The sequence below is a fragment of the Staurois parvus genome, unplaced genomic scaffold, assembly GCF_062004578.1.
Source record: "Staurois parvus isolate SC_StPar_1 unplaced genomic scaffold, SC_StPar_1.0 ptg000544l, whole genome shotgun sequence".
Classification (NCBI taxonomy): Eukaryota; Metazoa; Chordata; class Amphibia; order Anura; family Ranidae; genus Staurois; species Staurois parvus.
Genome location: NW_028318340.1, coordinates 1,572,872 through 1,717,050, shown reverse-complemented (window position 1 = coordinate 1,717,050; position 144,179 = coordinate 1,572,872). Strand labels below are relative to the sequence as shown.

The 144,179-nt window shown below is 42.8% G+C and overlaps 1 protein-coding gene across 1 annotated transcript; it reads left to right on the top strand.

The window, feature by feature from the left end:
- Positions 1 to 61,590: 61,590 nt before the first annotated feature.
- On the top strand, positions 61,591 to 110,492 carry UFM1 (ubiquitin fold modifier 1). The gene is made up of 6 exons (XM_089690820.1): positions 61,591 to 61,740; positions 77,435 to 77,491; positions 78,867 to 78,924; positions 87,732 to 87,771; positions 96,405 to 96,437; positions 109,698 to 110,492. Coding segments are annotated over exons 1-6 (258 nt in total). The 5' UTR covers positions 61,591 to 61,738; the 3' UTR covers positions 109,766 to 110,492.
- Positions 110,493 to 144,179: the final 33,687 nt, after the last annotated feature.

Below are 144,179 nucleotides of genomic sequence, written 5' to 3'. Positions count from 1 at the left end.
AAAGGGGTTAATTGTTGCTGGCATGAATCTACTGTTGAGGGAGGGGTCTATTGTAGCTGGAGGGTTTATTGATGCTGACTGCTAATAGATCTAATGTTGCTGGTGGGCATCTATTATTGCTGGGGAGCATTTTGTGTGGGGGTCTTTCATTGTTGTGGGTGTCTATTGTTGCTGGAGGGATCCATTGTTACTGGTTGCAGAGGAACTATTTTAGTGCTTTTCTTATCAATAACAAGTTCCATAAAAATTACTTAGAACCACGAAATGATAGTTGGTTCTGTATTCTCTAAAAGGGGCAGTACTGTGAGGTGGGCTGGAGGCGAAACCAAGGAATGGTGTTCAGAGGTGGGTAGGAGGCAGAGACAAGGGGTGACTTGTAACAGGAGAGCACTTATTACGTAAGGGGAAAAAAGCCCTGACTGTCTCTGTCCATTTTGTACAGCACTGCGCAAACCGTTGCCACTATATAAATCCTGCCTTATATTATTAACTAGTTAGATACTTGCAGTTTATAGACTCCTCTACAAAAAACATCTGCGGTGTAAAAATCTACCACCTACATTACACTTTCACTTTCTTGTTTTTTCAGCTTTCGATTTAGGCTCCACAACAAAGAAACAAAGAAACCAATCATACTTCATAATATATGTTGAATATACTTTTTTTTTTTTGCTTAGTAGATATGTGTACCTGTGCCGCTTCTTTTGTGTCTTAACAATATAATACAAAAAAAACATAATAGAGCCTCTATTGGGTATTTTCAAACCAAAGATTCATACTTCATACATCTGTATAATTTTGTTCCTTTCCATTTTCATCAATTCCGTTTCATCAGTGATAACAATTGCCGAATAATATTATGTTTTGGTTGGAGGTCATATAAATAAGAAATGATTGCAGAGACTGAAGGAAGAGAGTTCATATGGCTCATCCATAACCATCTCAGAAAATGTGAACTCGAGGGCTGTGTTTAATATTGAGCTGGATTAGAGAACCATTAAAATGTTTCTCGGAGTGCACAAGAGCACAAGAAGACTGTAAGCGATCATTATAATAGATAATAATCTTTCTTTGTACACAGCTGCTTACCCTGCTTTGTGTCAGTTGCGTGTCACTGGATCTGTGATTGCCATCTCCTTCCTTCATTACTAATTATTTGCTGGCATATCAGGCGCTTTTGTATAGCACACATGCTAACATCACTTACATGAACTGATGAACTTTGTAGAAATTAGATTTCGGCATGATGACATTCAATAAACGGCAAGGACAAGCTTTTTGGTTTCCAGGTGTGAAGAAGTGAATAAATATAATAAATGTTTCCCAGCTTCGGAGATCTATATATAGTACCTGGTTTTTGTACTTTTGGTGAATGCAGCAGCTGTGATGCTATAATGGGCTGGATGCATGAAAGGCTGGAAAGCTGCACAGTATTCCCACTTAGAATTATCATTTAAAGCTGAGCTCCTGGCACATACAAAAACACTAATTAATGTAGTTATGGATTTATCAAAAAATCATTTTTTAAATGCAGTTAGTGTAAGTGCCTGAATTTCTGCCAACATCTTCCTCTTGTAATCACCTTTTCCATTAGTACTCAGGGGCGGCACTCGGAATCAGGCTTTGCTGAATGTGCTGACAGTACACATGCACACAGGAGAGAGCAGAGGAAGACCGGAGATTACCTCATCTGTCTGCTGCTGCATCTACAGCCAATCTCCAGGCAGGGGTGTGGTTTAGGTCAGGGGAATTGAAGTGCCCATTTACATATATGTGGATTGGATGTGGTTTAAACCGTATTCAATCCGCATGGCATGTGAAATAACATTGCTTCCTATGGTGCCTGTTCACATATGTCCGGTGTTCGGCCGGTACAGATTCAGTGCGGTTTTAAAAAGAGTCATGTCCAATTTCCAAGTGTGATGATTGTGCTCAATAAAGGCATGGACGCTGTACATGACAAACCATCTTGTTAGGTCGCAGCCATGTTGTCTCTCCTGTCCTCCCTTCCCCTCCTCCCTTTTGAATGGAATGTGAGTCTGTAAGTGAACAGAGGTCAGGAGTTCCTCTCGTCCTAGATAAACACAGCTACATGAGCTCCATGGCTGTAAACCACTAATTAGTCTGGTCCCAGGGGATTTTCTTTGAAAAACCACTTTCCACTGCCCGGTCGTAAAACAATAACTCAGTCAGTCATGACCTGTTAGGCCATTAGGGCTAAAGCATGCCTAAAACGTACATTCCACATGAGTCATTTTTCATACAAATTCATACACTTCAGCAGGAACTGGACACATTAATATGAAGTACATATTCGGATAGGTCATTTTAATATGAGTCAAACGAGACCTTGCATGTCTATATCAATACCTACAAAAGAACATAGAACAGTCTCTTTTATCCGGAGTGGCAGGATACAGTATGCTAAGTTTAGTATCTGTGCGTTCGGAATATAATTCTAAATATTGATCTGCCAGTTGCTAGGATGCTACCTGTACCTATTGAAGGTTATTGACCTTAGTATGAACTTGGAAGGGATTTGGTCATAACCTTGGTTACCGCCTAACACCCATCCCCAAACTGGATGATTGGTCATTTGTTCTCAGGAGACACCCCTTTGAGATGATAGAAAAAGACTGACAGCCTGGAGAAAAATGAGCTTTCCTTTTAACATCGATCAGGAACCACCTTGAGAGCAAAGGCAACCTTTTGTTCGGACACTTGGACTCTGCTCAAACCAAGGACTTTTGCAAGTATTCTGCCTTCTGAATTTCTTTTATTTCTCTAGTGGTCTCTTCTGCCATAAATGTATCTCCTGGTCTGTCAGCAGTAATGTAATCTGAGCTGTGTATGCACAACTCAAACCACATTTATGGCATATTTGCTGTACCATGGTGATGTGACTCCTGAGCACGTGAGTGAGTCACTGCTCCCTGGCAAAGATGGAAGAATTCAGGAGCAGTGGGAGCCATGCCAGCACAGCACTGGAGGGCTCCTTTTGACAGGTAAGTCTGCCATAATGTGCTAGTATGTAGTGCATGCTAACACATTATGGCATGAAACTGCAGTGGGCCCCTTTTTAACAAGAAAAAAAATTGCAGTTTATTACTGCTTTACAATGTATTTAAAGCCAATGCTTTTTTTAGTTTTGGAAGAAGTAGGGACGGGTTAAAACTAGGGTTGCATCGATATTGGTATCGATGTCAATACCAAGTACTTGCGCAAGTATTCATATTAGTGCAATTGCTCCCAATACCGAAAACAATACCTTTGCAGTGCGATTTGATCAAAGATCAAAGAATTGCATGTGATTTCAACAGGAAAGCTGTGCAAACCCAGGCTTGTCATAGTGACTTTGAGCCTATGTTCACACAGGTGTGGTGGGGTGAAGGGTTCCACCAGTTCCAGCTCCAGATCCCACTGTGGACATCAGCTGCTGCAGTTTGGGCTCATCCTGCCTCTCTCATGACTCTCTCCCCCCAGCCTCCAGCGGTTTCAGCCATCCCCTCTCCCCCCCGTCCCACTGTAACAGATTGCCAGTCCCCAAGGTCAGACAATGAAAAGCCACTCCACAGGTTCAGGAGTTTGAAATATTCACAGATTTATCTCCTCTCCTTGCAGTGCTGACAGTATGGGCTAGATGGCTTCTTATTGGTAAGCACAATCACATGCCCATACTGTCAGCACTGCAAGGAGAGGAGAGGAAGCCACAGGGATTTCAAATCCCCGGACCTGTGAAGCAGATTTTCTTTGTCTGACAGCGGGGTTCGGCAATCTGGTACAGCGGGACCGGGGGGGGGGGGGTGAGGAGGGGGTCCAGTGGATGGCTGTAACTCTTGGAGGCTAGGGGGGAAAGCCACTGGAGGCTAGAAGGAGAGAGCCATGGGTGAAGCCCAAGCCACAGCCCCTGATGTCCACAGTGGGATCGACAGCCTAAGCTGGTGGAACCCTTCATGCAGGGAAGTTTCCCACACTGCTCCTGTGTGAATCCAGGCTCAAAGTCACTATGACAAGCCTGGGTTCAAACTAGAGCTGTGCAGGAAACCACATGCGATTCGGACAGGAATCGCACAGCATTCCTGTTCAAATCACATGCAATTCTTTGCAGTGCAATTTGAACCCATTCATTTTGTATGAACTCAAATCAGACCGCAAAGGTATTGATATTCGGTATCGACAAGTACTTGACTGAAAGTACCAGTACTCATACTCGCCGGTAAAAAACTGTATAGGTGCATCTCTATTTAAAACCTCTGTTAGCTTATTTTTTCTGTGTCTCTCTGGAAGGATTTCTCTCCTCTTTTTGTTCCTGAAATGCAAAAGGAAATAATAGGAAATCCCTGCAAAATGAGAATTTCTACCACTGGAATAGACCTTGACTTTTGAACATTTAAAGCATAACTCAAGGTTTAATTTACCTTTAAATAGTTGGTTTGGACCAAGAATGGTCTAAAAAAACTATTTCTTTCTCTATTACATGTGCCAGTTGTCAACGCCATATAAACTGTATGTAGCATCAATTACATAGAGTATACAGCTCTGTGTTCCGGCAGCAGTACAGGGACTTTCCGTCCTTTTTTTGGACGCTCATCCATCAGCCCCTCCACCTCAACCAATCAATGGAAGCCTTGTAATAATTTATTCAGGAATGGACCTGGAGCTGGGTGAATACTTTGCAGGAGCCTATGCATTGTAGCCTAAGGCATTAATTGCAGGTAAAATGCTCGGAAGGGTTAATTGCAAAAAAAGTAGAAATCAACATTGCTGAATTCTCTATCTACCTTTAAGCTTTAGCAGTGGCTTATAACTATCTCAATTTATAGTCTATTTTAAAAAAGAATCTCAATCCTCATCTGCTTTTTTTTCTACCCCCCTTACCTGCTTATCACATACCTGGTAGAAAAGCCTGATATGCTTAGAAAGGCCCCTCTTATACCTTTGATTCAGGGCCCCTGATAGTGTGAACCAGGGGCGGACTAACAACTCATGGGGCCCCCGGGCAATAGCTGATCATGGGGCCCCTGTGTCCTTGCCCAAACTCAAAAAAGCCTATGAAAAAGGTACCAGGGGCATCTCATGGGGCCCCCTACTGACCCCAGGCCCTCGGGCAGTGCCCGAGCTTCCAAATGGTCAGTCCTCCCCTGCTGACACTCCATTATATTTGTAGGACTTGACATTCCAAGAAAAAACAAACAAATCAGAAACCAATTGTGAATATAAGTATGATACAGCTGTTAACCTGATGTAGCTGTTAACCAGTACAGCACCATAGGGCAGCAGCTGCAGCCAGTTTTTCTCTCCCTTCTTAGCCAAGCACTTGGCTACATACCCCCTGTTGCTTTCAGCAGATAGCACCCCCAGTGCCCGAGTTTCCAAATGGTAAGTCCGCCCCTGGTGTGAACAGAAGGCACAGGAGTATGCAGTGGCATGAGTGCCTGTAGGTCTTGCTAGCGGCAGAGAAGGTGTGCACACCAAGCATGAGTAGTTGTCAGTGGTCTTCAGCAAATCAGGCAGGTAGGCTGGATGGCAGCTGGTGAGCAGCAGCAGATTGAAGCAGACTGGTACTGGTGACAATAGGCAGGCAGGGCATATGCTAGTGGCGGACAGTAGATAAGCATGTTAGGCAGTAGGAAGGATGGTAGGCAGGTACCAACAACAGAAGGGTGGTGGGATCATACAAGTCAGGTCATACACTGGCAGACAGATCAGGTACAGACACGCAGCCAAGAGCATTGTCAAAGTATAAGCCAGGTCATGAGCTGAACGGTGGAGCAGTAGCAAAAGAAGCAGGCAGAAGCAGTGGTTAGAAGACAAGCCGAGGTCAGTACAGGCAAAGTTCAAGGAGTAGTCAGGATGAGCTGGGTCAGTAACTGGAATCAGGATACAGAATCACAATACAGTTCATGCAAACAGTCCTGTTCTTGTCTATCAAGACACTGCTCTCAATGTGAGTCCTTGATTACACAAAGTCTGCATTCAGGGACCCACGCAGAACACCTGGGCATCTGCATGCAGGCATACACAGCCCTCACATGGGCACATGCCTAAATGTAACCATGTAAAAAAAGCATTCGAAATTGTTAAAAATGTTCTATGCTGCCCCTTTGAATTCCCAATTTGACCCCACTAACGATTATAAAATTGGATGAAAGCTCCTAAATGAAATAAAATTATACTAGTATATATCCAGCTTTAGGTCCTATGCTGCAATGGAGGCTCTTTGCGTTGTGATGTGTATACAATAATGTCAAGCAACATAGTGTAATGAAGGGTGTGGGCAATGGGTAAAGATATGTACAGTACAGGGGCCCCCGGGCAATAGGGGATCATGGGGCCCCTGTGTCCTTGCCCAAACTCAATATAGCCTATGAAAAAGGTACCAGGGGCATCTCATGGGGCCCCCTACTGAACCCGGGCCCTCGGGCAGTGCCTGAGTTTCCAAATTGTTAGTCCGCCCTTGGTACAGTATGTTTTAAGAGTAATAAAGCTGAAATCAGGCAAACAACTAAATATTTGACGGCCAGCCTGCAAATAATGGTAGGGGCCATATGTGAACCTATTGTACTTACTGTACAACAGGCACTTACATTAGGGGCAAAAAATACATTTTATAATGTAAATTATTGTAATATAATACATTAAAGTATTCACATATTCTTACGAAACAGTAAAGGATCTTTAAAACAAGATATTGTTGACCTCTCTAGCTACTTTTATTGTGAAGCAATTCATTGTAAAAAATCCTGAAAGATCACCAGAACGAGTCTACAGCTTGGCTAGCGTGAGCATAGCTAGACAGTTTAGAAGCATTTTTGTGTTTTTGTATGTGTTATTTACACTCAAGTTGTAGTACACAACCATGTCTTTTAGGCCCCAATGAACTTTTATATCGGAGCCCCTGAAAAACTTATGTTAACACGCGTTTTACAGGGATGGCAGGCTGCCAAGATTCTGCCCTCCACAAAAAGAAAAGGGGAAACAAGATTTGATTTCAGTGCCTCTGTTGTGAATTTTAAAGATTAATTTCTTCACAATGCCTATAGTTACAGAGGTGAGTGGGGCTTCTTTTAAAGTGTTTTTGCTGATTGTTCAGAATCATTCAGAATAAGTAAATATTTTATTACTCATAATCTGGGCATAGGTTTACTTTAAGTGCTGAGCTGCAAATTAACTGCTCTCCCATAGCAAAGTGTTCAATGACTGCAGTTCCTTAAATGTAATACAATATCTTGGCTTCCATAGACTAGAGTTCATCTTATAATTATTGCCTTAATTTCCTGTGTAACTAAAGCTCCATACCACCCAACACACATAGATCTGCTGGTACACTGCTGCATTATCCCCAGTGGTTAACGGAAGCTGATTTAGCATTACTAATAATGCATTAAAATGTAAACTAAAGCAATAGAAGTGATGCTAAATGTGATTTAAAAATGTTTCTTCCTAATGTAATGTGGTGTCTGAAGAACTGAGCTAGAGCACTGCAGTTATCATTATTCTCTACTGTAGCTATTTTATATCACAGAAGTAAGAGAAAAAAAAGTAATTCTCAGAGCCAGTACGATAACAAGGAGCAAGTCTGCTTTATCTATTGGCATTAAACCTAAATAACTTTTCTGCACTACACATACTCCTGGATTGGCCTGTCTTTTGGTATTTATTGCAGAGGCATAGGACATAAGACGTTAGCTACATTGGCTGAGAGGAAGCAGCCATAAGAAAATGCTTCCAAATAAAAAATACCTGTAGGATAAAATTATAAAAGAAAAAAAAAAACTTTGAAAGGACTATTTATTTTTCCTCTTCACTGGGCTTCCTCATCTTAAAGGTGTTTATAATTAAATAGATCCTGTCACCAATTTACATGTCTTAATTTGAGCCTTTATTAATATATACTTGTGACCACAATTGTTTCCTGACTAGTTTGTACTCTAATTTAAAATAGTACAAAGTGAATAGGAATATGGCACTTTTGGGATTGTCAGAACCTGTTATTTGCCAACCCCCATCACCCATCACTATGTGACAACTCCAGGCAAAGCCTCATGCTGAGAATGACAGCGGGAGCTTGCTTGCATACAGTTCTTGAGAGAGGACCGCTTGTGTGTGGTAGTGGCTCTGAGAAAGAGGGGAGCTCCCCTCGAAACATGTCAGCCATCTGGAGAGTTTACTTGGTGACTAGGTAACTTTGGACTTTTGATAAGCTATAGATATCAAAATTTTTTGTGAGTATATATCTATTTTTATACTATTAAAGTTTCATCTCAGTTAATGCACTAGGCTGGTGCGCCCATCTTCCCTTATTTTACAGTGATTCTCCTGGGTTCCCCACACCCTTAGAGGGCAGCAAAGCCTGTGCTGGCATTTGGAGTGCTAAGGACCTGACATTCATCCATCATCAGTACACCACTCTTGAGCACAGGGGATTCTTTGGTCTTCCTATTGTATCTGAGTTAACACTACTATAGGAATAAATTCAAATGGGACTTTGGATATGCCTCTAATAGTCAAAAATTATCAATCTCTTAAAAGTTTTTACATAATGTTTATTACAAAAAGGTTTAAAACCTGTTCTTTAGGACAATGTAATGTTTTGAGGGGTCACATAAATCACATAACCATATAAACATGCACAAGAAGTGCATATTATGTCATATATTGCCATTTCCCTTCCATCATCAAACCACTCTTGCAATATTGAGATGTATTCTACATAATTTTGCACCACAAGCTTAACCGCATATTTTTGATGAGAGATCTGTAATACTTTCATACTTTACCTGATACCTGAGGCATGACCTTCAGCTCTTTACCCTGATACTAGGGATTATATCAATTATTTTTGATGGTTGCATCAAGGATCATGTTTATGTAGATTGATTATTATGCACTTCTCGTGTATGTTTATATGGTTATGTGATTTATACATGAATCCTGTCCTTGGTACTCACCATACCTTCTTGAGCTATCTATATCATCACCTGCTTGTCAACTTCACTGTCTTGTTCAAATTTTGAGACTATACTATTCATCACATCTTTATGGGACTTTTTGCATGTCTAATGTTGTCCAGGTTGATCTTGCCATTCTGCTTTTGACTTCCTTTCCCCCTGGGTGGTGGTGAGGTAATTTTTTGTGTCATTTTTTGTATATTTTGGCTTATCATGCCATATATGTCTTTGTGATATTTGTACTTTTTTTACTGCAAATTAAATTATTTTTGTTTATTATTTGGTTTTCAAGGCTGCAGTTTGTCCTCATTTGAACCCCCTTTTTGGCCTCTGGGTCCTTTACCCTCTGGTCTTTTTTCTTTATTTTCACATCTGGGTTAATACCTTTAGGACCAAAGTCCCCCTAATCAGGGTTTGGAGGTTCTTCCCAACCAAAACTCTTTGAACCTCCAAATTCCAGTAATCCTGAGAGTACTAAAAGTCAGTCCTTCCCTTTCTAGTCAGACTACCCAGGAACCTCTCACCCTGCACCCCTGAGCACTGAGTATCCTGTACACTATGTTTCAAATTACATCTTAAATGATCAGAAAGTTGGAATTAGCCTTTAAGACTAAATCCGGGAACCACTTGCAAAAGCTAACCATATAGACAGTTTTGTCACCAGGCAGCCTTCTACAGAGCTGTTAGGCTGCCTAATGACAGGACTTTCATTACAGTTGTCTTCAAGTGGCTCCCACTATCAGTGTCAGTGCAAGGTTTTGCTGAGAACTGTAACAAAGATGATAGAATCTGACACTCAGGGGTGGACTGACACCTCATGGGGCCCCCGGGCAATAGGGGATCATGGGGCCCCTGTGTCCTTGCCCAAACTCAAAAAAGCCTATGAAAAAGGTACCAGGGGCATCTCATGGGGCCCCCTACTGACCCCGGGCCCTTGGGCAGTGCCCGAGTTTCCAAATGGTCAGTCCTCCCCTGCTGACACTCCATTATATTTGTAGGACTTGACATTCCAAGAAAAAACAAACAAATCAGAAACCAATTGTGAATATAAGTATGATACAGCTGTTAACCTGATGTAGCTGTTAACCAGTACAGCACCATAGGGCAGCATCTGCAGCCAGTTTTTCTCTCCATTCTTAGCCAAGCACTTGGCTACATACCCCCTGTTGCTTTCAGCAGATAGCACCCCCTGAACCTGACAAATTCATGTGAATGGGGCTGCTCTGCAAGCAACCCGCAAGGTGTGAAGAGTGATCTGAACATGGTTCAAAGAGCTAGTGTGAATGAGTCTCTATGCAGTTATACCTATTATCAAAGCATAAAATAATCATTTAGAATGTTCCCAGTGATATCCAATACTAACCCTGTCCCCGTTCCAATGATTTTTACTGTTAAGCCCTGTCCGAAGCCAAACAGTGTTTCTTCTAACAGTGTCCTTGATCGGTCCTCCTCATACTGCAAATTCACACAGTAGCTTCATTTATTCCTACGTGCAGAGGTGTACTCCATAGGACCACTCTAGTATGGCTCCTCATCCAGTGCACATGATCAAGATAAAGAGAAGACAAAAGGAATACTTTAGGAAGAAAGGATGTGCAACTCCTGGGAAGACAGCACAGTGAACATGTCTGGAACATGAGGAAAGGTAGATATTTCTCCTGGTGGGCTGAACTCAGGGAGTTGGGGCATGAGCTCATGGAAAAAATGTATCAAAGGCACAGATGTCCTTAGATGCTTAGCTCTCTTGGCAGCAGAAAAACACTAAATGCATGTAAACGAGGGACTGCGTTCAGCCGCGTTTCCCCACATTCAGCCGCATTTAGTGCTTGGACATTTATTCATTTGATGTTTTCTTTGTATTTTTACTTTAATTATGACAAAGAAATGAGCATATGAAGTCAAAGTAAATAAGCAATAGCTGTATCTTGCTAGCAAATTTCAAGCGATTCTATACTTACCTTCTCAGTGCAGTGGTTTTGCACAGCCCGGATCCTCCCCTTCTCGGGTCCCCCACAGGCTGTCCTGGCCCTTCCCTCCTTTCAGGTTCCCCAACAGCAAGCAGCTTGCTATGTGGGCACCCGCTGCTCCGTATGCCCTTTCACACACGGAGCCGTGGCTTAGCCCCCCTCCCCCTCTCTTCTCATTGGCTCACTGAGTGTGATTGACAGCAGTGGGAGCCAATGGCTTCCGTTTCTGTCTCAGACAATGAGAAGTGGGAGTCCTGGGATAGCCGAGACTCCAATGCACATCGCTGGATTGAGAGGGGGCTTAGGTGAGTATTAGGTAGGGCTGGGGGAGCCGCTGCACACAGAAGGATTTTCACCTTCATGCGCAGAGTACATGAAGGTAAAAAAACTTGAGCCTTTAGAACCACTTTAACATTTGGGTCTATGCCCATAGAAGCATTAATGTCACTTGAGAAGTCAAAAACAATTGATTAAAATAGAACTATAGGCAAAACTTTTTTTTTATCATTTTGGATAGAGTAAGGGAGGGTTATAACCCATCAGACTTTTTTTCACCATATGTGTCCCATTGCATAGATTTCCATTCACTTCCTGTCCTATAGCCAAACAGGAAGTGGGAGGAAATCCCTGCAAATTAGGGAATTCTTTGGGGACCCCCAGCTTACCAGAACTACATTGGAAGATTTCCCCTCTATTACTTTTCTAGGGACAACCCAAAATGTGGGATTTTCTTTTACTTTTACTTTCAATGATAATGGTAAACAGGACAAATAGAGAGGGTGAATATCCCTAACAGGGCACAAACAGCAAGAAACACTGACAGGTGTTCTAATCGCTCTCCACTCCATCCAAAACTAAAAAAAATGCCTTTAGTTATACTTAAAATGTCATTAAACCCACATGATAAAAAAAACTATCAATAAATGCTGTATCACATGCTATTCATACTCACTCAGTCACTATGGGATTCTTTTTCTGTATTCAGTAAAAAACCTGGTCTATCGCCCCATTCTGTTCCATGTCCCCAATGCAGTTAGGGGTTTTGCAGAGCAGTGTTGGCAGCTTTGCAGATGCTCAGTTTTCAGTGAGTTTCTATGCTAAGCATTTCCTCCCTGAGCAGCCCATGTGACTATAGAGTCCCACATGTAGACGTATACACAGTGGTAAATTACAGCCCACCCCCTCCTCCTCCTTCATATCCACTAACCAGCTAAACACAATGAGGCTCTGATAGGGCGTGACACAGCCTGTGACTAGCAGAAATCTGCCCACACCATGTTATTGCCAAAAAATAAAGATTTGATTTCAAATGTATATTTGTATGGCGATTTACAACTGTTTATTGATATTAATTATTTATTTGTATTCTGTAACCCAAAGGCTGTTTTTTTATTTTGAACATGTGACCAGCAGCAGAGGACTACTGTAGATGCTCCTCCTGCCACTGTTTCCCTGCCGGCTGGGAAAGAGCTGGGTCATGTGATAACTGTATATCGATTAGGAAAAATGGTACTTGAATGTGTTTTTTTATTAAAATTATTGCAGTGCCATCATCCACATACAGAAAGAGAAGAGATAATGTAAAGTAAGCAGTCTGTGCCTAGTATCACTTTAAAAGAGAAGTATGGCTTTTTATTTTTTTTCCCATTATACTTATCTAGGTGGATGCAGCATCAGTCCGATGCTGCATCTGTCCCCTGCCGGCTCTAAGGGTGAGAACTCAGCAATCATATGACTGCTGATCCCTGAGTTCTCACAGCTGCTCTGAGAGGTTTGGTCTCATTTAAGTAAATGATCTAAACCAATGGTCTCCAAACTGCGGCCCACATGCTGGATGTGGCCCTTTGCTTGCCTTTATCCAGCCCTCGGGTCACTATTTCTCCCACAAATAGGAAGCACTATTCCTCGATTGTCAACAAGATTGAGGAACTATTCCTTCCACTTACACCAGTAGTGGGGCATAATTCCTCCTACTGACACCAATGATGGGGCACTTTTTCTTCCACTGAAACCAACAATGGGGCGCTATTCTTCCCAATGACACCAATGATGAGGCACTATTTCTAAAGGAGCATCTCCCGAATGGAGGCACAGACAACAGTAAATACCTGTCAAACATGCAAACCCATCTCCAATTGGCATTAGCATTAGAGCCGGTAATTGGCATTACTCAGAGGGGACATGTACACTGGTCATCAGAGCACTGACCTTCTGGATTAGTGAGAAAATGGAAAATGCCTTATTAGATGACTGAAAAGAAGATGAGTCTAGCACCCCAGGAATATTTGAGTCCTTCATGTGGTGCCGCATAACAGAGTGGGCAGAGGAAGCCTGGTAAGTAGTGGAGTTCTCATCCACTACAAAGGCCCCAATAAAGTGCTGCAGCTGAGCAGCCAGATAGTACAGCCTCGGGTTTAGCAGGGCTACCCCACCCCTGTCCTTGGGGCACTGGAGTTGCTCAAGTTTGATTCTGGGGGGCTTGTCCTTCCAGAGTAAAGTTCGAAAAATAGAGATAACCAGTCTAAAAATATATAAGGGGATCACTACAGGGAGTTATAAAGTTTTATTTTGTTTAATGCGTAGCAAAATTTAAATAACCTACTATTCCAAATATTTTAATTTTGTATTGATATCTAGTACAGGGACATCATACATGTGTTGGATTGGTAATACGTTACAGCTATATGGTGGATAAACAAGTGCATATATTTAAAAATTCTAGATATTAGACATTTTTCAGTACAACTATAATTCACAACTGGCGTGGGATGATGTTATTGTACAGAAGGGCTGTTGTAAGTGAGTTAGACCCCTTTCACATGAACGTCCTGATCGGGTCTGCCTAACCGTTTTTCAGGAGAACCGATTTGGAACCTCCATTCTCCTCTGTGGAGCTCCAAGTTTAAACAGACATGTGTCCATTTACACCCACCTACATCTAATCTGATCCAATCTGCCAAAAACAGATGTATCCGTTTCCCTTCCGTCCAGCGAATCAGATGGCAGTCAGGTGTAAACAGACAGACAGTCCATTTACATCTGACCACCCACAGAGGAGAGCGGGCTGTGTCCATCTCAGCTTTGTATAAGTGGAGCAAACACTGACCTGTCATCCATCAGTTCAGCAGGGATCAGCAGACAGATGACCTGTTGAGCAAGTGGACCGAAGGCAGATTCTGCCCCGTTTGAAAGGGGCCTTAAAGTGGAACTATACTGCTATCCAGTCCATCGTTGTTGTGTCCATGAGCTCGCTTACCAGTTACTGACATCTTCCGCTGATCTTCTTTTGAGTTTCCGTTCTAAAGTGGAATTTAGTTAAAAATAAAAAAAAATTAAAAGAAAAAAAAAACCTGCAATCCAGCAGGGAACACATAGCACAGCAGGGTATACAACCACCTGACACACAAGCAGTGTCCATAGTACCACAGAAGAGAACAAAACCAGCTCACAGTGTAGTAAAACCACAAACCATAATTGATTCACAGTAATGCACTTATATTCTTCAATATAAAAGCCAACATATCAGTACAATGTTTCCAACCAAAGATGGCCGTGGTCCGTGCCAGTGCGTGATGACGTTACACGCCATGACTTAGTATTCAATGATTTGGAGCGCCTTAAATTAAATAAACCTAAAACTGATCTGAAATTTAGGAGAGGTCTTGAGTCACAGAAGCGTACAGTAACAATATAATGGTACGCCCTGCACATTAGGGTGGGGGCATTGTCATTTTGGACTGTGAGCCTAATCACAAGCAAATGGATGGATTGCTACTGGACAATGATACCTATTCCCTCCTGAACGGTAAGGGAGTTACAGGCCATTGTTGAAAAGGGGTTCAGCCAAAAGATCATCACTAAAAAAGGAGAAATCTTTTTTGATATCAGTGGCCTTTGTGTGTCAGTTATTTAATATCTACCAAAAATACATAAAAGTTTACTTAACCCCCCTGGAAGGCCGATCATAAGTATAATTGATTTTTTGACTTCCAGGGTGGGAAAGTATATTGATTCTTTTTTGAAGCTTTTGGTGGTGCAAACCCCCTCATTTTTTAAAGGTACCACGCAGGTAATTAATGTGATGCATTCCATCGAATGGAAATATGGTTACATTCTGGCTACCGTCAACGTAACTTCTTTATATATTTTATATACAGTTGTGGCCAAAATTATTCAACCCCCACTGAAATTGAGTGTTTTGGCCAGTTTGACATTGCTTTTGATCATTCAGTCATCTTGCTTACATTTACATTAAAGAGGCACTTGTAGGTCAGACAAATATAACATAACAGTTATAATGAAATAACCACAAATGTCTTTTCTGTGCTCACAGCATTATCAGTTTTATTCAACCCCCAAGTGACATTCAATCTTAGTACTTAGTACAGCATCCTTTTACAGTTATAACAGCTTTTAAACGTGAAGCATAGCTTGACACAAGTGTCTTGCAGCGATCTACGGGTATCTTCGCCCATTCTTCATGGGCAAAGGCCTCCAGTTCAGTCACATTCTTAGGCTTGCGCACTGCAACTGCTTTCTTTAAGTCCCACCAGAGGTTCTCAATCGGATTTAAGTCTGGTGACTGCGATGGCCACTCCAAAATGTTCCAGCCTTTCCTCTGCAACCATGCTCTAGTGGACTTGGAGGTATGCTTGGGATCATTGTCCTGTTGAAAGGTCCAACGTCTCCCAAGCCTCAGGTGTGTGACGGACTGCATCACGTTTCCATCCAATATCTCCTGGTACTGAAGAGAATTCATGGTACCTTGCACACGCTGAAGCTTCCCTGTACCTGCAGAAGCAAAACAGCCCCAAAGCATGATTGACCCTCCACCATGCTTCACAGTAGGCAAGGTGTTCTTTTCATCATAGGCCTTGTTCTTCCTCCTCCAAACATAGCGTTGATCCATGGGCCCAAACAGTTCTAATTTTGTTTCATCAGTCCACAGAACACTATCCCACAACTTTTGTGGTTTGTCCACATGGCTTTTGGCATACTGCAGTCGACTCTTCTTATTCTTTGGAGACAGCAAGGGGGTACGCCTGGGAGTTCTGGCACGGAGGCCTTCATTACGCAGTGTGCGTCTTATTGTCTGGGCTGAAACTTCTGTACCCACATCTGACAAATCTTTTCTCAGTTCCTCAGCAGTCACACGGGGACTTCTCTCCACTCTACGCTTCAGGTAGCGCACAGCAGTCGAAGTCAGCATCTTCTTTCTGCCACGACCAGGTAGCGTTTCAACAGTGCCCTTTGCCTTGAATTTGCGAATGATGCTTCCTAAGGTGTCTCTTGGTATGTTTAACATCTTTGCAATCTTCTTATAGCCATTGCCCTTCCTGTGAAGAGAAATCACCTCTTCTCTTGTCTTCCTGGACCATTCTCTTGCCTTCACCATGTTTGTAACCACACCAGTAAATGTCTAGAAGGAGCTGAGTATCACAGTCATTTTAAAGCTGCCTAATTGGTGCTTATTATGCTTGATTGCTGCTCGGTGACATCCACAGGTGTTTTCAATACCTGATGGAAAGCACCTGTATGAACCTCTGTTCTTCAGAGTGGTAGTCTTTAAGGGGTTGAATAATTGTGGCAATGAAGAAACCACATAAGAACCATTTACTACTGTATTACATAAACAATTGATGTCATTTTAGTTGCATTTGGGTAGTTACAACGTCCTTGTAGGATTTGATTCTGAATACAATTCCAAATGTACACTATAGTCCCTAAACCCCTTTACAGCATTGGGGGTTGAATAATTTTGGACACAACTGTAAGTACCGCACTACAGCCAACTTACTTATATGGATCATATTGATGACAAAAAAGAAGAAGAAAGATCCTCCATAGTGTAACACTATTTATTGTATGTGTATAGCATAGAAAACGCCAAATTCCCACTCACTTGGTAGCAGATATACATAAGCATTCAAACCACATGCTATGGGTGTAATATGAATGGGTTTCAGGTGTACCAAGATGGCATCGCCGGAACTACGTCACCGCGCACCTACACGTTGCGTCACGCTAACCACGTGACTTCCTCGGGGTTACGCTATTGGTGACTAGCTCTCATCTTTATAGGGAGACCATATGTCAATCAAAACCCCGGAGGCGGACCTCCAGCAGCCATTTTCTTGAGGTCCGATGCTGATAAACTAATAACACTGCATCTCCCTTATGTTAGTACTCGACTGGTAAGAAAATATATTGTGGGTCTATATAAATTATAAATGATGATATGCAGTAATTCCCTGATCACCCTAAACGAATATGGCAAAAAAACAAAACTAAAAATGAGTCTCAAAAAACAGTACTCTATATATATACCCGGTGGCCATTAAGATGAAGCCCAATGTATTGGAATAATAATTCCATTACCAATAATGCTACACATATATATATACTAAAGTAATTAAAATGAAAACCTTTATTGAAATACTATAAAAATCTGTTAAATCTATCTACATAATATTATTAGGTAAACAAATAATAAAATAATATTAAAAAAAATATTAAAAATAAGGAACGGATGTCATAAAAAATAATTAATTAAAAATGGGTCAAGAGGATAATCAAATCCTGATCAAAAATTAATTTTCTTTAAAACTTTCTGTACAAATCTATTTAAATAAAATAAGCCCCTATCCATGCAGTTACACTCATGGATATTATGTACAATAGGTGTACATAATATAATCCTCATCAATCCTAATACATTTATAAACCGATAATTATATAAATATATATTATATTATATTATATTAATAAATAACCCATGACATAAAACATATCACTTATAAAAATATAAAAATAAATAAATAAAAACAGTCAGGTGGAAAATGCATAAAAACAATACAAACGAATGGTCACAACCATAACTACAAATCACTAATTGTTCAATACAAATCAAATGCCGTTGATTATAATATGCATACTAAAAGGGAACGATCACTAAAAAAATGTACTTCCCTAATAATCACTTATGAAGCAATTCAAGTCGAATTCCACATTCAGGCCCCTAGGAACCTGCGTTTGCATGGCATAAATCCATTTCGATTCTGCCAGACTCAGGGAATGTATCTTGTGGCATCCCCTCCAATGGTGCTTATATTTCTCAATCCCCCAAAACATTAAAATAGAGGGGTCTCTGTTATAGTATGTAGCAAAATGTCTGGACACACTGTATTTGAGAAAACCTTTTTTGATATTCTGGACGTTTTCACGTAAACGCACCCATAAAGGTCTCTTAGTCCTTCCTACATACTGCAGGCCACATTCACATTGTAATCCATAAACTACCCCTTCTGTCCTACAAGAAATAAAATCTTTAATTTTAAATTCAACTCCATTGCTCCCAGCAACAAAAGTATTCCGCTTAGGATTCTGTCCCCTAGTTGCCTTACAGGCGTAGCATGTTTTGCACGGGAAAAAACCTTTTTGGTCTAAAAATGTAACACATTTATTTCTAGTAGGTGGATCCAACACATTTTTTACCAATCTTGTTCTGTTTTAAGGATAGGCCAGTGTCTTTTAAATATATTTTTAACCCTTTTATAGTGTATATTGAAATGTAGAATAATGGCTAATTGATCTTCAACGGTATCCTTTTTAATCTTATCTTCTAAAAGTAGGGTTCTGTCTATATCACCCACTTCTTGTATCCTATTTTCAATTTGTTCTCGTGGATATCCTTTACTTGTAAAACGCTCTCCAATAATTTTGACTTGTTCTGTATAGTCTTCCTTTAGTGTACAATTCCTTCTTAACCTTATAAATTGCCCCTTAGGAATATTAAGTAACCAGGAGGGATAATGACAGCAATCTAAGTGGATATAACCATTTCTATCATCCCCTTTAAAAAAAAATTTCGTATTAATATTACCCTTATCCATTCAATATTTAGGTCTAAGAAGTTTATTTGTTCATTACTATAATACCAACAAGAATCTAATATTTTTTGTATTATTATTCAGCCTATTCAAGAATCCGAGCAAAATATCTACATTCCCTTCCCACACTATGATAACATCATCAATGTATCTTTTATATAATCTCAATTCTTATGGGGGATGCTGGTACACTGCTTCTTCCCAATGTGCCATGAACAAGTTTGCAACACTCGGAGCAAACCTAGCTCCCATCGCAACTCCTTTCACTTGCTGGAAAAAAGATTTATTGTGCCAAAAATAATTGTGAGTAAGACAAAAATCCAGGCATTCTATTATAAACTATCTCTGGGTCCATGTCAAACTACTATACTCCCTCAGGCCCCAACTAATTGATTCCATAGCATAATCGTGATCAATAATAGTGTAAAGGGCTGAAACATCCGCACTGGCCAGAAACATATCAGAGCCACCTTTCACCTCTCTAAGTTCTTGGATCAAGTGTTTCGTATCCCTCAAATACGATCTGGTATTTTTAACTAAAGGTTGAAGATATATATCTATGTATTGCCCTAATCTTGCTAATACTGACTGTATACCATTTATATTCGGTCTTCCCGGTGGATTACGGGGATCCTTATGTATCTTTGGAACCATATAAATAAACGGTATTCTACAAGTTTCTGGTACCAAAAATTTAGATTCCTTTTTATTAAGTACATTCTTTTCAACTCCCTTCTTCACTAATTTATCAAGTTCTTTCTTGTATTTGATGGTGGGATCTTTTGGGAGTACTTGGTAAGCAGTGGTATCTCCTAAATATGTTTCCAGTTCTTTAAGATAATATTCTTTTGATAGAACCACTATACCCCCCCCCCCTTTATCCGCTGGTCTCACCACTATATCATCCCTTTTGGCTAACCGATTGATTCCCACTTGCATCCCGATATTGTGCGTCATCTTAGGAATTTTTAACTTTTCTAAATCTTGATTGACCATTCTTTTAAAAACTTCCACCTGTTATTAATAATTTGCGGGTTAAATAGTGATTTGTTCCATAATTTAGTATGAATCATCTCACTGCTGGGGGCATTTGCAATGATATTTTTAGCTCCTGGCAAACCCATGAAATACTTCTTGATGTTCAATTTCCTTATATATTTTTGTGTATCTACATATATATCGAATTTGTTTGCAGGTTTGGGTGGGGCATATTTAAGACCCTTATCTAAAACCATAAGTTCTTCCTTTGTAAGAGTGGATTTGCTTAAATTAAAGACCCCTTCCCCAATTATTCTCTTTTTCTTTTGTTCCTTGTATCCTGCTCTACATCCCCTCCTCTTGGATTTTTTCTCCATCCTTCCATTTCTGGACTTCTCTCCATCCTGTCCCTCTCTAAAAAATTCCTCTGTGGATAATCGTACCATATGGGCTCTGATCATCTGGCGCCTATGGCCAGCTCAATACTATCTACACTATCTATCATTCTAAGTGTATGGGAAGCCCCCCCCCCCCCCAACATAAATGCTGAAAAAATTAATCATTTCAAAAAAACATTTTTTTTAATTACCTCAGCACCCCTAGCACATGACCATAATGCATTTTGTGTACCTAGCTTTACCAGGAGGCAGTGTTGGCCAGTGATATCACTGGCTCCTTCAGACGCTTACAAAAGCCAAAGTCCAGCTTAAAGTGGTTGTAAACTGCTGACATGAAATATGAACAAAGCATATCCCTCTATACAACGTACTTGTTTTACTCCAGAGCACTAAGTGAGATTTCTCTCTGCGGCCTCATTCCTATTTGCATGAATCAGTTCTGAAAAGTTTTCCTGACACCAAGAGAAACAAGGTGATAGGGCAGGGAGCCCCAGAACACAGCCTGGGATTGACAACCTCAGCTGTGTTCCTGTATGCTAAGTGAAAGAAGAGGGGGAGTTCTCACATGGAAGATAAATATATTTACAATATATTTAGCAAAAAAACTATATATGTGACATATATTTACAATATATTGGCCTATGCTAATCTGATTTAACATGTATTCTAAAAAATGTAAATTTAAATGTATTTTCTAAAGGCATATATTTTAAAATATATATATTTTAAAACATAGTCTTCCGATTTTTTTTAACATAGAAAAAAGCCATTTTAACATATATTTTTGCATATATTTGTAAATGCATTCCAAAAATGTAGATTAAATGTATTTTCAAAGACATATATTTGAAAATGTATTTGTGAAAATATTTTTCATATATTTTTTAATATATAAAAACACATTTCAACATATGGTGTATATATATATATATATATATATATATATATATATATATATATATTTATGAAATATATTGAATACTGCCAAAATTTGAGTATTTCAAATATATGTCAATATATTTGGGAAGAATATTCTTAAATTATATTTAAAATATATTTTTCCTTCATGTGGGTTTTCCTTTCCCCCCAAATAGCTCTCAGCGGCCCTCCTCACTGAGCTCTGCAGAGTGTAACATCAGCTCCCCACCCTCTGGAAATTCAAACAAGCCATATACAGTTGTGTCCAAAATTATTCAACCCCCAATGCTGTAAAGGGGTTTAGGGACTATAGTGTACATTTGGAATTGTATTCAGAATCAAATCCTACAAGGACGTTGTAACTACCCAAATGCAACTAAAATGACATCAATTGTTTATGTAATACAGTAGTAAATGGTTCTTATGTGGTTTCTTCATTGCCACAATTATTCAACCCCTTAAAGACTACCACTCTGAAGAACAGAGGTTCATACAGGTGCTTTCCATCAGGTATTGAAAACACCTGTGGATGTCACCGAGCAGCAATCAAGCATAATAAGCACCAATTAGGCAGCTTTAAAATGACTGTGATACTCAGCTCCTTCTAGACATTTACTGGTGTGGTTACAAACATGGTGAAGGCAAGAGAATGGTCCAGGAAGACAAGAGAAGAGGTGATTTCTCTTCACAGGAAGGGCAATGGCTATAAGAAGATTGCAAAGATGTTAAACATACCAAGAGACACCTTAGGAAGCATCATTCGCAAATTCAAGGCAAAGGGCACTGTTGAAACGCTACCTGGTCGTGGCAGAAAGAAGATGCTGACTTCGACTGCTGTGCGCTACCTGAAGCGTAGAGTGGAGAGAAGTCCCCGTGTGACTGCTGAGGAACTGAGAAAAGATTTGTCAGATGTGGGTACAGAAGTTTCAGCCCAGACAATAAGACGCACACTGCGTAATGAAGGCCTCCGTGCCAGAACTCCCAGGCGTACCCCCTTGCTGTCTCCAAAGAATAAGAAGAGTCGACTGCAGTATGCCAAAAGCCATGTGGACAAACCACAAAAGTTGTGGGATAGTGTTCTGTGGACTGATGAAACAAAATTAGAACTGTTTGGGCCCATGGATCAACGCTATGTTTGGAGGAGGAAGAACAAGGCCTATGATGAAAAGAACACCTTGCCTACTGTGAAGCATGGTGGAGGGTCAATCATGCTTTGGGGCTGTTTTGCTTCTGCAGGTACAGGGAAGCTTCAGCGTGTGCAAGGTACCATGAATTCTCTTCAGTACCAGGAGATATTGGATGGAAACGTGATGCAGTCCGTCACACACCTGAGGCTTGGGAGACGTTGGACCTTTCAACAGGACAATGATCCCAAGCATACCTCCAAGTCCACTAGAGCATGGTTGCAGAGGAAAGGCTGGAACATTTTGGAGTGGCCATCGCAGTCACCAGACTTAAATCCGATTGAGAACCTCTGGTGGGACTTAAAGAAAGCAGTTGCAGTGCGCAAGCCTAAGAATGTGACTGAACTGGAGGCCTTTGCCCATGAAGAATGGGCGAAGATACCCGTAGATCGCTGCAAGACACTTGTGTCAAGCTATGCTTCACGTTTAAAAGCTGTTATAACTGTAAAAGGATGCTGTACTAAGTACTAAGATTGAATGTCACTTGGGGGTTGAATAAAACTGATAATGCTGTGAGCACAGAAAAGACATTTGTGGTTATTTCATTATAACTGTTATGTTATATTTGTCTGACCTACAAGTGCCTCTTTAATGTAAATGTAAGCAAGATGACTGAATGATCAAAAGCAATGTCAAACTGGCCAAAACACTCAATTTCAGTGGGGGTTGAATAATTTTGGACACAACTGTAAATTTTGTACTTTGAACAGTTGTAGAGAAGATAGGATTGCATATAAACAGGTACAACTGTAGAAGGATTTGTTTCATCTCTGTTGTTCACCTGAGGCCAGTCACTTTACTGGGTATATGTAAGGGTCTACAAGTATTATTTCAACTGTTTTTCAGCTTTTATTTTGTATGTATTTATTTGGGGGGTCCTCAATAAGACAACCTTGCATTTCCATGTACTGACTGCATTAAAATTCATGTTTTATATTTAATAAGAGATATGCATTTACCATACCTTTTAGAAAGTGCTTTAAAGAACCGTTTATATACTGTGATTCATTTTCCATCTAAAAATCTCTTATATACATGATAAATGTAAAAGAAAAAGATGTACAGATGTTACTTTGCAATCGCAAAGCGTTGTCTGTTCAAAGTGTTTACTCTATCACCCCAGAAGCTTCTAAGATAAAATTTAAATGTCATCAACACCATTAGGAAAGAAAGCATTGGTTTTAATTAATCCTAAATGATGAAGAGTGACATATGGTATATTAATGTTGTTATCAGCAGTAGCTGGTGTTCTCAGGCTTTGCATATTTCAATCCTACTATGATCCTGGTTATAAATTACATAAAACCTTCTTTCAAACAATAAAATGTCAACTGTAAATAAAGCTATGAGATTTGCATTCTCTAGCCAATTCTGAATAATGCTGGAAGTATGAAACAAAAAGGAAAATAAAGGAAAAGTGAAGCATACACCCATAACTATCATTCATCTAGCAATTTAAACAAGGTCTCGGTGTGTTTACATGTGTGGGGGCTCTTAAAGTGTTACTAAACCCACAACAGTAAAATCAGTCTGGATATGCAGTAAAGCATGCTTGATATACTCACTGTGTAAAAATTCAGTTTGATCCTGACTTCTCTGATCCTCTGGTCACTCTGCACATGCTCAGTTTGGTGTGTATTGCTAGAAAGTTATTTTTTCTTGGGAGAGTGCATGTGATCATCACAGGGCCAATCAGCACTGTCCAAACAGAGGTTAAGGGTCCTGCATTCTCCTACAGCAAAAAGAAAACTCTACAAGCTTTAACATGTGCTCAGCTGGACACTGATAGAAGTCACAAGACTGCTCTAACTGCTGATGAGAAAAGGTATTTAGCAGTTTATATTTACTAAAATAATTGCATTTCCATGTTCTGTGTACTGTGGGAGACCAGATATAGTGAATGCAGGGTCCTGGGTTTAGTAACATTTTAACCACATCCTTACTGCGCTATAACCAAATGACGGCTACAGTGCAGTTGTCCAGTTCTGGTAGGTCGTTATATGACACAGCTGATCACATGACATGGTAAAAGGACAATTACAGATGATTTTCACCACGTAATTAGCTGTGTCCAATGACACAGCAGATCACAGAGTAAATACAGTTGCCAGTTATCTGCAGCACTTTCCTCACACTGTCACAGCGTGAGGAAAGTACTGCCGATAACCGGAAGCTGTCACAGAGCAGATTGGCACTGATGATTAGTGCCCTGATGATCAATGCCCTGCAGTGCTGCCCAGCAGTTGCAACCATCAGTGCCCATAAGTGCTGCCCATCAGTGCCGCCAGTCAGTGGTGTCAGAAAGTGCAGCACGTCAATGCCCATCAGTGCCGCCTATCAGTGTCCATCAGAGCTGCCTATCAGTGCCCATAATTGCTGCATATCAGTGCATTCAGTGCCTCCTCATCAATGGCCTCCAGTACCACCTCATCAGTGCAGCAGATCAATGCCCATCAGTGCCACCAGTCAGCGGCGTCAGTCAGTGCTGTCAGTCAGTGCCGCCCATAAGTGCCCATTAGTGCCGCCTATCAGTGCCCATCATTGCTGCATATCAGTGTATCATCAGTGCCTCCTCTTCAATGCCCACCAGTGCTGCCTCATCAGTGCCACCTCATCAGTGCAGCCTCTCAGTGCCGCCTATCAGTGCCCATCAGTGCCACCTATCAGTGCCCATAATTGCTGCATATCAGTGCATCATCAGTGCTTCCTCATCAATGGCCACCAGTGCCACCTCCTCAGTGCAGCAGATCAGTGCCCATCAGTGCTGCCTATCAGTGCCACCAGTCAGTGGTGTCGGTCAGTGCTGTCAGTCAGTGCCGCCTGCCAGTGCCCATAAGTTCCTATCAGTGCCCATCATTGCTGCATATCAGTGCATCATCAGTGCCTCCTCATCAATGCCCACCAGTGCTGCCTCATCAGTACCACCTCATCAGTGCAGCCTATCAGTGCTGCCTATCACACATCAGTGAAGGAAAAAAATTACTCTGTTTGCAAACATTTATAATAGAAACTAAGAAAACCTTTTTTTTTTAATTGTTTGTTCTTTTTTTTGTTTATAGTGCAACAAATAAAACACCCAATGGTGATTAAATACCACCAAAAGAAAGCTCTATTTGTGTGAAAAAAATGAAAAAAATGTCATATGGGTACAGTGTTGCATGACTGCACAATTTTCATTCAAAGTATGACAGCTGAAAATTGGCCTGGGCACGAAGGGGGTAAAAGTTCTTGGTAGGCAAAAGGTTAATTCTTAGAGGAAATATATGGTCACATAATACACTTTCAATTTATAACATCAGCATTGTAATAAAAATACAAACAATCATTATCCACTTGTGGACTGGCCGCCTGCAATCTACTGCGAATGGGCTGCCCACACAGGCAAAGTGATGTCCTAGATGTTAACCCCTTCCCAGCCAGTGTCATTAGTACAGTCACAGTGTATAGTATTATCCCTGATCACTTTATTATTGTCAATGGTGATGTCAGTGGCAGTTAGTCAGTTCCCCCCAAGCGTTAGTGTCAGATTGCCCGCAGCACTATCGAATTCCCATTATATGTCACTGATCACCGTCATTAGTAGTATAAAAAATAAATGAATGAAAAATCCAGTATGTACACCATTGTTTGTAGGTGTGGCATGACAGTGCAATTACCAGTTAAATTAACGCAGTTCTAAATGGCAAAAAAAGGTCTGATCATGAAGGAGGTAAAATCTTCCACAGCTCAAGTGGTTATATTTTACAATCCAACACAAACTGGAAAATCTCCTTTTATGTTATGAGTTCTGCCTGCCTGCTGGCTGTCTCTTTCCCCAAATTCTGGATTCCCTGCATGCTTTGCAGCCTTTCCTCTAAAGTGGAACTCCACCCAAAAGGGGAAGTTCCACTTTAATGCTTTTCCCCCGCTCCCCATTAAGGATTGGCACCTTTGGGGAGAGGAGAGGAGTGGGTACTTGAATTTGACAGGTACCCGCTCCCACTTCTGCTGTGATCACCTAGGCAATCGGAAGCGGAAGTTGTCCTACCCCCCTCCCTCCCCGTAGTTTTCTGGGACATGTGACAGGTCCCAGAAGATTACAGGGCCAGTCACAAAGCTCAGCGCTTCTCGCGCGTGCACAGTGGGCACCTGGCAGTGAAGCAGCAAGCTGTCACAGCCGAGTGCCCACACTAAAGATGCTGGCTCCAGGGAGAGAAGACAGCTGGTGAACCCAGCATTTGTGAGGACACCGCTGGACCCAGGGACAGGTAAGTGGCTGGATTTTAAAAGTCAGAAGCTACAGTTTTTGTAGCTGTTGACTTTTTTTTCAGCTGGAACTCCGCTTTAACTTTAAATTTTTAAGGACTACATATCCCATGGTACCTTGCTGCCTGCAAGCAGTGATTTCTGTGCTGACTCCGCCTCCTGAAACATTTTCTCTTAGCACCTCTGTAGTTCAGAATGCAGGCTCTGTGAAATGTGTGACACAGCGGTGCCTACTCATAGGACATAGGGAATATTTGTCACAGAATTCAAGGATATAAATGTGTGGGGATCTTCACAAAGTAAGCTTACAAACTTCAAGATCATTCAGATTAATAGGAGTAGGTCAGACTAATTGATATACAATGTAGAAATGAAGATATGATTTTACATTTTGACCATAGACATATTTTAGAACCATAGATGGACCATGGATCTTCCATTAGCTTTACAATTCTGCATGGATACATTTCTGACATGTTACAATATACAGAAAAGTGTCTATTTTAAAAAAGTATTTTAGAATTAAAAAAAAGAAGTAATTAAGCTCAAGTGACTTCGCACAGGAGATATCATCAGTATACTGCAGGCAGTATACTCTCCTTTCGGTCACTGATCAGACTGCAAAACTAGCTTTGTAAAAATTCAGAGTGAAAAGCTGCAGAATACAGATGTGTATGATGGAAAAATAGTTTCATTTTGTTTCAGACTCATTTGTTAAGTTAATAATTTTGTTTCATCGTATTCATTATGTTAAAATGATTCATTTTTGGGATTTGTTTTGTATATTCAGATTGCTTTCGCATATTTGTTATTTTTAAATCAATTCAAAATGTGCATTTCAAAATTTGAATTTCGGCATTCAAAATTCAAATTTGGACATTCAAAATTTAAATATCTTAAGACAGCTATATTCATTCTATTTTCTTGTCTAGTTGATTCTATTCTACTCTTTTCTACTCCATTATTTTATTTTCTATTCTTTTCTATTCTGTCTTATTCTGTTCTGTTCTATTCTTTTATATTTGATTCTATTCAATTCTGTTTTGTTCTATTCTCTTCTATTCCTTTATTTTCTGTTCTATTATATTCTTTTATTTTACTTTCTATTCTATTTGTTTATTTTCTAATCTATTCTATTCTTTTCTATTAAATTAATTTTAATGCACAAAAACACAATTTAATACCCAATTGTTTGGTATAATATGAAAAATGATGTTACGTAGAGTAAATAGATACCTAACATGTCACACTTTAAAAATGCGCTCGCTCATGGAGTGGGCAACAAACAATGGTACTTAAACATCTCCATATACAACACTTTTAAAGCCTTTACAGGTTACCACTTTATAGTTACAGAGGAAGTCTGGTGCTAGAAAGATTTCTCTCGCTATAATGTTCAGGGCAATACCTCACATATGTGGTGCAAACAACATTACCATGAGCATGCACAACCTACGTTTGCGTTCGCCTTTGTGCACAAGCATGGGGGGCACTTTACTTTTTTAATTATGATTTTATTATTTATTTTATCTAAAATTTTTGTTTTGCACTGTACCTTTAATTTTTTTAACCAATTTTGTTGCTGTCACAAGGCATAAACAACAGCTTGGGTCATGAAAGATCCTCTTTTTGGAGAGATCTGGACCCCAGTTCTCTCCTCTAGCTTCCAAAGCAGCCAATCAGACAGAAATCAGCCTGATTGATTGCTTCACTGGCTGGTAACAGGCCAGTAAACACAAAGCTGAAACCAGAAAGAACAAAATACTCATTGCTTCCAGTTTCTTAGACCATAGAGAGGATGGGGACATTCCAGGCCTTGATCATCTCTGTGGTCAGCCAGTGAAGCTTGGGAAGTGATCGAGCAGCTAGTTAGCAACAGGGACTGATTTTATAAAAAGAGTATCTCAGGCCAAAAAAAAAGATACTGGGATGATACCTGTAGCTTCAGACATCATCCCTGTATACCACTGCAGGTTCAATGCTTTGGCCAATCACAACACAACTGGGCAGAGCTATCAGTGACATCAATTGTTTACGTCTGACGGGTCTGTGGGCCTCGGGTTTTTTCTATTTTAGCAAGTTGGTGTCATTGTGACAACGCTGGACGTGATGAGGCGTCAGTGACATTACATTTCTGGCCTGACCACGAGGGTGGCGGCGTACTGTGGACAGAGAAATGGATGAGACACTATAATCCAGGATACGGCTTTCTTGGAAACTTGACGGCAAGCTATCATACATACCATTGCAACGGAGATGACTGCATAGCGGTAAGACCGTTCCCTATACCCACATAGAAGCACCTTGGGATAATCAAGAACTTTATAGCACAGACCCGTTACATACATTATCTGGTGGTAGATGATTGCCAGCACTGGTGGGATGCCACCTTAAGGCCTGTGAACGAGTCAACCACATTTTGCATATATGACTCCTTGGACTCTATTATGGGGCTGTATTGAAGCAGATGTCCAACAACCTTGCACCATATACAGTGGTATTCCGCCACATTGTGTCCAGTATTCCATGTCATTACAGATATTGCTGTACATAAGTCGGTGCTGACTTTTTATATATAACGGGAGACTTCTCACTTTCCATACAGGTGTCCACACTTTGCACCTTGAATTTCATAAGACCCTCATAAAGGGTAACAGATGATTAGGTGGCTGTATGTCAGTACCAATGAGTTCACTACCTCCTGCTGCCTAACTGGAAACTTTCCTGTCTCCTTTTTTTTTTATACGATTGAAGGGCTTTTCAATTACTGTCTCATGTGGCACACTATATTACAGCTGATTTTGGGACTTGGAATTGCTTTGACTAGTCCACCACTAACTGACCATGTCAGTTATTGTTTTTTTGTTTTCTAGTTTTTTTCTGTTCCGTGGTTACGTATCCTGAGATCTCAACTCTCTTGTTTCATTTCATCCATGCACTTACCAGTGTATTTAGGTGGGCCCAGGGGTGTATATGTGTATGCATAATACTCTTGTAGAGCTCTAATGTTCACTCACTGATAATGTAATATAACCAGTTTGAGCTTCCGCAAGACCTATATACACATATACCATTATTGACGTCCGGACGTCTTTAATTGACATTGTTTTTAAATTTATGTTGTGTATGTCTACATGTGGTTGTGGTTGCTGAATGCTGTGTGTTAGTTTTTTGATAATACAGCAAATGATTTTGCTAAAACTGAATAAATATAGTTTTTATTTACTATAATCTGATATAAGTCTCGTTTGCTGTCCAATTAACCACTTGTCTCATGGAATGGGCTTTACCCATACATACAAAATATTTTAGTTTCTTCTCTGGTTTATGGTTTAGATGGCAACATTTTCAAAGTGAGGAGGCAATCAGTGAATGTTCCTAATATTCCCTAATTTCTTTCTGTTAAAATATGTTCGCTCAGTGCACCCCACAATGCACTGCACTCTGATAGTGCATTGTGATTGGCCAAAGCAATGCACCTGACCACAGCTCAATCACAGCACAACTGGGCGGAGCTAGCGGTGACATCAATTGTTTACATCTAACAGGTCTGTGGGCAACAGGTTTTTTTCTATTTTAGAGAGTCAGCATCATTGTGACAACACTGGATGCCGTGATTGACGATGGATTACATAGATGGAACCATTTTTCAATAAAGGATTTGTCAAAGACTGTCTACTGTCATTTTTTCCACTACACTTTTTTTTTGGTGAATGAGTAGTGGTACCATGTACCCCATACTCATTCACATGGGGGGATCTGGGGGCTCCCTTGTTTAAGCCCCCCACAGGCCAGGGTTGTGGGGAAGAGGCCCTTGTCCCCATCAACATGCGGACAAAGTTCTTTGGGGCAGGAGGGCTGCTCCCCCCATGTTGATGGCATGCGGCCTGGTAGAGGGGGGTTCACTCGTCCCCCTCTTTCCTGACTTGCCGGGTTGCAAGCTCAGATAAGTGTCTGGTATGGATTATGGGGGGGGACCCCACACCATTTTTTAAAAAGATGTTAGCTTTTTTTTTGCTAAATTTTTAATTGCCGGCAATTCTTTTTACATTCAGCTGGCAGTGGGGAACCAGCTGTCATGCAGTATTTTAGTAGCGTTTTTTTAATGAGTGCCACCTTTTTTAGGAAAAATGCTGTGCTGTAATTTACCGCATACTCAGATACGGTATGATATCGTTTAGTGAATTGTCCCCTGGGTTTGAAGTTCGCAGTCGAACTTTCGTTAGGTTCGAATGTTTGACTGTGAACTGAACAGTTCAATAACCAATGCATTACTAAATAGATGAATTCACACTATGTTAGATATAAAACATGATATTGATCTAATATCCATTCTCCTTAGGAGATGTAATGTGCCCAATCTGCATGCTGTACATTATGGTATAGGCATTATCAGTGTCATACTTTTTAATACATTTGGGAAGACACTTGTTATGACTGTAATTTTATCATATCAGGATATATGGAATATGAATAGACATTTTGAGAGATGGGTTGTATGAAAAGATAAATTAGTACTCAAATGGGTATTGCTTAAACTGCTCAGCTAAAGTAAATATAACATGTATTAAGAGCCAATACTGATGGAGGTTTGTTTTATTTTTTTTTTTATTTTATTTTTCGTGAGATAGATGTGTCTCTTGTAGAAATACTACATCCATCGAGCGTTGGTGAGAACAGAACCAGAAGGTGGAGCAAGAGGAGGCACACTACCAGCCCAAGGAGGAAGGAGGAAGCAGCGACAAAAGGAAAGAGAAGGAGGGAATTCCTATCAGGTTCCCATTCCACACCCACTATTAAGTATTTAGAATGACTAAATAGTATCTCCTTCCATTCTTCAAGTCTCTAATACTAGAGGCATACTATTTAATTTATTCTGCGGGACTTTTCGTATAGCGAAAGATTTGTAAACCGAAACGCCTTTCCCCATAGGAATGCATTGAAAACCAATTAATCCGCATGAGTTATTTTATCAAGTCATGCAGTATTTTAGTACTGACACGGTCTTTCACAAGTCCTTTATTAAAAGAAAAAACTAAAAGAATGTCCCCCCACAGTAGATCCATGTCAATCACTGGCACCGCCGACCCAAAAAAAGAATTTTAAAGAAAAGGCTCCGCTCCCGATGATGGCTCCCGGCCATTTGCCTCTGAGCTGGCTTGACAGTTCTTACCCACGTCCATACTGGGCACTTTAACCCCCTCCTGCCCAGGCCATTTTTCAGGTTTCAGCGCTCTCACACTTTGAATGACAATTGTGCGGTCATACAACACCGTACCCAAACTAAAATTTTATCATTTTCTTCACACAACTAGAGCTTTCTTTTGGTGTCATTTAAGCAACACTGGGATTTTTATTTTTTGCTAAATTAACAAAAAAAAAAAATTTTTTTTAAAAACACGTTTTTCTTTGTTTCTGTTATAAAAGTTTGCAAATAAATAATTGTTCTTCATAAATTTAGGCCAAGATGTATTCTACTACATGTCTTTGGTGAAAATAACCCAAATTAGGATGTATTATTTAGTTTGTAGGAAAGTTATAGAGTTCACAAACTATGGGATATATCTGAAAATTGATCAGTCCTGAAGTACTGACGGCCAATCTAATTTCTTGAGGTCCAAGAATGTCAGAACAGTACAGATATCCCCCAAATGACCCCTTTTTGCAAAGTAGACAGTCCGATGTATTTAGTAAGAGGCATGGCGAGTTTTTTGAAGTTGTAATTTTTTTTTCATCATTTTTCGGAAAATGAAAAAATTTAAAAAACGTATTTTCACTATTTTATTTTTACATACTGTCACCAGTGCAGTACAGCATCATCATATAACTGGCATGATCAGGGACACTGACTGGTGACAGTACGAAAAAAAAAATTGATTATTTATTTTTTTTATTAGTTTTAATTTTTTATTACTTTTTTTTCTCTTTTTTTAAGATTTTTTTTCATATTTCACTATGACCAAAGTAGTATAATGTTACCATAGTAACATTGTACTACTTTGGGGAAGTGATCAGTATTTTCTTTTTTTTTTTACACAATTTGTTTATAGCAAAGAATTACTTTGCTATAAGCAAGCATTTACCTGAATGACATCGGTTCATTCAGGGGTTTTTTCTGTGCTTAGCTGTGAATTGGCCACAGCTAATCATATGACACAGCTGGGCTGTGAATGGCCCAGCTTGTACATGTGATCGATGTGACCATTCACAGCTAGACACACTTGTATACAATGGATGGCATGAAAGGAAGCTACGGATCTACTGCGGGGAACATTCTTTTATTTTTTTCTTTTAATAAAGGACTTGTCAAAGACCGTGTCCTGTCTTTTTTTCACACTACACTTTTTTTTTTTTGTGAATAAGTAGCGGGACCATGTACCCCATACTCATTCACATAGGGGGGGGCAGGATCTGGGGGCCCACTTCTTAAAGGGGGCTTCCAGATTCCAATAAGATTCCCCCACAGACCCCCACAACCACCAACCAGGGTTGTGGGGAAGAGGCCCTTGCCCCCATCAACATGGGAACAAGGTGCTTTGGGGGGAGCCCCCTCTGCCCCAAAGCACCCCCCCATGTTGAGGGCATGTGACCTGGTATGGTTCAGGAAGGGGGGGTGCTCGCTCATCTCCCCCCTTTCCTGACCTGCCGGGCTGCATGCTTGGATAAGGGTCTGGTATGGATCTTGGCATGGGGGTTCCCCTCAAAACCCATACCAGACCCAAAGGGCTTGGTATGAATGGAGGGGGCACCCCAAGATGTTGTTTTATTTATTATGGTGCCAGTTTTTAAATGTAATTACCACTTTATTTTTCTTCATTATAGCTCAGAGATTCAGCTGTCACTTTCCCCCCAGCTAAAAGAAAGAAAATTTCCTTTTAGTTTATTTCCCCGAGTTAAAAGAAACAATGTTTCCTATTAGTTTTTTGAAAGAAACAAAGTTTCCTTTAACTCCGGGGAAAGTGACAGCTAATTCTGTGAGCTATAGTAAAAAAAAAAAGCTGGCAATTGCATTTAAAAGTTGGCACCAACATACACTTCGTATTGCAAAAAAAATTTGTAAAAACATTTGTAAACCAAGACATTATTTTCAATGGATTTTCATTCATAAACTGAAAATTACTTTAACTGAGGTGTTCGTAAACCGAGGTACACCTGTATCTCTCTTTTTGGAGCTTAAAGTCCATCTCTCTTCATCCGTTCTCCTCCTTTCCTTTATCTCATCAGTCCATCCTGGAATTTCTGGTATTTGCAGATGTAATCTTCCACAAAAGTCCTGGAGCTCTTCGGGGAACCTCAGTCTTGCTGAACGGCCATCTTTCCATCCTATCAAACATGCTGGGAACCCCCAGCTGTATCGGATAATTTTTTTCCTCATTTGTTCCAATAATGGTCTCAGAGTTCTCCTTCTTGTTAGCGTTTCCAGTGCAATATCTGTGAAAATCTGCACAGTCACTCCTTCGTGTTTCATTGAAGGCATTCCTTGCATCTTCTCCCAGATCTTAATTTTATCTTCATAATGGTGAAATCTTACTATCACATCTCTCGGTGTTTCTATGGATATTCCTTGAGGTCTTCTTATCCTATGAACTCTTTCCATCTTTACTTTTTCTGTGATGGATCTATCTAATATTAAATTTACTAGAATATTCATTACGGTTCTTAGGTCTTCTCCTTGAGATAGTTCAGGTAGTCCCCTGATCATTAAATTATTTCTTCTACTTCTGTTTTCTTGATCTTCTATCTTATATAGCAGTTTTCTCTGTTCACTCTGCAATTCCTCCATTTGCCCCTTACTCTCAGATATTGCTTGTACATGTTTATCTAGTTTTTCCTCTGTTTCTTCCACATGGGCCAGAACCTGTCCTAAATCCTTATTTAGCTGATATATTATCTAGTCCAGTTTTAATCTAGCTATATGAATACACCCCTATATATACTATCATATTTTAGATCATATTTTAGATTATATGCCCTACATTTGTTATAATCTAGTATTTATATGTACTCTTGACAAGCATTCCTTCACATATACCCTTAATAATTTAATCTTATATTGAAATACATTGCTAATTTTTCTGAGAGATATACACTTTGGATTTATAGTCTGTACTTTTACTATCTATAGTGATTATTTATTCACTTTATCCCTGTCTATCTTAGTTTTATCTACATCAATATTGGCCTTTTATTATACTGCAGTTTTCATTTTTATTATGTTACCAACAAGTCCCGTTCCATATCCTGTTTTATGTCATCCTGTTTTATATGTTATTTGACTTCATTATGTCATCGCATTTTTTATTCATTTATTATACATGTTCATATACTGATTTTGTGTATGTAATTTTTTATATCAATTGGATGTCATTTATATTTAATTGTATTCTTATTCATTTTACGTATCTGACCATTTACCATTCAAGATAGTCCCATTGTGATACGATATTCCATCTCCGTTTTATTTATTTCTTCTTTTTTTCACATATTAATAATGTCTTAATATTGTCTATGTCAAGTCCGCTTTAGAGCCTCTTTACCCCTAGAATGCTTTAAGTCTGGTCTTCCACTGAGTAAAGACAGACTTCGTTCTCTTCTGATAATCTTGTCTCACTGCAGTGTAATATACACTGACTTACACTGCTGGTTTGCACCTGAATACTGCCAACAAAATGGCGCCGACCTATAGAGGACACTAATGTAAGCCGGATATCTATGACAAAATGGTGCGGACGTACTGCGCATGCGCCGCTAGCCGGGAAAATCGCTGGCGCCTTTCCCACATGTTTTCTACACATATATAGCAGCCATTTGATGTCCCTGCCTGTAAGCCCAGCACCCTTTGATAATGTTCATCGCACGAAACGCGTCAGGAGGGCTACAGTATCCGGACGTCTGACCACCGCTGGTGGCCATCCTGAACAGTATCTGGTCAGTGTTTACCTTAATTTTTATCTCTACCATTCATTGTTGTGTTACCTTTTGATACAATAAACTCAGTGTCTACGGTATCACGCTATGTGGTGTCCCTTATTGGGCTCTCTTCATTGAGAGTCCCCACTTGCAGAACCTGTTCAAAGGGACCCCTGATGGTGACACGTTTGAGACACGTTTGAGACTCTTGGAGTACCTACCCTGAGTTGCGATTGGAAGGTGTATGACCCTGACCTTACCTTGGCAGTAGATGACCGCTACCTGATGTAACAGGATAATTTCACATGCGTATTTTTTGACGCACTTTTTTTAAACTATAGTCCGGCCCTCCAACGGTCTGAGGGACAGTGAACTGGCCCCCTGTTTAAAAAGTTTGAGGACCCCTGGTCTAGATTGTTCTTCAATATTACTTTCCATGTCTTGACCTCCATTAACTTCCCATTGCCTCTCTGGGGTTAACCCTCCAGGGCTCTTCTCCTGCGGGGGCATATATTTTTTAATTAAACTTATACAGTACTTATTTTGGGTGTCTTTGCCCCGCCTCCTTTCATCGATCTACTCCTCATGTTTATTTTCTCCTTTCCTTTCCCACTCTTCACCTTTTGGCCACTATCATATAAGTTCTTAACTTCTTTAAGTTATCTGGCCAAATAGGTACAGTTTGTTTGTAGCGATTAATGGCAATTCATGCACCAGCATACAGGGCTTCTATCTACCTTGTCAGGCAACCCCTGTTAATTAAACTTCGTTTTCTCCCTTAAGGACTTGATGTATATTGCTTGTGAGATTTCCACACTCCTTATAAAGATTTTTCCAGTCCTCCAACTCCTTTCTTTTTGGGAATTTCTGCTTTTAATCCTCCAAACAACCCCTCTGTCTCTTCTCACAGTAAACGTTGGTACACTGCTTCCACCAGTCACCTCTTAGTAGCTAACAAGATTCTCAACACTTGGCACAAATTATAATTTTATTATATGGCTAATGTCTAATTGTGGGCACTCCCCAAACTCCAGCATGCGATTGTCCAATCTTTCTTCAGCCCACACAACTTCCTAGTGACTGTGAGCAGTGCCACTTCAATTTTAAGTTGACCGGTGAGCTCTCCTCCTTCCTCTCTCCACTCCGGATTCTCCTCCTCCGGGATCTGCCCACGACCTATCACCAGGCCTCCAGCAGAATCTTGAAGAGATGTCCCGCTCCTTCACACGACTCCTTCACCGCTCTGTCCTTCCACTCGCAGAGTACACAGCAGGTCTCCGGTCCCAGCTCCACCTCAGCTCCGTCTCTCTTTCTGCCTGGCTGTGGTCACTCCACACACTACTGCCTCCTCTGCTATGCGGCTAGGTGGCCAGGCAATGCCCATAAACCGCTCTCCTTCGCAGCAGCCACTGCCATCACTTCCGTGCGACACCTCCACCCCGCCTCACCGAACGGTATTCTCACTCCGCTCTCTCCTCTTCGCCCACACACGAAGCCTCCTTCAGTAGCGGGGTTCAACCACCTAACTCCCCGACTCAGGTGGCTCTGGTGGCTCAGGAAACACTGCTCCTGAGAATTTTCACATATTAATGGAGGTTTATGATGGCTATTAACCATTTACGAAAATACCAGACAAAGAAATGCTTTAGTGACTATTATAAAATATCAGGCATCATTAAAAGTCTCTGACTCTGAGGTGTATGACACCCCAGTTATAGTCATGATATACAGTATTAGAATCTATGGAGTGCACTGCTAGAAGCCCGATGAAATGGCAATTTTGTGACAAGGCTTAATGAGAAGTTGTTTGAGGCTTACAGACCCTCTAAGTACTGCTTATTCATTTTGATGTGTTTGAGATGGTTGTTATAGTGACCATACCTCCAAACTTTGTAACTTGAGAATAAGGGATACCTCAAAGATAAAGAAGACATGCAGCACATGGAGCACCGTGATAATGGATATGGCCAAATTGTGCTGAATATTGGGCTTGGCTTAAAGAAGCATGGTTAAATGGAGTCTACGCCTACATAAGGTATACACTGTACAAAGTCTGCAGTCCTTGTACCCAGAACATACTCCATAATTACTACGTTATGAGTCTTACTTACATATACCTAAAGGATCAATTAGAAACTCCTGCCACGTGTGTACACAGAGATCTAGAATGACAGAATATCCTGCCGAATGTGTACAATTAGATACAGTCAAGGGCTGAGGAACACTTTTTTGCAATAATTAAAAGTTCAGTGTGAAGTGTGAAATGTTGTGCTCCCTTCTCCCTATTACTGACCTGCTTTCTGTGCCTCTTCCATCAATTCGTCCCACTCTCACCAACCTTCCAGGATCATTATATTTACAGTTATATAAATGATGGCCAAAATGAATTAAACAGCAGTTGGTCCATAGTTCAGTAAGTGTAGAACGATAGAGTTATCATTCTAACTTGTAACCATTGAGAAGTTCTGGAACTTCAGCCAATTGGGAAACTTCTGGCACTGTCAAATGGCAGTATTAAGACATCCTGATTGGCTGCAGTTCCAGGGCATTCCAGACACATTATGGTGACAAAATACACTTTTACTAAAGAGCGGACAAGTTTTATGTTAATCTACTTGTCTATGCACATTAGGGAATTTACAGGCATATTTGCAGAGAAGCGTTTTCAGTAAGAAAAAAAAAAACGTAAGAATCGTGTTCTTGAGAGGAGCTTTCAAGAAGAAAAGAATGCTTAATGAGCATAAACGCAGTGTTTAGAAGTGTTCAGTGTTTTCAACTGTACGTTGATTATAGTGAAAAATTAGCAGAAGGGAATGTTTTGGAAAAAACGCTTATAAAAGCAAATGCCCATAAACGCTCATAAACTCTTGTGCAATATGAGCCACTATGAGCACTTTTTATGCTGCTTTTTCTGCCCAAGGTTCTGGAGTTTTTTTGTGTGCATGGACCTTAAAGGAGAACCCTGGCAACACTTTCAGTTAAATATATCCCTCAATCGCCACAAAGGATATAAATCCACTGCACCATGTGTGCCCCAAATGCCTTTATAAAACCAAATATTACCTTATAAAAGTAGCAGTGACATCATCACTGAGCCATACATAATATGTACAGACAACAGAACTGTGGGAGAGGCACAGCAGCTCTACACACTACAGACTGCCTGCAGAAAACTACAGGAGGAGGCGGAGACAAGACCAGTCACCCTGCACCATAAGATGGAGCAGCAAGAACCGGTCTTTATTACAGGAAGCTACTGCACAGAAACAGTTTCTCACTGGATTGCTGCACAGATCTTGAAGGTTTAGACAAAGCACATCAAGATTACAGTAAGAATGCATGTGACTCTTGTATTTAGACAATATTTGCATATGACTCTTGTGTCACCTCTCTGTCAGGCCCTACAGAAGATTAGATTAGATACAAAATTTAAATCTGTTGGCTTGTTGCCGATATTGCACATGTAGAAAAATCAGGGTGGCACTGAGTTTAGTTCTTCTCATCCTTCTTACCCAGTTTAGGGTTTATTGAATCTTATTATCACATGCTGACTCTAAACAATGCCTGAATAAAGATGGCTTTATCCTTCTGGAGAGGAATGCAAATAGGAGCATTGCCTAGTGGAATTCTGTTATCTCTGTGGAAGGTAATAAATACCTGTAATACCTGGCAGACGTACACATGCATTTAAAATGAAAAATACATTTGCTGATAAATATCCACTTTAGCACCTTCCCACAACTCTCTCAAACAATATCCTGTGTATCTGCCTTTGGTTGGCCATATATTGGCATTTCTTGTGATATTCTACAAATTCAGTCTCTGATCAAACCAATCAAGGTACCAATACAACACTGAAAAAATTTTTTTCCAATGTGATATTTCATACATGGCTTTCAAAGATGCTGGGGCATGTTTCTCTTATGACAGCTGTGTCAAATATTAGTATAAGTAACTGTGAACCTGTGTTCAAGCACCACATTGTCCCTGAGGTATCTGCAGACCTGCTCAAACTCATAGATGTGTTACTAAGGCGATAAGCTATAATGAGTTGGCTTTCTGACCTTATCACAGTTGTGGTATTGCCTTGGTAATGATTTTACTTACTGCTTGGTGGTGCTGTCTAAACCAAATAGAATCTTTATTTGCAGCCTTGCACTGTGTGCTCCTTATTGCTCATTGAGGATCTTTCTCTTGGAATGACCTTATGCTTCATTACAATAGTTCTCTGGAACACTGTTTATTCTTTATATGTAGCACTATCACCACAGGAGCCACTAGTAATCTTGGGTCCTCTGCTCTTCCTAGCCCTGGGCAAGGGCTCATCTTCACTGATACCACCAGAATACCTTGTTTGTTGAACACTCAGCAGATGTACAAAAATTGCACATACTAAGAAGACTGTATTGGCAAGGTGAAGTCACAAATAAAACAGAGAAAATTGGTACTTCAACACCATTGCACATAAACAGTAACAGTTTAAGTGTATTTAACAGAGATACCCCTAGAGTTAAACCCAGCTTATTTTGCAGTATGGGGAGCATAAATGGTTGCTTTCTGAGAAGTTATGCCTCAAGTGACCAAAAAGAATTACAGAAGGATATAGCAGATTAAGTCACTTGAGGGCTCTAAAAACAAAGGGGCTAGGCTTAGGCCTAAAATTTAAGCTCAGTAATGGCAGCCCAGTTCTGCCACCAGGAATAAAATTACTTAGACAAGTCTTTATGGTGAACTTCTGCCAGCTATGTTGGGGCCCATTTTATTCGTTGGTGTTCAGAATGATGAAGACGGCTAACCATGTGGTGCTCAACAGTAGTATGGTGTAAGTTTGGGCTTAGTAAATATGTAGACTCTTTTAGGCAGGAATGCAAAAAATGGGATCACTTCAAAGGGCAGTTGGGGGTATATGAATAGGAGATACTAAGGAACAATAGAAAGCAGATGAAAGTAGGGCAAAGTCAGCATTCTGGAGTATTAATGGCCTTAGGTTTTAGAATTGACTTGGATGGGCACTGCTCAGTGGTAAGTGCAGCAGCCAGTGGGATTTGTCTCTTAACCACTTCCCGTCCGGCCGCTGTTTATAAACGGCAGGACGGGACACCTACAGGAGCGGGTTGCCGTCTCTAAACGGCACCTTGTATGTGAGGCTCGTGTGCGGCTCCTAGAGCGCGCACCCGCGAGCCCGATGATCGCCGAGTCCGATGGACACGGTGGATTACGTGACATGGTATGGGACCAATGAAATCGGTCCCATACCATGTGATCAGCTGTGTCCAATAAGGACACAGCTTAAGTGTAAACAAAAGCCGCATGGTGCGGCTTCCGCCTCCTTCTTCTCTCACGGAGTTGTCTGTGAGAGGAGAAACAGCGAAGAAGAGGGTTGTAGCTAACTGCCCTCCACCTCAGTGACACCTGATCGCCCCTAAAGTGTCCCTGATCGCCCCTAAAGTGGCCCTGATCGCCCCTAAAGTGGCCCTGATTGCCCCACGTGTCCCTGATCACCCCAATAAGTGGCCCTGATTGCCCCCACAAGTGTCCCTGATTGCCCCCACAAGTGTCCCTGATTGTCCCCACAAGTGTCCCTGATTGCCCCAAGTGGCCCTGATTGCCCCAAGTGGCCCTGATCGCCCCAAGTGGCCCTGATCGCCCACAAGTGGTCCTGATCGCCAACAAGTGGCCCTGATCGCCCCCACATAGTGTCCCTGATTGCCCCCACAAGTGGCCCTGATTGCCCCAAGTGGCCCTGATTGCCCCAAGTGGCCCTGATCGCCCACAAGTGGTCCTGATCACCCACAAGTGGCCCTGATTACCCACAAGTGGCCCTGATCGCCCAACAAGTGGCCCAGCAGTGACCCTGATTGTCAGTGTCCCTGATCACCACATAGTGGCCCAGCAGTGTTCCTGATCGCCACAGTGTCCCTGATCGTCACAGTATCCCTGATCGCCGCAGTGGCCAAGCAGTGTCCCTGATCGTCACACAAGTGGCCCAGCAGTATCGCCGCAGTGGCAAAGCAGTGTCCCTGATTGCCACACAAGTGGCCCAGAAGTGTCCCTGATTGCCGCAGTGGCCCAGCAGTGTCCCTGATCACCGCAGTGTCCCTGATTGCCGCACAAGTGGTCCAGCAGTGTCCCTGATCGCCGCAGTGGCCCAGCAGTGTCCCTGATCACTGCAGTGTCCCTGATTGCCGCACAAGTGGTCCAGCAGTGTTCCTGATCGCCACAGTGTCCCTGATTGCCGCACAAGTGGTCCAGCAGTGTCCCTGATTGCCGCAGTGTCCCTGATTGCCGCAGTGGCCCAGCAGTGTCCCTGATCGCCACACAAGTGGCCCAGCAGTGTCCCTGATTGCCGCACAAGTAACCCAGCATTGTCCCCGATTGCCGCACAAGTGGTCCAGCAGTGTCCCTGATCACCACAGTGGCCCAGCAGTGTCCCTGATCACCGCAGTGTCCCTGATTGCCGCACAAGTGGTCCAGCAGTGTCCCTGATCGCCGCAGTGGCCCTGATTGCCGCAGTGGCCCAGCAGTGTCCCTGACCACCACACAAGTGGCCCAGCAGTGTCCCTGATCACCGCATTGGCCCAGCAGTGTTCCTGATCACCACACAAGTGGCCCAGCAGTGTCCCTGATCACCGCATTGGCCCAGCAGTGTTCCTGATCACCACACAATTGGCCCAGCAGTGTCCCTGATCCCCACATTGGCCCAGCAGTATTCCTGATCACCACACAAGTGGCCCAGCAGTGTCCCTGATCGCCGGATAAGTGGTCCAGCAGTGCCCCTGATCACCGAAGTGTCCCTGATCACCGCAGTAGTCCAGCAGTGTTTCTGATTGCCACACAAGTGGCCCAGCAGTGTCCTGATCAACGCAGTGGCCCAGCAGTGTCCCTGATCGCCGCAGAAGTGGTCCAGCAGTGTCCCTGATCGCCGCAGTGTCCCAGCAGTGTCCCTGATCGCCGCAGAAGTGGTCCAGCAGTGTCCCTGATCGCCGCAGTGTCCCAGCAGTGTCCCTGATCACCGCAGTGTCCCCGATTGCTGCACAAGTGGTCCAGCAGTGTCCCTGATCACTGCAGTGTCCCTGATTGCCGCAGTGGCCCAGATCACCACACAAGTGGCCCAGCAGTGTCCCTGATCACCACACAAGTGGCCAGCAGTGTCCCTGATCGCCGGACAAGTGGTCCAGCAGTGCCCCTGATCACCGCAGTGTCCCTGATCACCGCAGTTGCCCAGCAGTGTTTCTGATCGCCACACAAGTGGCCCAGCAGTGTCCTGATCATCGCAGTGGCCCAGCAGTGTCCATGGTGCCGCACAAGTGGTCCAGCAGTGTCCCTGATCGCCACAGTGTCCCTGATTGCCACAGTGTCCCTGATCGCCACACTAGTGGCCCTAGCAGTGGCCCTGATCACCGCAGTGGCCCAGCAGTGTCCCTGATCACCATACAGTGGCCCAATCAGTGTCCCTGATCACCTTACAGTGTGCCTGTTCATAAAGTGTCCCTGATCTCTGCCACACCAGTGGATCCTGTTCACTGCCATCGTCTGTGAGGAGAGAGATCCAGTACAGCTAACTGTGAGTAATTTTCAGCCTTTGCACAGAGTTTACACACACTCACAAAACATTGCCAGCCACCTCACTGTATCTCTGATTTTTGCCCAACAGTGACTAGTGTGAACCAACTGCAGCCAGATATCTGTCCCTCACTGCAACACCAGCCTGATCACTGCCATACCAGTGGGTCCTGATCAGTGTCAAAAATATGGCCAAAAGATCATATACAAGCGAGGAGGCATTTTAAATTCTGAGTATGACAGATGAGAGTGACGGAGAACTTAAAACAAAGCTTGGGGTGTTTGCTTTCCAAAATGGGGTCTTTTTATGGATAATTCCATTGTCCTGATGCTCCAGGACCTCCAAAACAGCAATAGGTAGTTAAGAAATTAGATGTGCGATCTTTGCCCTTAGAACGCTAACAGGTGCTTATTGGATGTGGAACCCCTCTATGTGGCCAGACTGTGAAAAAGTCTCACACATTTGGTATCACCATATTCAGGAAGAGTTAGAGAATGTGTTTTGGGGTGTAATTTTAAGTATGCCTGTGCAGTGTATTAGAAATATCTCATAGATTTACAACTTTGTGTAGAAAAAAATACATTTTCATTTTCTTTTCACATTTTCCAAAAACTTGTGGCAAAAAATGAAGTCTTCAGAAGACTCTGCATGCCTCTTAAAACATACCTTGGGGTGTTTGCTTTCCAAAATGGGGTCATTTTGTGGATAATTCCATTGCCCTGATGCTCCAGGACCTCCAAAACGGCAATAGGTAGTCAAGAAATTAGATGTGTAATTTTTGCCCTTAGAACGCTAACAGGTGCTTATTGGATGTGGAACCCCTCTATGTGGCCAGACTGTGAAAAAGTCTCACACATTTGGTATCGCCATATTCAGCAGGAGTTAAAGAATGCGTTTTGAGGTATCATTTTAAGTATGCCTATGCTGTGTAATAAAAATATCTCATAGATTGACAACTTTGCGTAAAAAAAAATACATTTTCATTTTCTTTTCACATTTTCCAAAAACATGTGGCAAAAAATGAAGTCTTCAGAGGACTCCCCATGCCTCTTAAAACATACCTTGAGGTGTTTTCTTTCGAAAATGGGGTCATTTTGTGGGTAATTCAATTGTCCTGGTGCTCCAGGACCTCCAAAACTGTGATAGACAGTCAAGAAATTAGATGTGTAATTTTTGCCCCTAGAACGCCTAAGGGTGCTTATTGGATGTGGGGCCCTTCTATGTGGTTAGGCTGTGAAAAAGTTTTACACATGTGGTATCGCCATACTCAGGATGAGTAGCAGAATGTGTTTTGGGGTGTAATTGCAAGTATGCCTATGCCGTGTGAGAGAAAGAACTTGTTAAATGACAACTTTGTGGGAAAAAAAAAAAGAATTTTTTTTACTTTCATCATCCTTAAAAAATTGGCAAAAAATGACAACTTAAAAAAACTCCCCATGCCTCTCATTAAATACCTCAGACTGTCTACTTTCCAAAAAGGGGTCGTTTGGGGGGTATTTGTACTGTCCTGGCATTTTAGGGCCCCAAGAAATTATATAGGTAGTCCGTGCATCAGGATTGATACATTTTCAAATATATCAAATATATATACCGTGGTCTGTGGACTCTATAACTTTCACAAAGACTAAATAATACACACTGATTTGGGTTATGTCTACCAACAAAATGTAGCACAATGGATTTTGGCCTAAATTTATGAAGAAAGTATATTTATTTGCAAAATTTAGTATCAAATACTAAGAAAAACATGTTTTTTTTCAAAATTTTCAGTCTTTTTTCATTTTTCTAGCAAAAAATAAAAACCCCAGTGATGATTAAATACCACCAAATTAAAGCTCTATTTGTTTGAAAAAAATGATAATAATTTCATTTAGATACAGTATTGTATGCCTGAGTAATTGTCATTCACAATGTGAGAGCGCCGAAAGCTGAAAATTGGCCTGGACAGGAAGGGGGTAAAAGTGTCCGAACAGGAAGTGGTTAAGGCAATAAGGGTCAGTGAGAAGGATGGCTCTTTAACAGACTGGACAAAAAAGGTTGAAAAAAGGGGAAGGAAGTGCAGATGGACTTTAGAGGCACAAAAACTATAAACGCATATTAGTAAAATCACTTGTACTTTATTTTGACAATAAGTCATGAAAAAACATCTTTCAGTTTAAAAAATCATTGTACAATGTCCCCGCAGACAATGTCCCACAGCCCACCATATTAAATGGAAAAAAACTAGTGATAAAGCATACAGTAACCACCAGGAAGGTCCTATGGGGGGGTGAGAGACATTAAGCCGCTGGAAGAATGGCCCAACATGTTTCGAGACAACAATCGCATCTTCAGGGGCTTAGTATTAAAATCTAGAATATATATACATATGTTGAATATACCAAATTACATCATGTAAACACAAAAAGGGTCATACAACAGTATAATAGGACTTACATATAATATTACTATGCACCATGCAGCGGTAAGCCCTCCAATCATAGAGGGCAGGCCTCCTTTGTGTTCCCACAAGGCGAGGGGCCTTCCAGGGGGCCAGATATGGGGGCGCAGTAATGGCAGACAATATACTAAAACTCAAGCCAAGGTGTACAATGGTATATAAACTACAGATGTTTCCTTACATCAGGCCATACCAGTGATAGTAATGTTGATTAACTGAGTATTACCTTGAATAGGTGTTGTTGTGATAAAGATCAGGATTTCTTGCAGGAAAAAATCTTTTTTCCCAAGCCTAAGCAGGAGATGTAAAAAGGAAAGGGGGCATACCCTCTAATGTCCAAGAGCAAAAAAAACACAGGAAAATATCACAATAGGACAGGCAGAGGTACTCCCTACAATATTATAATATATATCGTTAGTACATGATGCTTGTTCAAAGGGACTTCCCCAAGATAACCCATTGTATAATAACATAAGTTAAGGTAACCTACCAAATTGCGAAAAGACGAGTCACAGTGGTATGGCTTGAAAAGTACACCTGGGCCAGCCCATCAAAATGTAAAAGGATACTAAAAAATAGACCCAACCTCCTACTGGAAGGTAGGTCTGGGAACATAAGCAAAAATAGGAGAAGAAAAATTATTATCTTATTGGCTACTTACAGTATGTAAGGATAAAGTCATCCTGATGCTTCAGAATGGAATGTCTTACCAGTGTTGAAAAATGTTGGTGCTTAATCGATAGAATAAGCACAAATTGTCCAGCGGGGAAGAGCAAAGGAAGGAAGGAGTGGCCTCCGCGCCTCAAGGCACATATACCCAGTAACCTACAGGGCAAACAGCCCTGGAAAGAATGGCACTGAACAGCTAGGAACCACAGCCTATATACAGTTGCAAGAAAAAGTATGTGAACCCCTTGGGATTACGTGGAGTTTTGCATGAATTGGGCATAAAATGTGCTCTGAACGTCATGTAAGTCACAACAATAGAAGAACACAGTCTGCTGAACATAATACTACACAAACATTAGATGTTGCCATGGTTTAATTGCACATAACATGTAAACATTCACAGTGCACGGAGGAAAAAGTATGTGAGGCCCTAGCTTAATGACTTCTCCCAGAGCTAATTGGAGCCAGGAGTGAGCCAACCTTGACTCCAATCAGTGTGATGATATTGGACGTGTTGCTGACAGCTGTCCTGCCCTTAAAAAACACACACCTGTTTTGGGTTTACTGGTTTCAAGAAGCACTGTCTGATGTGAACCATGCCTCGCAGAAAAAAGCTCTCAGAAGACCTACGATCAAGAATTATTGACTTGCATGAAGCTGGAAAGGGTTACAAAAGTATCTCCAAAAGCCTTGATGTTCATGTGTCCACGGTAAGACAGACTGTCTACAAATGTAGAAAGTTTAGCACTGTTGCTACTCTCCCTAGGCGTGGTCATCCTGTAAAAATGACTGCAAGAGCACAGCGCAGAGTGCTGCATGAGGTAAAGAAGAATCCCAGAGTGTCAGCTAAAGACCTACAGAAATCTCTGGCACATGCTAACATTTTTGTTGACACATCTACAATAAGGAAAACATTAAACAAGAATGGAGTACATGGGAGGACACCACGGAGGAAGCCATTGCTGTCCAAAAAGAATATTGCAGCACGTTTGAAGTTTGCAAAAGAGCACCTGGATGTTCCACTGCACTACTGGCAAAATATACTGTGGACAGATGAAACCAAGATTGAGTTGTTTGGGAAGAACACACAACACTATGTGTGGAGAAAAAAAGGCACAGCACACCAACATCAAAACCTCATCCCCACTGTAAAACATGGCGGAGGGAGCATCATGGTTTGGGGCTGCTTTGCTGCCTCAGGGCCTGGACGGATTGTTTTCATTGATAGGAAAATGAAATCCAGAGTTTATCAAGACATTTTGAAGGAAAACGTACGACCATCTGTCCGCCAACTGAAGCTCCGCAGAGGATGGGTGATGCAACAGGACAATGACCCAAAGCATACAAGTAATTCAACAAAACAATGGCTGCAACAGCACAAAATACGCCTTCTGGAGTGGCCCAGTCTGAGTCCTGACCTCAACCCGATTGAAATGCTGTGGCATGACCTTAAGAGAGCGATTCACACCAGACATCCCAAGAATATTGCTACACTGAAACAGTTTTGTGAAAAGGAGTGGTCCAAAATTACTCCAGATCGTTGTGCAGGTCTGATCTGCAACTACAGGAAACGTTTGGTTAAGGATATTGCTGCCAAAGGAGGGTCAACCAGTTATTAAGTCCAAAGGTTCACATACTTTTTCCTCCCTGCACTGTTAATGTTTTCATGTTATGTGCAATTAAACCATGGCAACATCTAATGTTTGTGTAGTATTATGTTCAGCAGACTGTGTTCTTCTATTGTTTTGACTTAGATGACGTTCAGAGCACATTTTATGCCAAATTCATGCAAAACTCCACGTAATCCCAAGGGGTTCACATACTTTTTCTTGCAACTGTAGACTGAACTAATGAAGGGGTTAACAGGCAGTTGCAACTTTAATGCGTGCTGGAGACCCTCTCACCAGATCCTCCCATAGGCAGTCTTCTAGATGCAGTGGGTGTTCTGTATGATGGGGGGCCCCCTTATACAGAGATAACTGCTTGGCTCCTTCCCAAGGATTTTTCTTTTATATAGTCCCTCCTATTCTCAGGTGCTTATGGGCCTTGTAGTTGCAGCCTCTAAATGATTGTAGGTAGAACCCTCCTTCAAGACTACATCTCCCAGACTGCTCCTAGCAACTAATAAGTCACTGTTAACCACTTGCCCTCATGAGGATTTACCCCCCTTCCTGACCAGGCCATTTTTTGCATTACAGCGCTGTGTTACTTTAACTGACAATTGCGCAGTCATGCAACTCTGCACCTAAATTAAATTTATGTCCTTTTTCCCACGAATTGAGCTTTCTTTTGGTGGTATTTGATCACATGTGCGTTTTTTATTTTTTGCGCTATAAAAAAAAAGGACCAACAATTTTGAGAAAAAAAAATATATTTTTGACTTTTTGCTATTAAACATTTCCAGTAAAAAAATTAAAAAATCTAATTTCGTCATAAATTTAGGCCAAAATGTATTCTGTTACATGTCTTTGCTAAAAAAAAATCCCAATACGTGTAAATAAATTGGTTTGCAAAAGCGTTTTTTAATAGTAATGGCGGTGATCAGCGACTTATAGCGGGACTGCGGTGAGCATTCTGACACTGGGGGGAACTGACTTGGTGTCACTGACATCCCCAGTGACGCCAATACAGTAATCAGTGCTAAAAAAAAAAGCACTGACACTGTATTAATGGCACTGGGTAGGAATGGGTTAACATGAGGGGTGATCAAAATGTTAACTGTGTGCTGGGAGTGTTTTACTGGGGAGCAGTGAGTTGGTGCTTCACTGTAAGCACACTGCTCTGAATGGCTGTGCTGTGCACAGCCATCCAGAGCAGTGTGTCTGAGCCGACAGGGAGGTAGTAAACAAAGCAGCCCTCCTCCTCGTCGGAGATCCTTGGCAATCACCAGGCGCTGGTGGGGAATCACCGGCCAGGACCCGGTGATTGACAGCCGCAGGCGGAAATGCAAAATCACGTATATATATATGTGATTTTGCGCACCCTTGCTGCCCTGTAGCAGTATATCAGCTATAGGGCGGTGGGGAAGTGGTTAAACTAAACTCTGAACAGCCAGGCAACACGCATTTTCCACACTTTCTCTCAGAGTCAGTAAAACAGTCCTTGAGCTTGGTTTTGTTGTTTTTATTAGTGGTTAACAACGTGGATGGGATACAGAGGTATATGGGATGACCAAGGAACTGTACAACTTCAGAAGACAACTTCTTAACAAAAGTGTACAAAAAAAATCAGCAACAGTCTTAGTAAGGAGCACTGAGTCCCCTTTAGTGAACCTCCTCAGACATCAGAAGAAACTGTTCTCATCCATCCAGCTGTCCTGAAGGTATCCCTGGACAAGGTATTCCAAGAGCTACAGTGAAGTAGCCCCAGATGAGAACTAGTTAGGTATTGCACCTGACTGCCCTCTCCCTTCTGTGGCCCAGGGGGTGTAGAAGTACTCACACTGTCCTTTTCCTGTTGCTTAGTACCCTGTTTCCCCTAAAATAAGACCTACCCCGAAAATAAGACCTAGTGCTATTTTTGGGAATTGCTATAGTATAAGACCTACCCCAAAAATAAGACCTAGTTGTGATCAGGGCTTTTTTTCAGCTGGAACATGGTGGAACGCCATTCCGCCACCTCCGGCACTGGCCCTGCGCACCCATATCTACTATCTCTTATAAACACAGAAGCGCGGCTGAAGTGACAGCACCATCCGCTCCCACAGAACCTCCCTACCTCTGTACTCACTGTGGGACAGGGAAGGAGCAGATATCTGTGGGTGCAGTATGCAGTGTGTTTAGCAGTGGGGCATGTCCTCCTGCAGCCTAATGCATGGAAGCCAATGCCCCAGAGGTGATCACCGGCCAGTGGGGAAGAGGCGGAGCGGTGAGTAAGTGAGTTTGGTGCACTGTATGGGAAGATAGGACCCGAAACGTGAGTTACTATAGTGAGGGGCCAGCTGTTGACAGCTGTGTTTTGCAAAGCTAGCTAACCATATGAGGGCAGTGGAGGAGGAGGGGGGGATGTGCAAAGGTGAACTGCAATCTGTAGCAATTGTACATACAGATATGGACGCAAACATCCATTTTGCTCAAGATCCACCATCTTGTGTCATTCTCACTCCAAATCAGTCCCCCTCCATTTTTGTTGAATGGCATGTGGCCTGTGTGTGTGCTGAGTTCAGGAGTGCACAGGGCACAGCTGGATACACTTCATGGTTATAAACCCAATTAGCTGATTCCAGTGTGTCTGTCAGCCTCTTGCTCTGGCCGGATCATAAAGCTATAAACCCTTCAGTCACTGGACTTGAAAGCATTCCGGAATAGTAGTAAAACATTCATCCCACTTGAAAACCACTTTGTCATACAATTTCATAACTCCCGGCAGGAAAAAGGTACAATAGAACAAAGCATATATTCAGATAGGTCAGTTTTAATGCGAGTCACCTGATGCCTTACATCTACCCGAGATCAGAAAGCGATATCTCTTTAGCCATCACAGGCAGATATGTCATATCTGGTGTCTGGACGTTCAGCAGATGATTCTGCATATTATTCTATCAGTGCATAGGATGCTACATGTACCTATGGGAGGTTATTGACCATGATATAAACTTGTGAGGAATTTGTGAGGTCCTCAAGGTCTTCTCAGAAGCCCGCCTCACCACCTGCCCCCTGGACCCTGTCCCCTCGCAACTCATTCGGTCACCCTCCTCCTCCATCCTATGCTCCCTCACTCACATGTTCAATCTTTCCCTCTCTACAGGTGCCTTCCCCTCCCCTCTAAAGCACGCACACATTACTCCCATACTTAAAAAACCCTCCGTAGACCCCACCAACATAATCAACCTAAGACCCATCTCCCTGCTGCATTTACCTCTAAACTCCGAGAACGCTTAATCTACAATCGTCAGAGCTCCCACCTCACTGACAACAACCTTCTCGACCCTTTACAGTCTGGCTTTCGCCCTCTACACTCCACTGAAACTGCCCTACTAAAACTCTCTAATGACCTACTAACTGCAACAACCAACGGCCACTATTCAATACTCCTACTACTCGACCTCTCCGCGGCTTTTGACACGGTTGACCATCCCCTCCTCCTCAAAAAACGACACTCTTTTGGCCTCAGAGACTCTGCTCTCTCCTGGTTCTCCTCCTACCTATCGCAGCGCTCCTTCAGTGTTACCTATAACGCTGCCACCTCCTCTTCACTCCCTCTCTCTGTAGGGGTCCCTCAAGGTTCTGTCCTTGGACCCCTTCTCTTCTCCGTCTACACCTCCTCCCTTGGTCACTTGATAAACTCCCATGGCTTCAAGTACCATCTGTATGCTGATGACACGCAAATCTATCTGTCTACCCCTCACCTCACCCCTTCAGTCTCCACTCGCATCACTAGCCTACTAAGTGACATATCAGCTTGGATGTCATTCCACTTCCTCAAACTCAACCTCTCCAAAACTGAGCTCTTAGTATTCCACCCAGCCCGTGCCACCTCTACTGACCTCACCATAAATATCGGTAACACAATCATCAGTCCATCCCCCCATGCCAGGGTACTAAATGCAATCCTAGACTCCAATCTGTCATTCCAGCCCCAGATCCAATCGCTGACAAAATCATGTAGACTTCACCTCCGCAACATCTCCAAGATGTTCCTAACCCCGGACACCACTAAGCTACTTATTCACTCCCTTGTCATATCACGCCTCAACTTTTGTAACTCCCTCCTCATTGGCCTACCTAATCGCAGGCTATCCCCACTCCAGTCTATCATGAATGCTGCCGCCAGGCTCATCCACCTTACTAACCGTTGTGTATCTGCCACCCCTCTCTGCCAATCCCTCCACTGGCTCCCAGTTGCCCAACAGATAAAATTCAAAACACTAACAATGACATATAAAGCCATCCTCAACACTGCCCCAATTTACATATCCAATCTTATCTCTAAATATCACCCAAACCGTACACTCCGCTCCTCGCAAGACCTCCTACTCTCTAGCTCCCTTATCTCCTCCTCCCATGCTCGTCTCCAAGACTTCTCCAGGGCGTCACACATCCTCTGGACCTCCCGACCCCATTCTATCAGACTATCACCTACTCTACTTACCTTTAGGTGATCATTGAAAACCTATCTCTTCAGGGAAGCCTATCCCGCCCTCTGCTAATACTGGAATCCTCTACTCTTCCAACCACTCCATCCTCCACAGTTATTACCTATTGTACTATTCACCCCTCCCTCCTAGATTGTAAGCTCCAAGGAGCAGGGCCCTCAACTCCCTCTTGTATTGAACTGTATTGTTACTGTATTGTGTCCCACTATAATGTAAAGCGCTGAGCAAACCGTTGGCGCTATATAAATCCTGTATAATAATAATAATAATTTTGTCCCCTGGGTTCAGCACAGCACAGCTTTCTTTGCCAGTGATTATCCTCCTGTGGCTGGCAGCCCGAACAGAGTCTCTCTCAGTCTGCAGCTTCACCCTGGAAGATGGCGCACTACTGACACCGCATTAGCTCCCCGCAATACATCATTTTCAATTGGCTGCTGGGTGCCAAGCTTATTGCTGCATGCTCCCATCGCAGTACGCCTGGTGTTGTTCTTTTGCCTGGAAGTATGGGCAGTATAACATGTACAAGCATATGTTCTGGTTTCTTGGTCCTGGAAATCTGGTTCTCCTTACAGATACACATTGTTATTTGTGAAAAATACAAACACTTTACAGTACAAATATACAGTGAGCCCATATTAAAATCCACTAGCAGTAGATTTACATGCTGCCGAGGTGGGCTTTAAAGCAAACCTTTAAATTTGCCCATGCAGAGACACAGGTTTGCTTTAATGCCCCCCTTCCCAGTAGCACATGCTCAATATTCATTTGCTTCCTTCCTTAAGCCCCCAGGAGCAGCAAAAATACCTTGTACTTCCAGACATGGAAGAGTCACCCAACTCATTTGACAGTGCTGCTGTTTGGTGATTGACCCAGTGCTGTCATGCAGTGGGGGTAGCCATCAACCCAGTGAAATTTCTGATTGCAGAGGCGAGGAACTTTACACAGGGCTGCCTTTCTTTCTTACTGATAGCGGAATGGAGCATCAGGAGAGCAGAGATAAGCTACGTGTGTGCAGCTGGGCAGGGGAGCATTAGAAAGCGCATCACTTATACATTGCACGTAAAAGCACAGAACGATCAAAACTTACTTGCAGTGCAATGTGCCTTTGAACTCACTAAAAAAAATTTTTTTGTAGCAGCTGGGGGAGGAGTGAAATGAGAATACTATAGAGCAGTGTTTCCTAAATTTTTTTTCAGTCAAGGCACCCTTTAAAATTCTCGTGGCACCCCATTCTAAAATATTTTACATAACGCAGTAACATCTATCAGTAGGACAGAAGTATTTTGCAAATTATTATTATTATTATTATACAGTATTTATAAAGTGCCAATAGTTCGCTCAGTGCTGTACATTACAAAGGGGGACAGAACATGTGACAGAACAATACCAATATAATGCAAAACATGAGGGGATCGAGGGCCCTGCTCCTTGGAGCTTACAATCTAGGAGGGAGGGGATAGTGGTACAGGTGGAGATAGCTGTGGGGGATGGAGTGGTAGGAAGAGTGGAGGAGGTCGGCAGGTTAGCAGAGGGTGGGGTAGGCTTCCCTGAAGAGATGGGTTTTCAGGGTGCACCTAAAGGAGAGGAGAGTAGGTGATAATCTGATGGGTTGGGGCAGGGAGTTCCAAAGGATGGGTGACACCCTGGAGAAGTCCTGGAGGGGAGGAGACCAGGGAACTAGAGAGAAGGAGGTCTTGTGAGGAGCGGAGTGTGCGTGCTGGGCGGTACTTGGATATTAGGTCAGAGATGTAGTACCGGGCAGTATGGTGGACAGCTTTGTACGTCAGTGTTAGGATTTTGAATTTGATCCGTTGTGCAATCGGAAGCCAGTGGAGGGATTGGCAGAGGGGGGTGGCGGAGATGGAGCGGTTAGAAAGGTGAATGAGTCTGGCAGCCGTATTCAGGATCGACTGAAGCGGGGATAGCCAGCGGCGAGGCAGGCCAGTGAGGAGGGAGTTGCAGTAGTCGAGTCGTGATATGATGAGGGAGTGGATGAGCTGTTTAGTGGTTTCTGGGGTTAGGAAAGTGCGTATTTTGGGGATGTTGCGGAGGTGGAGTCTGCACGAGTTTGTTAAAGATTGGACTTGGGGCTGGAAGGATAGGTTGGAGTCCAGAATGACACCCAGTACTCTGGCCTGCGGGGCGGGTTTGATGGTGGCATTGTTGGATGTGACGGAGAAGTCAATGGGGGGTGGTGTCTGGGCTGGGGGAAAGACAAGAAACTCAGTTTTGGAGAGGTTCAGTTTAAGGAAGTGGAGCGACATCCAGTCTGATATGTCGCTCACTAGGTGTGTGATTCAGGCAGAGACCGAGGGGGTGAGGTGGGGGGTTGAGAGATAGATTTGTGTGTCGTCGGCATAGAGGTGGTACTTGAAGCCGTAAGAGTGTATGAGTTGGCCAAGGGAGGAGGTGTAGATGGAGAAGAGAAGGGGCCCGAGGACAGAGCCTTGAGGGACCCCAACAGAGAGGGGGAGGTGGTAGCATTATAGGTAATGCTGAAAGAGCGTTGTGACAGGAAGGATGAGAGCCAGGAGAGAGAAGAATCTCTGAGGCCGAGGGAGTGTAGTTTTTTGAGGAGGAGGGGGTGGTCGACTGTGTCGAAGGCCGCAGAGAGGTTAAGGAGTAGGACCACTGAATAGTGGCCATTAGCTTTGGCGGTTAGCAGGTCGTTGGAGAGTTTTAGTAAGGCAGTTTCGGTGGAGTGTAGGGGACGGAAGCCAGACTGTAGGGGATCGAGTAGGTTGTTGTCGTTGAGGTGAGAGCTTAGGCGGGTGTAGACTAGGCGCTCAAGGAGTTTAGATGTAAATGGGAGCAGGGAGATGGGTCTGAGGTTGTTCGGGTCATTGGGGTCCAGGGAGGGCTTTTTAAGTATGGGGGTGATATGTGCATGTTTCAGAGGGGAGGGGAAAGTGCCGGAGGAGAGGGGGAGATTAAAGATGTGGGTGAGGGAGCGTAGGATGGAAGGGGAGAGAGGTCATAGGAGTTGTGAGGGGGTAGGGGCAGGTGATGAGGCGGGCATCAGAGAGGATCTTGGAGACTTCCTTGATGGTAGCAAGGTCAAAGGTGCGGAGTGTTGGGGGGGCTTCAGTATGAGGAATGTAGGGTGGGGTGGAAGTGGAGGTCAGAGCAGTGGTGGGGCCGTGGGAGAGGGTTGATGAGGGGGTGGTTGAGTGAGGGGGAACGGGGTTGGAGGGAGTTTGAGCAGCGACGAAGTCCCTGCGGGTTATGTCGAGGGAGAGGGGGGATGAGGGGGTAATTCTTGACCAAAATGTATTCAGATACTGTATCTTTTTAGTAAAAAAGAAAATAACCCAAATTTAATTTATAACCAAAAATTATAATTTTTTTAATTTCTTTTTTTAATTTTTAATTTTTTTTATATTATTATTTATGTTTTGTTTTTTGTTTTTAACATACTGTCACCCTAGCAGTACAGTGTCACCATGGGGGGGGGGGTGTGATGAAAATTTTAGTTTTTTACACTGATTACTTTTACACCCATAAAGGCTATAATTTCTCCTTCTCTCTGGCTCCATTCTTGCAGCCATTGAGAAATACTGTGTGAGCTGTGATTGGTCACAGCTTGTCACATGGTACAAGGCTGTTGTGAATAACCTTTTACCATGTGATCTCTGTGATCATTCACAGATTTCACATGTAGTAAGCAATGATGTCAAAAGTGACATCTTGCTTACTACTCTTCATGGGATCACTGACTGGCCAATCAGTGATCACATGATCGGGACCTCACACAGAGGTCCCGTACAACGATCGGGGTGCCGCTGTGCATAAGCAGGGAGTGAGGAGGACATTTATAAAAGTGGTTAACAGGGACACAGACAACAATAAACACCTGACAGGGGCTCTAATCCCCTGCACTCTATCCAAAATTAAAAATATTCTGCCTTCAGTTATATGTAGTAGCTTCATTAGTTTTCTCTTTTTAGGCTTTTTTAATTTATTTGTAAGTGGTGACCTGGACAGTAACACACTTTCTGTCTTGGGGTGTCTCCACTCTGGATGGAGGAACAACAGAGACTCATTTGGATAGCAGCATTGTCATTCTAGGAAGAGGGTAGTGCTAGCAAATTAAGAAGGACTTGATTAATGCATTAAAGCTAAACTCCAGCTAACCCTTTTTTATCAATTACAGCAACCTTTTTTTTTCTTTTGGGACAGAAGTTTTACATAAATAAAAGCTGATCATTGTAAGCACTCCTGTCAGTTTTGAACCACTTGCCCTCCACCCTATATCAGAACTACTGCTACAGGGCAGTACGGCTGTGCAAAATCACGTACTGTATATATATACTGTGTCATTATGGCCAAAATAAAAATATATATACAGTATGTGATAAAGTCTGTCAGTTGCTATAACACAACAGTCTTTGTTTTTCTCAGTCACCCATACCATAGCTTATTACTTGGTATTTCTTACTTCCTGCCAGTAATGCAGGAAATAGACGGATCGAAAATCGGCCGATTTTTCGGCCAAAAAAAAATCGGCCGATTTTTGCACCGTTAGTGGGTTAATTGGTTGGCCGTTTTTCGTTTTTTTTTTGGTAAAGTTGGAAAAAAATCGGCCGATTTTGCTGATCGGCCGATTTTCCCAGCAATGATGGGCAAATCGGCCAATCGTTTTACTGATAAAAAATCTGCGCATGAGCCGTGACCTGCAAGAAGAAGAAAAAGAAGAAGAAGAAAAATAAGAATTCCAGTCCGCTATTATATTTGACATGAAAAAGTAAACAGGATGAAAATCGGCCGATTTTTTTTTACCATTGGTGGTAACGTCGGCCTATTGAACGGCTGTTTTTTTTAGTTGTTGTTTTTTTAAAAAACGGCCGGTTTTCGACCCGTCTATGGCCTGCATAAGTCTGTTTTTTTTCAGCTTCTTTTAACAGACCAAGCTGTCCAGCAAAAGTGGCAGTTAGGGGGTTGAGACAAACCAGATAAAGCGGAACTAAAGTCCTGCTTTTGAATACAGTTTAGTTACACTTAAAGTGGAACTAAACCCATCAATTTAACAGTTTCAAAAAACAGTTACATTCCCGGAATGCCAGAATGCTAGCTGTCACATTGGTTTGTGCTGTTACCAAACTGTCAAACCATCAAATGTTTGAAATAATAACTGATCGCATGCAGCATCATGGCAGTTTCAGATTAAACAGAGTCTCAATGGCAGCTTCCTTGACTGAAACAGATAGGAGGGTTTATAGGAGGGTTTATGCAGGCCATAGACGGGTCGAAAACCGGCCGTTTAAAAAAAAAAAAAAACGAAACATCGGTCGTTCAATAGGCCGACGTTACCATCAATGGTAAAAAAAAATCGGCCGATTTTCATCCCGTCTACAGCTGGCATTTAATTACTTCTGTCCCTGCAGAGAGCTCCGCTATTATATTTGACATGAAAAAGTATTGCGGTTGCAACAATGTATCCATTTGTATCCATTACGGATACAGATGTTTTTATTCGGATACAAACAGATACATTGTTGCAACCGCAATACTTTTTCATGTCAAATATAATAGCGGACTGGAATTCTTCTTTTTCTTCTTTTTGTTCTTCTTTTCTTATTCTTCTTCTTTCTCTTATTCTTCTTCTTTTTCTGCTTCTTGCAGGTCACGGCTCATGCGCAGATTTTTTATCGGTAAAACGATCAGCTGATTTGACCATCATTGCCGGGAAAGTCGTCCGATCGGCAAATTTGGACGATTTTTTTACAACTTTACCGATAAAAGAAATGTGCCAAAACCCCAAAAAAACGGTCGACCAATTAACCTAATAACGGTGCGAAAATCGGCCGATTTTCGATCTGTCTATGGCCTGCATTAGTTCTACTTTAAATGGTTTGTCTCAGCCTTCTAACTGGCACTTTTGTCTGGACAGCTTGGTCTGTTAAAAGAAGCTGAAAAGTAACAGACTTGGTGGCCGGATCACCAAGTGAAGAATAAAGGAAAATAAACATTAAAATAGATAACTAATGCAGCCAACACATCTCAGATTTGGCAAGCAGCAATATATCACATTTAATACTTCATTTAGTACTTTTTACAACTTTTCTCAGTGTAAAATCCTTAGTTTAGTAGAAACCAATCAGGGCAAGGGACATAACATACTATCAGTGTGATGTGTTCCTTGTGCTGCAGTCTTCTGCTTTAGTAGAAATCTTCCCTCCTTGTGCCCCTACCCACACCACTGTAATCTTCTGGTGTGGCGGGGGTTACTAGAGCTGAAAGAGCTGTCACAGGCTGTCATCAGAAGTGCCAACTATATCCATCGTTTCCATCCCCTATTCATAGAAGAAGTACTATAGCTTCCATCAATGAAAAGCAATCTCTGAATGGAGGATATGCAAATGAATGAATGGTCTGCCTCCTCCATTCATAAGTTGTGTTTAATTCATAGACGCTATAGTAGTGGCTTCTATGAATGGAGGAGGGGGCGGAAAGGTCAAGCATGGTCTTGCACTGTTGATAAAAACCTGTGATAGCTCCCCTCAGTTCTGTTAACCCCCACCGCACCGGACATTTACAGTAGTAGGGGGTCAGAGGAAGAAGATTTCTACTAAACCATCAGCACAAGGGACACATCTCACTGAAGGTAAGTCATGTCACTTGTGCTGATTTTTTTCTTTTTTTAGGCTTTAAAGTGTTACTAAACCCAGGAGCCTGCATTCACTATATCTGGTCTCCCACAGTACACAGAACATGGAAATGCAATTATTTTAGTAAATATAAACTGCTAAATACCTTTTCTCATCAGCAGTTAGAGCAGTCTTGTGACTTCTATCAGTGTCCAGCCCAGCACTGATTAAAGCTTGTAGAAGGTGTTTTCATTCTGCTCCAGGAGGATGCAGAATCCCTGACCTCTGTGTGGACAGTGCTGATTGGCCCTCATAGGAGCAGTGTGATTTGTCTGTAGGTGGATGCGGGTGCAGGAACAGGAACAATTCCTGCACTCGCAACCAGCCTGCACACTGCCGGCAAGTAGCTTAACGTGGTGCTCCACCCAAAAGGGGAAGTTCCACTTTAACCTCTTCATGCCGGCCGAACGCAAATGTGCAGCCTCCCAGCATCTGGGCCTAGACGCCGATCGGCCGCACATTTGCGTTCTATTAACCACTAGCCTACAGGGCACTTATACCCCCTTCCTGCCCAAGACAATTTCCAGCTTTCAGTGCTGTTGCACTTTGAATGACAATTGCGCGGTCATGCAACACTGTACCCATATAAAATTTTTACCATTTTTTTGTGACAAATAGAGCTTTATTTTGGTGGTATTTAATCACCTCTGGGTTTTTTATTTTTTCTTAAACAAACCAAAAACCACTGAAATTTTTGAAAAAAAAACGTTTTTTCTTAGTTTTTGTTATAAAATGTTGTAAATAAGTGATTTTTCTCCTTCACTGATGTGCGCTAATGAGGCTGCAGTGATGAGCACTGATAGGCTGCACTGATGGACACTGATAGGTGGCACTGATGGGCACTGATGAGGAGGCACTGGTAGGTGGCACTGATGGGCATTGACAGGCATCACTGATGGGCACTGAAAGTCAGCACTCATATATGACACTGATAGGCGGCACTGATAGGCAGCACTGATAGGTGGCACTGACTGGCACTGATAGGCAGCACTGACTGGCACTGTTAGGAGGCACTGACTGGCACTGTTAGGAGGCACTGATAGGCAGCACTGACGGCACTGGTAGGCGGCACTGATGCACACTGATAGTCGGCACTGTCTGGCACTGATAGGTGGCACTGATTGGCAGCACTGATAGGTGGCACTGACTGCCACTGATGGGTGACACTGAAAGGCTGCTCAGATGGGCACTGATATGTGGCATTGATGTGCACTGTTAGGCACTGAAATGTGGCATTGATGTGGCACTGATGGGCACTGGCAGATGGCATGGAAGAGCACTGACAGCTGGCACTGATGGACACTGGCAGGTGGCACAACTGGGGCTACACAGATCATCAGGGCACACTGATCATCAGTGCTCTGATGATCAGTGTACATGTCCCCTCCGAGGAATGCCGATTACCGGCTCTCCTCTCCTCTCGAGCTGTCAGCATGACAGCTCGTGAGGAGAGAAATGCCGATAACCGGCATTTCCCTATTTACATGTGATCAGCTGTGATTGGACATAGCTGATCACATGACCGAGCCAACATCTTCGTCTCTTTCCGTTGATCGGTGATCTGCTGCGTCCGAAGGTACACAGTGCACCGCTGGTCGCCGCGCTGGTCGCTCCTGGAGCCGTGCATGTGCGGTTAGAATGGGAGGATGTCATATGACGTCCTCCCAGAAGAGAACCGCCTTGCGTCCGTTATTTTACTATATGATGGGCGGGAGGCGGTTAAAAAAAGACATATGTGCTGAGAGCGCGCACCCTGCGCTCTCCCAGCACACATGTCCGGTACTCATGGAAAGGTCCCGATCTCCTCTTTTGATCGGGACCTCTCCCGATCATGTGACTGCCATGACGGCATGTCATGGCGGTCACATGACCTTAAACCCTGCCTCCCGGCTTCTGAAACCCTTAAAGGTTCCCTGCTCCTCATAAAGGATTGGCACCTTTGGGGAGCGGGTACCAAAAATTGATGGGTATCTGCTCCCACTTCCGCTGTGATCGCCTAGGCATATGGAAGCAGAAGTTGTCCTCCACCCCCTCCCTCCCCGTAGCACGACACATGACAGGTTCCAGAAAACTCAGAAAGTGCAGTGCAACTCGTCCATGCACAGTGGGCACCTGGCAGTGAAGCTGCAAGCTGTCACATCTGGGTGCCCACACTGAAGATGCCGGTGCTGGGAACACCAGGCGGCCGATGAACTGGGCTGTGGGGGGAACACTGCAGGATCAAGGGACAGGTGAGTGGCTGTTTTTTAAAAGTCAGCAGTTACAGTTTTTGTAGCTGCTATTTTTTTTTTTTTTTACAGTCTGACTGGAACTCTGCTTTAAGCTGTTGCCTGCATGTAATTGGATACACATCATTACACATTACTAATAAGTACGGAGCTGTATCCCAAAATAATTATAATAATAATAATGCTAAGCTTCAGCTTTAGTTCATCCTCACTATAACACGTTTTTTATTTTGAATATATATTTCTCCATCACATTCTCTGCTATACAGGTAGACGTTTTGCCCTTATGAAAAATGGCCGCACAGTTCACACCTCTGTTGATGTCATGCCTAGCAATGAGTCATATTCTTATGAACACGTAGGAACATAGAAGGACCCTCGGGGTCTTTCTGTGCCGGGTGCTGTTCAATAGCGCCTGTCAAACAGAAAACCTATTATGCTTTGTTTTCTAAAAGCTTAACCGGATGGAGAGATAATAACAGTCAGAGTATAGCACGCCGCACCAAGCGTAGTGAAAGACTTCTCTTGGTATTGCAGCTACATTGAAGAAATGGGTCAGGCGTATTCTCGGACAACAGGCTGAGCTGGTGACGTCAGTCGCGGTGTGGCTGTGTCTTGTGTGCAGTGAGTGAGGAGAGGAGCGGAGTGTGTACAAGATGTAAGTAGTGGGGGGTTGGGTTAGTCTAGTAGTGGATGAATGGCGTGGTCATAGAGGTTCAGGCACAGCTGGGCAGGATTGAAGCGCCCAGTGTGGACATCTGCTGTCTTGTGGAGTCCTCCATTGCCAGCCCATATCCTGGAATGTGGTGAGCCTGGCAGGGGGCTGCCATTGCTGTGTGCCCCTGAACTGGCACCTTCCTCCCTCACAGGCTGAGAGACTTAGTGTACCAGGCCCACATCCTGCAATCCAGCAGTGGCAGCTCCCTCATTCCTGCCTGGGAAGGAGCTCTATAGGCTGTGCTAATGTCTATATGTAGCCGCAGTTTGTTGTGAAGAGTTCAAACCCTCCGCCTCTTTATTTTTTACTGCCTGTGTACCATGGGGGAACTTTACCCTCAATTCCTGTCCCCAAGATGCAATAGGAAGTTGAAGGAAATCTCCCTCAATGAAGAGAATGCCCCCATTGGAAGATTCCCCCACCCCCAACACACACACAGATCTGGAGACATCTCTAAGGGTCCTTTTTACTCTGGTGCGCCTAAAAACGCAGTATACATTTTGCAAAAACGCATTTTGTGTTTTTGATGTATTTTCAGGATTCCTGACTCCCAGCATGCACCTGTGAAACGTAGATATTTCAATGGGGAGGTGTGTTTTTGGTTTGCTTTTTAACCAGTTCTTGTCCACAGTACATTTACTGCCGCAAGCCAGGCTGGATCACATACATGTATGTCATCCAGCCTGTTCTGGCTCAATGCTAACTCCTGCTGTCGCTGCTTACAGCAGGATTTTGGCAGCAGGTCCTGGCCAATGATTTATGGCTGACACCTGCTGATTGGCTACAGCCTATCACAGCACAGAGCCCTCTGTTTACAAACACACAGGGCTCTGTACCTGGAATCAGTAATTTGTTTTGTTTCTTCTTGCAAAGCAGGGAGAAGAAACGGCCAGACCTGTTAGTAAAAGTAGCACGTTATACTTGTTTGGCACACAGTTAACCCTTTTGCTTGCCTCTCGCTGTTAAACTATTCTCAGTCAGTGCCATTATTATTACAGGTACTTGTATTGTGCCATCAATTTACGCAGTGCTTTACGTACAGTATATTGTACATTCACATCAGTCCCTAACTCTCAAGGAGCGTACATTCTAAGGTCCCTAACGCACATTCATACATATACTAAGGCCAGTTTAGACAGGAGTCAATTAACCAACCATCGTTTCTTTGAAGTGTGGGAGGAAACCCACACAGGTACAGGGAGAATATGCAAACTCCAGGCAGGTAGTGCCATGGTTGGGATTCAAACCAACGACCCTAGTGCTGCTCTGCAGGAGTGCTAACCACTTAGCCACTGTGATGTCCATTAGTACAGTATTATATCTGATCACTGTATTAGTGTCACTGTTGATGTCAATTAATGTGCCTCCCAGCAAGGGTCTGTTAGCACCAGTTTGCCCACCACACTATTGTAGTCCTACCATAAGTCACTGATCACTTCCATTACCAGTATAGTGTCGTAGCTGCGTAAATTCCAGTATATATACCTTTATTTGTAGACTCTATAACTTTCACACAAACCAATTAAAATACATTTATTTGGGGGTTTTTTTGTTTTGTTTTTTACCAAAGACGTAGCAAAATACTAGGGATGCACCGAATTTCGGTGGCCAAAACTTTTTTGCTGAAATGAAGAAAAAAAAGCACCGATACAGGTACTGAAATAACCCTGCCAATTGCCACCGGCTGCCGCTCGGTAGTTCTCAGCCTTACCTTAGAAACCATTGATCCCGGTGCTGGGCATAGAGATGAGTGAAGGAAAGATGCTTGTCCCTCTCTATGCCCTCGGAGGACTGGAGTAATATCACTTCCTGTTCCGACCATTTTTTTTTTAAAGCACTAGATCAATGCTTTTTTTTTTTTTGATCCAATGCTTTACATTGACCCCATATCTCTTCATAAAGAGGACCTGTCACTAATTACTTCTATCACAAGGGAAGCATGCATTCCTTGTGATAAGAATAACTGTGATTAAATTTTTTTTTTAATGGAACAGTGCAAAAACAAAAAAAAAACATTAAATACATTTTATTTTAAAGTGCCCCCGTCCCCCCATGCTCGCACATAGTGGTGAATGCTTAAGTAGGCCATGCCCACATATGTAACTGATGTTCAAACCACACATGTGAGGTATCACCACGAATATCAGAGCAAGAATACTCACACTAGACATCCTCTGTAATTTTACACTGCTAACCCGTAGAACGTTTTAAAGCATTACCCATGGTGATTTTTAAGTACCCCAGTTTTACGCTATTCCACGTGCGTGCACAATTTTAAAGCGTGCTATGTTGAGTATCTATTCGCCGTAACATCCTCTGTCATATTTTACAAAAAAAATTGGGATATATATTGTTTTTTTTTGTTTGTTTTTTTTATTCCGTGTTTTGTTTTAAAATATATATATTCATTTTTAAAAACTGCGCATTTCGGTTTTCAGCCAAGTGCATTTTGAGTTTTCGGTACCAGAATTTTAATTTCGGTGCACCACTACAAAATACATTTTGCCCTAAATTAAGAAGATTTTTTTTTATTGGAAATGTCTTATAATAGAAAGTAGAAAAAAAAATGTTTTTCCAAATTTTTGGGCTTTTTTTGTTGATATATTAAAATACCTAGTGGTGATCAAATACCACCAAAAGAAAGCTCTATTTGTGTGAATAACAGAAAATGCCCTGGTCATGAAGGGGGTAAAAGCTTCCGGAGCTCAAGTAGTTAGTTAAACATTCACCAAAAATGCTGCATGCAGGACTTTAAAGGTGGCTTCACCCTGCCCTGCTGCGCTTTTGCTAAAATTCGGCTAACTCACAGTTTTTCTGGGGGTTAGTTGAGCTTCCCTATAGACTTCTATGATGTCCTGTGGTTTTGGTCCTGCATGCTGCATCTTTGGTGCACTTTCTGAAACCGCACTAAAACCACAGGACATCATAGAAATCTGTGGGAAAGTGCACTTAACTTGCATGAAACTTGCAAGTTAGCCATACTTTGCTCAAAGGACAGTAGGACTGCACCGGGACAATTTTCTGCTGGGAAACCTTGGGTCCTTTATTCATGTGGATGTTACCTTAAATGTACCACCTACCTAAACATTGTTGCTGACCTAGTATACCCCTTCATGGAAACATTATTCCTGATGACAGCAGCCACTTTTAGCAGGATATTGCACCCTGCCACAGTGCAAAAAATGGTTCAAGAATGGTTTGAGGAACAGAATAATGAATTTGAGGTGTTGACTTTGAGATTCTTCAGATCTCAGTCCAGTTGAGCATCTTTGGGTTGTGCTGGAAAAACAAGTCTGATCTATGGGGGTCCCACCTCTCAACTTAAGGGATCTGCTACAGATGACTTGGTGCCAGATACCACAGCATTCCTTCAGAGGTCTAGTGGATTCCATGCTGCAACAGGTTACGGCTGTTTTGGTAGCAAAAGGGGAACCTACTCAATGTTAGGGGGGTGATTATAGTTATCAATAACTGGTGTATATGTGGTTAAAACAGTATCTAACCCAAACACAAAATTGTAATATATCACAGCATATAAAGTCTTAGGCAGAACTAAATCCTTCTATCCTTTTAAGCCAAGGAAGCTGCCATCTTAGTATCTGTTTGATCTGCAACTGATATGATGCTGCACATGTGATCAGCTATGACACCAATCATTTAATGGTTTGACAGTTTGGTTGATAGCACAAGCAAACGTGACAGCATTTCCGGCATGCCAGCAATATAACTGTCTTAAATTTGTTAAGTTGATGGGTCTAGCTCTGCTTTGAATGCTGTGCCTGCAGGAGCTTTCTATTTTTAAGCATTTTCTCCTTTATTTTCACCTGTTGATTCTGCCAGTATTTCAGTTATTTTCAACTCCCTTTAATTGGCCAAATTGTCCAGCTAAAGGAAAAACAAACTTGTTATAACTGTTTAAAAAGTGTTAGCTGGAGTTCTTATTTTGTTAGTCGAATCCATCTAATACTACCTTTACCCAAATGAAAACCCAGGTGAACAAAAGAAAAAAATCCTTAAAAAAACAAAATTAGCCACTCCATCTAAGGATTGGTAAGTTGGAATATATTACGTTTTTGGTTTAGTACCATTTTATTTTCAAAGAGTAGTAAAATCCCACTTTGCAGTGTGTTTGCTGGTAAAGTAAGCCTGTCACTACAAGGTGAAATCTGCAGAAAAGACTTACAGTATTTATGAAAATTGAGGCTATAAATGTACCTTTCAATTGACCCACTACTTCCCCTGTTATCTCACACTTCCAGGTGTGTGGAATACAGGCTCTCTCACCAAATGTTATGGTCCTTCCTGCTGGCTCATAGACCACTGCAGGAAGTACAAGTTGGTGTAAGGAACCACAACTTGCTGCAGGGGAAGCTGGTATTGGCCCCCCCAATAAAAGGGTTGACTACATGCAGTGGCCAGGGAACAGCATTGTGGCACCAGAAAGAAGTATTTTCTTACAGGCATGTGGGGTTTTTTTTTTTTTTTCAGTTCTGACCCTGTAGTGGGAGTGTCGCTTGAAGAAATTCAATTTCAATCTGGAGGCCTATTTCATTATCTGTACTTTAAAAGTGAATCACTTTATTACCACAGAATAAAATTTTGTATAGCTATAAAAGTTAATTTTGGTCAAGAAAACTGATATATGTCAGTCAACCATAGCTTTATGACCACTCACCTAATACCGAGTAGATCCCCTTTTTGTCATCAACACAGCTGTGACCTGTTGAGGCATAGACACCACTAGACCTATGAAGGTATGCTATTGTATCTTGAACCAAGCCATCAGTAGCAGATTATTTAGAGGATAAGTTGACCTTCAGGAACATGTTACATGTTTCACCTGTTTTTAGGGTCGATTATGGAACATGTTCCCACTCCTGCAAGCAGTTCAGCAATCCAAACCCTGAGTGTGACAGAAGTACGAGGAGGAACGGGATGTGCTTTCTCAGGCGTTAACAGAGGAAACCTTTAATCATCAGACTGTACAGGGCTTTCTGTTATTTTGCCACGGCACCTCAGTTGAAATAACCTGTATTACCCTGCTGAAAGGGGCTACTGTAATCAGGGAATACCGTTTACATGAAGGGGTGTACTTGGTCAGGAACAATGTTTAGGTAGGTGGTATGTGTCAAGTAACATTCACATGAATGGCAGGACCAAGGGTTTTCCAGCAGAACATTGCCCAAAGCATTACACTGTGTTTACTGGGTTACTTTAGGGATGTTCAAATCCTATCGCCCGACCCCTGAGACATGTAGTTCAGGGCTCCAGGCAGGAGATTTATTTTTTTTTTCTACATTTAGCCCTGCGGGCAAGCAGCAGTGCTTACTGAGCCGATTGTCAGCTCCCTGTTAAGAGCAATCCAAACAGTTGCCAGTCTACCCGAGGGCGTCCCCCTCCAGCCGCTTCCTCCTCCAGGCCGGAATAGTCCTGCACTCCCAGGCGTCATTGGTAGATCAAGCTCAGGCCACGCCCCCTCCCCGCCTCCTTCACACAGTCATTGTCAGCTCTAGCTGGGGGTGCTCTTGCATCTTCCTCCTCCACACCAGGACAGTACTTCCTCCCCCCCCCCCCCCCAACCTGATCTTACACTGACCAACCTGGAATACTGCTGACTTCCCTTCATGTAGATTCATATTATGCACAGCAATGTGGCAGGCTGGAAGTTGAATAAAAAACTAGTGACAGGTGGATGTGAAAAAGGGAAGCAGCAAGTGACAAATGCACCAGTGAGTTGCCCCATCATCCCTTTAAAACCAACACATATTAATTGCACAGGTTCTGTGGCTGAATAAGGTGGTCTTAAACTCAGTAACTTATCTTCATCAAATTAGCCCCAGAACCTGTGTAATTAATGTGTTGGTTTTAAAGGGATGATGGGGCAACCAAACCTCCCGCCATCTCTCTCTGCTTGACAGATTCTCACTTTTTTGTAATACTCAGCTGCAGCCCACCCAACCTTCCAGCCACGTTACTGGCCATCTCAGGAGGTGTAGATGCTGTTTAGCAGCAATGGATGCTGATTGGCTGAGGGGGAAAAAGATCAGGGTGCATGCCAGGGGCGCCCAGTGTGTGACTCAACGTGAGTTCTAATTGTAAGAAAAGAGCCTGGGGCCCTGTAAACTGCTCACTGTTGGGGCCACTAGTGCCGCTCTAGAGAGGGGCTCTGCTGTCCTCTGCAGACTGGTATGCACTCCCACATTTTCCCATTTACAATGTAAGAGCTCCTGTCATCTGTTTGCCCTGCTAGAACTACCCTGATGGGAAGGCAGGAGATTGCCGTGCAAAGAGGAGCTGATGACCCCCCTCTTAGACTATCAGATCACACTTCAACATCTGATATGGCGACTATAGTGACCAATCGTTGCTTCCACCTGGATCAATTGTCTCTCCTGTAAAAGCAATCCAAGCAGCTAATTAGTCGCTGGATTTTACAAGCACATTCCCCCTGCCGTCTTCCAATACAGATGTACTCTCCTCCCATCCCCCCCCCCCCCTTCAGAGGTGAGTAGGAGATAAAACGGCGCAATGTTAAAAACATTAAAAGTTCAAGTCACCATAAAGTCCTTTTTGTTTTAAAAGCCCCAGACTTTACTAAAAGCACCTCTTCCTAATAAAAAACATCAACCCTTCATATTTTCCAACCTGGGAAAAAAATTAGTTCTTTTTAACAGGCCAAGTAGATTGTCATTAGGGACAAGTAGACTGGGACCCCGATTTAGTCCCTTATACAAGTATTTTTGTTTTCTTTTTTCATTTTTTATTTTCCACACCCCTGTGCTCTCTTTCATACTGCATCCTGGTGCCATCTCTTCCCCAGGTAAGTGACTCACCCCACCATTCATATGATGTACAAGAAAACACGATTCCTCAGACCGGGCCACCTTCTTCCATTGCTCCATAGTCCAGTTCTGATGCTCATGATCCCATTTTAGGCACCTTTGGATGTGGGCAAAGGTCAGCATGGATACTATTACAAGTCTGTGGCTATGCCACCCCATACACAAGAAACTACGATGCACAATGTGCTTTGACAGCTTTTTGTTGGAACCAGCATTAACCTTTTCAGCAGATTGACCTACAGTTGCCGTGAACACAGGACACTGCTCACATGCATCAGGGAGCTTTGGTCACCCATGCCCCGTTGCCGGTTTGCTGGTCTTCCTTCTTTGGACCAGTTGTGGTATGTCCTGACCACTGCAGACCGGGAACATCCCACACTAGCTACGGTTTTGGAGTTGCTCTGACCCAGTCATCTAGCCATTACAATCTGGCCCTTGTTGAAGTCGCTTAAATACTTGCCCAGTTTTTTTGCTTTCAACACATCAATCTAAGGAACAAAATGTTCATTTTCTGCCTCATATATCCCACAAGATAATCAATGTTGTTCACTTTACCTGTCAGTGGTCATAATCTTATGGCTGATTGGTGTATAGCTGCTGTGTGAGAGATAACATGATGATCTTCAATGTGTTTTGCTGCCAAACCCTCGGGAATGAACAAGAAATCAATACTACTATTTTAGCTGTCTGCTATTTAATATGACAGAGATACTAGGTGAAGCATAGATCAATAAATATCCATTCATATATTTGTTATCAGGGTGTTCTGGGGAATTGGATAACATAAACTAGAAATCTACTTTTTCTGAAGTGTAATGTATGCAAGTGTTAGAGATTAAGTTGGTGAATCCTGCGGACAGCATTTTATAGGTTTGCTGTGGTTGAGCTATGCATAGCTATGAGCTGACAAGCTCAAGCACTTTCTCAGCTCCCTTGTACTTGTGAGCAGGGCTGCCATCGTCATCCCCTACTTGGCTTGCAGGTTGATTTCTTACAGCGGTGGAAATAACTGCACACTTGTCTTATTTTCAAGATCTCTTCCCTTTGATTAGGTGCATTCAGTGGCCTAGCAAATGGAGATTCAAATGTGCATTTTAATCAGCGGAAGTCATCAAATTATATTTTTTATGTAATGTTGCAACTGATTGGAATATTTTATTCAAAAGTTATTGCTTTAGAATAAACAGCAGGCATTTATGCAGAATTGGACGCTGTTATGTTAACTGAGTACCAGCCTTTATTGCCTCTTCATTTCCAGGTCCATTTTAGGTGCTGTGGCCATTGAAATAAATAGTCATGCAACAGTGAACCCAAATAAATGTATATAATGTTTTTGACAGACCTTTCTTTTGGTGGTATTTAAAGTGATTCTTAAAAGATAAGTTCCCGTTTTTGACAAAAATAATAAATGCACAGTTTTAGTTTTTTTGCAGGTAAAAAAAATGTGCATTTATTATCTTTGTCTGCAGGAGCCTGGAAAGCACTGCACCAGTGATCAGTAGATCGCTGATGCCATGCAGGTCTCCTGCACACCTGTCAGGATATCTGCTTGCCATACAGGATGTATGAGCCGCAGATATTTTGACAGGAAGCTTCAATGAACTACTGTGGCTCTTCACAGCGCCAAGGTAGTTCATTGACAACTACAAGTCGACAGGCTGCTGGGGCTTGTAGGCACTCATTCACAGAACTCTTTGAATGAGTGACATGGCTGTGTACTTCTCCCCATGCTATCTATCAGAGGGAAGGGGGACGGCGGGCACAGCTGTGGCTATGGGAAAATGTTACATGTTCCATCCTAAAAATGGGTGGAACTTGTAACATCTTCCCAAAGGTGAACTTTTTTTTTTTAAATAATAAACATGTCATACTTACCTGCTCTGTGGAATGGTTTTGCAAAGAGCAGCCCCAATCTTCCTTTTTTGGGGTCCCCCACTGGCTCACCTGATTTCCCCCTTCTGACTGGCAAGCCGCATGCTATGGGGGTACTGGTGCAGGCTCGCTCCAGAGCTGTGCTCTGTGTGTCCATAGCCCTACCACTGCACTCCTGCTGCTGCCTTGATCTATAAAATGCATTAAGGTAAAAATCCTTCTACCCTCAGAAACACTTTAATAACCACTGAGTTTTTAATTTTTTTTTTACTGTATCTGGGGACAAAATACCAAAAAATGAGTGTACTGGTCTCATACAGCTGGAGGATAAAGATTTAAGAGGTTAAAGTGCAGATGTGAAGGATAAGGGAGGTGAGGGGGTTAATAAACAAGGCAACAGAGAGAGGAAAGCTGATGTTTAGATATATAGGAGTCATCTGTATATGGCTGGGTTCACTGACATATGTTTGTAAACGTCTCTCCAGAAATAGACATCCACCTCTTTGCTTGTGTGTTTTCTTTTTGTTTTTTGAAATACAGTTCAGTAGGCAGAAAGTGGTTAAAGCTGAACTTCAGACAAACAGGTGAATTACATATTAAGATAGGTTCATACTGATGCTGTGTGAGTTTACTAGTGCAATTTAAGGAGCACCTCCACCTTGATTCAGATGCAGTTCAGCTAAGGTTGCCATGTGTTTTTCATGCAACTTGGATTTATGCCCTGTGGTCACTTGCTTTCTCTCAGGTCAGAAACACAGCAGACATTTGTCAAAAACGCACTGGAATTGCATGGTCTTTGAACAGATTAGCGTTTCATATGCGGTTTACATTTAACTCTATGGATCTCTAAATCTCACCGCTCCAAACTTGCTCAGGACCCTTTTCAAAACCGCACTGTGTTCAGACTGTATATATGTGAACACCCTCCATGGAAAATCATGTTATTTAACATGTCATGCGATTCCATGAGTTCTGAAACGCATCAAAAATAGCATGAGTGTGAACCAGGGCTAAGGGAGCTACTGTACCTGCCAAAGGATTGGTATTTCTGTCAAGTCAGTCCTGAGAATTATACAGCTCTCCCCCAAAGCACAAAGGAAGAGTTATAACTGCTGTCATAGTTTTGCCATTGTATTTATTTTCATCGTTGAGATGTTCTGTTGTTTACAGGAAGTAGAGGATATTTTCCCAGTGGGGACTGAGAAAGCAATAAAAAAAAGATTCTAACACGTTGTCCAATCTGTAACAAAAGTTAAAGAAAAAAAAGTTTTTCTAGTTGTACTCAATGTAGTTGTGTACCTCAGTGTTGCCAAAAACATTTTTGAGTAGTTAAATGTAAGCCTTTAATGAATCTAGGTTTAGATTTTTTTTTTTTTTTTTAAAAAGTTGCTTCTACATTTTGTGGGTGCTCCAGTGCAGGTCACATGATTGCTGTTGATTCCCCAGTGATTCATGGACCAATGGCTTCCCCTCTAGCAGCTTCTCCTCTTTGTAGTGTCAGACATGTCTGCCTACCCCATACATGGCCACCAGCAGGTCTGTGAATCGCTCGGGAATAAACAGCAATCACATGATCTGCTGGTGAAGCGTGTATGGGGCAGGGAAAGCAGCTTCACAAAGAGGAGAGAAAGCTGCTGTTAGTCAGGTCTGGAGGGATGGGTGGGGGGGGCATGGTTTACATTAACTCTGGAAGGTACAGGCACGCTGTGTGATTACAGAGCATGCCTGTAGCTAAGTGCAAGATGACAGAGGACATAAACTGACCATGCTAGCATGGATCGGCAGCCTTTCTAGCGTGGTCAGTTTACTCTCACACAGGCAGGTTCCAGCAGGTAATTGAGATGAACAACAGTTCTGATTACAATATTATTATGAAAACCCACATAGAAATGCATTAACCACTTCCGCTCCGCCCTATAGCAGAAATACTGCTACAGGGCAGCCCTGGTGCGCAAAATCATATATATACATACACATGAATTTGCAGTTCTGGGTAGTGGGCGTCATAAATTTATGATGAAATTTGATTTTTTTTTTTGTTTTAATTTACTGGATATGTTTAGTCACAAACAGTAAAAAATCATTTTTTTTTTCCCCAAAATTGTTGGTCTTTTTTTGTTTATAACACAAAAAATAAAAACCGCACAGGCGATCAAATACCACCAAAAGAAAGCACTATTTGTGGGGGGGAAAAAAGTACATAAATTTAATTTGGGTGCAGCATTGCATGACCACACAATTGTCAGGTAAAATAACGCAGCGCCGTTTTGCAAAATATGGCCTGTTCAGGAAGGGGGGTAAATCCTTTGGAGAGCAAGTGATTAAAGAGCCAGTGAAATGTTTTTTATTTTAGGTTTGCACTTTAGCAAAACTCTGCCTCCAAAAAAACATTGAATATTCCTTTCTTGCTGCCTGTACCACTGATCCTCAACCCATCGTACTAACCGGTGAGCTCCAGGACTGTTATCTCTGATAGCACTAAGCCTGGGTTCACACTTTTGCAGTGTGGAACATTGCATGCGATTCGCACAGGAACTGCACTGCATTCCTGTGCAAATCGCATGCGAATTCTGTGCGGTGCAATTTGAACCATACATTTTTGTATGACTCAAATTGCACCGCATCTGCACCAAAAAGGTGCAGTACCCTTTTTTTTGTCTCACAGTCAACTGTTCGTGGTATTATAACAAAGTGGAAACAGCCGGGAACAACAGCAACTCAGCCACGAGGTGATAGGTCATGTAAAATGACAGAGCGGGGTCAGCTGAAGCACACAGAGCACAGAAGTCGCCAACTGTCTGCAGAGTCAATAGCTAAAGACCTCTAAACTTTGTGTGACCTTCAGATTAGCACAACAACAGTGTGTAGAGAATTTCATTGAATGGGTTTCCATGGCCGAGCAGCTGCATCCAAGCCTTACATCACCAAGTGCAATGCAAAGCGTTGGATCCAGTGGTGTAGAACACGCCTCCACTGGACTCTAGAGCAGTGGAGATGTGTTCTCTGGAATGAAGAATCACGCTTCTCCGCCTGGCAATCTGACGGACATGTCTGGATTTGGCAGTTGCCAGGAGAACGGTACTTGCCTGACTGCATTGTGCCAAGTGTAAAGTTTGGTGGAGGGGGGATTATTGTGTGGGGTTGTCTTTCAGGGGTTGGGTTTAGCCCCTTAGTTCCAGTGAAGGGAACTATTAAGGTGTCAGCATATCAAGACATTTTTGGACAATTTCATGCTTCCAACTTTGTGGGAACAGTTTGGGGATGGCCCTTTCCTGTTCCAGCATGACTGCGCACCAGTGCACAAATCAAGGTCTATAAAGACATGGATGAGCGAGTTTGGGGTGGAGGAACTTGACTGGCCTGTACAGAGTCCTGACCTCAACCCGATAGAACACCTTTGGGATGAATTAGAGCAGAGACTGCGAGCCAGGCCTTGTACTACATCAATGCATGTTATGCAGGGAGGTGAGGTGAAAGGGTGGAGGAGCTGGGCCAGCACAGAAAGTAATTAGACAAGGAGAGAACTGATTTGCAAGTAGGGAGGAGCTGTGCTAGGGAATTGACTCTTCCTGGAGTAGTCAAAACTTCCAGCAAGTTCAGGGTCACATTACAAGTCAATAAAAACAAAATGGTTATGGCAATAAAATAAAAATACTGCCAGTTAATCATTGAAAATATTTGATTGAAAAATCAAAGGAGCCAATCAGAAAACTGATGGCTGAAAAGGAGCTGCTGTTTAGCCTACAGGTGTATGGCCAGCTTTACGGGTTTCTTTTGAAATGAGCAAAAATATTTTTTATAGGATGCATACATAACAGTTTTTTGTATCCAAAAAGTCCTGCTGGTAGAAAACCAGCCAAAATAAACCAACCAATATATATTGCCTTGTCTTATGATCCCTTTTTTTTTTTTTTTTTTACACACACAGAAATTTGACATAACATGAATGTAAATGACTTAGGCCTTGGAAGAAATAGACTTCAGCTTTTATAAGGGCATTATTTACTGATAGAATGATTAATCCTCAGCACTCAGATATTCAAATGGTTACGCCAGAAGTGTCCCTTAGCTGCTGGAAGACACGTCACCCAGGCGAATGAACATCTACAAATAAAAGCAGCGCTTATATAATCAAATAGTGCAATCTTGAGGCTTGTAGAGGTACGCAGCTTTTTATAACAATTTTAAACTCTCACCGGACTGTATGACCCAGCCAGTATAAGGGTCAGAAAGATGACACCATATACCTGTTTGGGATATGTGAGCTTTATTTGACCCTGGGTCATACAGTCCGATGAGAGTTTAAAATTGTTAAAAGAAGCTGTGTACATCTGCAAGTATCAAGATTGTGCTAATTGATTATATAAGTGATGGGTTTATGTGTATACATTATTGCAAAGTATTAACAAAGCTTTAGACAAGCTATGGAGTTCAGCAGTCTTCTGCCCTCCATCCTGATTCCCCCATCAGCCACCCCAGGCTTACAGAGGAGGTGAGCTGAAAACCCAAGGGAGGAGCAGGTTGGGCAAGTCTGCTTTTTAGGGATGCACCGAAATTTCGGCCGCTAAAACATATTGGCTGAAATAGGAAAAATGTAGCTGATAGAGGGGACTGTGTGTACTGCAGATGTGGGGTGGGGGGGCGATAGGCAGGAGAGGAGCAGTGTATACAGTGACTGGCTGCCTATATGTCAGTGCCGGTTTTTAAATGTAATTACTGGCTTTTTTTTTTCTTCACTATAGCTTAGAGAATGAGCTGTCTCTTTCCCCGACACTAAAGGAAACTAATGGGTGGGGTCACTGGGTAATGTCAGTGGGTGACCCCACCCCTTTGTTTCCTTTAGCTCTCCGAGAAGGACAGCTCCCTCTCAGCTATAGTGAAGGAAAAAAAAGCCGGCAATTGCATTTAAAAACAATGTCGTTTTTTAAAATGTAATTACCATTACACTATCATCATTTAAACATTACAAAGAACATAACATAATATGCAAAAAGGAAATAAAGGCCGCAAAAATTGAAAATGAACGTCAGATTGCAAAAGATAGCAGGACAGACCCTCAAAAATTCTTTAAATATATTAATAGTAAAAATGTCCGGTCCAAGCATGTAGGCCCTTTACAAAATAATTTAGAGTGAGTGAATGGGGACAAAGAGAAGGCAAATTTATTAACCTCTTGCAGATAGCCGAATGACAGCTGCATTGCGGCCGGCCAGTTCTGGGTGGACGTCATATGACGGCCTCCCAGAACACGCTCTCCTGCACACCCCTGGGGGTGCACACCCGGTGATCTCCGTGATCGCTTTGTCCTACGGACACAGCTGATCACGTGAAATGGTAAAAGGCCAATTACAGCGGCCTTTTACCACGTGATCAGCCGTGTTCAATGACACACTGATCACAGGGAAATGCAATTGCCAGTTATCGGCTGCACTTTCCTCACGCTGTGACAGCGTGAGGAAAGTACTGACGAGAACTGGCAGTTGTCGGAGGAGGAAACAAATCTGATTTCTTTTTATGAGGAGGTGAGCAAAACTTTGGACAGAGGGGTGGCGGTGGACGTGGTATTCTTGGATTTTGCAAAAGCGTTTGACACAGTTCCCCACACACAGCTAATGTGTAAGGTAAAGTCTACAGGCTTGGAAAAATCCATATGTAAATGGATAGAAAACTGGCTAAAAGATTGTATTCAGATAGTAGTAGTTAATGATTCATACTCTGAATGGTCTAGGGTTGTCAGTGGTGTACCCCAAGGTTCAGTGTTGGGACCCTTACTTTTTAATATATTTATAAACAATATAGGGTCTGGGATTAAAAATTCCATTTCAGTCTTTGCAGATGACACCAAGCTGTGCAGTGGAATAACTTCCTTACAGGATATCTCCAATTTACAAGCCGACCTCAGTGCTCTGTTTAATTGGGCAACTATGTGGCAAATGAGGTTTAATGTTGATAAATGTAAGGTTATGCACTTGGGGGCTAAGAATATACATGCATCATACAAACTAGGGGGGTACAACTGGGGGAATCAATGGTGGAGAAGGATCTGAGGGTTCTGGTAGATCACAAGCTTAATATTGGCATGCAATGCCAAGCTGCGGTTTCTAAAGCGAGCAAAATCCTCTCTTGTATTAAAAGAGGTATAGACTCCAGAGAGAGAGATATCATATTACCCCGGTACAAATCATTAGTAAGACCTCATCTGGAATATGCAGTTCAGTTTTGGGCACCAATTCACAAAAAGAACATTTGGGAACTGGAGAAAGTACAGAGAAGGGCAACCAAACTGATAAGAGGCATGGAGGAGCTCAGCTATGAGGAAAGATTAGAGGAACTGAATTTATTCTCTCGGGATCGGTTTTGGCACCAGAATTTTCAATTCAATGCACCACTACGGCTTTTGTCAGGTAGCTAACAGAAACCCCTAGAGAGAACACCGGGTAAGTCAAGAGTGTGCGAATCACAAAACAGGCTGAACAGAATTCCAGATATTTTTGACAGGTGTTTAGCTGTTTGGCTCAATGATGCATGACAAAACAAGAATGAAATGCAGAAAAATTGCAGAATACTGTATATATGTTTTCTGGTTTTTTTTCTTAGGCAAAAAGATTTGTATGCATCTATTGTGATTTCTTTTTTTTTGTTTGTTTTTGTCTTTGTTCTGTTAAAGAAACCTGTTTTTTACAGGAACACTTTCAATTAGTCAGGCTGGTCTAGTAGGCAGATGGTTTTAGAAATAGAACCTCCACTACAAAGTGGAATCATTTTACACCTGTATTTGTGTATCTACAATGCTGGTTTAGTGGGAATAATGTAATATGAGTTTTAAATGCCAGCTTCTTTTGAGATTTTAGCACACAAGTGTTTGAAATTGTAGATGAAAAGTATTTTCAGTAAAATATACATTTTGTTTTCAATCTTAGGTCAAAAGTAACTTTTAAAATTATACAAACTGCAGATCCCCGGCTTCCTTACAAAGTGTAAGTGTTTTTATCTTCTGTTTTATATATGAAAATTAAATATAACCAGATATGGGAACCAGATTTTTTTTTCTTTGACATTATTTAGTCTTTTAAAACAGCAGCAGGTGTTTACTGAGATGTGAAATATTACTGGAAACTCTAACAGAACACACAAACTAGATAAAGTTATATGGCCCCTATCACACGGGGCAGATTCTGTTTTCTTATAGGTGAAGGCCATTTTCGTACCTCCTGAAGCCTTTCCCAAGATGGCATCATCCCATCCTGCCAGGTTGCTAGGATGTGGCTAGAACAATCCCAGTTATTACTGCTCACCCCCACCATCACAGGAGCAAACTCTCAAACCCCCGCACAAGTGTGGTCCATCTCCTTTGTTTCAGATTTTCTGAGCTACTGTGCATGCAAAGGTTTTGAATCAACTGGGGGTGTCTTAGCCATGTCATGGAAACAAGGCAGGATGGGATGATGCAATCTGTTGTTTTTCAGTCAGGTCTTGGAAGGTACATAAATGACTTACACCTATAGCAAGAGCATTCTTTAATCTTGGTCTGAGCTGCACAGTTTTTTGTTTTTGTTGCATAAGGCAGTTTTTGGTAAAGGTGAACTAACTCTTTTTAAGTATTGCTATTTAGTAAGTTTGCCTAACTTGTTACAACATGGCTACACCATCCTTTAGCCATTCGCAGTGATTAATGACATATCACATTAGTCATCCTGATGCTGGTAAGAACTTGCCTGCAGCAGTATGCTTTGGAGGACACACGCAGGCAGTAAAACACAAACCCATTTGTATGTGTTGCTCCCTCAACAGCAGCAAGAGAGCAATGCTTCACAGCTGAAGCCAACAAGAAATTGAGATATACAATGTAGGCATGCATTGTCCTTGAAGATGTCTTGAAGATAAAATAAAGTGGTTCTAAAACCTGAAGCTTTTTTTTTTTTTTTTACCTTAAAGCATTCTCTGCATTAAGGTAAAATACTATAGTGTGCGGCTCTTTCCCCCCCAGCCCCACTTGTATATACCGAAGTCCGATCTCGATCCAGTGATGTGCACTAGAGCATCGTTTCTCTCGGCTCTCTCTTTCCTTGGACAGAGGCAGAAACGGGAAGCCTTGGATCCTAATGCTGTCAATCACAGCCAGTGAGGAGGGAGTGGGAGCGAGCATGCACAAATGCTTCCATGCAGTTTGCTATGGGGACACTTTGGAGGGGGGAGAAGCAAACAGTTCCGGCGGGGGACCCAAGAAGAGGAGGATTGGGGCTTCTCTGCAAAACCATTGCACAGAGCAGGTAAGCATAACATGCTATTTAAAAAAAAAATAATTTTGAAGCTTTAATATCACTTTAATAATTGTTTCTTATTATTCTTTAGCCTCAGTGTTCCTGAATGTACGCCATTTACTGCAGTTTTAAAGTTTGCAGCAGAAGAGGTAAGCCTGTGTCTGTAATTGTATTAAACTATATCGCTGACTGCTAGTTTTAGAGGAAAACTTTCATTTGCAGCAGTTATGAGGTTCAGTTCTTGTTGATTTGATGTAACTTATGGAGAAAATATCTGATGATATGGAAACGCCCAGTATCCCTCGTGTGTATTGACAAGTGACAGTGCAAAGTGAGTGGTAACTCTGAAGAATAATGGCCAAGAAATCTTGCTTTTGGGTCTTCGTGTCATAATAAAAAAAAGACCACTGTTGACTCAGCCCATCAGTTGTTGTCTTGACTCCTTAAAATGTATATAAGCTCAATCACTAAAATCTCCTATAAGCTTTAACCTGTAAGGGCCCAATGCACACTAGGCAGCAGAAAAAAAATGCCAGAACTGCTGGAAAAAAAGAGAAACATAAAAACTGCTCCTATTGAGCATATTGTACACAAGTTTAGGAGCGTTTACACTTCTTTGCATCCACAAAACACTAAAGATTATTTACACTCAAACATTTGACGCGCCTAAACACCATATTTAGGTGCGTCAAGTGTTCTGCTCAAAAGCTCCTCTCAAGGCCATATCTGGTGGTCATGTCTGAAGGTGTGCAGACTTTGGGTTAGGTTCTGTGTGTTGCTTTTTACCTTATTACATACGGATCTGAAGTGAAATCCCTGTGAGGCCCTTCTTTGTAAACCAATTGCTGAACTGCTTCGCCCTGAATGGCAATTCACAGTGCACCTTTTTACTGCTACCACACTGACCATAGCCAGAGCCTGGAAAACTGTTGTTCTTAGCTTTTGAAGCTGTTAAAAACGTCATGAATATTATTATGGTGATTGAAAATTTTAAACCAATACTTTCAGGTACCCATAAGAAATTCCTTCGAGTCTGGCAACCCTGGATAACTCGTGCTCAGCCATCTCGGTTTGATAATGTTCTTTTGTCGATCTAACAACCTGGCACTGCGGACCCCCGGGACTACTATTTTTCTGTTTACACTCCTTTCTTTTCTGGTTTCTTTCTTTACCCACTTGCTTTTCTGCGTTTTTCTTGATCAGATAACGAAACTGGGTACTCTGCTAGCCCTGACGTTTTTAATATATGCTGTTTTTGGATCATACGACTGACTTTACTTTTATCATTCATTGCTCAACACTTTCTTTACACAAGTCGTCTGTTGTATACCTCAGGACTATTATACTTTTCTCAGCTGTGTATTACTGTTTGTAATCCCTCTATTGCGTGATAGAACATATTGGTCTCTGTGATACCCACTTTTTTGTTATCTCTATATTGTATGTAATTGTTATATTGTTGGCTCTGTCTGTTTGACTTCCTATTGCCAACAAAACTCTTTGTAAAGATGAGCTCCTCTCAAAAATGCACTTGTGATGATTTTTTTTTTTTTTTTTTATTTTCAGCTCGTAAACGCTCCTACAAATATGTCTGTAAACACCCAAATGTGCATGGACACATAAGCTATCATGGAGTTTTTTGTACAAGCTGAAAGAAAAAAATGCCAAATGCCTGCATAATCAGCATTTTTATGCCCAGTGTGCATGAGGCTGCCTTATTAATTGAAAAGCCATTTTCAAACTTTTGAAATCTGCTGTTTCCATTCAAATCTGGCCATGAAGAGACTTGTTCAAGCACTTCCAGTTATGGGGAAATTATTCTTTTTTGACTAATTCTCCTACCATCACACATTCTTCTGATGGCGATAAGTGGCAGTTTTTACACACATTATATACAGGTGAAACTCGAAAAATTAGAATATCGTGCAAAAGTTCATTTATTTCAGTAATGCAACTTAAAAGGTGAAACTAATATATGAGAGAGACTCAATACAGCTCATGAAAACCCCAAATCTACAATCTCAGAAAATTAGAATATTACATGCAATCAATAAAACAAGGATTGTACATACAACAATATCGGACCTCTGAAAAGTATAAGCATGCATATGTACTTGGTTTGGGCCCCTTTTGCGGCAATTACTGCCTCAATGCGCTGTGGCATGGAAGCTATCAGCCTGTGGCACTGCTAAGGTGTTATGGAAGACCAGGATGCTTCAATAGCGGCGTTCAGGTCTTCTGCATTGTTCGGTCTCATGTCTCTCATCTTTCTCTTGGCAATGCCCCATAGATTCTCTATGGGATTCAGGTCAGGTGAGTTTGCTGGCCAATCAAGCACAGTAATCCCACAGTCATTGAACCAGGTTTTGGTGCTTTTGGCAGTGTGGGCAGGTGCCAAGTCCTGCTGGAAAATGAAGTCAGCGTCCCCATAAAGCTCGTCTGCGGAAGGAAGCATGAAGTGCTCCAAAATCTCCTGGTAGACAACTGCGTTGACCCTGGACTTAATGAAGCACAGTGGACCAACACCAGCAGATGACATGGCTCCCCAAATCAACACAGACTGTGGAAACTTCACACTGGACTTCAAGCATCTTGCAGTGTGTGCCTCTCCATTCTTCCTCCATACTCTGGGACCTTGTTTTCCAAATGAGATGCAAAAGTTGCTCTCATCAGAAAAGGGGACTTTGGACCACTGAGCAACAGACCAGGTCTGTTTTTTTTTTTAGCCCAGGTAAGATGCTTCTGACGTTGTTTGTTGTTCAGGAGCGGCTTGACAAGAGGAATACGACATTTGAAGCCCATGTCTAGGATCCGTCTGTGTGTGGTGGCTCTTGATGCATTGACTCCAGCCTCAATCCACTGCTTGTGAAAGTTCCCAACACTTTTGAATGGCCTTTTCCTGACAATCCTCTCCAGGCTGCGGTCATCCCTGCTACTTGTGCACCTTTTTCTTCCACACTTTTCCCTTCCACATAACTTTCTATTAATGTGCTTTGATACAGCACTTTGGGAATATCCAACTTCTTTTGCAATTACCTTTTGAGGCTTTCCCTCCTTATGGAGGGTGTCAATGATGGTTTTCTGCACAACTGTCAGGTCAGCAGTCTTTCCCATGATTGTGATTCCTACTGAACCAGACTGAGAAACCATTTAAAGGCTCAGGAACCCTTTTCAGGTGTTATGGCTTAATTAGCTGATTAGAGTGGGACACTTTGAGCCGAGAATATTGCACCTTTTCACAATATTCTAATTTTCTGAGATTGTGGATTTGGGGTTTTCATGAGCTGTAAGCCATAATCATCACAATTATGACAAATCACGGCTTAAACTCTTGCTTTGCATGTAATGAGTCTATCTCATATATTTGTTTTCACCATTTAAGTTGCATTACTGCAATAAATGAACTTTTGCGCGATATTCTAATTTTTCGAGTTTCACCTGTAGGCTTGGTCCACTGTTGTTATCATCAGGAGACCCATCCTGAGAAATGCCATGCAGCCACAAGAAGTGGCTGCATTTAGGTCACAAAGTCACTTTTGAACTGTGACAGGTCTTTCTCTTCTTTTTTTTTTTTCCTTCCATGCCAAGGAAGAAGGGCAATATGAGTAGAAATAATAAGAATACCTGGTAATTGCATGTATTATAATTGTGGCATTATCAGTATATGGAGCAGTGAATCTTACAAAAGTAATTTCTGCTGCTGACACCCACAAAGGAAAAATGACCTGGTTTTATAAAGCCTTTCCTTGAAAAGGTTGGCTTTTGAAATTTTTGCGCTGTAAGCAAGTATTTTGACCACTCACTCACCTGCTCTGCGTCAGGCAGTTGGTGTCAGGAGCCGTACAATTTATATGTTCATTACTCAGCCTTAAGAGCCTCAACCGGAAATTCTCCATGTTTAACAATTTTATTTGTTGTACTGCGGTCACAGCTAATAGGTTCACTTTAATGGATTACTATACATAAATATACAATAACATCTTTTCCTAAATAGGTTTATGTAAATTGGCCCTTCCCAGTTCTGCTGTATTTTTGCAAGATGTTGATGGGTTGTGCCAACCATTGATTTTTAATGGGTGGTACTCCAGAGCTGATTTTTTTTGCTGCATGGGAACTGTTCTACCTTGATATATTGTGATATACTGGCAGCTGTCGTTTATAAGAAAATATTGTAATCTTTTTGTATTTCTTTTTTAATTGAATACAGTCATGTGATATAGTAAGTACACCTCATGGAAATTGTTGACTTTTTCAACATATTTGAACAGGCAAACATTAGATCTTCATCCAAACAGTGCTTACAGATAATGTCGATATACTTGAACAAATTACACATACATTGGCAAGGTGTTTTCACTTTCATAATCCAAATTACTGTCATTTTTCAAGTTTCCATGTGGTGTAACTTTTTTTTTTTTTTTTTCCACGTGACTGTAAATGTGAAAACTATCGTGTTAACATTTGATATTTAACACTTGTGCTCAGCAGGTGGTGAGCTGTGCGCCCTCTGATGGCTCTTTCATACAGCTACTGTGTAAAATATAGGCTGTTAAAGACATGTTTTCTCCCCAGCAGAGAGGGTAATCTGTGAAATGGGGCACGGAACTTCCGAAAAGCTTGTTGGGCCTGAGTACCATTGTCACACTCTGTAATAATTGTTTACTTTTTTTTTTTTTATTAGTAGAACTATGGGAAAAACTTTAATTTTAGATGGAGTAAGGGAGGTTATTACCCCTGTCAAGTTTATTATTTTACAGCTGTGTCCCATTGGTGAGATTTACCTTCACTTCCTGTCCAATAGCCAAAGCAGGAATGAGAAAATCTCTGCAAATTAAGGGAATTCCTTGGGGCCCCCCAGGTCACCACTGGAAGATTTCCCCTCTGTTACTTTTCTGGGGACTTTCACTTTTGATGATAATGGTAAACAGGACAAATAGAGAGGGTGAATCTGGGGCACAGACTGCAATAAATATTTAATGTGTCCTAATCCCTCTCCACTCTGTCCAAAACTGAGAATAAAAGTTTTGCCTTTAGTTACACTTTAGTTATCTGTCTATGGCCTCATTCACACAAGCGCTGAGGCCTGTAGACCTTAAAGCCCCATTCACACCTGAGCGATTTGTAGCTCGAAGCTCCAAAATGCTTGAGGAGAAAAAAAACAATTTAGTCTCATTAAAGATGGTTCACATCTCCACCCCAAGTCACTTGAAGCCGAACACCTGAAGCTTAAATAAATTCTGGAGCTTTTTTTTCTCACTCAATTTGGTCAGATTTGGGTTTTTTTGAGTGTTTTTTAATTCCTTAGAGATGAATGGAAATGTGCACTTTGTGTATCTTTTGAGCGTTTTCACACATTATTGGAGCGGTTTTTTTGCTCAAATGAAAAAATCTTGAAATAAAATAAATACAAAAATAATAATAAATCAATAATAAATATTAATCCCTAACCTAAAAATAAATAAAATACATTAAAAAAAATAATAAACACCCAAACAAAAAAAATAATAAGACAATAAATAAAATATTGACCCTAACCACTTACCTTAGCAAACAAAAAAAATATAATAAAAAATTTAAAGCTGTGGAAAAACCTTCCAACAAATGATAAAACTGATGTTATTTTCCTTTATTGACTATTATAAAGAATGCTAATGCTTAAAAACGTTAAACGCTTGACAAAAAAATGTGACGCTCAGATATGAATGCAGCCTCAATGGGATGTGTGTTATTAATATGACTTGAGCCACAAGGTGCTGTGTGCAGGCAGCCCATGCAAGTAAATGGGGACACAGCGGCTACACAGACACAGCCGCTCGTCTTCATTTGAGAGGCATGCAAGAGAGTGGCCCCAAACGCAGACAGTATGTCTGCATGCCTGTCAAGTTAGGGCAAGTGAATGCTTACATGGCCTGCCTGCATATACAGCGCCTGGTGGTTCAACCCACATAAATGCACAGCACATTCACAATCTCAGTGCCTGCGTGAATGAGGCCGATTACACACCCTAATGACTGTTCAATAAATTATATGTGTGAAAATTTGCAAATTGTTTGAAAATGCAAATTAAAAAAAAAAAACAATTGATCCCTTTTAATGAAATTCTACTTTCTAAAAAAGGGGACTGCAACCTTGTTTGCAGTGGCAGCAGCAACAGGTGGATGGAGCAGGGAACGCAGGTGCAGAAGTCGCTCTGTCAGTTACAATAGGTATTAGGCTGATGAATGATTCTTTCCTCCATCCTTACATTTAGAATTGAAATACCGACCCTTTAATAACTTCCATGCTGATCATATGTCAGTTTTGGTCGATGGTTTGTACAGAGGATATCTAAAATGAAAATACCAGAAAGGGAGGCTGTGTTTTGTAATGCACAGCTGACTTCCTGTTCAGGAGTTCTATAGCTGAAAACTGCCAATCGGCTTGCTGCTGTATTTTGCTGGTATGGATGCTCTTTTACAGGTGTAAATGTTTTAATACATGCTTTACTTATCTGTAGATTGTAATAGTGACTTCACGTACATATTCCCTCCCCCCTCACTACGGCATAAAACAAACATTGTGATGCCCCGGTGACACCCCCAAGGCTGTACCCTGCCTTATGAGAATATCTTGCTATATAGTTTTCAGTAGATGTCAACAGAGTAAACATTTTCATTTTATGCCAGCAGTTTTTGCAGCATTGCTGTTCAAGTATGGCTCATTTGATTTAGACAGCTGTTAGAGGATACCCCTGCTGTTCCACTGTGTGCATTCTCATTTGGGAACCCAATTTTCAGGATTATTTCCTATTGCATATTTGACTTTCTGTAATGTGGTTTTCTATGCGGACTTAGTAAATGAGGGAAGTCGGCTGTAAAGAATTGCTTCCTGGTCCCTTTTTGCCCGGCTGATTAAAATGTCAATGCAGGATCGGGTTTCCATAGCAACCTCTATTGTGATGATGACATGAAGAACCCTGACAGCCTTCTCTCCACTTGCTCTTCCTGGGTTTGAATTTGTAACCGATTTTGCCGTAGCCAGGTCTGTGCCTGTAATATTTTTACTGCGTCTATTCTGTGTCAGTTCTTTGTGAATCCATGCAGAGCTTTATTCTCAATGCAGGCTTGAACTATTTTCCAGAATAAAATATTTTTTTCCACTGACATATTTGCAGCTTTAATTCCCATTTTATAAAAAGGAAGATTTCTATTTTGAGCTAAAAAAAAAAAAAAAAAAAAAAAAGTTCTCTAGTATAACAGAACAGCACTAAAAGGTACCTGCAACATGTTCATGCCTCTATAAAAATATCTGATTGGGCAAAATAATAAAAAAAATTTAAAAAAAAAGGAATGTTCCAGTATTGGAACTGATTGCATTGGGTTCCTGGAGATGGGCTGCTTACCAATCTAAGAGAGTTAGTGTATATCTGGGAAAAATAAAATAAAAAAAAATATTCAGCACATCTCTGAAATCCATACTCGTTACTCATTTTTTTCTCTTTAAAATGTTGCAGGTAAAAAAAATAATTTATGATCCTGCCAGAAAACACATGAGTGTCTAACTTCCTGTAGTGAGCTGACATCTCTGCCTCTGCTGGACTCAAATCACAATCACGTTTTCGAGTTGTTCCCTGCTGGACTAGAGAACATTCCTCCTATGTTTCATAGATGAGGAGACGGAGAGGGGAAAGGAAAAACCTCAGGCAAGGGTAAAAATACTTCTTGCATTTTCAGTGCAGCAGGGGGCACCGTATTGTCAGCTCACTACAGGAAGTTTAATATTCTCTGCATTTCTGGCTGGATCAACGGGATCAACTGGAATTTTCTGTACTTCCATCATATTTAAGAGGCAAAATATGCCTGTATTGCATAAATGTACTGAATACGTTTTCCACAGACAGTTTAAAGTGGTTGTAAAGGCTCAAGGTTTTTACCTCCATGCATTCTATGCTTGAAGGTAAAAAATCTTCAGTGTGCAGCAACCTCCCCTAATAATTAACTGAGCCCCATAATGATCCAATGATGTGCAGGAGAGCCTCAGCTTTCCGGGGACTTTCCCTCCCGTTTTCAATCTCAGCCAGTGAGCCAATGATGAGAGAGGGGGCAGGGCTGGGCCATGGCTGTGTGTGAGTGAATGGATACGCAGAGCAGTAGCTCGGTAGCTCTGGGGGCACGCGGCAGGAGGGAGGGGCCAGGAGCACAATCGATGGACCCAGGAAGAGGAGGATCAGGGTCGCTCTGTGCAAAACCATTACACAGAGTCGGTAAGTATAACATGGTTGTTTATAAAAAAAATTCCTTTAATATCACTTTTAAGTCTTTGGTGGTGAAAATTGTATTTGGTTGATGAGTAGGCCATCCTCCGGTAACCTATTGCTGTCCTTGGATTTCCAATACTGAAGCACTCCTATTAGCTAAAGAGAAGTGACCAGCAGAGGACGTGGTTTGCTAAGTACAGAACTTGCTCTGAATACTCCACACTGGGCATACATTTTACTTTTCATTTATAAAATGCAGAGTACAGCGTAGAGCCTGCGGTTTCCTGCGCAATGTTCTCTGCATAATGCTGCAGAGACTATTCCCAAATAGGAGAGTTCTGTCAAACCCCTGCCCACATTCATTAGAATGAGTCTTCGCTTACTTTAAAGTCCTGAAGCAAGCCAAGTGCCATTCATATTGGTGAATAACATAAGCTGTGCTGCTAAAATGTGCTGGAATTTTTTTGTACCACATAAACTAGGAGCATTGATAAATGCATAACCATTAACTGTCGAATGAAAATACAGGCAACTCTGAGGTTTTGTTTAGAAGAATTACATATCCCAAAGGGTTATATCAAAGCTCTGTTCATCATTTGATTGGGTCTGGAACTGGACTAAGAAAAATGTGATCCTGTTATGTTTGTTCTGGTAATAAAGAAAAAGAACATTGTCTTTGGATATTCTAAATTGTTTTTTTTTTTTTTTTTGTTTCTTTAGTTTAAGGTTCCTCCAGAGACAAGTGCGATAATAACAAATGGTAAGTTGTTTTCTCACCCTCTTGGTCACTGAATACATTATATCTTTTTTTTGTAATCACTTATTGTAGATCCTGACCTCTAATGAGATGACTATTCTTTCCTAGTGAATATTCTTGGTGTTGAACTCATGAGATGTTAGCTGGTGGTCCCTGTTATCTGAAATGCAGCTGTAAACATATCCCAATAGACTGTAAACCATAAAGAATACTTTTAAAAGTAATGATGTCATAAGTAGTGTTACATGACTGTATAGTAAAGAGAAAATACACTCTTCTCTCCACACCCTTCAATTTGAGAGTTACCAAACATAAATTCTGTGTTACCATTTGTAGGCATTTTCTGGTTCCTGGTTGGAAGCCTTCGCAAGAGTTGATTCTCCCATTAGCCACACATGGGTACACTGTTATACATTTATTTATTTATTTATTTTATTTATTTATTTATTTATCGAGTTTATATAGCGCCAAAGGGTTTGCTCAGCGCTGTACAATAGAGGGGGGACAATACATGAAACAGTACAGTAACATCAAACAGCACACAAGGGGTAAGAGGGCCCTACTCTTTCGAGCTTACAATCTAGGAGGGAGGGGGTAGAGGTACAGGAGGAAATGGCTGTGGGGGATGGAGTGGAAGGAGGAGGGAAGGGCAGCGGCTGTTAGGTGAGGGTGGGGTAGGCTTCCCTGAAGAGGTGGGTTTTCAGGGAGCGCCTGAAGGTGAGGAGGGAAGGTGACAGTCTGATGGGTTGGGGTAGTGAGTTCCAGAGGATGGGGGAGGACCTGGAGAAGTCTTGCAGTCGTGCGTGGGAGGAGGAGACCAGGGAGCAAGATAGAAGGAGGTCCTGTGAAGAGCGAAGGGTACGGGTAGGGTGGTATCTGGGAATCAGGTCGGTGAGGTAGTTAGGGGCAGTGTTGTGAATGGCTTTATAGGTCAGAGTGAGCAGTTTGAATTTAATGCGTTGGGCAATGGGGAGCCAGTGGAGGGAGAGGCAGAGGGGGGTGGCAGAGGTGGAGCGGGTGGTGAGGTGGATGAGTCTGGCAGCTGAGTTCAGGATGGTCTGAAGCGGGGTGAGTTTGCACTGGGGTAGGCCGGTGAGGAGGGAGTTGCAGTAGTCAAGGCGTGAGATAATCAGGGAGTGAACGAGTAGTTTAGTGGTGTCTGGGGTAAGGAAGGAGCGTATCTTGGAGATGTTCCGGACATTTTTGATGCAATGCATGTTATTGCAGTCTGATAAAACAGACATACATGACAATGTACACTCACTGGCCACTTTATTAGGTACACCTTGCTAGTGCCAAGAAAATATCCCCCACACCATTACACCACCACCAACCTGAATTGTTGATACAAGGCAGGATGGATCCATGCTTTCATGTTGTTTACACCAAATTTTGACCCTACCATCTGAATGTCACAGCAATCAGTTTGCCCATTCTCCTCTGACATCAACAAGGCATTTTCATCCACACAACTGCTGCTCACTGGATATTTTCTCTTTTTCTGACCATTCTCTGTAAATCCTAGAGATGGTTCTGCGTGAAAATCCCAGTAGATCAGCATTTATTGGAATACTCAGATCAGCCCGTGTGGCACCAACAACCATTCCAGTCACTTAAATCCCCTTTCTTCCCCACTGTGATGCTTGATTTGAACTTCAGAAAGTTGTCTTCACCACGTCTAGATGCTTAAATGCATTGAGTTGCTGCCATGTGATTGGCTGATTAGCAATTTGTGTTACCAAGAAATTGAACAGGTGTACCTAATAATGTAGCCATTGAGTGCATATCCTTGTTGCTAACAGCCTTATGGGCCTGTTGAATAAAATATAGAGTTGGGACAGAAGGTATTTGATCCCAGTGTAGTAGACTTGGACAAAGTGGTCAGTAATCTTGCCTTGCAGCTGCAAATCTTGGCTTACGATCCAACTTGGGGCACCATCTGCATGGAGTTTGCATGTTTTGCCAGTTTGTGTGTGTTTCCTTCCACAGTCCTAAACTATTGTTACATTATTTGGCTTCTTCCCAAATTGCCGTTGGTGTACATACAAAAGTAATAGTTTTTAGACTGTGAACTCCTAGAGGGGACAGGTGTTGATGTAAATACTTCTACCTTACACACTCTGGATGGCACTGTGTAACACATCAGGGTTCCAAACTATTGTAAATAAATATTCCGTCACATCTCATTTATTGTTACAACCTTCAACACCCCTCCACCTTCCTTTTGCTCAGACATGCAAAGTAAACTTTAAAGCCCAATTGTCTTAATTGCTAAAGGTCTGCTTTTTAAAGTGCTACTAAACCCAGGACCCTGCATTCTCTGTCTGGTCTCCCACAGTACACACAACATGGAAATGTAATTATTTTAGTAAATATAAACTGCTAAATACCTTTTCTCATCAGCAGTTAGAGCAGTCTTGTGACTTCTATCAGTATTCAGCAAAGCACTCAGCACTGATTAAAGCTTGTAGGAGGAGTTTTCTTTCTGCTCTAAGAGGATACAGAATTCCTGACCTCTGTTTGGACAGTGCTGATTGCCCCTTTGCTGATCATATGCACTCTCCCAAGAAAAAAAAAAAAAAAACCTCTCTAGCAACACGCAAAACTGAGCATGTGCAGAGTGTCTCCACACGATATGTCTTATCGGGAGATAATAGGGGGACAATGGAAGAAGGGGAGGATCAGAGAAGTCAGGATCAAACCGCCTTTTTACACAATGCAGAGGATCACCCCTTAGGTTCCACAGTGAGTATAACGAGCATGCTTTACTGCATACACAGACTGATGTTAGTGCTATGGGTTTAGTAACACTTTAAGTGTGCCCCCCACCCCCACTCTCATCTACCTAAAAGCCAGCAAAGCATTTAAAAAACACTTGTTAGGGTGGGAGGAACAAGATATTATACACTCATTTCTTCTGACTTCATGGTGTCATCCTGCTGAGGGGATCCTGGGAAGTGGCTGCAGCACAATGCTGGATTTTCCTTCACAGCAATATTTGTAGTATTCGTCATTCCCCAGATCTCGCCAAAGGAAGGATGACCGCAACCCAATCTAGGTGCTGAGGGCAGAAGCCAGGAGAAAGTATACTAACTTTTTTTTTTCTCCTCCAGTTATTTTTTTTTTTTTTTTTTTTTAATAGAGAAAAGCAGCAGTGCAATTCAAAGTCCACTTTGATGTCTTTTTGTCAAACTGCAAATAAATGCTGACATTATCCAGTGTCTCATCCAATTACCATTAATGCAGTAGTATTGATTTGCAGCTGCTTGTATGAGAGATTAAGCTTAATCTACAAAATGATAAATGTAGTTGATAATACATTTTAATTTGAATAGTTAATTAAAGCTCAACACATTGGTTTCAAGCTAGCCATATGCCATACAATTGACTATACAATCTGCCCTAGATCTACCATCAGCTATGTAGTACAAGGGCCTTTCTGACACTAATTGAATGGATTGTTTTAGGTTTGTCCTCAAAATACATTTTTGTCGAAGCTGACGTTTTAGTTATTTTTTTTCTTTTGCTATACAGCACCAGGACATCTAATAAATCATGGATGTCCACCTTACCTTAAAGTGGTTGCATACCCATACATATACCCAGTAGAGCAACTAGCCTCAGGTGATACACAGGGATGTAACAAATCCTCCTACATAAGTTGTACCTGTTTATCTGCAGTTTCTCTCCTCTATAGCCATTCAGAGTCCAGAATTTATAAAGCTTGTCTGAGTTTCTAGAAAGCAGGGGGGCAGAGAGCTGAAATTAAACCCTGCAAAGCTCAGTGAGGACAGCTGATTGGAGGAAAGAGAGACACCCTCCTTCAAACAGCACACAGGAACAGGGATGAGGATGCCAATCACAGGTTGTGTGCTGGAGCTCCATCTCATGTCACCTTTTTTTCTCTTGTCAGGAAAACTTGTTAGAATCGATTCATGCTGATAGCAGTGGAACAAAGCGGCAGACAGAAATGACACCTAATGCTCTTAATTGAGACAAGTACACACTATAGAGGGATGTGCTTTGTTCATATTTCATGTCTGAGGTTTACAGCCACTTTAATGTGTTTTCCATGCCTGTATGGCTGCTGCATAGTGTGGGAATCTTCTCCCCACTGCCTATTGGTCTTCCCTACAATGTTGTTCTTCAGCTCTGCTGTGGTTAATATCATCTGCAGCGAGTGTGAACAAGTTGCGCTGCTCGGCCTAACTATCTCCTGCATTCATATAACTCATACAATTTTTTCCCAGAATGCAAAGTGTTCTGTGATTAGAGGAGGCAGGTCCTGTCATTCATATGCCTGCTTAAAGAATGCTTTGTATTCTGGCAAAGAATAGTATGAGTTCTGTGAATGGAGGTGGTGGGCAAGGTGAGCAACTCTTTTACACTTGCAGTGTCTGATGTTAACCCTTGCAGTGCCAGGGGATTGTTGCCGTGGGGAGAGGATTTTTACGTTCTAGAGCAGTCAGCTGGACGTGGGGCACACTCTATTAGAGCTAAGTTATGTCCCTGAAGCTGCATAGCAAAGAAAAAAAAAATGTAAATAAATTTCCGCTTTAAATCCAAAGTATGTTGCTGTCTTTAGAGTTATCAGTGCATAATTGTGGTTATAGCATTCCAGTTTCATCAGATCACATTATACTGTTTTTATACCCATTAAAAAAATGTGTGCTGGTTCCCCATATTCTGTGTGGCAGCTTCTATACTCCCTATCCTCAAACTATCAGAGGATGAACACATCTTTATTTGGAAAAGCCGTAAAAGTGTAACCTCTCAAAGGGCTCATTTACACTTGCATTGATTAGCAGCACACATTAAAGCACCTACCGCATTAACGTGCATGTGTTTTTGATACTTTTGTGATGCTTTTTTGAAGCTTTAATGAAGCTTGGCAAATGCACTGTGCGTGTGTTGGCTTTCTATTTTTTCCATTACGTGAAATTTAAAGCGAAGCTAACTCTGAATAAGCACCCCTGTACCGCTGTAGATGCTGTTAAGGAGCTGTGATAGACTGGGAATACAGTGAAGCACCAGGAAAGTAACATGGGGTATAAATTCTGAAGCAAAGAAAAGAAGCACAAACTTAATGTGTGTACAGCACTGTAAGGTACCCATTTTATTTAGTGATAGCTGCTTTGATTGGCATTCAGAGTGCTTCAGAAACAAAGGTCAGATGCCACATTTTGCAGCAGGTAGCCAAAGACTAAAGTGATGTAGAGTTTAGTTTTGTTTTTGTAGGGTTTGCTGTCAGGGTGCCTACTTTACCCATTTTGCTTATGATGGTGACCATTGTCACCGGGACAGAGGAAAATGAGAAATCCAAACTATACTTGTGATAGGAACACAAATAGAGAGTAAATACTTCACTGGGGGCACTTTTCTAAGTGGGGATGTCCACTAAAATTGGAGAGATCTCCTCTCACTTCATGTTGTGTACTCAGGAATGGAACAAAGGCAGAAAAAAGCATGAAATGGGTTATGGATGCACCAAAATTACGGCCACTGAAACATATCGGACGAAAATAAATGCCGATAGGAAAAATGTAGCCGATACAGGTTGTAACATAAATGTAAGATTCGAGTAGGTGAGATGTGATCTGTAGAAATATGTCATGGTATATCTAGCTTAGTTCCATGTTGTTAAAGATAAGTTAAGTGTTCAGGATTCAGTCAGAGACATGTGTTCACCGATTAGCATCTGAAAGGACAGAGCAGCCTCTAGGCTGGAGGTGACACCAAGATGTCAATAAAACGTTGTCACCTATGTAGTCACAGTTTGCCACCTTCTAGAAATCTAAAAAGAAGGGCTGTAGCCATTTAGGCTTCAGGAAGCAGCAGGAGACCAGGAGATGGCTCAGATCTGTCTGGGAGCTATGACGTATATCAACAGATCAAAGGAATATATTTCATCTCTCATAAAAGCTAAAATATTAGTTGCAGAGAGATGAAAACACTTCCTTCTGATTGGACACACTGTAGACTATATCTGCATGTAAAACTGTATTTGTAGCCTCTGTAGAATCCCAGAGAAACGCAGAAAACGGTTATATGGCACCTGATTGCGACAGCTGAACAGTGATTGGTACTGACACAATTGGACTGATGCGCTGGTGTCGGAAATTCTATCCCTGACTTGGTGATTCAAAGCTTTCCTGGTCCAAGATATTTTCTTGGCACTAGCAAGGTGTACCTAATAAAGTGGCCAGTGTTCCTGGTCCAATCGACTTTGGGCACTTTAGAACCCAGAACATCCTGGGGGCTGGTACAGTAACACCCCCCAGGGTTGATTGGCCAAGGGCCAATGTCCAGCCTATGTCCATATTTCAGTAAATTGAGGACCCTGAGATATGGACGGGGTGATTTGTACGGAGCCGGTTCTATTTGGTGAATCGTGGACTTTCTCTGACTTGCTCCAGTCAAAGGATAACTCTTGGTAACTGTTTTATTTCTGTTTTTATTCCCTTTTATTTTATAGTCAATAGCCAATTGTGTGTCTTTTTTCATTTTCTGTAATTGTTTTTTCTTTGTACGTATTTTATGCACTGCCCACTTTCGGGATATTAAATCATAAAATTAATAAATGACTTCTGGGTACTTAAGCTCGGGCTGATCTCTCCGCTGACATTGTATTGCAGTGTCTTTATATGCTCAGTCAAGTTCATTGCCTATCTGTATACAATTTCACTGCGTGTTGACAGATTTCATGCAGATTGTAAAGTAGCAGATCTGCCAGACGGAGATCTGTGTGTGTGCGTGGTGGCCCAGCAGACCAGTTTGTGGACAAACTGTTGGGTGGTGGAAAGCTACCGTTTGTTGTGTGTCTGGTGTGGGGGTGTGTGGACAGTGGAAGAGTGATTAACACCGGGGTTCTAGCTTGTAGGATAGCTGGAGGGAGCCTAGAAGGGTGTGCCAATCGCTAGCCTGCTCCCCAACCCTATTAGTGCACCAGATTGTATATAAGATTTGTATCTGCCTGTGTGTGGTCAGCCAGCTAGACTGGAATGGAGTGGTGGCCAGAGGTAGTGCGGGCTGTGAAAGAGTATCACTGCCGGTCTTATATATTCAAAGTAAGTCCCCCTCATTCCCTCTTTATCCCAAGTCACGGCCAGACGTGCAAGCCTCGGTTAGCTAGTCGCTGTGGGCGTGTGCGTGCGTGTGGATCCGTGACACAGGTGCCGATACAGGGGACTGTGTGTACTGCAGTTGTGAGGCGGGGACGGCTGAGAAAGGCAGGAGAGGAGCAGTGTATACAGCGACTGTCACTATGTCAGTGCCGGTTTTTAAATGTAATTTACTAGATTTTTTTTCTCTTCACTATAGCTCACAGAATTAGCTGTCACTTTCCCCCCAGCTAAAAGAAACAAAGTTTCCTTTTAGTTTATTTCCCCCGAGTTAACAAAGTTTCCTTTAGCTTGGGGAAAGTGACAGCTAATTCTGTGAGCTATAGTGAAGAGAAAAAAAAAAGCCGGCAATTGCATTTAAAAACCAGCACTGTCATATAGTGACAGCCAGTGAGGGAGCCTCTCTGTATACACTGCTCCCTCACTATGGTGTCCTTTTTATGAAACTGAGATCAGCGGCGATCCTAAGTGTGTTTTGACTTCTCTTTTACTGTAATCTCACGAGATTACAGTAACAGCAGCCGTTTTCTACAGTGCAGAGCATTTGTAGACCGCTTCTCCACACCGATCCATGAACAGGCATTCGGAGAACTGTCTCCACTGAGCAGCGGTCATTTACCGCTGCATAATAAAAGGACACCTATATACACTGCTCCTCTCCTGCCCCCTCCCCCCTACAAAGAGGACCTGTCACTCATAGGCTATCACATCGGAGACTATTGGTCCCCTATGTGATGGCAATAAAATCATAACTTATTAAAAAAAAATATACATGAAAGTAGAAAAAAAAAATTGGAGCCTCCCCACATATGCAGACATTTCGGTTTCAGTTCGGTTTTCAGCCACATGCATTCAGAATTTTCGGTGTTGGTTTCGGCACCAGAATTTTATTTTGGTTCACCACTAAAATGGGTTTAACCTTTAGCTTGGGTTATCTAATAAATGCTGGAAGAAGAAATGAATGTTACATTTTTTTTCCAGCCTATAGCGAGTAGAGGAGTTTGTATCTGACATCTTGCTTTTTTGTGTTCTATTACTAACAATGCATTTACATAGAACAGTGAACCATGCTGCCCCCCATACTCACAAAGGAATGTTTTGCATTTCATACTACTGTTGCTCACAGGCAGAAAATGAAACGCTGACCGCCAATAATTAACATTTTATGTACCTTAACTGGTATTTTTATATATTCACTGGACTAAATTATGTTCCCAAGTATGTTTGCATATGGGCATGTCAAATAACACTAGAGGCTTTGGTGATTTCCCATAAAAAAGCTGTTAGTTGTGCAGGCATTTAATTTAGCTTCTGACTATATGTTATGGGTTACTGCACTTTTGAACAATTAATGTTTAGCAAAGCCTTTGTTGTCTGACAAGCTGCTCAGCCATAAAGAGAATTCAAAACTGTCAGTGTTGCAGCCATTTTCCATTGTTTTTATTTTTTTTAATTTTGATTTGCATATTTGTGTAATTTTAATGTATTTTGTAACAATTTGAATTTATCCTACAGATGGAGTAGGGCTAAATCCAGCGCAGACAGCTGGTAAGTAAAATTGTTTGTAATGAAGACGTATTGCAAAATAAATTGTCCAAAGCTGTATTCATAAATTGGTTTAAAACAGGCCATACACTAGCGGTTTTCACCCTTCCCCCACAAATTATTTAGAATATTATCACAACTGTTATATAATTAAAATGTGTTCGTCATACAGTATGGGACACAGGAGACGTATTTGGGTACATAGGGTTATGCTGTTGCAGGGTTATACTGATGCCTTTAGGAGATGTTTGGACATCCCAGTATCACCCCTCCCACTCCCAGCAGGTCTCAGAGTGAACCAAACCTTCTTTTACTTTTTTTTTCCTACTAGCAAGTTTCTACAGTTCTGCAGGGACTCTGGAGATGATTTTTGCAGCTTCTAAATCAGCTAATCCCTGACTTAACCCTGCAGGCCATACACGGACCCTATTGTGAAAAAGAAGTGGGGCTGGCCTGTAATGTGCTTTCTGGGTGCTAGACTCCGCATTAGGTGCTCACCCAGGCAGCCTTGGGTGTAATGTGCTAAGTTAGCCACAAGGTGCTTTTCAGGTTCAAGGCCTTGGTCCACTCATCTAGGGATGGCAGCCCTTTTTAAAGGCTTGTTCTTGCTTTCAGGTCCTGCACTGCAACCCTCTGTTGTAACCATGGCCATCTGCCAGATCTTAGCTGTGCTGTCCATTGACACATCTCTGGTTCCTGGTTCTATCTTCAGACCCCTCTGCCTTGTGTTTTCAGTCTCCGGTCATTCCCTTCTTTCTTCTGAGAGAACAGTTGACTCTGACAGCCAACGTCCAACACACTGTGCAGACCCCTGCAGAGTTTTGAGTGGATTCCAACCCTCCAGACTTCAACTCTGGAACCGTCTCATTGTTTTGATTATCTGGGTCAGATGTTAAATATGACCTGTCTAAAGTCTTACGTCCCCTGGACAAACTCTAGACTCCGCTCCCACGTTCGGACACTATAGTCCAGGAGCTTACTAATTCTCTGCTCTGCTTTGCTTGAAGGTTTTGGGCCTGTAGGTGGCCATTTCATCTCCATATGTGTAATTACACTGCAGACTGTTGCAGCTCAAGTTTCTGGCGGTGTGAGATAGGCAAGCTCAATCTCTGGATTGTCTCATATGCTTGACTAGCAAGACCACACTTGTCCAGGCATAGTGGGTCTCAAGTTTGGTGCTGAAATCAGGAAAGTCCCTTCTGCCAGTTATTTGGAAGGTTCTCATGACAGACACCAGCCTATCAGGCTGCGGAGGCATTCTAAATACCATCTCAGAAGGCACTTGGTTGTGGGAGAAAGCTCATCTTCTGTGCTTATTCTGGAACTCAGGACGCAATAATAATTATTATTATTATACAGTATTTATAAAGCGCCAATAGTTCGCTCAGCGCTGTACATTACAAAGAGGGACAGAACATGTGACAGAACAATACCAATACAATGCAAAACATGAGGGGATTGAGGGCCCTGCTCTTTCGAGCTTACAATCTAGGAGGGAGGGGATGGTGGCACAGGAGGAGATAGCTGTGGGGGATGGAGTGGTAGGAAGAGTGGAGGAGGTCGACAAGTTAGCAAAGGGTGGGGTAGGCTTCCCTGAAGAGGTGGGTTTTCAGGGTGCACCTAAAGGAGAGGAGAGTAGGTGATAATCTGATGGGTTGGGGCAGGGAGTTCCAGAGGATGGGTGACACCCTGGAGAAGTCCTGGAGGCGGGCATGGGAGGAGGAGACCAGGGAACTAGAGAGAAGGAGGTCTTGTGAGGAGCGGAGTGTGCGTGCTGGGCGGTACTTGGATATTAGGTCAGTGATGTATCTGCAAGGTCATCTGACCAGGAATCAGTCGGACAGTGCCAGGGCTTACATCAACCATGGGGGGCGGGGGGGGGAAGGGGGAGTCTCTTTGTGCAAGGAATTAGATCTGATTCTGGCTTGAGTAGAAGTTCATATTCCAGTTCTGTCCACTGCATACTTCTCAGGCATGGAAAGGTGACAGGCGTACTTCCTCAGTCGAAAAACTCTTGGCTACAAAGAATGGTCTCTTCCCCCTGAGGTGTTTTTCGGGACCTCTGTCACAGCTGAAGGACATGCCAGGCTTGGACTGCCTGACTTTTTTGGTTCAACAATAAACTGAGTAGGTTTATCTCCCGATCCAGGTGTCCTCTAGCCTTTGCAATAGTTATTGATGGTGACTTGGTGGCATCAGTTTTATGTGATCTATGCCTTTCATCTGCTTAAATACCTTTCACGCCTACCCATAGAATCAAGCTAGAGGGCATTCAGATGAAACTGAATTGCCATCCATCTCGGACTGCCTCAGTCTTCTGGCAGACTCTCTGTGGGATGTTCTGTCACTGGCTTTAATGGCCTGGCTTAGAGGCCTATCAGATTCATTCATCCCTATGCTCTTGAAGGCTAGGAAATGGATTTCTCGCAAAGTCTACCATTGCACTTGAAAGATGTATTTCTCCTGGTGTGATTTAAAGCAAGTTCAATTGAAGCAAGTTCTTTGTGGGATGAATTATGTCTTTTTTTCCACTCTGGTCTCGATCAATGTTTAGCCTTGAGTGCCCTCAAAGGTCATATCTCAACCTTTACTTTTCTTTTTCAGAGACTGCTCACTCACATTGTTCTTTCTGTGCCCATTGTCTCTGTGAGATCTCATCCTGATTGCCTTCCTCACCACCATCACTTCTATGAAGTGAATACCTAAATTGACAGCCTTAAATAAAAACTCCTTTCAGTCTTGTAGTTGTACAGGCTCCTCTACGGTACAAAAATTGCTTCCACTGGTTTTATTTCACTGTGAGCTTTTTACAATGTGCATTAGAAGCTGCAGCAAGTCAGATCCCTTCTTATTCCCTGGCTAGAGGATGCCCAGAATCTTCTCTTCTCTCCCCAGCCTTACGGTCCCTAGCCCCAGCACTTTTTTAATTTCTTGGATTTCAGTTTTTTTGAATATGAAATATTACTTTTGGGCATTTCCTAGAGTGGTCTTCTGTTCACAGGAAGCTATATACAGCCCTTTCCACCAGCCATAATGTGTTGCATAGAGCAGCACAGAGACCCAGTGAGGTCATCCCTGGGTTTAAAATAAGGCATGTCATGAAAAAGCAAATATTTTTATTAAAAATATCATTGGCATGTTGCTTAGGGCAAGGGGACTCTAATGTACTCCAAGAAGGGATTTTAGGGTAATTAAAAAAAAAAAGTAGGGTAAGTTCTTTAGACATTGGAAGAGGCCTAAAGTGTTACTAAACCCAGGACCCTGCATTCACTATATCTGGTCTCCCACAGTACACAGAACATTGAAATGCAATTATTTTAGTAATTATAAACCGCTAAATACCTTTTCTCATCAGCAGTTAGAGCAGTTTTGTGACTTCTATCAGTGTTAAGCAGAGCACATGTTAAAGCTTGTAGGATAAGTTTTCTTTCTGATCTAGTAGGATTCAAATCCCCTGACCTCTGTTTGAACAGTGCTGATTGGCCCTTTGCTGATTGCATGCACTCTCCCAAGAAAAAAAACCTTTCTAGCGATACACACCAAACTGAGCATGTGCAGAGTGTCTCCACAGCATATGTCTTAATCAGGCGATAAGAGGGAGACACTGGAAGAAGGGGAGGATCAGAGAAGTCAGCCATTCTTCACAATGTAGAGAATTAACCCCTTAGGTTCCACAGTGAGTATATCAAGCATGGTTTACTGCATATACAGACTGATTTTACTGTTGTGGGTTTAGTAACACTTTAAAGGATACATTCACTTTAACCACTTGCCTACAGGGCACTTATACCCCCTTCCTGCCCAGGCCGATTTCCAGCTTTCAGCGCTGTCACGCTTTGAATGGCAATTGCGCGGTCACGCAACACAGTACCCATATGAAATCTTTATCATTTTTTGTGACAGATAGAGCTTTATTTTGGTGGTATTTAATCTTCTCTGGGTTTTTTTTATTTTTTCTTAAACCAAAAACCACTGAAAATTAAAAAAAAAAACAAACGTTTTTTCTTAGTTTTTGTTATAAAATTTTGTAAATAAGTGATTTTTCTTCTTCACTGATGTGCGCTAATGAGGCTGCAGTGATGGGCACTGATAGGTGGCACTGATGGGCACTGATGAGGAGGCACTGGTAGGTGGCACTGATGGGCATTGACAGGCATCACTGATGGGCACTGAAAGGCAGCACTGATATATGGCACTGTTAGGCGGCACTGACTGGCACTGTTAGGCGGCACTGACTGGCACTGTTAGGCGGCACTGACTGGCAGCACTGATAGGCGGCACTGATTGGCATTGATGGGTGACACTGAAAGGCAGCTCAGATGGGCACTGATATGTGGCATTGATGTGCACTGGTAGGCACTGATATGTGGCACTGATGGGCACTGGCACGTGGCACTGTTCAGCACTGGCAGCTGGCACTGATGGACACTGACAGATGGCACTTCTGGGGCCACACTGATCATCAGGGCACACTGATCATCAGTGCTCTGATGATCAGTGTACATGTCCCCTCCTAGTAATGCCGATTACCCTCCTCTCCTCACGAGCTGTCAGCGTGACAGCTCGAGAGGAGAGAAATGCCGATAACCGGCATTTCCCTGTTTACATGTGATGAGCTGTGACTGGACACAGCTGATCACATGACCGAGCCGACGTCTTCGGCTCTTTCCGTGGATCGGTGATCCGCTGTGTCCGAGGGACACAGCGCACCGCCGATCGCAGCATTGCGCGCTCCCGGAGCTGCGCATGCGCGGTGAGAATGGGAGGACGTTATATGACATCCTCCCAGAACGAGAGAACCACTTTGCACCCGTCATTGGACTATATGGTGGGCGGGAGGTGGTTAAAAAAAAGAAAATGCCCAGTTTTTTTTTGCAGGTTTGTTCAACAGAACTGTGGTAGTTCATTGAAAACTACAAGCCCACATCTGCAAAGGACTTGTAGAACTCTGTGAATTAATGATATGGCGTGTGGGTGAAGCTCCGCACAGCCATGCTGTTTTCAAAAGTGACTAGTACAGGGAACTTCTCTCTGTACTGCTGTCACAGGGAGAGAGGGCAGCAGGTGGAGGCTGCAGCAGTGGAACATGTTACAAACAGGTTCCCAATGGTGAACTTATCCTTTAACCACTTTCCTTCCTTAGCATTTACCCCCCTTCCTGACTAGGCCATTTTTTGCTGTTCAGCACTGCGCTATTTCAACTGGTAATTGCGCAGTTGTGCAATGCTGTACCCAAACAAAATTTATGTCTCTTTTTCACACAAATAGAGCTTTCTTTTGGTGGTATTTGATCACCTCTGCGGTTTTTATTTTTTGCGCTTTGAACAAAAAAAGGGCAAAAATTTTGAAAAAAAAAACTATTTTTCACTTTCAGTTATAAAATATATCCAATAAACTCAGTCATAAATTTAGGCTGAAATGTATTTTGCTACATGTCTTTGGTAAAAAAAAAATCTCAATACGTGTATATTATGGTTTGTATGAAAGTTATAGCGTCTACAAACTATGATATATATATATATTGGATTTTACGTAGCTTTTACTTTCTGACTGCCTATCGCATTTCTTGAGGTGCTAAAATGCCAGGGCAGTACAACCCCCCCCCAAATGACTCATTTTTGGAAAGTAGACACCCCAAGGATTTTGCAGAGAGGCATGTTGAGTCCATGGAACATTTTATTTTTTGCCACAATCTTTTTGATAAATGACATTTTTTTTTTTTTTTTACACACACAAAATTGTCACGTTAATGATATGTTGCTCACGCCATGGGTATATGTGGAACAAAACCCCAAAACACACTCTTCTACTTCTCCTGAGTATAGGGATACCACATGTGAGAGACATTTTGAAAGCCTAGCTACTACATACAATCCCACAAAATCCAATGACCACCTCCAGGCTTTCAAAGGGCATATTTCCTCACATCACTTGCCCACTACCTATCACAGTTTCGGAGGCTCTAAAATGCCAGGATAGTACAAACACCCCCCCCCCCCAAGTGATCCCTTTTTGGAAAGTAGACACCCCAAGGAATTTGATAAGAGGCATGGTGAGTATTTTACAGATATAATTTTGGTCACAGGGTTTTGAAAAAGAAAAGAAAAAAATGTTTTCTTTCTTCATTTTCCAATAACGTGGCAACCAATTAGATCTGAAAAACACCATACCTCTTAGCAAATACCTTGGAGTGTCTACTTTCCAAAAAGTGGTTATTTGGAGGGGTTGCTTCTACTATCCTTTCATTTCAGGCCCAACATTAGAAGCGTATGCCACACATCACCCACTCTTAAAGACCAAGCTTTTTCTGCCACTTTTTGTTCACATGAAAAAACAGTTTTTATTCCTAGAAAATTACTTTGAACCCCCAAACATTATATATTATTTAAAGCAGAGGCCCTAGAGAATAAAACGGTGGGTGTTGACAGTTTTTATGTCACACAGTATTTGCGCAGTGATTTTTTCAAACGCAGATCTTTTGGGAAAAATCCACTTTTTAGAATTGTAATGCACAAAAACACAATGTATTGCCCAATAGTTTGATAAAATATAAAAGATGATGTTAAATGAGTAAATAGATACCAAACATGACATGTTTAAAATTGCGCATGCCCATGCAATTGCAACATACATACATTTTTATTATTGATAGGCGACGCTTTAAAAGCCTTTACAGGTCACCAGTTTACATTTATACAGGAGGTATAGTGCTAGAATTACTGCCCTCGATCTGCGTTCGCGGCGATACCTCACATGGACGGTGCAACAACTGGTTACATACCAGCACGGGGTCAACGCTTGCGCACGCAGGGGGGCAAGGGTGGGTTTTTTTTTTTTTTGTAATTTTTGATTTTTTTTTTTTAATTATTTTTACACTGTCCTTATTTTTTTTTTATCACTTTTAATGCTATCACAGGGAATGCAAATATCCCCTATAATGTCAATGGGCATTTTCATATAGTCTTTTTTGAGAAATCTGGGGTCAATCAGACTCTAGATATCTCCTCTGCCTTTGCATTATTTAATCTCACCAAGATTGGTGTGATCAGATGCTTTCCCAATTTAAAAATGGTGCTTTTTTATATCCTGCAAAACTGAAATGATGAAATGCTCGTTGATTCTGAATTCTTAGACTGCAGATATGATTGGAGCCGTTCTGGTCTCTGATCAGCTCTATGGTCAGCCAGCGGAACCTGCCGGCTTCATTCTCGGATTCCCTCTGTGGGACAGGAGAGCCCAAGAATGTCCCTTCTCTCTGCTCATAAAAACAATTCAGCAGCTAATTGGCCACTAGGATTGTTTTTACATGAAAACTGACCGCCAGCTGAAAAAAAACGATACCGGGATGATGCCTGTAGCTGCAGCTTTGGTTACATAGGAATCCTGTGATCGCATAGCAATCACATGATCACCGGGTCCCGTTCACCAGGATCTTCATTCCGCTGTGTCCGCTGGACACAGCAGTCGCGCGGGGGATGCGCTGCGCACCAGCTAAGGCGCTCAGTGCCCCCTTGTGTTAGTACAGCCAGAGCGATGTACGGGTACATCGCTTTGCCTGTAGCTGCCGCCTGGCCGCACTGCATGGCAGCGGGAAGTGGTTAGACACTTTTGGAGCTTGTCCACAATTTATTTGTTATTTTTTAAATTTTTTTAAATATCTTCCTGGGTCTTGGGAGTTATACAACAATGTATTGATCTGTTGGTGATATTAATTTAAAGGGTCAGTCCATTCAAAACTAAAATTCTGTTTATAGTTTTGTCAGGGAGTTACATTTCCGACTGACTTCTTACATTTCTCTGTTACTTTATTGGCAAGATCGCCTCATCTGTCCACTCCGCCATGATTGATTCTCCATATTGTACAGCTTTTCATGGAGAATGAATGATTGTAATGGGTTTAAGATCTTGGAATTAATGCGCAGTGTGTCAGCCTTTTCAGAAGTGACTTGCTAGTTTCAGGTGGACTAGTTCATAATATCACAGGGTTGTGGAAATTTTTGAAAAAACTACTTGTCAAGGGACTAAATCGGTGTCCCAATGTACTTGTCCCGCATGACAATCTACTTGTCCTGATAAAAAAACAATACATTTTAACCAAAACCGTATTTGAATTCAAGGTGCTTTTAAGAATGTCTGGAGCTTTTAAAAACAAAAGAGGCTTTATGATGACTTAAACATTTAATAATTTTAACATTGCGCTGTTTATCTCCTCCTCCTGGAGAGACCTTCCAGTGTAATGAGCACTGATTGGGTACTTGTCAGGTAAGGGAGTGTTGGGCTTATCTTTTATCCCTTTCGTTGCCAGAGCCGTTTTTGCATATTTTGCACATGTTTAAAAAATAATTTTAGGCCTGAGGATTACATAAAACCCCCCAAGCATTATATATTTTCTGAAAGCAGAGACCCTAGAGAATATAATAGTGGTAGTTCCAATTTTTTATGTCACATGATATTACCGCAAAATGTCTGTAAAAAAGTTAATTTTAGGGCACAAAAAAAGCAATAAAATAAAAAAAAAATGTTTATAAAATATAAAAGGTGAGGTTGTGCCGAGTAAACAGATATCCAACATGTCAAACCTTAAATTTGCATGCACTCGTGAAATGGCGACAAACTTCAGTACCCTATATTTCTATAGGTGGTACATTTAAAGCCCCTTATAGGTCATCAGTATAGTGTTATGGAGAAGGTCTCATGCTAGAATTATTGCTGTCATCCTAGCGTGCGTGGCGATATGTAACATGTATATCACAATCGACATTTTCATGTGTAGGTCTCCCAGCATGTGCTTTTAATGTTTGTATATGTGGGGGTGGATAGGGTCTCAATTTTTTTCTTTGTTCGGAGGGGGGGGGAGGGGTGCTTGGGTGTAACTTGATTGGTAACTTGGGTGTAACTTGTTGACATGTTCTCTTTATTGAGACATCCAAGATCTACAAGACCCTGGATGTCTCCCCTGAATGTAATGCAGTGCACATCGCACTGCATTACATTCTTTCCTGACTCTTGTTAACGGGGACCCAGAAGTGAGATCATAACATCACGTCCGGGTCAGGACAAGAAGGGGAGGGGAGCTGCTCCCGGGCCCGCAGATGGGCAAGTGGGGCCCGGGAGACGACATTTGGGGGGAGGAGCTGGCACTGTGTGGAAGCAAGTGGTGGCAGCACTGCCGCTCTAATGCTTTCACCTGACAGGTAAGCCCTCTGCTTGCCTGATGCCCGGAGCTACATGTCCTGATTGTCGGGCGATATAAATTCAACATCCCTGTATCCTAGATATACATTCTCGTATTATATCTATCCAGTTAGTCAGAGATGCTTTAAGGGAACAGACATGTTTTATCTGCTAGTGGCTCTTGGTGTGAACCATCGTGATTTTCCTATTATCAGTAATGCAAGAGGGGTCATTTATTTGTCTTTAATAGAGGTGTAGTGTACAAGTGTGTGTTGCCAGTATTAATTGAAAACTAACATTGGATAAATTAAGACAAGCACATTCAATTACTCATGTATGTAAGATTGTGTACTTTTTGTAGCTTGTCAGAGGGCATGGTAATTGACTTTAGCCAGCACTATTTTTGTGAGCCCACTAGTTGGGGAAATTAATTTTAGACCTTCTGATCTTAGATAATTTAAAATTCCTCCTGATGGTTTCTGCATATTGCTATTAAATATTTACTCTCGGCAACAGTGTGCAGCCTAGCAACAGTTTGCAAATGGCCCTGCAGATCAGATTAAAATGAAGATGTAATTTCAACATGCATGAACCAATTAATTCAGGCTTCTTGCTGGGTCATTAATATACCTGTCATTTAATTCCATAATGAACCTACCGGTATTAAATGTAGTGTAACGGATGGTATTTTTGTTCTCAAAAGAAAAGGTGCCATCACGGCAATAAAATATGTTTTTGTGCAGAATTTTCCCCAGTGCAACAGTTGTGTCTTTGCATATCACAGTAATTATAAATGCCTGAATAGTTAAATGAGAAGTGTTAGCATCTTTAGTTGGTATTGTAGAGTATAAACGTGGTAGATAATTGCCTGTAGATATATACTTCATTATCAAGCTTTGCATTTCTATATCCTAAGTGAAGATAAAAATTGAAATGAATTTGGAGCTTGCTTAATTAGATAATGTGATATTTTAAAATCCCTCAATGCTTATATGTTTAATTGTACATAATATTTGTGTTTAATGAATGTGACACCCATGCATTGGTTTGGGTGTTGTGTGTCATGACTTTGCTGTATAGTTTTTGTATAAACAATGCAATTACAAATAATTATTTTATCCTGTATCTAGGGACATGTCTTAAAAAGTCCTTATTTATACAGGTCATGGTGTAGCTAGTAATAGGAATCATATTTAAATGGGCTTGTTTTGTAATGCTAAAGCCATTTCAGGCATGTTTTTGGACAGTCAGCGGATGCCTTGGCACGTTCAATGATGATTTAATTAAAATGGTATTGAATCCTTAGCTTTTTTTTTTTTTTTTTTTTTACCATAGCACATCAAACACAACAAAATACATATGACCCAGCAAACTATTTGTTAAAATTAATACTGCAACAATTGCACTTTACAGCTTTCAATGCTGCTGGCTTCTGCTCTCTCATTGCTGCTTCCCTGAACTTCCGGTCTTCATAGGAAAGAGTTAACTGTCAATAGTGCAGTCTCAAATCAGACTGTTAGCTTGGAGAAGGTAGGGAGGATGGGGTGGGAGCAGCAGGAGTGTGCCTTGCCATCCGAGTTTACTGGGCTGTGTGTTTCAATTGATGCACACAGTGTATTGATACATTAGTTAAAATGAGGACAGGTGTAGCGCTCACTGCAGGTTCATGAATCGGGCATGGAATCCAGAAAACGGGTGCTCTGACATACGGAGTGTCCCCAATCCATCAAGATCCGATGAAACAGAAAATGTGGCTGGCAACTCCAACATCCATATAAACTTCTTTATTGCTTGCAGGGGAGTAAGTAAAATGCTAACATGTTTTGGCAAAAATCCTTGTTCACTGCTACTGTTGCTGGCCACATTTTCTTTCACTGTATTAACTTTAGTCCCTGAATGCAAGTGTGGCTCCATCGTACCTTTCAAGAGAAAAGAACTACTTTATGGCTCCATGCACACTAGCTTTTCAAAAAAAGAATGCAAAAACAATTTATTTTCTGCTCCTAGATGCTGAAGCTCAAAAAATGCTAATCGCCTAAAGTAGTGTGCATGGACACATAGGACAACACTATTTAGCTTCTAGGAGCAGAAAACATTTTTAATAACAGCTTCTAGAAACTTAAAAAAATGATGATGTGCATGGAGCCTGAAACCGGAAACTTGAGGCAGCAATCGTGGCACCAGCTAAAACAGGAACATAGGCAAGGGTTAAAAGATGAAAAACCTGCATACCTACTAAGTGCGTAAATCAGCTTCCTAAAGTGCCTAAAAATAGTGACCAGGTTACCCATGTGGATATTTCAGTGTTAAAATGTGTTCCTGACACTCAGAGCTAAGGAGACGGCAAAACCTCTTCAACGGTACAGAACAAATCCAAATGAATGGATCATAATGACTTAAGTCACATGCTGTATGTACTGTACATTTAAAGTGGTTGTAAAGGCTCAAGGTTTTTTTCCTTCATGCATTCTATGCATGAAGGTAAAAAACATGTGTACAGCAGTGTCCCCAGCCCCCTCAATACTTACCTGAGCCTCATTGCGATCCAGCATTGTGCATGACAGCCTCGGCTGTCCTGGGTCTCTGCTGCCAATGGCTCCTGCTTTTGTCAATCAAGCCAGTCAGCCAATGAGGAGAGAGAGAGGGTGGAGTCAAGCCGGAGCTCCGCATGTGAATGGACAAACAGAACAGCGGAAGCCCTTATAGAAAGCTGCTTGCTGTGGGGGCACCCGTCAAGAGGGAGGGGCCAGGAGAGCCAGCAGGGGACCCGAGAAGAAGATCCAGGCTGCTCTGTGCAAAACCACTGCACACAGTAGGTAAATATAACGTGTTTCTTATTTTCCAAACAAAAATGAACCTTTTATTATCGCTTTAATGCTTCCCCTAAGGCAGGGGGGTGTCAAACTCCATTTCACCATGGGCCATATCAGCATTATGGTTGCCCTCAAAGGGCCGGTTGTATTTGTAAGACTAGATATCCAGAGCATCCCACACCCCATTACATCAGATGTCAAGAATCCCACACTTTCCCTAACATCACCGTGCACCCCCTTTGGGGTATGATTTTCATTACCACACATATGTATGTTTCGTGTGATTCCTATGTATAGAAGAGGGATGCATTTTTGAAAATGAACTGTTGTGATCACTATACACCAATTCATAAACAGGTATGCATATAAGATCAGAACATTTAAATCTGTAACGCCTATTGCATACAATCCGCTATTATAACGATGTTTCCCCTGTAACTGTCAGAAAATACTATTGGTTTGTCCAACTAAGGAGTATCAGAGACACAAAATGCCCCCCCAAAAATATTTTATTCATGTATACTGTATATAACTGGGAAACCTCCACTAAATTTTCAAAGCAGCCGGAAATGTATTAGAGGAAGATTTCAGCCAATCCAAGCTTTCCAATTCTTGTAAAAAGAAAAAAACTGAAGCAAATGTCCAGCTAGGTTCTTTAACCCCTTGGGCCTGCGCCTCCTGGCCCTTTAAGGGTTTCAGAAGTCAGGAGGCGGGGTTTAGGGTCATGTGTCCGCTGTGACACACCGTCACGGCGGTCACATGATCAGGAAAGGTCCCGATCAAAAGAGGAGATCGGGACCTTTCCGTGAGTATCGGACATAGGTGCTGGGAGCACGTGCTCTCAGCACGTTTTTCTTAATTGCCCGCAAATGTGCGGCCGCTCGGCGTCAAGGCCCAGACACTGGGAGGCCGCACATTTGCCGGCTCCAAGAGGTTAAGAACAAACAAATCTGGTTGGTTAGTATCAGGCATTCCATAAGTCTTTATTTTGCCATGATGTTCTTAAAGACTAATTCCAGCCAGATTTTTTTTTTTTGCTGTCCTCGGTGGAGATTTTCCCCATTTGTTGTTTGGTGAACCATTTTCACTTTGAAAGCTAGTAATGGAGCCCTGGCTAGCTGCTAAAAAGCTGTCAGGAATCCTAAATTCCTTCCCCTCTATCCACAGCTAAATGGTAAACCTTTGACTGAATATGCACTTTAATTTCACAAAGAAACCTTGTTGAATCTAGAATGTGCCGTTTTGACCTACATTTTGTTATTCATCTTCTTTTCAGGAAATGTTTTCCTCAAACACGGCTCTGAACTCCGACTCATTCCCAGAGACCGAGTGGGCAGCTCTTAATACCTTCTGGACGTCTTGCTTTGTGGAACATGGAAAGAACATATTTATGGAGGGCCTAGAAAAAGATCAGACTCTGAATTTTAATTTATGATTTAATTCAGTCAGGCCCTGTTCTCCTTTAAAATCAAAGTGACTTTGAAGATTAAAGATTTGGAAGATTTAATTATGGCTTCAGATGTCTTTAAAACCATATAGCCCTGACAACTCTATAGTCTGTCAACTTTAATGTGCAACAGTGTATGTTTAAACTGTTACACTGGCAGTATACAGGAAATTGTAACACAGTCGACGAAGAGGAATATAACTATCTTGTGAAATTGGGTTACATTTACTTGTGTTTTTTTTATTTAACCTAATTTGATAATATTTTGTTTTTTTTGTCGCCAGTGTAAAATTGTTAGAGCGCTGGTGGCACAGTTTTAATGATCTGACTTTCCGCATTGATAAGTTGAGATCACTCCAGTTTTCTGCTGCTTACTAAAAAACGACCAGGAGATTAAATGATTTCTGTGTTTGTAAGGGACTATATATGTAAAAAACAAATTGTGCCAGAAAATTGTGTTGAAAGTAGGCCTCCGAAGTTTGCTCCTTAACTGTCAATATCCTGCCTTCCACAGTTTTCTTCCACAACTTTTAACTTAATTGGTTCTCTTACATAATTTAGAAGCTATTTTTCCATTGTTTTTGCTGTTCACTTTTTGTGGAGAAATAAAGTGGTGGAAAATAACTAGTTCTTCAGTCCTGACTTTGTTACAAGTAATTAAAACAAAAATATACATTTCCATAACCATTATAGAATACCCCAATTGCCATTTAAAACACCTAGATCATGATCACACAAAGGGGTTGATTTACTAAAACTGGAGAGTGCAAAATCTAATGCAGCTCTACATGGTAGCCAATCAGCTTCTGACTTCCGCTTGTTCAAGTAAACTTTGACAGAAAAAAAAAAAAAACCTGCAAGCTGATTGGTTCTTTGTACAGTTGCACCAGGTTTTGCACTCTCCAATCTTACTAAATCAACCCTAAAGTGTCACAGGTATTTTTTGAAGAGGATGAAGATTTCACTTTCCATCTTCCAGACACCATATTTTGTGCTAGTGACAAGGTCATTTTAATAGGTTTAATGCATGTAAAATCAGTCACATGTAGAATAATTTGAAAAAAAGGACCTGTTGGAGGCCACATCTCATATATATGCATGTCCCATGATGCAACTGAACCTTCCACTGATTTGTTTTGTTGTATTGTGTAAGGTACAGGGCTAAAATTAGATTTCTTCACACTAAAAGTAAAAGAAGGAAATGGTGTTATATAGATTTATTTTATGATTTCAAGAGCTCTTTTCAGTTGCAAGAGTCTTCAGGAAAAGTAAAATTGCCTACTAATCCTTCTCCACATACATGGGTATTGGTTCAGAAAAAATACTGTATAGATATAAAATACTGTAAGAGATATATACAGTCAGGTCCATAAATATTGGGACATCAACACAATTCTAACATTTTTGGCTCTATACACCACCACAATGGATTTGAAATGAAACGAACAAGATGTGCTTTAACTGCAGACTGTCAGCTTTAATTTGAGGGTATTTACATCCAAATCAGGTGAACGATGTAGGAATTACAACAGTTTGCATATGTACCCCCCACTTGTTAAGGGACCAAATGTAATGGGACAGTTGGCTTCTCAGCTGTTCCATGGCCAGGTGTGTGTTATTCCCTCATTATCCCAATTACAATGAGCAGATAAAAGGTCCAGAGTTCATTTCAAGTGTGCTATTTGCATTTGGAATCTGTTGCTGTCAACTCTCAAGATGAGATCCAAAGAGCTGTCACTATCAGTGAAGCAAGCCATCATTAGGCTGAAAAAACAAAACAAACCCATCAGAGAGATAGCAAAAACATTAGGCGTGGCCAAAACAACTGTTTGGAACATTCTTAAAAAGAAGGAACGCACCAGTGAGCTCAGCAACACCAAAAGACCTGGAAGACCACGGAAAACAACTGTGGTAGATGACCAAAGAATTCTTTCCCTGGTGAAGAAAACACCCTTCACAACAGTTGGCGAGATCAAGAACACTCTCCAGGAGGTAGGTGTATGTGTGTCAAAGTCAACAATCAAGAGAAGACTTCACCAGAGTGAATACAGAGGGTTCACCACAAGATGTAAAGCATTGATAAGCCTCAAAAACAGGAAGGCCAGATTAGAGTTTGCCAAACGACATCTAAAAAAGCCTTCACAGTTCTGGAACAACATCCTATGGACAGATGAGACCAAGATCAACTTGTACCAGACTGATGGGAAGAGAAGAGTATGGAGAAGGAAAGGAACTGCTCATGATCCTAAGCATACCACCTCATCAGTGAAGCATGGTGGTGGTAGTGTCATGGCGTGGGCATGTATGGCTGCCAATGGAACTGGTTCCCTTGTATTTATTGATGATGTGACTGCTGACAAAAGCAGCAGGATGAATTCTGAAGTGTTTCGGGCAATATTATCTGCTCATATTCAGCCAAATGCTTCACAACTCATTGGACGCCGCTTCACAGTGCAGATGAACAATGACCCAAAGCTTACTGCAAAAGCAACCGAAGAGTTTTTTAAGGGAAAGAAGTGGAATGTTATGCAATAGCCAAGTCAATCGCCTGACCTGAATCTGATTGAGCATGCATTTCTCTTGCTGAAGACAAAACTGAAGGGAAAATGCCCCAAGAACAAGCAGGAACTGAAGACAGTTGCAGTAGAGGCCTGGCAGAGCATCACCAGGGATGAAACTCAGCGTCTGGTGATGTCTATGCGTTCCAGACTTCAGGCTGTAATTGACTGCAAAGGATTTGCAACCAAGCATTAAAAAGTGAAAGTTTGATTTATGATTATTATTCTGTCCCATTACTTTTGGTCCCGTAACAATTGGGAGGCACATATGCAAACTATTGTAATTCCTACACCGTTCACCTGATTTGGATGTAAATACCCTCAAATTAAAGCTGACAGTCTGCAGTTAAAGCACATCTTGTTCGTTTCATTTCAAATCCATTGTGGTGGTGTATAGAGCCAAAAATGTTAGAATTGTGTTGATGTCCCAATATTTATGGACCTGACTGTATGAGGGGCAGTCAAGTCAAACTGGGACAGCCTGCTTCACTTCATAATCATTGTGTTCACTGTTCTCACAGAAAGACTTGTCTCTTGTGCAGTTTCATGACAGGTTATGCATAGATTATCCAGGATCAGGCGTTCCATAAGCTGAATGTTCACAGGAATGACTGCTGTGGGCTGGGATCCACCACGGCCAGGATAGTCACGTACGGCCATCTTTGAAACATTTACACTATTCAAATGTCTTACTGTGGCCGAGAGTCTCATCCCCATACTGTGCTTGAAGTCTTCTGTAGATCTGCAGGTTTTATGCCTTAGTTCAGAAGAAACCTCTTCGCCACACGCTGTTCCATGCACGCACTAACATTGTTGTCTGTCATCTTGATTAACGGTCTCTGGAATGCTATAGGAAATAAATGCTACCTGTAAAACAAGACTTTTAGTATTCTAAAAGTCTTCTTTTTTTAAGTATTCTGGCCATGCTGACAATTCTTGCTGTCTTTAAGAAGAATTCAGTGTAATCACATAGTAGGTGCAGAGCCCTGGAGCCAAACATGAGGCACTTTGATACTTTATGGAGTTTGTTCTGCTCCAGAAGCTAGTAGTTGCAGTGGGAAAATGGATTTGTAAAGGTTGTGATCTTTAGCAGTCTTATGTAATATGTCCGTAGTCTCTGACTGTCTCCTGCTACATGTCCCCAGTCCGCAACCACATGTGTAGCATATCTACAGTTTGTGAAACCTGCTGCATTATATATTTTGAATATCGTGCAGCTCCCTAGGGATGTCAGGGGCAGCTGATGAAGCACCCTGTGGTGCTTCAGGTGGTCATTAAAGGAATATTTGGCTTTAATATAATGTATATACATATATTTTATACATAAATATTAATAAAATATAAATAAAATTCTATGTCTCAATCTTGAGCTGTTGCAATTCTCTAATAAAACTTTGCAAAAATGTAAATGTCACCTCCTTGCCATTTACAAACCATATGGAACACACTGGGGTAGATTTACTAAAACTAGAGCACTCAGAATCTGGTGCAGCGGTACAATGTAGCCTATCCGCTTCTAACGTCAGCTTGTTCAATTAAAATTTGACAATAAAACCTGGAAGCTGACTGTTTTTTTTTGCAGAGTTGCACCAGATGTAGCACTCTCCAGTTGTAGTAAACTCCTACTGTATACACAGACCTTTACTACTAATCTGACTTACAGCTGAAGCTGACCATACTGGTAAATTTTCAAATGAATGTTTATATGAAAAATCTCATCAGTGTGTTTGATAATGCCAACAGAGACTTGATAAATGTTGTTCTAAAGTATTTCAGAATTTGTTTTGCTTTTCACATTCAATTTTGGTAGGATTATAATTGCCTGAATGAAAACCACATACGCTGTTAGAAATTAATTTGTTCATGAAAAAATTTACAACCTGTTCTTTTGAATTTTCTCGCCACCACAGTCAAAACAAATGTTTGTTGGACTCCACTAGAAAATTGAACGAAGGTTCTGAAAATGAACATTTTCGAACAAAATTAAACTATTCTATGGCCAGCTTAGTTCCTTTGGGAACATGTTACATTTTTCACCCGTTTTCAGTGTGGAACATGTTACAACTCCTGCAGCCTCCGATATCGCTGGACCAGCCTCATGGGCACTTGACAGCTGCTTGTGGTTGCGATGCTCCTACAAAAAAAAAATAAATAAAAAAGAAGAAAAATGTATACGTCCGAGCAGAAGGCCCTTGTATGAAACGTGCACCTGTAGGCATAGGAAACAATATAAGAATAATATAAATACTTACAGAAATCATCAGGTGTCTGCTATTGGGTTGTATTTATGATATTTTGCCTTTATATTAAAGTGGAACTTTACCCATATCAACTTGATGATAAATAATAATGTTTTTTTACAAGAAACAAAGTACACTCCACATTAATAATTATGCTACCAAAATTAGTGTGTGCTGTAAATTGCCTCTAGCACTGCTCCTTTTTCTTCTTGCTGGAGGATGCCATTTTTCTGAAGTCAAGAGTCCTGAGCAGCAGTAAATCTTTAGCATGTCAGTAGATCAGCCTCTACAAATATGGCACAGTGCCGAAAGATAGAAACTGATCATTTGCACAGCAGTAGGAGACAGCGTATTACTGGATTTTAAACACTATAGTCACTTATTTTTAATGTTTTGCAAAAGAGGCTATTCTGAAGTGAACTAGCAAGACTTAAGTTTCTGAAAAAATTTCCACTTCAACTGATGGATGTAAAGTGTTTACCTTTTCAGAAAAAAAATGAAAAGGTGAACTAACACCGTACACCCTCCCCACCCCTCTGGTTTTTGCAGTACTTACCTTCAGGGATGCTGAGCTGTCAATGCTCACGCAGCTGGTCCATCGGTCTGGGGATTTTAAACCCCACTCTTCTCTTTGCAGCGCTTCCAGGACAGATCAGAGCGATTCACTGTTCAGGCACCGCCCAATCAGAATCACTTTTGTCCACCCCGGAGCCCTGCACAGAAATGAGGGAGAAGAGGGATTTCATATCCCTGAACCAGCCTCATGGGCACTTGACAGCTCTTCATCAGAGGTAAGGAGGGTGTATGGTATAAGTTCCCCTTTTCATTTGTTCTGAATAGATGAACTCTCAAACGTTTTCAAGCTATCAAAAATGTGGCATTTTGCAGATCTTTTTATAAGCAGTGTCATCATGTTGATTGCAGGATTTGTTTTAACATTACCATCTGAATAGCACTCATTTCATGTAATCACTTGTTAGATGATAACCATTCATCCCATTGTCTACAGCGTGTGTCATACACACTTAAACATGTGTTTTTCAGTTGTACATTGAAGTTTCAAATGTCACCATATGGGATCTATTAAGCAAATGTGTAAAGTCAGCTGTAAACAGAATTACTTCCTGGTCCTTTTTCCACCTGCTGATTATTATTTCGTAAGTGGAGCCGTTCCCTTGGCAACTCACACTGTGATGGTGACGTGGAAGATGAACCCTGACAGACATCCCTGTATACATTCTTCCAGGGTCAAAGTTTGTTAGAACTGATTAGGTTCTAGCTATACAGACACTTTTTATCCATGATATTGATATAACATGACTGACTTTCTAACCCATATTAGTTCATCATTATGTGATTTACAGGAATGCAGGTCCTGTCAACCTAAAGAAACACCACTTCAATGCAATTATATTTCTGACCTGTCATTGTTAAACTATAACAATTTAAACCGATTTCAATTTCTTAAAGAGTTTGGATGGAGAGTGGAATATATCCTGTTTGTTTTATTTGCTCTCTGAATATCTATGAAAATCAAGTGGCCCTACTAAGCATCTTGTAAAGCAAGATATTAAAGTGAATTTCCAACTTATTGTCATGCTAGAATGTTTTTAGACCATTGATTCTCTCATTTTCCTAACAACAACCTTAATACTTGAATTGTTTTCTTTTAATGTTCTTATTTCAGAGCAGTGACATTCAATTATCCATAAAGAAAACTTATTAGTTTTTGTTTTGCTCTAAAAAAATAAATAAATATATCTATCTATCTCCATCATCAATTGACTTGAATAAAGTATACATCTTGGGAAAGTCACAAAGCCATAAACTCATCTCTACTTTTGGGTTAGTGACTCAAGATGTTCAGACACTAATGTTTGGTACACCACATGGGGAGTTGTGTTTTTTTTTCTTTTTCATTTAACCCAGCAGGCTAACAACAAAAAAGAGGTCACTGTACTAAGCGATGTTAGTGGCGATCTTCCCTGCTGAGTTTGGCTGCAAACACTGATCGGGTGCTGGATATCCAGCATGCCCGTTCGATAAGTTTGCCGTTAGACTGTCTGCTGTCGGACAGGCTGCTGTACACACGGGCTGACTGTCGGCTCTTTTCTGTTGAACTGGTCAACATCTGCCAATATTCAACTTGTGTGTACCAGCCAGGTAACCGGCATATGTAGATTGGCAATGAAGCCTCCCATTGTATTTTTCTCAGGAAGCTTTCCATTAAAATGTACTACATTGGTTTTGAGCTAACTATGTTATATACATTCTTTGTTTTCCAAAAAAATTTAGGACTCATGCACACTGGGTGTTTTTGAAGCTACTTCTGTGGGTGTCAGGCTCACAAAGTAAGGTCCATGACATGGATTAGTGAATTTGGGGTGGAGAAACTTGACTGGCTTGCACAGAGTCCTGCCCTCACCACGATAGAACACCTTTGGGATGAATTGAAGCAGAGACCGTGAGCCAGGCCTTTTCGTCCGACATTAGTGCCTGACCTCACAAATGTGCTTCTGGAAGAATGGTCAAACATTCCCATAGACACATTCCTAAACCTTGTGGACAGCCTTCCCAGAAGAGATGAAGCTGTTATAGCTGCAAAGGGTGGGTCAACTCAATATTGAACCCTACGGACTAAGACTGGGATGTCAGTAAAGGTCTGTAAAGGCAGGCGTCCCAATACTTTTGGCAATATAGTATATATACCATAGTTTTTGGACTCTCTAACTTTCCTACAGACTAATATACACTGAATTGGATTATTTTCACCAAAGAAATGTAGCAGTATAGCCTAAATTGATGAAGAAGAATTATTTATTTGCAAAATGTTTTAACAGAAATTAAGACATCTTTTTTTCAAATTTTTAAGACTTTTTTTTTTTTTATGTTTAGCACCCAAACCCAGTGGTGATTTAAAACCACCACAATAAAACTTTGTGTGGAAAAAAAAATTATAACATGTCATTCAAAGTATGACGGGGCTGAAAATTGGCCTGGGCAAGGTAAAAGTGTCCGGTATTGAAGTAGTTAAACCTGTCACTACCCAGCTATAAAAGAAAAAAAATTGTAGGCTATTGGAAATCTGTTTCTGGATTAATCTTTAGAAATGTTCCCATTATTGTCAGTGAACCATGCCATCATTAGAGCCAATCTATGTGGCTTTTCACCTTGGGATCATTTTGATTGGTCATAGAGAGACCAATCATATTATGTAATCAAAGTGTTTACATTTATCATCCCTCTCCTTCCTCTTAGGAAAGTGAAAATATGAAATTAATTACTCATTAATTCATTAGTTCCAGATCATTTTGCTGCAGCAAAAAGATTTCTAATCCTTTCACCTCACCCTCCTCTCCAATAAAGCTGATGTCTTCGCTGTGACCTGTATATTTAAACACTTCACCTCCCTTTTCCTGCACATCCGAGCATTAATCACTCATCTCCAACCTCCCACTGTATTTAACCTGTATATTAACCCCTTTACCTCCTCCTTCTGTGTATGACCTATACATTTACCGTATTAATTGCCCCGTTACCAAGCTTCATTTTTTAACCCTCTCAACTACCAGCACGTTTCTTCATCTGCAGAAAAATTGCAGCAAAAAAAATAATCTTGCCGTACATTTCAAAAAGGGGTCATTTTATGGGTGTTTGTACTGTCCTGGCATTATTTGCCATGTTTTATAACAAAGTAGGTGCAACTTTTATTTTTAGTAATTTTTTTCCCTTCAGTTAAATAATAAATAGAAAAGTGGTGATTAAATTCCAGCAAAAGGTAGAAGCTCTGTTTCAGAAAAAGTTAAATAAAATTCTTTGGGTACCGTATTGCATGACCCAGTAATTGTTAAAGTATAACAGCACTGAAAATGTAAACATGGCCTGGTAATGAATACTGATATTATAGGCTAGTACTGAAGTGGTTAAGTGGCTGTTTGGTTCCTATTAGCCCATTCCATTATAACTAGAGATGAGCGAAGTATTCAAAAATTCGATTCGACTGATTCGGCGAATTCGTGGAAAAATTTCGATTCGAGTCGAATATATTCGCTGTGAATTTAACTTAAAAAAGGGTGTTTCTAGGCTTCAGAGAGACTTAATATTAGTGCTGAACACTGTACCTTTAATTTAAATGCCCTTGGAGTCTGCTGGGGAAGAGAAATAATACTGTCAGTCAGTATGACATGCAGATGAGTGCCGTCGATCTTAGAATCACCGCACACTTCACTCATTTGGGCAGTCACGGGGCCAAAACCAGAGTGTGGAGCCACAGTGTGGCGGTGGAGGCAGCAGCAATGGGAGGCCATACAGCACCCTATGACAAAAATGGAAACCACCAGCAGTGTGAGGAGACCTGAAAGTGGCACATGGCAGAGTGTGGCGATAGAGACAGCAGCAATGGGAGGCCGTACAGGGACCCATGACACACTCTGGACCTGGCAGCAGCATGAGGAGGCGGTACAGGGGCCCATGGCAGATTACGGGCCTGGCAGCAGCATGAGGAGTCGGTACGGGGGCCCATGGCAGATTACGGGCCTGGCAGCAGCAATGGGAGGCCGTACAGGGACCCATGACACACTCTGGACCTGGCAGCAGCATGGGGAGGCGGTACAGGGGCCCATGACAGATTACGGGCCTGGCAGCAGCATGAGGAGTCGGTACGGGGGCCCATGACACACTCTGGACCTGGCAGCAGCATGAGGAGGCGGTACAGGGGCGCATGACAGATTACGAGCCTGGCAGCAGCAACTTGGACAGGAGGACGTTCAGCTTCTGCACCGTCTGGTGCGTGCTCGCAAACTGTTGTCTCTTGGAAACGGATTCCAAGAAAGACTGCTGACGGAATCCGTGAAGAGGAGTAGCAGGAGAAGGAGCATCTGAACGAGCGGAATATGCCAACAAGCGACAACAGGGGCCCATGACAGATTACGGGCCTGGCAGCAGCATGAGGAGTCTTTACGGGGGCCCATGGCAGATTAGGGGCCTGGCAGCAGCTATGGGAGGCCCGTAATCTGCCAGCACCCTATGACAAAAAATGGAACCCACCAGCAGTGTGAGGAGACCTGAAAGTGGCACATGGCAGAGTGTGGCGATGGAGACAGCAGCAATGGGAGGCCGTACAGGGACCCATGAGAGACTCTGGACCTGGCAGCAGCATGAGGAGGCGGTATAGGGGCCCATGGCAGATTAGGGGCCTGGCAGCAGCTATGGGAGGCCCGTAATCTGCCAGCACCCTATGACAAAAAATGGAATACACCAGCAGTGTGAGGAGACCTGAAAGTGGCACATGGCAGAGTGTGGCGATGGAGACAGCAGCAATGGGAGGCCGTACAGGGACCCATGAGAGACTCTGGACTTGGCAGCAGCATGAGGAGGCGGTATAGGGGCCCATGGCAGATTAGGGGCCTGGCAGCAGCTATGGGAGGCCCGTAATCTGCCAGCACCCTATGACAAAAAATGTAACACACCAGCAGTGTGAGGAGACCTGAAAGTGGCACATGTTTGGGGCATGATTCATGGCGGATTTAGTCAGTTGTGTCAGGAACTGGTGGTTTGAAATCCAGACTAATCCACGCCTGATTCATTTTCACAAACGTCAGTCTCTCCACACTTTGGGTGGACAGTCGTGTCCTCCGCGGAGTTGCAATACCTCCTGCCGCACTAAACACGCGCTCCGATGCCACGCTACTGGCCGGGCATGACAGCCTTTCAAGGGCAAATTCAGCTAGTTGGGGCCAAAGGTCAAGTTTCGTTGCCCAGTAGTCAAGGGGATTGTCTACCTCGGTTGGCAGGGTGCTTTCCAAGTAGGCCTAAGCCTGTTGTTTGAGGTCCTGTTCTAGGTCCACCTGATGCTGCTGCTGCTGCTGCGGCTGGTTAGTAGTTTCCTCACTGCGCTGGTGAAGAAAGCTACTCATCATCGACTGCAGACTGAGGCAGCCGCTGCTGGTGGAGCTGCCACTGCTCCTACCACCCCACCCCTCCCCTGCTGCCATAGCAGCGGAACGCGAGCGCACAGGGCCCACAGTGTCTGAGGATGGACGTTGGCGCAGACAGGCAGAGACCAGCTGACTACATAGGTGGTTTTTATAGTACGTTATTTTGGCCTCCCTCTCAGCAGGTGTGAAAAAGGCCACCATTTTTGAACGGTAGCGAGGGTCCAACAAGGTGGACAGCCAAAAGTCATCCCTCTGTCTGATGGTTATTATTCGGCTGTCGCTACGCAAGCAACCGAGCATGCTATGGGCCATTTGTGCCAAGGAATGCGAGGGACTCCCTGCCTCCATCTCCACAGCATACTGCCACGGTGCGTCTGGGTCCTCTGTCTCCTCCTCCTCCTCCTCCTCCTCCTCTACCAGATGCTCCTGCTCCTCCACTCCTGTCCGCTGAGTGGAAAAACCACCCATTTCACTCAATAATTCCTGAGCACCAATGTCCTCCTCTACCTCCTCCTCTTCTTCCTGTCCTGCCCCCACAGGGGTCATGTGGCGTTGAGATCTGTGCGCCACGTCTACCGCACCCTGACCAGCCATTGTTAACACCATTTGTTCCAGGACGTGCAACAGAGGAATGACGTCGTTCATCCCATAGTCCTACCGACTCACGAATAGCGTGGCCTCCTCAAAGGGCCTGAGCAAGCGCAGGTGTCACGCATGAGCTGCCAATGGCTGACATCTAAGTTACACAGGGAGTACCTTTATCCGCTTTTAACATCAGGAAATCTGTGATGGCCTTTCGCTGTTCGTAAAGGCGGTCTAACATATGTAGGGTTGAATTCCACCTTGTTGCAACGTCACAGCATGAGGAGTCGGTACGGGGGCCCATGGCAGATTACGTGCCTGGCAGCAGCAATGGGAGGCCCGTAATCTGCCAGCACCCTATGACAAAAAATGGAACCCACCAGCAGTGTGAGGAGACCTGAAAGTGGCACATGGCAGAGTGTGGCGATGGAGACAGCAGCAATGGGAGGCCGTACAGGGACCCATGAGAGACTCTGGACCTGGCAGCAGCATGAGGAGGCGGTATATAGGGGCCTATGGCAGATTAGGGGCCTGGCAGCAGCTATAGGAGGCCCATAATCTGCCAGCACCCTATGTGAAAAAATTCAACACACCAGCAGTGTGAGGAGACCTGAAAGTGGCACATGGCATGAGACACTGTGGACCTGGCAGCAGCATGAGGAGGCGGTATATAGGGGCCCATGGCAGATTAGGGGCCTGGCAGCAGCTATGGGAGGCCCGTAATCTGCCAGCACCCTATGTCAAAAAATTCTACACACCAGCAGTGTGTGAGGAGACCTGAAAGTGGCACATGGCAGAGTGTGGTGATGGAGACAGCAGCAATGGGAGGCCGTACAGGGAACCATGAGAGACTCTGGACCTGGCAGCAGCATGAGGAGGCAGTATATAGGGGCCTATGGCAGATTAGGGGCCTGGCAGCAGCTATAGGAGGCCCGTAATCTGCCAGCACCCTATGTCAAAAAATTCTACACACCAGCAGTGTGAGGAGACCTGAAAGTGGCACATGGCAGAGTGTGGCGATGGAGACAGCAGCACTGGGAGGCCGTACAGGGACCCATGAGAGACTCTGGACCTGGCAGCAGCATGAGGAGGCGGTATATAGGGGCCTATGGCAGATTAGGGGCCTGGCAGCAGCTATGGGAGGCGCGTAATCTGCCAGCACCCTATGTCAAAAAATTCTACACACCAGCAGTGTGAGGAGACCTGAAAGTGGCACATGGCAGAGTGTGGCGATGGAGACAGCAGCAATGGGAGGCCGTACAGGGACCCATGAGAGACTCTGGACCTGGCAGCAGCATGAGGAGGCGGTATATAGGGGCCTATGGCAGATTAGGGGCCTGGCAGCAGCTATGGGAGGCCCGTAATCTGCCAGCACCCTATGTCAAAAAATTCTACACACCAGCAGTGTGTGAGGAGACCTGAAAGTGGCACATGGCAGAGTGTGGCGATAGAGACAGCAGCAATGGGAGGCCGTACAGGGACCCATGAGAGACCCTGGACTTGGCAGCAGCATGAGGAGGCGGTATAGGGGCCCATGGCAGATTAGGGGTCTGGCAGCAGCAATGGGAGGCCCGTAATCTGCCAGCACCCTATGTCAAAAAATTCTACACACCAGCAGTGTGTGAGGAGACCTGAAAGTGGCACATGGCAGAGTGTGGCGATGGAGACAGCAGCAATGGGAGGCCGTACAGGGACCCATGAGAGACTCTGGACCTGGCAGCAGCATGAGGAGGCGGTATATAGGGGCCTATGGCAGATTAGGGGCCTGGCAGCAGCTATAGGAGGCCCGTAATCTGCCAGCACCCTATGTCAAAAAATTCTACACACCAGCAGTGTGAGGAGACCTGAAAGTGGCACATGGCAGAGTGTGGCGATGGAGACAGCAGCAATGGGAGGCCGTACAGGGAACCATGAGAGACTCTGGACCTGGCAGCAGCATGAGGAGGCGGTATATAGGGGCCTATGGCAGATTAGGGGCCTGGCAGCAGCTATAGGAGGCCCGTAATCTGCCAGCACCCTATGTCAAAAAATTCTACACACCAGCAGTGTGAGGAGACCTGAAAGTGGCACATGGCAGAGTGTGGCGATGGAGACAGCAGCAATGGGAGGCCGTACAGGGACCCATGAGAGACTCTGGACCTGGCAGCAGCATGAGGAGGCGGTATATAGGGGCCTATGGCAGATTAGGGGCCTGGCAGCAGCTATGGGAGGCTTGTAATCTGCCAGCACCCTATGTCAAAAAATTCTACACACCAGCAGTGTGTGAGGAGACCTGAAAGTGGCACATGGCAGAGTGTGGCGATAGAGACAGCAGCAATGGGAGGCCGTACAGGGACCCATGAGAGACCCTGGACTTGGCAGCAGCATGAGGAGGCGGTATAGGGGCCCATGGCAGATTAGGGGCCTGGCAGCAGCAATGGGAGGCCCGTAATCTGCCAGCACCCTATGTCAAAAAATTCTACACACCAGCAGTGTGTGAGGAGACCTGAAAGTGGCACATGGCAGAGTGTGGCGATGGAGACAGCAGCAATGGGAGGCCGTACAGGGACCCATGAGAGACCCTGGACTTGGCAGCAGCATGAGGAGGCGGTATATAGGGGCCTATGGCAGATTAGGGGCCTGGCAGCAGCTATGGGAGGCCCGTAATCTGCCAGCACCCTATGTCAAAAAATTCTACACACCAGCAGTGTGAGGAGACCTGAAAGTGGCACATGGCAGAGTGTGGCGATGGAGACAGCAGCAATGGGAGGCCGTACAGGGACCCATGAGAGACCCTGGACTTGGCAGCAGCATGAGGAGGCGGTATATAGGGGCCTATGGCAGATTAGGGGCCTGGCAGCAGCTATGGGAGGCCTGTAATCTGCCAGCACCCTATGTCAAAAAATTCTACACACCAGCAGTGTGTGAGGAGACCTGAAAGTGGCACATGGCAGAGTGTGGCGATGGAGACAGCAGCAATGGGAGGCCGTACAGGGACCCATGAGAGACTCTGGACCTGGCAGCAGCATGAGGAGGCGGTATATAGGGGCCTATGGCAGATTAGGGGCCTGGCAGCAGCTATAGGAGGCCCATAATCTGCCAGCACCCTATGTCAAAAAATTCAACACACCAGCAGTGTGAGGAGACCTGAAAGTGGCACATGGCATGAGACACTGTGGACCTGGCAGCAGCATGAGGAGGCGGTATATAGGGGCCCATGGCAGATTAGGGGCCTGGCAGCAGCTATAGGAGGCCCGTAATCTGCCAGCACCCTATGTCAAAAAATTCTACACACCAGCAGTGTGTGAGGAGACCTGAAAGTGGCACATGGCAGAGTGTGGCGATGGAGACAGCAGCAATGGGAGGCCGTACAGGGACCCATGAGAGACTCTGGACCTGGCAGCAGCATGAGGAGGCGGTATATAGGGGCCTATGGCAGATTAGGGGCCTGGCAGCAGCTATGGGAGGCCCGTAATCTGCCAGCACCCTATGTCAAAAAATTCTACACACCAGCAGTGTGTGAGGAGACCTGAAAGTGGCACATGGCAGAGTGTGGCGATAGAGACAGCAGCAATGGGAGGCCGTACAGGGACCCATGAGAGACCCTGGACTTGGCAGCAGCATGAGGAGGCGGTATAGGGGCCCATGGCAGATTAGGGGCCTGGCAGCAGCTATGGGAGGCCCGTAATCTGCCAGCACCCTATGTCAAAAAATTCTACACACCAGCAGTGTGTGAGGAGACCTGAAAGTAGCACATGGCAGAGTGTGGCGATGGAGACAGCAGCAATGGGAGGCCGTACAGGGAACCATGAGAGACTCTGGACCTGGCAGCAGCATGAGGAGGCGGTATATAGGGGCCTATGGCAGATTAGGGGCCTGGCAGCAGCTATGGGAGGCCCGTAATCTGCCAGCACCCTATGTCAAAAAATTCTACACACCAGCAGTGTGTGAGGAGACCTGAAAGTGGCACATGGCAGAGTGTGGCGATGGAGACAGCAGCAATGGGAGGCCGTACAGGGACCCATGAGAGACCCTGGACTTGGCAGCAGCATGAGGAGGCGGTATAGGGGCCCATGGCAGATTAGGGGCCTGGCAGCAGCAATGGGAGGCCCGTAATCTGCCAGCACCTTATGTCAAAAAATTCTACACACCAGCAGTGTGTGAGGAGACCTGAAAGTGGCACATGGCAGAGTGTGGCGATGGAGACAGCAGCAATGGGAGGCCGTACAGGGACCCATGGGAGACCCTGGACTTGGCAGCAGCATGAGGAGGCGGTATAGGGGCCCATGGCAGATTAGGGGCCTGGCATCAGCAATGGGAGGCCCGTAATCTGCCAGCACCCTATGTCAAAAAATTCTACACACCAGCAGTGTGAGGAGACCTGAAAGTGGCACATGGCAGAGTGTGGCGATGGAGACAGCAGCAATGGGAGGCCGTACAGGGAACCATGAGAGACTCTGGACCTGGCAGCAGCATGAGGAGGCGGTATATAGGGGCCTATGGCAGATTAGGGGCCTGGCAGCAGCTATAGGAGGCCCGTAATCTGCCAGCACCCTATGTCAAAAAATTCTACACACCAGCAGTGTGAGGAGACCTGAAAGTGGCACATGGCAGAGTGTGGCGATGGAGACAGCAGCAATGGGAGGCCGTACAGGGACCCATGAGAGACTCTGGACCTGGCAGCAGCATGAGGAGGCGGTATATAGGGGCCTATGGCAGATTAGGGGCCTGGCAGCAGCTATGGGAGGCCCGTAATCTGCCAGCACCCTATGTCAAGAAATTCTACACACCAGCAGTGTGTGAGGAGACCTCAAAGTGGCACATGTTTGAGGCATGATTCATGGCGGATTTAGTCAGTTGTGTCAGGAACTGGTGGTTTGAAATCCAGACTAATCCACGCCTGATTCATTTTCACAAACGTGAGTCTCTCCACACTTTGGGTGGACAGTCGTGTCCTCCGCGGAGTTACAATACCTCCTGCCGCACTAAACACGCGCTCCGATGCCACGCTACTGGCCGGGCATGACAGCCTTTCAAGGGCAAATTCAGCTAGTTGGGGCCAAAGGTCAAGTTTCGTTGACCAGTAGTCAAGGGGATTGTCTACCTCGGTTGGCAGGGTGCTGTCCAAGTAGGCCCAAGCCTGTTGTTTGAGCTCCTGCTCCAGGTCCACCTGATGCTGCTGCTGCTGCTGCTGCGGCTGGTTAGTAGTTTCCTCACTGCGCTGGTGAAGAAAGCTACTCATCATCGACTGCAGACTGAGGCAGCCGCTGCTGGTGGAGCTGCCACTGCTCCTACCACCCCACCCCTCCCCTGCTGCCATGGCAGCGGAACGCGAGCGCACAGGGCCCACAGTGTCTGAGGATGGACGTTGGCGCAGACAGGCAGAGACCAGCTGACTACATAGGTGGTTTTTATAGTACGTTATTTTGGCCTCCCTCTCAGCAGGTGTGAAAAAGGCCACCATTTTTGAACGGTAGCGAGGGTCCAACAAGGTGGACAGCCAAAAGTCATCCCTCTGTCTGATGGTTATTATTCGGCTGTCGCTACGCAAGCAACCGAGCATGCTATGGGCCATTTGTGCCAAGGAATGCGAGGGACTCCCTGCCTCCATCTCCACAGCATACTGCCACGGTGCGTCTGGGTCCTCTGTCTCCTCCTCCTCCTCCTCTACCAGATGCTCCTGCTCCTCCACTCCTGTCCGCTGAGTGGAAAAACCACCCATTTCACTCAATAATTCCTGAGCACAAATGTCCTCCTCTACCTCCTCCTCTTCTTCCTGTCCTGCCCCCACAGGGGTCATGTGGCGTTGAGATCTGTGCGCCACGTCTACCGCACCCTGACCAGCCATTGTTAACAGCATTTGTTCAAGGACGTGCAACAGAGGAATGACGTCGTTTATCCCATAGTCCTGCCGACTCACGAATAGCGTGGCCTCCTCAAAGGGCCTGAGCAAGCGGCAGGTGTCACGCATGAGCTGCCAATGGCTGACATCGAAGTTACACAGGGGAGTACCTTTATCCGCTTGTAACATCAGGAAATCGGTGATGGCCTTTCGCTGCTCGTAAAGGCGGTCTAACATGTGTAGGGTTGAATTCCACCTTGTTGCAACGTCGCAGATCAGGCGATGATGTGGAATTCCGTTCTGCCGCTGCAGCTCAAGGAGGGTGTGCTTTGCGGTGTAGGAATGGCTGAAATGCATGCAAAGTTTACGTGACATTTTAAGGATGTCTTGCAGTGGGATGGTGGATTTTAGGAACCGCTTGACAACCAGATTGAACACGTGAGCCATGCATGGCGCATGGCACAACCTTCCTTGACACAGAGCAGACACCATGTTCTTTCCGTTGTCGGTCAACATGGTTCCGATTTTCAGTTTGCGCGGAGACAGCCATCTGTCGATTTCTCTGTTCATTACACTCAGAAGTTCCTCCCCTGTGTGACTACGTTCGCCAAGGCATACCAGGTGCAGAACAGCGTGACACCGTTGCGCCCTGCACATGTGATATGCCGGTCGGGTAATGGGATTTGGCACGGGGGTGGCGGCTGAGGACACGGCGGAAGAAGAGGTGGTAGAGGCGGACATCTTTGCCGGACCAAGGACGTGCAAACGTGGAGGCAAAAGCGGCGTGACCTGTCCAAGTTGCTGGTGCGGCTGTGACGGCACCACGTTCACCCAGTGGGCCGTAAATGACATGTACTGTCCCTGACCGTAGTTACAGCTCCACACGTCGGCGCTGCCGTGCACTTTGGCAGAGACCGACATGCTCAAAGACTGGCCCACCATGTCTTCTACATGTCAATGCAGGGCTGGCACTGCCTTTTTGGCGAAGAAATGACGGCTTGGCACTCTCCACCGCGGCGCGGCACAAGCCATCATTTCTCTGAAAGGTGCTGAGTCCACCACTTGGAAAGGGAGGGACTGCAGCACCAGCAACTTGGACAGGAGGACGTTCAGCTTTTGCACCGTCGGGTGCGTGCTCGCAAACTGTTGTCTCTTGGAAACGGATTCCAAGAAAGACTGCTGACGGAATCCGTGAAGAGGAGTAGCAGGAGAAGGAGCATCTGAACGAGCGGAAGATGCCAACGAGCGACAACTCCCCTCAGCAGAGGTGTTGGAGCCTTGACTGGCTGATGGAGGGCGATTGACGTCGGGTGACGGAGCAAGTAACGGAGCGGGTGATGGAGCGGGGGCAGAACCGCCGTATCTTTATCACGGTTTTCCCAGGCCACCAAATGGCGACGCTGCATATGCTGCCGCAACGCTGTAGTCCCAACATGGGCCCCCTGGCCACGCTTGACTTTCTGGCCACATAGTCGACATACGGCTACGTTTACTTCCTCGGGCGGCTTGACGAAAAATTGCCACACCGCCGAGTAGGAAACTTTGCCCCCGATACTCCTCACTGGCTGACTGCTGCTTCCTCCGTGCACACCGGCACCACTACTGGCCGTGGTGGTAGGCTGCAGTGGAGCTGGTGCTCTACTCCGTGGCCGTTTGGCTCCACTGACACTGCTTCCACTGACACTGCTGCGACCCTGCTGCTGTCTCCTGGGCAACCCACCGACTGTTTCGCTCACTGCCAAGCTGCCACCCTCTTCTCCTGATGATGCGGAAGAAATTGCCTGATGACGACGAGGCTGCCAAGTGCGATCAACCTCCTCATCATCAAGTAGGGTCTCCGCCTCACTACTAGCCCCCTCGGCTGCGTCTGGGTCAGGAGACAGACCTGTCTCTAGACCGGCTACCGGGCCACTCTCCTCGCCACTACTTTTTCGCCTGGCTGCTGAAAAGGCGGATGTCTCCCCCCGTTCCTGACCGCCCTCTGTTAGCTCTTCCTCACTGTACAGTGGGGCTGAGCCCACAGCATGCGATACTTCGCTTGGTGAGGGAACACCAAAGGACAGGGGCAGGTAGAGGACACGTGATTTCAGTGGGCTTGCTCCCGGGCCATGCCAACTAACGGTTGTGTCTGACGTACCCACCGACCGTTGGCTGTAGGTGTCAGAGGTGACCTGGGAAGAGGAAGACGACCGAGCCAACCAATCGATGACGGCAGGGTTGTCGGTGGAGACACGACCGCTGGATGACACCGGGAGCACTGGCCTCTGGCTGCGAATAGTGCTGCCTCGACCCCTTCCTCTGCTGCCACGTCTGCTCGCTCCTAAAACATTGCCTCCTCTGCCACTCCTCTGCATGTTGTCTGACATACTCTTTAATTAAACGATTATGTGTCCCTGAGTAACAATTCTGTGTCCCTGAGTAACAATTCTGTGTCTGTGCGAGTAACAATTCTGTGGCCCTAAGTAACAGTTCTGTGGCCCTCAGTAACAATTCTGTGTCCCTGATTAACGTTTCTGTGGCCCCAAGTAACAGTTCTGTGGCCCTCAGTAACAATTCTGTGTGTGTGCGAGTAACAATTCTGTGTCTGTGCGAGTAACAATTCTGTGGCCCTCAGTAACAATTCTGTGTCCCTGATTAATGTTTCTGTGGCCCCAAGTAACAGTTCTGTGGCCCTCAGTAACAATTCTGTGTCTGTGCGAGTAACAATTCTGTGTCTGTGCGAGTAACAATTCTGTGGCCCTAAGTAACAGTTCTGTGGCCCTCAGTAACAGTTCTGTGTCCCTGAGTAACAATTCTGTGTCTGTGCGAGTAACAATTCTGTGTCTGTGCGAGTAACAATTCTGTGGCCCTAAGTAACGGTTCTGTGGCCCTCAGTAACAGTTCTGTGTCCCTGTGTAACAATTCTGTGTCTGTGCGAGTAACAATTCTGTGGCCCTAAGTAACAGTTCTGTGGCCCTCAGTAACAATTCTGTGTCCCTGATTAACGTTTCTGTGGCCCCAAGTAACAGTTCTGTGGCCCTCAGTAACAATTCTGTGTCTGTGCGAGTAACAATTCTGTGTCTGTGCGAGTAACAATTCTGTGGCCCTAACAGTTCTGTGGCCCTCAGTAACAATTCTGTGTCCCTGATTAACGTTTCTGTGGCCCCAAGTAACAGTTCTGTGGCCCTCAGTAATAATTCTGTGTCTGTGCGAGTAACAATTCTGTGTCTGTGCGAGTAACAATTCTGTGGCCCTAAGTAACAGTTCTGTGGCCCTCAGTAACAATTCTGTGTCCCTGATTAACGTTTCTGTGGCCCCAAGTAACAGTTCTGTGGCCCTCAGTAACAATTCTGTGTCTGTGCGAGTAACAATTCTGTGTCTGTGCGAGTAACAATTCTGTGGCCCTAACAGTTCTGTGGCCCTCAGTAACAATTCTGTGTCCCTGATTAACGTTTCTGTGGCCCCAAGTAACAGTTCTGTGGCCCTCAGTAACAATTCTGTGTCTGTGCGAGTAACAATTCTGTGTCTGTGCGAGTAACAATTCTGTGGCCCTAAGTAACAGTTCTGTGGCCCTCAGTAACAATTCTGTGTCCCTGATTAACGTTTCTGTGGCCCCAAGTAACAGTTCTGTGGCCCTCAGTAACAATTCTGTGTCTGTGCGAGTAAGAATTCTGTGTCTGTGCGAGTAACAATTCTGTGGCCCTAAGTAACAGTTCTGTGTCCCTGAGTAACAATTCTGTGTCTGTGCGAGTAACAATTCAGTGGCCCTAAGTAACAGTTCTGTGGCCCTCAGTAACAATTCTGTGTCCCTGATTAACGTTTCTGTGGCCCCAAGTAACAGTTCTGTGGCCCTCAGTAACAATTCTGTGTCTGTGCGAGTAACAATTCTGTGTCTGTGCGAGTAACAATTCTGTGGCCCTAAGTAACGGTTCTGTGGCCCTCAGTAACAGTTCTGTGTCCCTGTGTAACAATTCTGTGTCTGTGCGAGTAACAATTCTGTGGCCCTAAGTAACAGTTCTGTGGCCCTCAGTAACAATTCTGTGTCCCTGATTAACGTTTCTGTGGCCCCAAGTAACAGTTCTGTGGCCCTCAGTAACAATTCTGTGTCTGTGCGAGTAACAATTCTGTGGCCCTAAGTAACAGTTCTGTGGCCCTCAGTAACAATTCTGTGTCCCTGATTAACGTTTCTGTGGCCCCAAGTAACAGTTCTGTGGCCCTCAGTAACAATTCTGTGTCTGTGCGAGTAACAATTCTGTGGCCCTAACTAACAGTTCTGTGGCCCATAAGTAACAGTTCTGTGTCCCTGAGTAACAATTCTGTGTCTGTGCGAGTAAGAATTCTGTGTCTGTGCGAGCAACAATTCTGTGGCCCTAAGTAACAGTTCTGTGGCCCTCAGTAACAGTTCTGTGTCCCTGAGTAACAATTCTGTGTCTGTGCGAGTAACAATTCTGTGTCTGTGCGAGTAACAATTCTGTGTCTGTGCGAGTAACAATTCTGTGGCCCTAAGTAACGGTTCTGTGGCCCTCAGTAACAGTTCTGTGTCCCTGTGTAACAATTCTGTGTCTGTGCGAGTAACAATTCTGTGGCCCTAAGTAACAGTTCTGTGGCCCTCAGTAACAATTCTGTGTCTGTGCGAGTAACTATTCTGTGTCTGTGCGAGTAACAATTCTGTGGCCCTAAGTAACAGTTCTGTGGCCCTCAGTAACAATTCTGTGTCCCTGATTAACGTTTCTGTGGCCCCAAGTAACAGTTCTGTGGCCCTCAGTAACAATTCTGTGTCTGTGCGAGTAACAATTCTGTGTCTGTGCGAGTAACAATTCTGTGGCCCTAACTAACAGTTCTGTGGCCCTAAGTAACAGTTCTGTGTCCCTGAGTAACAATTCTGTGTCTGTGCGAGTAAGAATTCTGTGTCTGTGCGAGCAACAATTCTGTGGCCCTAAGTAACAGTTCTGTGGCCCTCAGTAACAGTTCTGTGTCCCTGAGTAACAATTCTGTGTCTGTGCGAGTAACAATTCTGTGTCTGTGCGAGTAACAATTCTGTGTCTGTGCGAGTAACAATTCTGTGTCTGTGCGAGTAACAATTCTGTGGCCCTAAGTAACGGTTCTGTGGCCCTGTGTAACAATTCTGTGTCTGTGCGAGTAACAATTCTGTGGCCCTAAGTAACAGTTCTGTGGCCCTCAGTAACAATTCTGTGTCCCTGATTAACGTTTCTGTGGCCCCAAGTAACAGTTCTGTGGCCCTCAGTAACAATTCTGTGTCTGTGCGAGTAACAATTCTGTGGCCCTAACTAACAGTTCTGTGGCCCTCAGTAACAATTCTGTGTCTGTGCGAGTAACAATTCTGTGTCTGTGCGAGTAACAATTCTGTGTCTGTGCGAGTAACAATTCTGTGGCCCTTAGTAACGGTTCTGTGGCCCTCAGTAACAGTTCTGTGTCCCTGTGTAACAATTCTGTGTCTGTGCGAATAACAGTTCTGTGGCCCTCAGTAACAATTCTGTGTCTGTGCGAGTAACAATTCTGTGTCTGTGCGAGTAACAATTCTGTGGCCCTAAGTAACAGTTCTGTGGCCCTCAGTAACAATTCTGTGTCTGTCCCTGAGTAACAATTCTGTGGCCCTAACTAAAGTTTCTGTGGCCCTAAGTAACAATTCTCTGGCACTCAGTAACAATTCTGTCTGTCCCTGAGTAACAATTCTGTGGCCCTAATAACGTTTCTGTGGCCCTAAGTAACAATTCTCTGGCACTCAGTAACAATTCTGTCTGTCCCTGAGTAACAATTCTGTGGCCCTAATAACGTTTCTGTGGCCCTAAATAACAATTCTCTGGCACTCAGTAACAATTCTGTCTGTCCCTGAGTATGAATTCTGTGGCCCTAACTAGCGTTTCTTTGTCCCTAAGTAACGATTCTGTGGCCCTAATTAACAATTCTGTGTCCCTGAGTAATAGTTCTCTGTCCCTAAGTATCGTTTCTCTGTCCCCAAGTATCGTTTCTGTGGCCCTAACTCTGTCCCTGTCCCTAATACAGAGCGGTCTGCCTCTGTTCAATGACTGCAGGCAAATGAAGAATTCCAAAATGGCCGCTATTTATAGCTCGACCATTACACAGTGCTATCTGGCTGGCTGCTGATTGGCTGATGCGATCACATGTCGTTGAGGAATGCATTATGGGTCAGCGCGCCTTGTCTGCGCGCCTTCCCAGACATCCCCGCTCCGTCGCCGCACATGTCAGCCGCCATTTTCGGAAAAATTTTGATTCGCGCGTCCGAATTAGGCTATTTTTCGGATTCGGCGCGAATCGAAATTTTTCCGATATTCAACTCGAATTCCACTTCGGCTACTTCGATTCGCTCATCTCTAATTATAACCTGGCTGTTTTTTTTGTTTTTTTTGTTGAATGAGAACTTTTGTTAAAACTTATCTATACCCAAAATAAAAAATGTAATATATTTCAGTTTACCAATCCTTAGATGTTGTCGCTGCACTTGTTATCTGTGTTTTTTTTTTTCTAACCTGATGATCCAGCCAGTAACACACTTGCTGTCTAAAGCTGGCCAAAGACCAATCAAAATTTGGTTAGTTCAGCAGGAACTGACCGAATTTTGATCCATGTATGGGTAGGCTGGTTGCACTGAAGTTGATCTATCAATAGACTTCAGTGCAACCAGTCTGTTGTATTTTTTATTTCCTTGCAGTCACTGCTGGCAGCTATAGCCACCAGCAGTGATCATTGTATTCTGCTGGTAGGGAAGGCTCCCTACCAGCACAATACAATAGCACCGTGGCAGGGATTCACTCATCAACACTGTATTGATGGGGGAATTGAGCAAATTACATAATGCATGGCCTGCCCTAGGGTGTCTTCCCTATCTCCGTAGGAGCAACCCTTGGACTGCCACATTCAGCATTGTCTAGAGAGAGCAGTGTCCCTTTTAGATTATATGTTTTCTCGTTGCCCTACAGCAGAAATACTGCTGCAGGGCTGTGCAAAATCACTTATATATACATGATTTTGTATTTACGGGTAGGGGGTCCGCACCCTACCTGTGCCGCCATTGGCAGCCTCGGCTGTTGATTGCAGAGTATCACTGATAGGGGAGAGACCTGTATGTAAACAATACAGATCTCTCCCCTGTCAGCTCCTGCACACTGCTTTGTATTGCTCTGCATAGAAAGCAATACAAAGCAGTGTATTTACAGTGTAAAACACACGCAGCACACAGTTAATCCTTTGATCACCCCAGATATTAACCCCTTCCTGCCCAGTATCATTAGTACAGTGTCAGAGCTTTTTATCAGCACTGATCACTGTATTAGTGTCACTGAGGATGTCAGTGACACCAAGTCAGTTCCCCCCCAGTGTCAGAATGCCCGCCGCAGTACCGCTATAAGTTGCTGATCGTCGCCATTACTAGTAAAAAAAAAAACATTCCAGGATATATACAGCTATTTGTAGATGCTATAACTTTTACGTAAACCAATTAATTTACACATATTAGGATTTTTTTTTGAGCAAAGACGTAGCAGAATACATTTTGGCCTAAATTTATGATGAAATTTGATTTTTTTTTTTACTGGGCACGTTTAATAGCAAAAAGTAAAAAATATTGTTTTTTTTTTCTCAAAATTGTCAATCTTTTTTGTTTATAGCGCAAAAAATTAAAACCGCAGAGGTGATGAAATACCACTAAAAGAAAGTTCTATTTGTGGGGAATAAAGGTCATACATTTCATTTGGGTTCAACGTTGCATGACCGCATAATTGTCAGTTAAAGTAACGCAGTGCCATATCGCAAAAAATGGCCTGGTCAGGAAGGGGGGTAAATGCTCTGGAGGTCAAGTGGTTATAAGCAGGGCCCTCTGATTCTTCCTGTATTGTAATTGTACTGTCTACCTTTTATGTTGTAAAGCACTGAGCAAACTGTTGCTACTATATTCATTTTGTATATTATTATTAAAATTTATTTGTGCCACAGGACTCTGGAATGCATGAAATTAAGTCTGAATCTGTCATCCAAATTTCGTGATTTAACACGAAGGGCAAGCTTCAACGCTTGTACAGGTTTGCATCACATTATAAACTGTGACAAACTCTAACCTGAGTCAGTTATCCCAACAGTGTTCTTTTATCTGATAACTTTCTCATCAAAACGTTCATTTCACAACCATAATATGTGACTAATACCAACCAGTATTTTAAGGAACAATAAAGTGGTAAGGTGGAAGGTTTTTTTTTACCTTATCGCATTCTCTGCATTAAGGTAACCCCCCCCCCCCCGTATATGTACCTGAGCCCAATCTTGATCCAGCTCTGTACCTGAGTAGCAGCTCTCTCTGCTCTCTTTCTGTCTCACTGGTGACTGAGGCAGCAGTAGGAGCCATTGGCTCCTGTTGCCGTCAATCACAGCCTGTGAGGAGAGAGTGGGGACAGGACCGAGCCATAGTGTGTGTCAATGGACACACTGAGCAGCTCGGGAGTGAGTCCGCACAAGTGTCCCCATGGTAAGCAGCATGCTTATGGGAGCACTCGGTGGGGTAGGGGGGTTGGGGTAGAACCAGGAGAGCCTGTGGGAAGAGGAGGATTGGGGGCGCTCTATGCAAAACCAAAATATATTTTTTTTTTATTTACTTTAGAATCACTTTAAAATTATAATTTACATGCAATAAAAGAATTGGAAGAAAAAAAAATTGTATTATGCAAAAATGTTATTGGCTTGGCTGTCAAGCTGATTTAGTGGTTTTAAATGGCCTCTTCATATGTTCTGTTATGGTGCATTACTGCATGCAGGGCTGAAACGGTCTTCTCCAGGCCATTGTGTGTTACCATTCATTTTACTACAACTAAAACATTTGGTTCATATGCACCTAGGTCCTCATACTAAAAAAACTAAATACTTATTGATAAACCTAAAGATCACACAATCAGATTATAGAGTGTGGCTCGCCTATCTGTGTCGTTACACCCCCTTTGTGTCAGACAGTGCTTGCGGTCCTTAGGGGGGAAAAAAAAAAAAAAACATGGTCAGGTAACAGTAGTCTGAGCAGGGACAAAAATCTGTAAAAGCCAGTTTTTAAACTGGTAAAAGTTGAATTTGACCATCAACTATCGTAATTTCCTTTTAAGAGGACCTTTGACCACAATAAACACTTTTTACAATTCAACATTTGCTCCAAGGTGCTTCCATGGTAGGGTATTTGCAGAGCATACTGGCCTTTCTTAGACATAGTTCACAGAGTCTGTATAACTCCTAAAAATAGGTTTTTTCTGTTCTGAATGTAACATACTAGGGATCAGTCTCCTACATTGAGACAACTGTGATAGCTGGTTACTTACAAACTTGGTATAAACTCGGTTTTAGACTGACCCAAAATAAGCCACATTTGAAGTTCAATATTAGGTAAGAATTTTATTGTATAGTTGCATTGGTCCAGCCTTGACCAATGTGATTATGCATATCTCAGACCTGAACGATTCTTGTCTAAGCTGGAAATCACTGTAGTAGTCGCCGCTACTACAGTGATAGCTGCAGTCTTCCATGGCCAAGTGGCCTCTGTACAGGGGGTCGCTTGCTTGGCATTGTTGCCATGCAATCGCATGAGGTGGAGAATGTGACGTCACCATCCCACCTCTACACCTCTTCATTCCAAAAATGCCTTGTATTTATTGAAAAACAATATAAGTTGCTCTGTGAATGGTGGCAGTGCAGTGGATGTGCAAGATCGCTGCTATTGCTGCAGTAGTGGCAACTTCTACATTCATTTGGTATGAGATGTGCATACTTATGTTGGTCTAAGCTGTATAAAGATCATACCTAAACTTCAGCTTTGACTCAGAGACACATTTGCTAAATAGTTATTGTAAAAGTAACCCCAAGATCTTGGCTGCAGTGACACAGAACAGTATTTTAAAAGTAACCCCAAGATCTCGGCTGCAGTGACACAGAACAGTATTTTAAAAGTAACCCCAAGATCTCGGCTGCAGTGACACAGAACAGTATTTTACAGTGCTGGTCACATTCCAACAATCCTTCAATTGTTCTGATAAAAGAAAAGGTTGCTTTTTTTTCACAATGTAGTGGCTGGAAACTGCTCTATATATCAGAAAACCGCAGAAAAATGTTTCCAAAATTGACATCTTTGTTAAAGCAGATCAAACAAATTAGGCACCGAATAATTGTTTTAAATATACAATATTGTATTATACCGGGATATCTTGTGGATGTAATCCAATAGGACTGACAGATAATGATAATACAGTGGGCAATGGTTAAGGTAATCCTATTATATAAGACAAGGACATTATTGGGAACCCAGGGCAAAACTAATGGAGGATGGGAATAAAATGTGAATTTCTTCAAATGCATTCCTACGTCTTGACATCAGTGTTGTAATAAAGAAAGGAAACTAATTATTAAAAAATAAAAAAAAATGACTTGCTAGGCTGGAACAAATTTTGCATCTCAAATCACAGGAGTAAAGATCATCACTTGCCTGGGCTCAAGAGATGAGTGATTAGTCAGGGAAGGCGACTTGAGTTGCCTGCATACTGAATGACATTATGTGCTATATTGCACATGGAACTTGTACCCAGTAAAGGCAGAGTATGAGGCTGAGAATCAGCAATGTAAACTAATTTCTGGACATTGATATGATATATCTACAAACACTCACAGGCATACTGTATGCTCCTCACTGAATAACCTACATGTATAATGACTGTGCTGACTTACAACCAGTTATTATTGTATGCCATAAAAGAAATTTTGAAATGGAATGTATAACGCAGTGTCTCAGTGTCAAGCATTTCATCTTGCATCTCTCATTTCCACAATCATTTAGTATTCACTACTCTAGTGTTTTCAATCTCCAAGAGTACATATTTAGTCTATACTACTGTATAAACCACATGTGTCATACACAAGGCCAGCAAGGCCATTTCATAAGGCCCTCACACCTCTCCTGTAACTGCGACACCCCACCTCATCTTCGCCCTCACCTTGTCTCAGTCAAGAGTAGAGGGAAGATGGAACTCCTTCACCAAATCATTTGCTTCTCTGTGCAGTGCGGTTCTTTGCTTATCAGCCAGTTCGCTAAACAACCTAGTCGTGGAACGGAGCTGTGTCATTTTGGGCACCAATTCACAAAATGAACATTGGGGAACTGGAGAAAGAACAGAGAAGGGCAACCAAACTGATACGAGGCATGGAGGAGCTCAGCTATGAGGAAAGATCAGAGGAGCTGAATTTATTCTCTCTTGAGAAGAGGAGATTAAGGGGGGATATGATCAACATGTATAAATACATCAGTGGTTCATATAGTGAGCTTGGTGTAGAGCTATTCGCCCTGAGGTCATCACAGAGGACAAGGGGGCACTCTTTACGTCTGGAGGAAAAGAGATTTAATCTCCAAACATGGAAAGATTTCTTCACAGTAAGAGCTGTGAAAATGTGAAATAGACTCCCTCAAGAGTTGGTTCTGGCCAGCTCAGTGGATTGCTTCAAAAAAGGCCTGGATTCTTTCTTAGATACACAGAATATAACTGGATACTAACATTTATAGGTAAAGTTGATTTAGGGAATATCCGATTGCCTTTCAGGAGATCAAGAAGGAATATTTTGCCCTGCAGGAGCAAATTGCATTATGCTTTGCTGGGTTTCTTTCCCTCCCTCTGGATCAATTGTGGTTATAGGATTATAACTTTTTTTTTTTAATGGTTGAACTGGATGGACATTTGTCTTTTTTCAGCCATACTATGTAACAATGTAAAGTGGATATTCACCCTTTAAAACAAGTTTGCTTCTCTCCAAAATGCCCCCCCAAACACACACACACACACACAAATATTTGTCTTTTTTTTTTTTTTAATTGGATAGGTTTAGCAGGGGGAAAAAAATGAATGGAGAGTGAAGTTCTTAATGTGAGTACTGTCTGTATATATAATATAACATAATATATACATAGTTCTTCATGCAGGAGCATCATTTCATCTACACATGGCATGCTTATGAAAGCACAAAGGATACTTGCATAGAGAGCTGAGTTCTATTTTCAGCCCCATTATTATTTTAGTGTTGGCCGCCTTCCCCCCTGAAAAACTTTTCATTCCTTCTTTTTTTAAAAGAACACAACAGCCCAGGGGAAAATTGTTTGTAATATTTTCAGAAGAGAACCATTTAGAAAATCCCAACTAAGGTTTGCTAAAACCCTTACTATTACTTATTTATATAGCGCCATCATGTCCCGTGGCGCTATACAAAGTACAAGTTATAACAAAGGAGGTTAGTGGAGGTAATACAATACATTAATCCAACGGCTAGTGCACACAGTTGTTAAGCAAAATGAGGCAAACAAAAACAAAAAAAAAAGGAAGCAGCACTTTAAATATTCAGCACAGAAGAGAAATACAACAGATGATTATGAATGTCAATGCAAGCAAAGTGTGTTGTTTTGTAGCATAGCCTGCTAAGGGCATGTATTAACAACATGAAATTAATGAAAGCCAATTGCGCTCGGTTCCTGTGAAATGGTCAGCCAGCTGTGTAGGATTGCATTGTCTGCTCTCGTCTCTGCACTCATTCAGAGCATTTTCCCCAGCAGTCAAGTGATTTAATAAATGTTCCGAGGCTATTGAAATGACAAAGTGATAAGCAATCTTCTTGACAGGTGTTCAGTTAAAGAAAGCTAAACGTTACACAACACACGATGGAGAGAAAAAAAAAACAGAATTAATCAGATAAATTGATATTTTTTTCCACAAGATAGCTTTTTGGTTGCCGGCTGTAGCAGCATAGTCCTTCATAAAAGAAAAGTATTGATTCTTTCTCTTATCTAAGTATTCTCACTGAATCCTTACCTGGGAGGATGGCACATACGAGAGCAATAATTCACGATCTCTCATGATATGTTGGTCATGACGAAATGAATTAATAATGTGTTTTATATCCAACTGAATTGTTTTTTTTCCTTTACAAACTTTATTGTTTTTGGACTTTGTGAAAAGAAAACTTTACTTTTGCTAAATAAAAAAAAATAGTGCATACAATTGCTACAGAAGTTATTTTGTAATTTATTCAGCTATTTTCAGTTTGATCTGCAGGTACTGTTATATTCTAACATGTAAACAAATTCAAATATTGCTAGCTAATAATATACTGTATATCTCCCAACTCTTTAAAATAAAAAAGAGGGGCACCCTTTTGCAGAAAGCATGTACACAAAGGACAAACCCCTGACATGTCCCCAATTACATGGACCAGGGAGAGTTAATATGCAAAAAAATAATTGGTTAAACACACAAGTTTTTTTTAACCACTACTTTTACTTTATACTAACTTTTGATGATTAATGCAGCGGTTGGATGAAAGGTATTTAGTTTTGGTAGTTAATAATACATTTTATTATCCAAAATCTATACAAAAAGAAGGGCAGCTTAGGAGGAAATAAGACAAAAGGATTTGGTTTAGCAGAGGGTCGGACCCTAAAAATAATGGACAATTGGAAACTATGATAATATGGCAAGCCTGATCCCAATAATCAGTCTCCACCTGATACTGGCTGCTGGGAGGGTATTTAGTCCCTCTTCTGTTGATACACCTTGCTCCAGTGTTTTGCTTGCTGACCAATACTGTTAGCTGTAATCTTTTTCCTGATTTTTGATTGGGCTTTCTGCCTAGTACCTTCTCCCTTAACCCTGCTGCCTTGTTCCTAGCCCCCCTTGTTCAGTTTTGGTTTCCCCTTCCTATATGTTCACCGTATCTCCAGTCTTCCACTGCTTTCCTGTGTTCCCAATTTGTATATATTATATATAGTTAGTTTGAATATTAGGATTTTCTGTAGGGTATTCTGTTAGTTCGTTTAGTTAGGTATTTTGTCACTGGGTTGTTGGTTCACCTATAGCTTTATGTTTCCTGGTGCTTGGATGTCTTTTGTTTTAGGGTCCATTCACACCAGCCATCGTTTTATAACGCAGCGGCTGGTATGCGGTGCAGTCCGATGGGTACTGTATTATTATTATACAGTATTTATAAAGCGCCAACAGTTCGCTCAGCGCTGTACATTACAAAGGGAGACAGAACATGCGACAGTACCATAACAATACAATGTGACACACAAGGGGTTCAAGGGTCCTGCTCCTTTCGAGCTTACAATCTAGGAGGTAGGGGATAGTGGTACAGGAGGAGATAGCTGTGGGGGATGGAGTGGTAGGAAGAGTGGAGGAGATTGGCAATTAGCAGGGGGGGGGTACCACACCATTCCATTTTCTTTTTTTAATTAACTATTGAAATGTCACACAGGCATTTTACTAAGTTCTGTGATGCGCTGAAAAAACAGTAGTGCATGCACTACTCTTTTTCACCACACCATGCCCACACACCACCACAACACAGTAGTGTGAATCAGGCACACAGGAGACAAGGCATTGTGCTTTGACATACAATGGGACTGTACTGGAATAACTGCTCAGCGCAGTCCCACCACATCTGGTGTGAATGGACCCTTACTATTAATAAGGCTTACTTCAAATATACAGTATATGGTCTGGTCCAGTTTTCTGAGTACAGCTGGACAGCGAATTTGGAGTGAATTTGGATGTCTCTGCTGCTGATTCCAGACATAACACTGGAGACACTTATGACCAGATCAGTTGCACCTGGGAACTAGGAGATATTTTTGCTCTGAATTTTGTTGTCCTTTATGTCAATATGCTTCTAGGGGAAGCTATTTGTTGTGTGAAATTGGCTTTGGAGGATAAAGGTCATTGCTGCCAGATTTTATAGGATTGCTGGAGTATATTCAAGTATATGCTGGAATATACAGTTGTGTTCAAATATAATAGCAGTCAGACATCACTAACCTGATCAATCACTGTTTTTGGTAGAAATAATATTTCTACATGGCAAATAATTTACTAGCAGATGTAGTAGAGTAATAGAAATCCAACAGACCCAACAGTCATGACATGCATGCTGCTGATTCTGTGTAATTGAATCACTAATTGAAAGGGGCATGTTCAAAATAATAGCAGTGTGGAGTTCTATTAGTGAGGTCATTCATTCTTTGAAAAACAGGTGGCAATTATTGCCCTTATTTAAGGAAGGAAGGCAGCAAATGTTGTACATGCTGGTTACAGTGCATTTCTCTCTGAAATTCTGAGGAAAATGGGTCGTTCCAGACATTGTTCAAAAGAACAGCGTACCTTGATTAAAAAGTTGATTGGAGAGGGGAAAACATATAAAGAAGTGCAGAAAATGATAGGCTGCTCAGCTAAAATTATCAAAAATGCTTTAAAATGGCAACCAAAACCTGAAAGACGTGGAATACTACCATTCGAAAGGATAGAAGAATAGCCAAAATGGCAAGGACTCAGCCAACAATCGGCTCCAGGAAGATCAAAGAAGGTGTAAAGTTACCTGTGAATACTGTTACAATTAGAAGACGCCTATGTGAAGCCAAGCTATCTGCAAGAAGCCCCCGCAAAGTCCCACTGTTGAAAAAAAGACGTGCTGAAGAGGTTACAATTTGCCAAAGAGCACATTGACTGGCCTAAAGAGAAATGGCGCAACATTTTGTGGACTGATGGAAGTAAGATTGTTCTTTTTGGGTCTAGTGGCCGGAGACAGTTTGTCAGACGACCCCCAAACACTGAATTCAAGCCACAGTACACTGTGAAGACAGTGAAGCATGGTTGTACAAGCATCATGATATGGGGATGTTTCTCATACTACGGTGTTGGGCCTATTTATCGCATACCAGGGATCATGGATCAATTTGAATACATCAGAATACTTGAAGAGGTCATGCTGCCTTATGCTGAAGAGGAAATGCCCTTGAAATGGGTGTTCCAACAAGACAACAACCCCAAAACACACCAGTAAACGTGCAACATCTTGGTTCCGGACCAACAAGATTGACGTTATGGAGTGGCCAGCCCAATCCCCAGATTTTAATCCAACAGAAAACTTGTGGGGTGACGTCAAAAATGCAGTTTCTGAGGCAAAACCAAGAAATAGAGAAGAACTGTGGAATGTAGTCCAATCATCCTGGGCTGGAATACATGTTCACAGGTACCAGAAGTTGGTTGACTCCATGCAACACAGATGTACAGCAGTTCTCAGAAACAGTGCTTATACAACTAAATATTAATTAAGTGATTCAAAGGAAAGCAAAATCTTCGAACATTTTTCAGTTTATATAGTGAATGTTTGAGTTTGTAAAGAATACAAACACTGCTATTTTTTTGAACAGTCTAATATTCACTTTTCTTCAATTTTTTTTAGAAGAACAACACAAATTTGATATATTTTTCTTCATGTTTTGATTTGGAATAGAATGTGTAGTGTTCCCAATGCATTTGTGTGCATGGAAATAAAAGCTATTAGAAGGATTTTGAACTTTATTCACTTTTTTCAACACACTGTTATTATTTTGAACACAACTGTATATAGATTTTCATTTAGTGTCTTTGGTTCAGGTTTGTTGTGAATAAGCTTCACTTGCTACATCTCATGGCCATGTTTTCACTCCTCCCTTTCAAATGCCTCAGGTTGAGTCTTTGGTATGGTTGCTGGAAGATGACATAGCTTGCTTCTTTGAGCACTGCTCAGCTTGTTCACAAAGGCTTCTGTTAAATGTTGTTACTGATGTGCTTTCCCTAGTCAGACAAGGGAAGTGTGCTTTTGTTCAGCTTCTGCTCCAAGCTTGGTCATATATATTACCCCAGTTTTGTTTGATTCACATCAATTCAGATCTGCCTATAAACCCCAAGAATCCCTCCCCTGTATACCAGTACCTTGCTTTCATTAACCACACTTCTGCTACCCTTTCCTTTATGCTCCCCAGTACTGTTACTGCTTTTCCACCAGCAGCACAATCTGGTCAGAACCCTGCAACCACTTGCATGACTCCAGCACCTAAACCCAAAAAGAAACCAATGTTTGTTTCTACCCATAGAATTCTGCCACTATCCACTGCTGCTTCAAAAATTAATCAGCTAGTTCTTGTTTCCATACTGCCTGTCAATGGAATCCAGTCCACTTCCATGCTGCCTGTTGATGGGGTGCAGTCCACTTCCATGCTGCCTGTTGATGGGGTGCAGTCCACTTCCATGCTGCCCGCTGATGGGGTCCAGTCCACTTCTATGCTGCCTGTTGAGGGGATACAATCCACTTTCATGCTGGCTGCTGATAGGGTTCAGGCCATT

Bases quoted from the DNA above. Each gene is read 5' to 3' on its own strand.
- UFM1 (XM_089690820.1), top strand. The intron at 77,492-78,866 runs GTAAGTGTTTTT...ATTATTCTTTAG, and splicing joins CCCCGGCTTCCTTACAAAGT to CCTCAGTGTTCCTGAATGTA. The intron at 78,925-87,731 runs GTAAGCCTGTGT...TTGTTTCTTTAG, and splicing joins TAAAGTTTGCAGCAGAAGAG to TTTAAGGTTCCTCCAGAGAC.